We start from the raw sequence: 144,179 nt of genomic DNA, 5'->3' as shown, positions 1-144,179 counted from the left end.
ATGGGGACAGGACACATGGGCAGTCAAAGCTCCTGCTGCCGCCGCTTCTGCTGCCCCCGCTGGCATGGGGACAGGACCCATGGGCAGTCAGAGCTCCTGCTGCTGCTGCATGGGGACAGGTCCCATGGGCAGTCAGAGCTCCTGCTGCTGCCCGGAGTTGAGGGTTAGGGCTAATTTTATAAGGCATGGGTACGTGACTTATTTTTACTAGAAAAAAGAAAAGATGATGTAAAAGTCATTAAATGATTTCAGTGCAGATGGGGTCTGGTTATTGTGCGGTCATATAACTTTAGATACGAATCTGGCCATATAGATCGGCATGCAGGTGAGGATGCCCCGGGCTTCTCTCCCTGGGGCAGTCCTAATTCATACCATAAAAAAAAGTCCACTGGGTCATATAGTTTGGCATGTAGGCCAGGTCACCTTGGGCTTCTCTAGCTGGGGCAGCCTTAATCCACATCAATCCCACCTCATCTTGAGTCCTCACTCTCAACCTCTTGGCTCATTCTCTCTGGGGGAAGCCAGACCCAATGTCATCAGAAAGCCTTGTGCAGAGACCCACATCAATGAGCTTGGAAGTGGATTGCCTCACTCTCTAAGGGAGCATTCAGATGAGACTTTAGCCTGGACCAACAGCTTGAATGCAACCTCCTGAGAGACCCAGAGCCAGAGGCACCCAGCTAAGCCGTTATCAGATTCCTGAGCTCCAGGAACTGTGAAATAATAAATGCTCGTTGTTTTAAACCACAAAGTGTTGGGGTGATATTTTTATGCAGCAATAAATGACTAATATATCACTGATGGTATGGTCAACAGTTACCTCTTAATTGCAAATATCTAGTGCATTCTTATTGAATTTGAATGTTCTACAATATCATACGTAAGTGTTTAAACTTGGAATCATACGATAGATAGAATTTAAGCTCTGCCATTGACTTGCAAAGTTACCTTCTCTTTCTGTACCACAATTTGTTAATATGTTAAATAAGAATAATAATAGTAGTGAGTATCTCATAGTTTTTGTAACTATTAAGTGAGATAATACATGTAATGAATTTAAATACAATGTCTGAAAATTGCACAATAAATATTAGCTTTACTTGTCCCTGTTATTACTTCTTGTCTCTTGAGACTGTCTTCTCCTTTTGCTTCTATAACGTAACTTCTCCTTGGTTTCCTTCCTATCTCTGAGTAGCTAGTTGTATTTCTTTGAGATATTCCCCAGGAGGCTTTCCTTGTCCCTTTTAATTTGTCATTCAGAATAAACTCACCACCTATTGTCTCAACCTTAGATATTTCACAAGCACTTCAAAATTAACAATTCTACACCTGCAAATCTACTTGTTTCTCTATAATCTCCATCCTATTAAATAGCTTGGATATCTACTTGGCAAATCAAAGCCCAAAACTGAGTTTTAATTTAGTCCCTGTCAGTTAACCAAATATTTCAATTACCCATTATGTATGTAGTTCTAGAATTTAAAAAAGAAAAATAACGTGAATCTCATACCTTTGAGAAACGTACTGTGCGATGAGTATAGGGAAAGGTGTGAATCATGTGTTGAGGTGATTTCAGTATGCCATAATGCAGAATGGTTGGCAAGTAGCCAGAAATGATGGTACAAAAGCTCCTGGTCCCAAGTGAAATATGACCTGGTCTACCTTTGTAATTTATTCAACAGAAAAACATTGGAAGATGTTAAGTATGTGATTTCAAAGATCTGATACAGCTTCACCTCTCTTTTAACCACAAATTAAAATTTTGCTAAGTCCCATTAGGAGTATTTTCTCTGTATTTTTGCAATCAGTCTTTCTCTCCATAACCGTTGCTGCTTATTTACATTCACCTTTATCACTTACTGCTGGAATTATTGCAAGCATCTTCTAATTGGTTTTCATTTTTAAATTTACTCATTTTCCTACTTAAAACCTACTCAGGTTAAGATTCTAACTCCTTAGCTTGCCTCCCACAAGAGGAAGGCCTTTCATTATTATTCATCAGCTTACCTCTCAAGGTCCATCAACTACTTCACTCACACCAGCAGCATAGGCTTTGTCAACTGCAATGAACTGCAAATTTCCTGTAGGGGCCATACATTTCCATACTTTTGTGGTTACATATATTTTGATAGCTTTGCTTGGAATTTCACTTTCCTCACTCCATTTTCCTCTGCTGTTGCTCTTCAAGACCAGCTCCTGTATTACTCCCTTTCTCAGTAACCTCTAGTTTTTCTTAGGTGCTTCTTTTCCACACTTAAATAACATCCTTCCTGTTATGACAGTAATTGAAATAGTGCCTACCTTGTAAAATCTGGGTGTTTCAAGGAATATTAGGATTATCTATATTTATCTATTACTACTTAACTAATTACCCTGAAACATAGCAACTTACAATAACAAATATTTATAATATCATAGTTTCTGTGGGTCAGGAATTCAGGAGCAGTTTAGCAAAAAGATTCAGGCTCAAGGTCTCCCACGAGGTTGCAGTCAAGATGTGGGTTTGGGCTGAATTTTCTGAAGGCATGATCTGAGCAAGAGGATTCCCTTGCAAGATGACTCACTCAATATCTTTTGAAAGGAAGCCTCAGTTCTGTCTATAGACAGAAAGGTGCATTTCTTTGCCACATGGTCTTCTTCATCATGATAACTCAAAGGTCCTCACTACATGGCTGTTGGCTTCTCCCAGAGCCAATACTCCAAGTGTGACCCCAAAATTTCAGTGTTTTCTCTGACCTAGACTTTGAAGTCACAGTGCTTCATTTTTTCAATATCATATTGGTTACACAGATCATCCCTACCCTGGGTGAGATAGCACTATACAAGGTGTGAATACCAGGAGGTGAAGATCATTGTGGACTATCATGGAGGCCCTAAAATTGAAAAATTTTAATATTATAGAAGATTATAGTAGTCATTTAATAATGCCTTAGAACCTCCTTAATTGTTCTATTTTAATTGTGGAAGTTTCCCTAAAAACTTTTGCCCTCAGGGAGATCCCAGTGTAAAACAAAGGGGAGTAATTTTAAACATTATTAAGATTTTTATGTGATATATGTGTATATACGTTTTACATATATTTCAGTTTCACACTGTATTTTAACTTATGAGTAATCATATACTTAATGAAAAACTTAATCTATCATGAAGAACAAAGTAATAAGAGGACGATATTTTCTTTCAAGCAGCTGTGTGACCTTGGATTATCTGTGGAACTTCATTGTGCTTCAGTTTTGTCACCACTCAAATGGATAATATGACTAATTGTCTTTACTTCTCAAGAGACTACTGTGAGTGTAAAGACGATTACTGATGATCAACAGCAATGAAAAGTTACATGACGTGAAAAGGTGAGGTGTCTTAAGTTATTTGCAAATATAGCTCATAAATGGTATTTGAATATGTGTAATTATTTAGCATACATTATATACAAATAATACCCAATATAGTCATTGTATAATGCTAATTTTGGATGACTTTTACCAAGGCACCTTCTTTTCCCACCAGATTAGCTCATCAAGGAGCTAGATTGACAATGCCACATGTAAAAACAATATGGATCTTCAAGTATCTTTTATTTTTATTCAAGCTCAATGCAGAAATGCAAGTGAAATGTGAAGACTGGAGATGTATATAAAGATTCTCATTTGCGTGTCTACAAGCCACAGTATTTTTTAACAGTCGTAAAATATTAGTCGTATTGATCTATTCTTGAATGCAAAATAGCAGACTAAAGAAGGCCATAAAGGTAATTCTTGGTTCTTAATAAACCAAATATTCTATTTTTTCAAAGTTCAATTTATGAACATCCCTCCAAGAAAAAATAAAGTTACTGATTGATAATGTTTCAGGGAATCCACAACCCGGTTTTAACTTGGAACAGAGGCAGGTAGTTTTCAGAGAAGAACTGAAATCAGGCATACAAGCTACATGCAACATCTTAGTCATATTTGCACTGTGGGCCTGGGTTGGATTTGTTCCTCTCTCTAAAGTCAGGTACCCATCTAGAAGGAAGGTTTGACTCTACAAATTATTGCTTCTACGAACTACTTTTGAATTTATTCCACAAAGTATGTAGTGACCTAACATTAAACATCATTTTTATTGATTTATCACTGGTAACTTAGTTTGTTCCCCCTTTAATTTTGTTTAGAGCAGAAAGTATGTAACCACTTGACTTACACAAAGGACTTGCCCTTACTTTGAGGCATTGTTGATTTAAGTCCCTGAAATTTGGGAGATTATTTTTTTAACTACTGTATAATCAGGCTTGATATGACTGATACAGAAATCGCAAAGCAGATGGGGATGTGGTCAAAAGAAAAATATAAAATATGTGACCATCCATCACCCCAATAAAAGAATATTAACAGATCCTGAACATGGAGCTTGACGCCACGGCTAGTTAGGACTCGGAATTGTCTTTCTTGGACAATGGTGAGAAGAATTTCTGTTTAGAAATGAGAGTGAATTGAATATTTGGTAAACAGAGGAAGGAAGTCTAGTGGTTATTAATACTTCTGCTAGATACCCTACCTTCCCTTCCTAGCTAGACAGCAGGATTGGAATACCAGCTGGTTCAGACTAAGGTTTTACAGAGATAGAATCAATTCCCATCAATGTGTGTGTACTTGGTTTCAGAATTAAAAAAAAAAACAAAACTTATTTGTAATAAGGCTGCTAATGAAGCCACCTTGCCTCAGTCATCTTTCTTCCTCTCCTTTAAATGGTGAAGTATTCAGGGTTCTTCTCTAGCCCTAATCTCATACTTTTAGTTCCCTGAGCGACCTTTTCTAATTTTTTGGCTTCAGCTTCAACTGTACTTTGGATGAACATTAAATTCCATCCTAGATTTCTCTAATAAATTTTAAAATCAGCTATCCAATACCTAATAGACACTTCAAACCTGTTATTGCTCTAAGTTGAACTGATTATTGTTATCACTGCACATACAGTTGTATTCCCAAATTTACCTTCTCGTTGGTGGTCACTGAAGGTCAGAAACCATGGAATTCTTCTAGATTTTTTCTCTGTATCTAATTGCTCACCAAGTCATGCTAATTCTATTAACTAAGTAGCTCTAGATTGCATCCAGTTTTCTCTGCTCCCGCTGTTACTTAACTATCTTAGGGCTCTGTCATCCACTGCAGTCCTTGATCCAAAGGACTCAAAATATTATTTGAGACAAAGAAGGAACATCAGTGATTATGATAAAATATAATTAATTCTGTAATAAAGGTTTGCAGGAAGTAATATTGAGAAAAGACATTGAAACCCACCTCACTTTGGGAGATTAGGAAACACTTCTAAGAGTATTTTGCTACTTTCGTTCAGTTCATTGGTATTTATGATGTGAATTCTCTATGACAGGTCATCCTTTCGTTTTGGACTGGGCAACTCTACTGTAGACTGGGATATAACTATGGACAAGGTCAGGCAGCATCCCTCTTAAATTCACTGAAGGAAAAGGTGGGAAATTATGATGTAGGTACAGTGTTGGAAAAAACATCACTCCCTAGCAGTGTAATAAGGTTGAATTGCAAAGCACGTATTGGAAACTGTGGAAGATAAATTTAGAAATGTTAATGTTGGACTAGATTGTGAAAGACCTTGTATACCTTGCAATACTTTTGGAACCTTGTCCTTATAACAAGAGAAACCCTAAGAAAAATAACCAGCTTCTAGAGAAGGTTTTGTATGGGATGATAACTGAATCTTCCCTGTGTCCCAGCCCTCGGGAGCAAACAAATTTCTTTAGTTTGGTTTAAGGCAGGCTTTACCTTAAGATAACAGTTTAATGCATTTACTCAAAATGAAAATTATACAGTGAGATTAAACTAAAAAAAACCTCAACTGGAATAGGAGTGAGAGTGATACTCAATACAGATGAAAATATGCCTTAGGAGTGTTCTGAACATAGAAATAAGTAAAAAAAAATGGTGGCTATAAGAATCCAGAGAATGGAGCAATGAAACACAACATTTTATCTATTGGATTTTTTATAGAAAAAATAATCCTTTTATAACTTTTTATATTCTGTAAATTTTCCCAAATGCACATGCAATTTTTTATAATCAAGAATAATAAAGATACTAATAAATGTGTTTACGACTTATAGACGTTCTGGGAAAACAAGTATCGGATAAAAAGTAAATCATTTCTTAGTAAACCTGACATATCTTAAGAAACAAACAGTTATATTAGAGTAAAATTTATGTACTCACGGCCTCCAACCCTCTCTACTGAGTTATGAGCTAGTAACTGGAATAATGCCACTAGTTGTTCAAATGTGGTAGGCTATTTGTCATGTTTTACTATTTTTTGTTAAATTAGGAGACTTCTAACAAACAATGGGTAGAGAAAGTCGGAAAAAAGAAACAAAGCAAGGAAATACTAATATTGAATCTGCATGATCTTGAAAAACTTGAGAATCTAACAACACATTTCTAGGCAAGTCTCTTTGTCAGTAAAATAAATAAAAAGCTCAAAATTATTTGGCAAATCTAGTGAGTTTATACAGACACTATAAATAAATAGCCAACATTATTTGCCAACCATTTTCCTTGAACAGACACTAAGAAGAAAAATTATAAAGATTTAAATGTATAAACATTTTTAAAATTATTCAAATTGATTCCTGTAATGAAACCAAGCTACTTGGCTGATTATTGGATGTTTAAATTTTAACTGTATGCTACACAAAAACCTGCACATGAATGTTTATAGCAACTTTATTCGCAATTGCAAAGCTTGGAAGCAATCAAGATGTCCTTCACTGGTGAATGGACAATAAATTGTGGTACTTCCAGGTACTGGAACGTTACTCGGCACTAAAGAGAAATGATCTATCAAGCCATGCTGAGAAGGAAACATAAATGCATATTGCTAAGTGAAGGAAGCCAATCTGAAAATGCTACATACTGCATGATTTCAACTATATGACGTTCTGGAAAAGGCAAAACTATGAAGATATGGAAAAGATCAGTGGTTGCCAGAGGTTGGGGAGGGGAGGATCAATAGGTGGAGCACAGATGATTTTTAGAGTGAAAATACTCCACATGACACTATAATGATGGATACACATCATTTGTCAAAACCAATGAGTGAACTGTAAACTGTGAACTTTGAGTTATTAAGATGTGTCAGTGTAAGTCCATCAATTGTAACAAACATGCCACTCTGGTGGGGGATGTTGATAATGGGGGCGGCTATGCGTGTGTGGGGGCAGGGAATATATGGGAATATCTCTGTACCTTCCCCTCAATTTTGCTGTGAACCTAAAACTGATCTAAAAAAATTGCTTTCATTAGAAAAACTTTTAATTGTATCAAGTACAAGTATTTTTTCTCAAATATTTTAATACTTTCTCATACTACCAGTAAAAATAAAATGCTAAATAACACCTGAAGTCTTTAAATTATTTAAATGTTATTTCTTTCTTACTTTACTTTGAGGATGAAAAAAATTTAGTCACTTTTTATTGAAGATGATTTAATATCTTAGGCCTGAAAAAAAGACAAAAGAAAGAAAAAGACAAAAGAAAAAGATAAAACTTGAAGCACGTTTTAACCTTAAGTGTAATACTTTAATAAGACAATAGAAAGCTTTAAGCCACAGACCTCCTTGGAAGTATTGCATAGGTCCTGAGCATCCAGGAGAACAAAGCAAGATTCATCAGAGTCACATATTTCAAATTGAGCATTATGGTTTAAGAATTATCCTTTTGACACAAGGCTAAGGAAACAAGGTAGAGAAAGTCCCCAGGGATCAGCCCTTATTCAGCATGTGACAAGCCGGGAGAAAATACATTATATATGTAACTTTGTATTTGCACACACTATGTTGTACAGATCTAATTCTACCTGATGTGCCCCAAGATGAAAAAGCAAGTAAACAAAACACACACATACACACGCACACACTCACTCTCACTCACACATAAACACTAAACAAAAATAAGAGGAAAAGAGCCAAAGGATATCCTGAAATCCTTCAGAATAGGATGGTTCTTGGTATTCCTTGTTTTCACTTACACCCTAGTGTCTTTTCAATTTTCCATATAACAAACTCAGGCCTTTAAACTCTTCTTTTGTAAAGTAAAAATGTTCTGTTCCTATTGCTTTCGTTTGCCTCTGTCTCAAGAGACAACCAGAGAGATGGAAATATGAGTTTTTCATCTTTGATCGTTTCCTCCTTACAAAGAAAATGCACACAAAAAGTATACGATAAAAATTCTCCTTGTCAATAATAGCATTAAATAATGATCTTCCATTAACTTATTGTAAATGTGATATGTTTGATTTTGGTTTACATATTTATGTCATAAATTAGTGAGTGTATATTTTATACGTGATATGAATTTTAAGTGTTTTTAGGGTTGGTGATAATTGCTCATAGATAGAAAATGGATCGCATAAGGAATCATGAACCCAATATTCCTGTAAGCAGCATGTGCACGTGTGTGTGCACACACTCACACACAGGAAAACAACCATTGGCTTATTTGGAGCTTCAGCCATGAGTGCAGTGCTTGCCTTTCCTTATGCCTATGCCTCCCTGCCTATATCTGATTGATTGAAAAAGGAAGTTAGGATTTGGCTAATTTGTTGGCATCCATGGCATCCTAGTTGTTAAGGGTGAAAAATTTAGTTAATTCAATATTTTGTTTCTGATTTCTTTTTTACCTTTTGTTTTTACCTTTTGTTGAGAAGTTCTTTGGCTTAGTGATTTAATCAAATAAAAATGAAAGCTAATGCTTATATAGCTATGATCTTCACCAATAAAATTGGGGGATTGGTAGAAAACGCCAACAAATATTTTCAGCTGATTTTCGTTCAGCGGGTAATATGAGTCGTTATGGCATTGTCGCCCTTATTTTATTGGCTCTTCACTTATTACTGCAGGACTCTAGCCTTCTGTCAAATCCTGCTTGGTTTCCGGGAATCAACAGAGGTTTAAATTTGCTCGTAAGAAGGTACACTTATTTCTCACCTGTCCACAGAGTGCTCTCTCTGATTAATAGAAATGCATCCTCATGGTTCTAATTTTGTTTAGTTATGGTGAAGAGGGGAAACACTTTCTGTTTTAGGTTGTCCTCATTTAAGAATTATTAAAGCTATACCGCCTTCTTCTTCGCCATTTTAGAATTCCAATGGCAACTGCTTTCTCAGATCTTACTATGGATCCAACCATGGGCTCAGTGTCAAATTTGAATGCTAGATTCACCAGGTTGTATTTAGAATCACTCCTTTGTGATGAGTACGTTTTTGTTATTCTGATAGATTTTCTACTTTACCTCTTTCTCTTAGGATGACTTTTCTAGATAGAAAAACGCAAAAGTGCTTCTGGTTGGCTTATTCTATAAATCCTCATGACATGAATAGGCACTTTGAATTTGTTTTGGTGGACACAGCTGGAATTCTCTACCACATACAGCAGGGGTGTTAGATTTCTTAAATAAAGATGATGATCATTCTTTGAATAAATGTATGGCAATTTATCCTTCTTCATATATCTACTTTTTCCGTTGGGAAATGCGGTCTCCCTCCTGAGTGTAACCAGAGTTGACTGGCTTTGTCTTAATATTTTCTACCTGTACTTAGTCTCACTTATATTTAATTTATGTCTCTGATAGTAGTGTGTATAATTTATAAGCGTTATGAATATAATCCTAGCAAATAAACAAAAGAATGACTAAACACATTTCCTTAATTAATTTAGATAAGTCATATAATAGCTCAATTTACAAATAGATAACATGTTGTTAGTAAAAAGTAGATATATAATTAAAATACAATGATAGTATTGCTTGGGATTTAAACTTCATGTATAAACATCTCTCATGATGCAATTAGGTTTTATCAGTGGTACGTCAGTAAATGTTTAATAACTGGTGTAGGGGAAGAAGAAATATTCCTCTACCCTTCTAGGTTCTTCTGGCTGGTCTAAGAATTAAATTGACATGAGATAGAATAATAGGATAAAATTAAACAAATTTAATAACATGTATACATGGAAGAAACCAAGGAAAACTGAGTAACCCACCAAAATGGCCAAAGCCACCACCTTCAATACCATCTTCAACTAAAAACAAAGGAGGATGTTGGGGGTAGTAATTTGGGACATCAAAGGGGAGGAAGGCAATTCACCTGGAGTTAGAAAAGGAAATGTTTGGTAAACAAATGTTTGCCATGCCTCGCAAAGACAATGAGACATGGAGAGCACTTTGATCAAATGGGCTTTACTAAGTTGCTCCCTGTCTACCAAACCTGGATCTTATTAAACTATAGTTATCTATGGTATTAACTCTTTCCTGGAACAGGCCTTCTATCTTAAATTCTTTTAGGCAGTTAGAGAGTGAGGTCAAAGTTTTTTCCTGGGTCTTTTGTTCTTAAAAATAATCAAGCCAAACAGACACACTTTGGGGTAGCAAATTCGGCGGCCCTATACTGGCTTTTCAGGGAAAAAAATAAGCCCTGATTTATAACATTTGCCAATTTTCATGGTGTAAATACTCCCACAGGGACTAATTTCAAGCTACCAATATGATGTCACTTAACATGCAGTTGGGTGGAAATGTACAAAATCCACTCTCTCACACTAGTTGGTGCAAACCAGTGTGAGCCTCCTGCAAAATATTATTGCTTGTTTTTGCATATCCTTCAATAGGTATTTGTAAAGTTTCCATTTCTGAGCTAATGTATTTTCAATTTTAAAATATAATTCAGTATATTTTAAAGGCCAGTATTTTATAATAGCCTTAAAATGTCAGTCACTAGGAGAAGCAGTTGCAGATGATAAAAATCTCATATCCTGGACATCAAAGATAAATATTCCTTTACGTTTAATAAGCAAAAATAATGATACAAAACTCTATGAGAAGCATAATGCGTATCATGATGGAAACACATGAATAGGGGTTTTCCTTAGAAAATCAGTCCCAAATATTTTCCTTAACACATTTAAGAATGGCCTAGATAACAATTACATTGCTTAGAAAAGAATTTAATATTGACCTCAGTTCATTTTACAAGAGAAAAGATTTACACTATGGTTACTGAAATCTTAAAAAGTTCATTGTTCATGAAATTCTAGCTTCAAATTTTGCAAAATATACATATTTCAATTTTATGATTCAAGTACAATCTTTCAAATATTTCTGACAGAAGATCTATGATACACGAGATAAAGCAATAAACCAGAAACTTTTATTTCACAGCCTCTCACACTCACTTCCCTCAATAAGTCTGTCGCGTGAGGAGACATAATCGTATAGAACTTAAGGCTTCAAAGAAAGACATCCAAAAAGTAATGCTGATTCACACAGTTCCGTGATAGGATCATAGTCTCTCAAGCTTAGAAAGGTCATAAATTTAATTTATTACATCTATTCATTTCATATTTAAATAAACGCAACAAACACATCTCTAGTTTAAAACACTTCTGTTGACTGGTAACTTTTATCCTATGTTTGGACAATTTTGAATGTCATAAATGTCCACTTATTGTCTTCATTTTGTTCTTAACTTTATCCAATGGGGAAACACAAAACAATATCGTAATTCTAAATTCTTCAAATACTGTAAACAGCTTAACGTTGTTTAGTCTTTCTGTACCTATCTAAACCCAGTTTCTTCAGCCATAAATCACAAAAAAAATACACTTGTATTCTTTTAATATCTTGATTACTTTCTTCTAAATGCTTTCTGATTTTTGATAGTATTTTTAATGATTTATTTCCAGAACTGAAAATAATTTTCAAGATATAGTATTGCCACTGGAGACTAGAAAAGGACTTAATCTTATCTATCATAGGCAATTTCTAGCAATTCTGCTCAAGAAAACTAATAGTCTGAAAAGTATAATTTAAACTTTCATAAAACAAATACACACACACACACTTCACACATAGAACTTTATATTTGCAATTTTTATGTCTAGGGCAGCATGCACACCACACCGTTTTTCTCTTGTAATTGGGACTTTCTAACAATGAAAATGGTAGAATCAAACCAAAGAGTAGTGGAAGCTAGGAACAGTAAAATAAGAAGAATGCAGTGATCTTTCCCCTAGATCCCTCTGGTTTTTCGATACGTTTTTCTCTCAGATATGAATCTTCTAAGATTCTTCCCAAAGACTGCCAAACACATTTTAAATGATAACAGCTATACCCATGACATCCTTTATGCAAAAAGTAAACAAATTGATGACTTCACCTTCTCTATCCTAGCTATCAATTTTACCACTTGCTTATATACATGAAACTCTTTTGAATGGCTATCTATAATTTAGCAGAGATTATAAAACAGACTTACACAAAATACTGGTCATTGGTGTTACAGAATATAAATATCATATTTCAAAAGATCAGAATAACACCGTCCTCCTCTTTTCCTCTTTTTCTTTCCACACTTTGGCTATCCTCCTGAGAGGTCAGATAGCTGATGTGTGATCAAAGGGGCAAGGTCCTGCTTCCCTCTCTCTCTCTCTCTCTTGCCTGTCTCCCTTGGGATTCTTTACTATTACACCCTTACTCTGTATATTTCTGTATTCTGTTTTCTATTTAACTGTGAATATCTAAGTTCTACATATCTAGCTTCAATGCTGTTTAAATCAGACAGAATACTATAATATTTCCCTTATTTGTGGGTGTGAGTATGTATAAAGAAAATGGCTGTCTCCTTAATAAGACTATGTGGGAGATAATTCAAGAATCTTTGAAGATAATGATTGGAAACATCCTGTATTCTTTTCCTTACGTGAAGTTTTGTATTTAATATAAGGACAGTATTAAGTGTGAGTTTTCCATTCGTTAAATTAATAACACAACTGTGAAACTAAAATTGTGAGATTTGCAAATCATTGCTAAAAGATGTTAAATTTCCCCAAATTCCAGGGTGTTTGATTACATTTTAAATCCAGGATTTCCTGAATGAAAAGTAACCCAAGTCATAGACCCATTACTTGTACCTGAGAGAAAGAGATCATGCACCTAACTTTACTCTTTCTTCAGTGCATCCTGGAAACTTCTTCCTGCTCTTTTGCCAGTTCTCAGCCAAAATTACATTAAAATACTCCTATGCAATTTTTACCATAAGTTAAATCAGACAAGAAGTGACAGCAATGTTATTTCATATATTGATGCCACTCTGTGTAAAGATGAGAGCAAAAATGTAAAGATCAAAGTTTATTTTGATAAGAGCTTGTGGCTCAATTCACGGTACCAACTTTTTTTATGTTTTTAAAATTTTAACTCTGGATTTTTTCCTTCATATTCTATTACTCTCTTGCAGTCCTGGTTAGCCAGTTCTCTGCACTGACCCTGGATAGATGTCCTTTGAACACTGGGAGGTTCAAGGGGAAGGTTAGACACTAGAAGTTCAAAAAGACTTCAAAGAAATGATGTGCTGCTAATTAGCGTTGAATCTCATGCCTGCATTTCTCTTGGCCCTTTTTACCAGTTTTTATTCTTTGACTTTGGATACATTCTCCTTTCTGTCTTCTCTTTTTCCCTCTTTACTGCTATCCTACCATATTGATTATAAGTGTTAGTTTCAATCATTTGTTTTCTACATTCCTGGTGGTGATATATCTCACTGTGATTCATGTTAAGCTTCTACTGGCTGTATCTTCTGCCACAGGGCCCTTCTTTTGCTGACATACATGCACCAGTCATCTATTCTGATTTAAGATGAGTCAAAAGGTATTACCTACAGAAAGGAGCAGGAAAAATACCATGACTGCCATGCTTAGGTTGTTATATATAGTCATCATAATGTTTGTCTTGCTAATGTTTTAACTTTGTTCATATTTCAACATCTTTACAAAGATGTTAGGATCAATTAAAAGCAAGAGGGAGGATGTGAGACGATTAGGATGAATGGTATGTGCCAGCGTTCTTATTTTAACTTTGAATTATTTTATAGGTAAAAATTCAACAATTTTCATTGAAAGAATACCTAGTATGTCAGTTGAGTGTTTTATTGTACGTTGATGTTTTGAGACTTTATCCACAGTTTAATATATATGAGCCTAAAATAGCCTTTAGCTAGAAAAGAAATTAAGTGTGAAAAATTGCATTTGTAAACTGAAAACAAGAGTGAATATTCTTCCTTCTTTACTTGCAGGGAAGCACTGGTAAAAATGTGTACTTGAGATTTGCCCTCTGCCTTACATTTTTTCCATCATGATCTTTTAGCCTCAGTTGGATAATGTAGTATTTGTTACTAGGTAATTCAACTGTTAGAATGTGCAATCTGGGGGTTTATTTGTTTTTCTTTCAACAGTTTAAACAACTCTATGTAGGTAATAGAATTACCTTTACTATCTCCTCACTAGTTTGAAACCTAAAAAAAGGATTTTATGCCATAATGGTAAAACGTGGTAAAGAAACCAATTCAAAAAGCCAAATGAGTTCTAACATGTGCTGAAAATATAATATTCTTCAAGCCAATGCAACTCAAGCAGACCATAATAACCTGTTGGGGTTAGAAAAGTTCATGCCCAAAATGGCTGATTTCCCTAGAGCCAATCAAAATGATGGAAACATTGGTGCAAAATCACAGCTGAGCAGGTTTAGTCCTCTCTTCACTAGCTACAGATGGCATGTAATTTAGGAATGCCCATTTGGTGAAATTTACCAGTTCCTCTAGAGATCACACATACGGGTTTGCATTTAAAAAGCAATTGCACCACGAATAGCTTTTTAAACAACAGATGTAAGTATTGACAGTAAAAGGATGTCCAAAATGCAAAGTGTCCACATACGAGAAAAGGGAGCTTATGTTATACTTTACAGCACTTTAAGTGGCCTTTTAACTTAAAAAAAAAGATGGAAAATAATTATGAAATCAATGCATACAATGTTTGCCAACCCATGAATTAGATATAAGACTCTCTCTTCTCACTATGTTACTTTCCTGTGTTTGACTCCTTTTTTATACCTTAATATATTACAACCAAACTCTTAAATCCCCAAAGAATAGAGAAGAACCTTAAGAGAAAGTTGAGAACCATGAGGCAATGTGAGCTCTCGGCTTTTCAAAGCACTGTTTTCTGTTTTGTTGCTGTTTGTTTGATTGATTTCTTTAGGACGTTCACAATGAATCTGTGAAAACACCATCATCATTTAAAAAATGAATGCCACGTGTGTAAGCATACACAGAGGGGGATATTTGTGATTGCAGATGTGAGCACTAGTTAGTAGAGAGTTTTAGTTATAAGTCGTAAGGTTTCCAATTGCCTGTCCTTTATTGCTTCCTTTAAAGAAGGAAATTAATTGTGTGAAATTGCCTTGCTGGTAAAGTGGAACCAGATTGCAATGGCAGCACTGACCTAATCTAGCAGTAAAACAGGCAATCACTTCCTCAGTGAACACTCACAGAAATATTTGATGTCAGGAGCATGCAGGACCAAAGTTTCCCTGGAGAAACAAGCACGTAATTTCTATTCTTGCATTCAAAGGTAGCTCTGCTGTGGAATCCTCCTGTAGAGTACAAGATCTCATTGTTTTTACTGAAGGATAAGCCTTTGCACCTCACAGCACAATCCCATATGGAAGGAAGCTCTAATTAAAAGGTTAGGTTTGGACTTTAGGCTTTTGACACTGATTGTTTCTTGATTGAATAAAATACAATATTACTTTTTCTCTCATTCTCTGATGCAATGATGCACTGGAATACTAATAGCTATGCAAATGATGATATTAACAGGAAGATTCCATTTTTCTGGCTGCTTATGACTAGCATCAGGTGAAAAATTGTGGGAGATTGGATTGCTTTTGTTTAGAGGTGCAAAGAAGGGAAATTGGTACTATCCCAGGAAGCAAAGGAAAATGAAATTGCTTGTACAAAGGGATGAACAGATTCAGATTAGTACTCAAATATTTATGACGCCATTAAATGGGTGTACTGAGGATGCAGAATATGAAATGCCCATAAAGTACATATTCAAATAAGAGAACTGTTGTTATCATGCATCTTCTTCCATATTTGGCTTTATTTTTGTACTGAATATTTACAAAGAAACTACAACATTGCCCAAGCTATATTAAATTTGTGTATTAAATTAATTCAAGTGTTTTCTTATTTCACGGAATAGACTATATTAGAAGTATAAATGCTTGTATATATTACATATAGAACCATAAATGCAATTGATTGTTGTATTCCCACAGTGTTCTAACTGCTACTGTGCAGTTAGATAAAGAGCTCTGATTTTAGAAATTTACAATTTGAGAAAACAAAGAAACTACATAAGGCTTTCTCTTTGGATGCAAAATTATCAATTGTTTTCATTAGATATGTAATAGTTTATGTGTAATTTCCTGGATACAGGAATGTGCGGTATAGTCAGTTTGGAATGAGGAGGGTGTCTGCAGAAAGGAAGACAAACTGAAATTCTTTCTAGGCATACAGAAAACTCCAGAGGTGAAACAGAACTAATTGCATGATTAGTGAGGCAGAAGGATGGCAGTGGGAACAGCTATGAGACAGTTGCTCCATTGTGCCGCACATGCTGAAGGGGCTTTGTGGAGTATTTGAAGATCTCATTTTTTCCTATACTTCTGATTACTCTGGGCTCTCTCCATTGCCTACAGGCAGACGGTCAAAGCAGACCCTAAAGTGAATACATACATTTTTGGACTTTAGACTTCGAAAGTGACACGTCAGGTATAGGAAAGACAGAAGTTTCAAGAGTATCATTTCAGGTGCAGGAAAATACTAGGAAATGGTTGGAACAAATATTTGCTACCAATCTCCTTTTCTCTACTCTCTGCCCTGCACACAAACATAACACACACATAGGTCATTTGAGAATCATTTCAAATAGAGAGAGAATTGAAAAGGACAGTAAAACAATGCAGGTAGGTGCTCGGGAGTATCCCTGAGAAGAGATCATGTGTCCATCCACCATGGTGAAGGGGTAACAGTGGCCTGGGAGAGTAGAGTATGAGAAGGCAGGTATAGGGCAGCCTCATGGCATCTCTCTGCTCCTTGAGGGGGAGAGAGGAGAGCCCTCTCTTTTTTCATGCCCGAATGTGGCCTGAACTAGCAGACCATGTCTTTTCAGCTGAGATAAGAAAACTATGAGGTGTTCAGACATCTGCCTCCCCACACCAGGTCACACAGATTTCTCAGAACCTAGATGACTTCCTAGGGAGAAGTTGGGAGGGTGTAGAGCTGTGATTGATCAAATTTGTCCTGAAACAACTGGGGAAACTCTCAAGCAATTCAATTTATCCTGAATTGGTGACATGAAGTTTTTTTATTACCAGGTAAAATGGCTCATTATAAAAATTTACTTCAATTAGAGAAAAAAAATAAAGCTAGATTTTTGCACATCTAAATACATGAATGAAGAATTCACACTGCTATGTAAATTAATCAGTAAATAAGGATTTTGGAAAATAGCTGTGGTTCCTAATTAAGGTTTTTTGTGGAAGTAAAATTGGTGTACATAAAGATAATTAGGGAACAATCCATGATGGCATATAAGTAGGTACTAAAGTGTGATACAGACCACTAGTGCTGTGGACATTTAGAAAAGAGAAGATTAGTGAAGATTGGAGAGGTCGCAAATGACTTTCTGGAATTTCTGAAAAAATGGTATAACCTGATAGAGAGAACATTTGAGGATGGAAGAGAGACTAAACTGTAATCGCCATGAGGAAAAAGGCCCTGCCTTCTACAAATACTGTGTAGTCAATACTCAGTCTGACATATGGTAGACATTCAGTAAATATCGAATTATTGATTGATGCTAAAATATGATCACCATAAATTCAAAATACAATAATATTAGCCCTGAGTTTCTCAATGTCTATGCTATGGACATTTTGGACCAGATAATTATTTGATGTGTGCAGCTGTCATGTGCATTGTTGCATATTTAGCACCACCTCTGGCCTCTATCCACTAGATGCAAGTAGCAACCCCTCTCCCTCAAGTCATGATGATCCAAAATGACATTGCCAAGTGTCCCTTCAGAGTCAAAATTGTCCCCCATTGAGAATTATTAGGTTGTCCTGACTACACCCTGAGAAGTAAATTAGGAAATGAGGTATGATAGGTAGCGTAACTGAATATATTTTTATAGATATAGGTTTACATGTTTTATTTGACCGAGTCATTGTTTTTTCCCCTTAATATGGCACCATTTATTGAGTTCATGGTCTGTCCAGGCATTATATTAAGTGCTTTATGGTCATTATTTAACATAAGAAATATATATTACTATCCTTATTTTGCAGACAATGAATTGCTAAAGGTTGCACAGTTAAGTTTGAACCTAAATCTGTCTGATTCAAAAGCTATGTTCAACATTAGGCTATACTGTTCCTCTATAGTGCTATAAGCTAATGGTATAGTCAGATTCTTAGATAATATATTTACACACATATGCATGCCTATCTGTAGACATATAGATGATAAGTGGATGGATACGTACATACATTTATATACATACATAAACATATTTGCTCCATGTCTTATGACATAGAACACATTGATTACTTTGAAGATAAGATTATCTGGAATGAGATGTGTATTTCAATTATTACCTGAGCCAATATTAATCTTGCTTTATTCAATTTGAGTACAGTGTTGACTAACACTTCAATTAGTTCCACTTTGCTTAATTTCACACCCCATAAAAGTTAATGCCAGCTGTGTCTACACAGGCAAAGTGAAGATGAAGTGATTATGGCAAAATCCTAAGTAGGAAACACACATTCTGTTATTGAAGAAAGCTGGCCTGATAATCCTGATCTATTCAGATTGGCTTTCTACATTCAGGGCATAATATTAAAAGACAGAAAAATGTTAATTGACTCTTGGCAGACCTATTACGTGTTCTATTTACCTCAGTGAAAGAGAGGAGGATGAAATGAAGAGTATTTCCTACTCTGCTTTACAACTCATCTTGAAGTAACACAATTCTAAATCTCAATTTCACATGCAAAATACAGAGGCTATGAGAAGTAAAACTTAGGGGCGGGCCCGGTTGAACTGTGTAATCCTGTTTTACTCCTGACATTTTCTTAAGCCAGATGGCTGTCAACTCCTCCAGTTACTTTACAGACTGCCTTCAAGTTCCTCAGGCCTCCAAGGTCAGACAAATTGAGTCTTTTGATGTAGTGACCACAGTACCCTTTGTTGTGTACATGGCACAATGGTCATTCACATTAGAAAGTAACAACCTGGTGCTGGGCATTGCAGCTCTCCAACTTGAGCTCAGAAGGCTCAGTTATGCAGTCTTCGAGTTCCTTTACTCCAGCTTTGTCCCTAGTCTGCAGTTTTGTCACTTAAAGCAGTGAATCTGATTGGAGTCTGTTCCAAAATCCAAAATTTGCCATCTTATTTACCATTTCCTCTTTTATTTGCCTGTTAGTCTAATCTTATCTTGCCTCTCCTTCGGTAGAGGTACGAACATAGAGTGGTTACGGGTATGACCTCCAAAGTTTCACGGGGTGGATTCAAACTGTGATTTCGTCCTTACCATTTGAATATCCTTGAGCAAGTTATGAAAGCTCTGAATGTCAGTTTTACTCATTGGTGTAATTAAAGTAACAATAATACATAACTACATAGGAATATCATAAGGAATAAACAGCTGAAAAACAATACAGTACTTATAACAGTGCCTATTACATAGCCGGCCTTTACTTAGCATTTGCTATTTTATATTACATCATAATATTAGAGAAACAGAAGTTCTAGAGCAGAGATACACAGACAGCTGGAGGGTTGTGAGGACAAACATTTCATATTATAAGATTAATAGGCTTCAAGCACATACATCATCACGTCTGTTCTTTCTACTCCAAGAAATATGTGTGTGCAAAACCATTTTATAAACTTTAAATGCTATGAAAATTAATTCAAAAACACCAAGAATTTTCAATGCCCTGGAAAGCGTTAACACCTCATGTTCATTTTTAAATCACCACTTTAGTGGCATAAAGATACTTCCTTCATGTTTCTTCAAATTCCTTGAAAAGATTTATTTTTTAGGGAAAGTGAATAATATAGGTATTTTGTTAAATAATAAACTGTTTTTATTTACCAAGTTATTTTCTTACTGAACTCACTGTTTCTCTAAAATTCCTTTATGAAGCAGAAATTCCAGCCCTTTTTGTCTTTGTATGAAAGTTCCCAAAGTTACTGGTTTCGGTAAAGAAGAAGGAGAAAATTTCTTATTCCTGAAATAACTACAAGAGGAGCTTTCATAGCACACGGGAATTCAGGTGTTGAGTAACTCCAAGCCGGGGTTTACAGTGACCACCCTTGTTTCTCATCTCCAGGTTTCTTGCTATCTGCTCTTTTTCCTCCCACTATGAAATTAGAAATTTTTGAGACGGAAAACTTCAAATAGTAGTGTATTAGACATTCATATCCCCAGAGTCAGTAATTAACATTGTATCTAATTTCCTTAATATCTATCTTGAATCTTTTAAAAATAAATTGCAGCCATCTTAACATTTAACCCTAAATACACATCAAATCCAAAACATAATCACATTGCTTTTTATTATGTTGTCTCTTTGGCCTCTTTTTGACAGAATGTGCTCACTAAATTTTCTTTTTTTTTAAGCAGGATATTGAATTTTAAAGAAACCAGGCCAATTACCTTTAAATATCCCATATTCTGAATTTGCCTGATCGTTTCCTTATAGTTTCTTTGAATCTATTCCTCTATCTCCGGAATTTTCTGTACAGTGAATGTTAGGTTTGAGATCTTGATTTAAATTAAAAACATTTTTTTTGGTAAGAATATATCATACATAATTCTGGGTCCTTTATATTACGTGTATCAGGAGGCACATGACATCACATTGTCTCACTATTAGTGATGCTAAGTTTGATGGCTCAGTTAAGGCTAAGACCACAAGATCTCTGTTGAGAAGACTTTTTTCCCCCTCTGCAACTAGCAAATGATTATCTTTCTGACAACTTAATTGTGGAGGTGAGAGTTCAGTTTTTGAATGTACTGAGTTTAAGATATCAGTTAGACATAGCAAGTAGAGATATCAAGGAAGGAGCTGGATATATGGAATTGGAATGTAGAGAGAGAGAGATCTAGGCTACAGCTGTAAATTTAGGAATCATTTACACATTGACTAAAGCTGTGAGACCAGAGGAGACCACTAAAAGAATGCATATAGGGAGAGAAGTACTCCAAAGACTAAATTCTGAGGTGCCGTAGAATTGAGTTTATGGAGAAAAGTGGAAATCAGCAATGATACTGAAGGATCAATCAGTGTCAGAAAGAAAACCAAGAGAGTCTTGGAATCCAAGTAAAGAAATGTATCAATGAGAAAGGACAGAAGTGATCAACTACATGAAATGCTGCTAGTGTAATTGACCATTGTATTCAACAACCTGGAATTCAACTTTGGATTCTGCAACCTTGCCAAGAGCAGTGTCATGGGAATGAGAGAAGGGAGAAAAAGCCTAATTGGATTAGACTTCAGAGGGAATGAGAAGAGAAGATTTGGAGACAGAGTATAGACAATTTGTCCAAGGACTTTCATTGTAAATGGGAGGAGCAACAACAAAATATGCAATAACTGGTGGGGGAAGTAGGATCAGGAGAAATATGTTTGTGTGTGTGTATGTGTTTATAAATAACAACACATTTGTTTGCTAATTGCAGTGCTCAACAGAGAGCCAACCATTGATGATTCAGAAGAGAGTGACAAGAATTGCCTGGAGTGAAGTCCCTGAGAAGATAAAATTTGATGCAGAAATGATGGAATTGGTTTGCATGGGAGACCTGAGGGATCATCCATGGTGACAGTGAAGGAGGCAGAGTATGTGGGTACATATGCTATTTTCTCTTTTGATTGCTCCAATTTTCTCTTGAGGCAGGAAACAACATCATGAGATTTGCAAAAGTACTTTGATACCTGTAAAGAACTATTAAGGATATTATGATTTCTTATCAGGTCAATTGCCTTACCAATTCACTCTGTGTGTTACTCCATCACACATTATGTGTCTGATGGGTAGTTTAAAAACCTTTCATGATCAACTTCAGTATGAAGTACAAACTCATAACAAAGCATTCAAGGTCATCCAAATCTAGCACAATTTGAATATTACATTCTAGTTCAACCTCCCACAGTCCATATTCCAATCACATAAATGTACTTCCTAATATAATAATCAATGAAATATCTTCCAAATAATCTATAACGTATCAGCCAAATTTGCCTTTGCTCTTAGTAGTCCCTTATCCTACAATTTTCTTCCTTCTTCCTACTCATTTAGTCTCATGTAGGTCTAGTTTGAATAGTACATCCTTTAACATGTGAAGGGGTTCCCCAGCTCCTTGGGTAGAATTCATCCAGACAAAGAGAACATATTCATGGGACAGCACATATTTCAAAACTGGGCCTTGGTTAGAATCTTGTGTGGATTAACTTGTCTAAGTTTCAGTTTTCTTACCCATTAAAAAAAGAGATAGTGATAATAATATATAACAAAGCATTTATTTTTAAAATCAAATGGGATAAAATATGTTAATTGAAACAGTGTCTCTCTCCACCTTCCTTAGTACTTCTGTATACAGTTGTTATATAGCTAAGATTCTCTTACGTTCATCATCTTTTTATTTTACATAGGATCTAACATATTTCCTTGAAGCTCAACGTGAGTTTTTTGTTTGGAAATAACTTCAATTATAAAGGGATTACTTAATAATCAGCACTACCATTTAAAAAGAAATTACTATGAACCAGGCACTGCGTTGTATGTATATTATATCATAAAGATTATCAATTTTATCTGCATAATAACCTAATGAAGTAGGCATAATCATATGAATGAAAAACTGTAACTTAGATAATTTAAATAAATTGCTCAAGTTCACTCCATTTGCAAGAGCTTGAAGTAGATTTGCACATGTATCCCTCTGATTTCAAAGCCTGTGCTCTTAATAAATGATCTCTAATTATATCTCTTATATTTGAAGTGGAGAAACTTTTAGATGAGAATAAAATAAAAGAAATGAGCATTTTAGGACTTATCCCATAGTGAATCTCAAATATATTCATTCTGCTTGTTTGCTTCTAGCCCAAGTGATGGAACTGGTGAAATAAATAAATATAGATATTCACATTGTTCAATATAGAGAGATAATACAAACTCAATGTTTTTAAATTAACTCTACACATGAGATATGAAATTTAAAATGTGTGGAACAAACAGCGAACAACTCAGCACCCAAAATTCTATCTCACAAATGAGATCCAAGGGTACCCAGCCAGCAACGGCAAAGGTTATAATTCAATAGCAAATACAAGTATTTGGTAGAAACCCTCACTCAATGTAACACAATGCACTACTTTGGTATAAATATTTTTTTTTTTTTCCTGAAATGTTCCCTTAGGGACGACCAGATCTGTTGTCCAAACACTGCCACCCACATCCATATGTATCGTCTTCCCTGCCAATGTTTTTCAGTTAGTTTTTGCTTTGTTTTGTTGCTTTGCTTTTGGCCACCATGTAGACCTTAAACAGCCAAAATATATAGACACACATATATTATGAGATACATGTGGCACATATGACATAACTTCAGAAAAAGTAGTTTCAACAAAGTGTAATTGGGGAATGCTTGCCATACTCAGGACATTTGAATTCATTGCTAGTTACCAAGTTTCTTAGCAATATGAAGTAAGACCTTCTAGAATCTAGATAATTAATACAAATAACACATTTGGAAAACATGCCAAATTATCACTTCCTTTTGAAGGAATCACTTATTTCCTTGGAAAAATATCTGTCTTCTTGGAATAACTTTCACTCTAGTTTTAGCACATGGTTGTGGCAGTTTATTAAAACTTTGTGTGGGAGTCATACAGATTAGTCTATCTTATTTTGCTTTAACACTAGATATTTGTTAAAACAGAACAGATCATTATATCCATTCATCATCATTTGACTATGAGGCTGCTGTAAGCCAAAAATAGTCAACACTTGTGGAATATGTAATAATTGAGAGCAACAGTAAATTACATTTTAAGGGCTCATCAAGGTGAGAATGAGACACTTCAATGCCACTTCTTGCTTCCTTGTTAGGAACTTTGCCAAAATGAAGAAATATAAAGATTTGTTAAGCAGTGCCTAATTTCATTGACCTTTCCTCATTTAGAAGATCATCACTTCACCTCAACTCCTTCTCATCTTGTGGAGGTTCCCTGCATGGCGCTGATGTGCTTTTTCTCAACTGAATTGTGGATAAGGCTATAAACTCTACTTGTATTCATGAAATCAAATACAATTGCTAAAACTCGATCATGTGTTTCATTATGTTTCTATAGTACATTCTATTGTATCTCACAATTTAAGGCTTATATTCTGGAGAAAATATCATGACGAATAGGATAAGGAGAACAAAAATAATTTGGACAAAAATAACCTCAGGATATTAAAATGACCACAATAAAAGATTCCTTCTATAACAGTTTCTCTCAGTTGGGACCCATATGTTCTCTAGGATATGCAAACATATCCTTGAATGTCAGAATATTTTCTACCAGAGTTTTCAAAGTGTAGTGTTTCATTTTTAAAATCATAGAAAATTTTAGTTATTAAATTCAGACCTATGTAACACTGTGTTTATTGCAGGAAATCATTCAGTGGGCTCATACTTTTTGACAGTAATCAATCATTCCAATAAGAAATTTCCTATTAATATAATTTTCTAAACAAGTCACAATTTTTCAGGCATCCAGGTTTTGTATGTGCTGCTTCCATTTCCCAGAATTCCATTCTTTCCACCAATTTTTCCATCCATCCATTCACTGTAGAGACTTCTACTTAACCTTTAAAACAGCTAGGTAGTTACTTCCTGTGGTAACTCCTTTCATGAAGATGTTTGGGAGAATCAACTTATACATGCCTTGGACACAAAATTAATTCAGGTTACATTTCCCAGCCTGGTTCTTGACTGTTCTAAACCAAAACTACCATTAAACAAAGTGTCCCTAAGCACTGACAATATTGTGATGTACCACCTGCATTAGTTAGGGTTCTCCAGAGAAACAGAACCAATAGGAGATAGATGGATAGAGAGAGAGATAGATAGATAGATAGATAGATAGATAGATGATAGATATTATATGAAATTTACACACAAAATTAAACGTAGTACTCCTTCATATATAATTCAAAATAAAAATATCATAAAAACAGAACATATTTGTGAGGAGATCCAGTAATCATTTTACTCTCCCCATAATTAATTTAATCCTTTAAAAAATGTCAAATATGAAAATCACCATAAAACTTTTTCTTCATTTTTACACACAGCTTTGTTGATGTTCTTAACATGGCCATAGCCTGCTTACTTGGAGATCTAGCATTGAATGTACCATGTACACCCCCAACTGATCTCACAAATGTGGACTTGTTGAATTTCCAAGTACTAAATATTAAGTTGTGAACTGCATGTCAAATCTAGCTGTTATTTCTTGAGATCTCTGAAATGAAACAGTAATGAGAACTGAACAAGCATAGTTTCCTGAGAAAAGCCTAAGCCAAGAAGATGAAATGAGATAAAGAAAAACAGCAAAGAATCTAACATTTAATGAGAGCGAGCATATGGGCTTTGTAGTAAATGACTCATGTTTTCAAAGTATTCAGCAGAGTCTATCGGTGGATATTTAAAAGTGCAATACCATGCCGGTTCTGTTGTTCTCAGGTAAGGTCTGGAGCTCTGACTCTACTTGGTGATGCAACCCTCTCCTCCCCTCCCACAATGTTCAGAAATGCCTAAATGATTTTTGGTCGGCAGACCTGAGAGCATGGTAAGAATTAAAAGGGAATATTTAGAGAAATATTGCTTTTCTGAGATGGTCATTTTCTTTTTCTTGGAACTGGCCTTGCAGGCACATATACATTGATACATATATATTTTTAAAAGTCTAATTTGGTCTTAAAAGAAATTAAACTACTTTTATTGAGCAGAAACATTACTAAAAATATGTGTCTCTTAAACCCAAATTACATTTTATATTTTCAGAAGGTTATTTTTTAATACTTGATATACTTTTGTAAAATGCTATTGAAAGTGCATGGTTATATGACATTTTATATTTGGGTTAAAAAATCTTTCATTTAACTCTTCATTTTTATTTAAAGTGAGTCACGTATAAATTGCTCCGAAGTGAACTATTACCAAGATTTCTTCTTCCAGATTCCTAAAAGTTCAGATGTGTTAAAAATACAATAAAATTCTCATAGGGATTTTCTTTCTGCATAAGATTATAAGAATATTTTACTTTTCTTTGGAAAACACAATGGAACAGGTGTTAGGTTTCAGGATTTGGGGGAAATCAGAAATTAAGTTGCTTTTTCTAGATTAGGTACTGATTTTTTTAAAATAATGCTGACTTTGCCTATGGAAACTGCACTTAATCCTACGCCATTATTTTATATAGGCATTTAAAGGTGTTTTAATGAGCTTTGCAAGAAAAGGAAGCTAAATTCTAGCAATTTTTTCCTTAAATTTCCCCTCCCTTAGCATCTTTTCTACTTATTTAAAAATAATTTTATTGACCTCCCAGAAAACTTACTAAGCTTTTTCTTTGGAGTTATTCTTTTTAAAGAATTCAAAATAAAGAACTATTTCCTTTTCTTCTGTTAAATTGTCTCTTCCTAACTGTTTTTACCCTCCCTCATTTTCCATTCTAAGCAAGTCTTTTCAAGTTCTTCTCACATTTGCCACCTCATTCATTTGTGATCCCCCTGTAATTTCCATGTGCTTAGTTTCACAGGTTGCATATGCTACACAAAGCTGAAATCATGTATTGTCAAATGCTTAACGCGGTACTTTCAGTGGAACACAATTATAAGTGATTTTGAACATAATCTGAGGAAGGGCCAATTTGTTATTTTAAATCAGAAATAGTTGCGATGGTGATACATATTTTTCTAAAATTCCATTAAAACAATATTCTTTTCTACCCATTGATTTGACTTCGAAAGCAAATTCATATTTTTAACAACTGTCTGAGTTACATAACAGGACTCAATTACACCAGGTGGTATTGACTGATGTATTTAATAATGTGATAAAGATGCCAGCCATGACAGAATTGGTTAGTTTGATATTAGGGCAAAATGCCATTTCTTCCACAATGTTGGCTAATAAAAAATATTGCTTACAATGTGGTGAGACCTGTCAGGTAAATTTATAGTATGCAAGAGTCATAAGCTCTCAAATATTTCTTTGGAGTTTGGCAGCGTGGGCAGCCTATAATGTGCTCTCTGTGTAAGAAACAACCAAATTGAAAGGAGGGTTAACTGGCTAGTAAGCAGTCCACGTTACAATGAATTAACTGGAAATATTTCATGTTGTGTATCCATCTATTATCTAGAATGTTCTTCTTTGGAGAGTTCTATATTTCCCATTCAATTTTTATGTTCCCTCGCAAGTTTCTCTGCTCTCACAATTCAAAGAGAGTCCGTTGAAGGGGAAATTAGCGGCTGTGATTCAGAATTCAGTGAGTCTAGCCCCTGCAGAAACTTGGCAGAGGATAGAATCAGTTCTTGGGACGCCAAATTTAGTGGCCTTGGGCCAGATCCTAATTTTGAATGCATGGCACATATCGCTTTGTGTCTCGATTAAGCCATGTCTGTGAATCCCATGCAAGCCCAGCAACAGATTTTATGCAACACATGTATTAGCGTTCAGCGCATCATAGATTGAATTCTGGCTTTAAACGTGTGACAGAAATTAATTATTTTACATTATAAATTCCACCTCTTTAAAAAAAATGAAAAAGGAATTTCAATGGACTTTTTTAGTCCATGATTCCTTATTTAAAATTTAATAATATCAATTTTGGTCATTTCTTGTAAAGGCGTATTCAAGAAGAAAGAACTAATCTTACACAAGTGTAAAAATATGGCAGAGATAGCATAAGATTATTTTCCCCCTCCACTTCCTTCCTTCTTTAGTATGTGTTAGATAGAAATGTATTCATTAATTTGGATTTGCTCATAGGCTAATTCAGGAGTCTTATGGAAGACTAATAAAAATTATGGAGCAAAGAAAACTAAATATCAATGTATAAACCTGGGTTAAAAAGTTTTATTTGATTATCAATATTTCTACCTTATTTGAATCATACTGCTGTTTTATTCCCTGGGTACCTTACCAGAATGTTTTCTACGCTGGGAAGCTAAAGTTTTCTGCATATCTAAGCCCAGAAAAACGACCTTTTCCACGGAAGTAATTTTGGCATCGTTCTTGTTTGGAGTCATTTGTAAATATATATACATGTGTATTTTTAAGTGTAAAAAACATTTGAGTTGCTAATATAGATTTTTAAACATGAGAGTTGGAGCTATTGAGGGATAGAGAGGATTAATGTGCTGTCTTAATGTACTGAAGATGAACTGTGCCAACTTTCTCTGTTTTCAGCCCAGATTAAAAAGACCAGGATGAATCAGACACAGCTGGCTCTGTGAATTACAATAAAACATAAGATTCTTGTAAATGTATTATCTGAGAGCTCTACACAAGAGTCTTCTATCTAGGCTAATAATTGAAAAAAAAAATCAACTAATGTGTGAGAAACCCTGACCTTTTGTTCAGAGAAAAAGTCCATTAGTTAAATGATTGATTTTGTGCTTAATTTTTTTTCTCTACAGCATTTTATTTCCTTTCTGTGTTCCTTTTGAGTGTGTTTTATGCAACTCTGAGTATTTAGTCACCATTGGATACTTAGAAGAGAAAGGAGAGGAAAAGGCAACGACCAAATTAGAAACTCTTTTTGAATTGTTGGCTCTTATTCTAGCCAATCTTCTTCTGAGTAGGAAATAATGTTGCTTGTTTGTAATTAAGGGGGAAAAAAAAGATTTCAGTGTAAATTATATCGTTATTTTACAACATGCTTGCATTGGCCTAAGGGAAACACAAATTGAAACAGAAGAAACTTTTGAAGCACAGTAAAAAATCTTGTTTTCATCCAACACTGGTTTGACTTTGAGTGGATCTGGTCTAAATTGTGGGTACTGCGGTCATAGATAATGGAGATGAGATTGGGGAGGCCTGACATCTCTTAATTTATTTATTCTACCAGTGTAATGCTAGCCACCTCCTGTTTTTATTATACCAATTTAATGCCAGCCATTTCCTGTTTTCATTAGACCATTGTAACGCTAGCCTCCTACTGTTCTCATTAGTGCAGGACTGTGTAATGGCAGCCACCTCATGTTTTCATTATAACAGAGCTGTATGGTGCCAGCTGCCACTTGTTTAACTTTACTGAGAAGCATTTGACCATGGACTACATACTTCTACAAGCTGGTGGCAAAGAAGGGAAAGGCGTCGAGGGTTCTGGTGAATTAGTGGTAAGTGCATTAAGCGACTTATTAGATATTAATGTGCAAGGAACAGAGTTGCTGGTAATGGCTGGGAAACTACCGTAAACTGAGTAAACCCTTGAACTGTTTTGTTATTATTGTTGTTTTGTTGTATTTTGCTTTAGAATAATTTGTCTGACCAACTCCTTCAGTAAGATTTTGAATTATGTTTTATGGTTATGTGTGGATAGATTTGCCTTACTGAGAAAAGAGTGCATTTGCAATAATGGATAGCATTCATTGAGAGTTTGTTGCGTGTCCAAACTATATCTAACCTTTTTATGTATTATCTCATTTATTCCTTATAATTGCCTTAGATGATATTTACTCTTATTCATATTTTACAGATGGAGAAATTGAAGTGTATAGTAGTTACATAATACAGGGGCTGGCAAATTTCCTCTGTACAGGGCCAGGTAGTAAAGATTTTCTGCTTTGTGGGCCATATACTTTGTCCTAACTCCTCAACTCCGCTGTTAGATTGGAAAACAGCCATAGACAATATGTAAATGAATTACTGTGGCTAGCTTCCAACGAATCTTTATTTACAAAAGTAGGCTGGGGTTTGGATTTCGTCCAAAGGCCACAGTTTGCCCACTCCTGCTATAAGGTCACATAGCTAGAAGGGTGGGGGGTAAGAGTCACAGCTCTAATGGAGGGAATTCAGCTATGCAGCCTATGACTGTAACCACTATCCTTTATGTCTCCATAACTTTGGAAATACTTCCAATTCCATTTATTTGGGAACTTTTAATGTACAATGCTTAAAGTTTTCAAAGACAAAAATGACTTTGCTTAAGTATGTGCTTTTAAATTATTTTCTGTTTTATTCTTTATATTTTCATAGTTCTGCCTCTAATGCTTTTACTTACAAAGCATCTCAGAATTCCTTTGAACAATAACATAAATATGAAATTTATTATTGAAAATAAAAGGAGTATTTGCTTACAGATTAAAAAAGAAAACTTTCAAATATGTTTTGACCTGCATTTTCTTTTCTTTGTGTTAAAACGTTACGGAATAAAACTTTTTAAAAAATCCAGCACTTCGTCACCTCAGATTGCTGTATTATTAACTTTACCAAATAGGGTAATTGACACATGTGTGTACGTTTGTTGAAATGATTAAAAGCTGTTGAGAATTGTAACCTGTCAGTGTTCCCTGGGAAACGAAGTCCTATCCATCTGTTAGGGGGCTCTCTAAATGACTGTAATGAGTCACCTTTAAAATGGCAGCTGTCACCCTAGGATTTGAACCTTGAAGCATGAAAAAAAGTGCATATGTCTATAAGGATGCATGTGCTTCAACCAAAAGGGAAAACATATCCCCAAATTTCACGTTCTTGATCACAGAAGGAGGTCAGAAAACAATGCTGTGTTATCTATAATGGGCATTTATAGTGGGCACCACCGTCTGTCTGAGGCCAATAAGAGTCAGGCAAGCAGGGGTGATATTGAAGTTTGATGAGACATTCTATGTCTGCCTGTAACTTTTCCCTTGTCTTTAACATTTCTCAAAATGAATATACCCACACAATGAACTTTGTATGGCTCAGCACCACCCGTGGAAATTACCTTCGTTGAACTTCAACAGTAAAGACACAAAAAGAGATTGAAACAGAAAGGCACTGCATTTATTAGTGGTGAGGGGAGAAAGCATCAGAGTCTTTCATGCCCTTTCCCGGTAACCAGGTTCAGTGTTGCCAAATGGGGATGGGTAGGTGAGAAGTTTCTTATATTCATTCTCTTCTTTAACTGTTTCTATTTTCTTCCTTAGTTTTGATGTTTTATCTAAAATAGGGCAGGTGGACTCATAACATTTGCTGCGAAATAAAATGCAAATTCCACTATGCAAATAGGCCATTAGGAAGTAAATTAGCTTGAACCATAGTGGTATTTTAGCAATTATATTGCTTTTTAATATAGAAAGATTCAGCATAAATAAAACCCAGCATGTTTGTGTCTGTGCTGGGGAGGTGACTGAGTGCCCGCTGGAAGACGAGCATCCGAGGCTGAGGCTGTTGTTTTCTTTTTGCCTCTCGAGTTCATTTCAAAGTGTTCCTGGTCTGTTGGTAACACCAGCATTCACTTCAGTGTATAATAACTTTATTTTTCACATGCTTAGTGCATGTTTAGTCAAGTTATACCAAATGAAATCTCACATGTCGATTGGCTATGGTAATCACTATTTATATTAATTAGCCTGTTAATGTGCAGACTTTCAACTTTGCCACTGGAGTTCCTGTCACCCTTTTAACACATTACCATTATTATTTTTAAACCAGAGTCATTTCAAGTTCAAATTCATAAAATGTGCACTGGAACCACCCACCCTGCATTACAGATGGGTAAAACAGAATGTGTCAAGAGAAATAAAACTTTTAAGAAACCATTTGCGCTCACCTTCCCCTCACCTCATTTAGAAAGTGAATCTGACATTTTTTGGCATTCCACATATTACTTTGAAAGAATTAAAATCAGTATTTATGGTAGAAAGATGCCTAAGAGATCAATAGAGACATTCATTCTACAGCATCTAGGCATATTTATGGTCACTTAGCTTCTGCTTGAATGTTGCCATTCCTTGATCTGTCCCCTCCCCACCATCATCACCTTTTCTCTCTGGCCCCCACGAACTCCCAATGTCATGGTAGAGACAGAGTCCTCATACACGTTGAGGACAGGTGACTCGAGGTTGGAGGATAAGTTGATCATGCCAATTGACCTGTAAGGCAAAGTAGGCTAGACCCTCAAGATAGTCCCAGAGGCAGACTCTTTTCCCTCCCTTTATAGGCATGGAATTTTGTTTTCCCTGCCCTTCTTAGGCAATCAACTTTAGACTGCTTCGGGAGGTGTAAACAGCCAACCCAAGCAACACCTTTCTCTTTCATTTGATGGAAAGTCTTCTGTTACATGTGTTATTGGTACTGATTAGAGTTTGAGATAATATTCTCAGCTGCAGGAAGACACTGGCCCTGGCCCTGCCAATCTCCAGAGCAGAATATACCCACAAAAGTTGGAGATAAATTCTTATGCAAGGTAATTAAGAAGAATTGCTCAGACTCCTCTTGAAACTCTGGAAGAAAATATGTCAATCCATTTAATATTCAGTGCCCATTATGCAAAGCCCAATGTTGTTCACTCCTCTTTGCTTAACTACATCCTTTTTCCCTAAGGCAGGATTTCTCAATCCCGAGCATTACTGACAGTTTTGACAAGATAAATCTTTGTTGGGGGTGAGGAAGGCAATACTGTGCATTGCAGGATGTTTAGTAGCTACTAGATGCCAGTAGCAATCCAACTTCCCCATCTCTTTTTTTTTTTTTTTTAAAGATTTTATTTTTTCCTTTTTCTCCCCAAAGCCCCCCGGTACATAGTTGTGTATTCTTCGTTGTGGGTTCCTCTAGTTGTGGCATGTGGGACGCTGCCTCAGCGTGGTCTGACGAGCAGTGCCATGTCCGCGCCCAGGATTCGAACCGACGAAACACTGGGCCGCCTGCAGCAGGGCGCGCGAACTTAACCACTCGGCCACGGGGCCAGCCCCTCAACTTCCCCATCTCTTGACAACCAAAATCGTCCCTAGATACTACCAAATATCCTCGCGGGGCGAAATTGCCCCCAGTTGGCAACCACTAATCTTAGGTTATTATTCCCTATTTCAGTGCCTAAATAATGAATAATTATAAACCCCTCTACTGAGATGCATAGAACATTAAGGAAGCACTAAGATAGGACACCTATATCAGTCTGGGAGTTCCTGGGACAGTGGACATCGACAAAAAATTCTTAGGCATGGGGTTATTCTGCCTAACAGAATTCACACAGCAGATACTAGGAGATGCTGGAGAATCTGAGAATGCTAAAAAGCTACTTTTCCAGGGATGAAAATCATCCCCACTCTTGATCTTCGCCTTTCTCTTCTGTCTCTCTTTGCTTCCTAAAGCTTCAAACATGATTACGGATTTCAAAGGAAGAATTATTTCTGGGAAGTGGGAAACATATACATAAATACTCTGCTGAGGGCTTGAAGCTGAGAACTGCAAGATTCAGCAAAGTTGGCATTGCCTCTAGATAGTTGGACCCGACCCAAGAACAAGGTGCTATTAGGCAGCATCTTATGAAGAATGGATCACCAGGCAGCAGCAAGCTGTCCTAGTGTTATTTTCCTGAATTCACATTCAGCTTGGCAAGACTTTCACAGAGCTCTCCCAGCTAGTGAGCCTAAGTCAGGTGTCCTCGAGTGTCTTCTTAAGCTCGGCATTCGGTACAATTCTCAAGTTGAACTAACCCACCTTTCCAACCCTTTCTAACTTTCTAATCAGAAAATACTGTGACTTCATTGAAATATTTTTGCACACACTGCCTCTCTCTTCTTCCGGAATGCATTTCCTGTAGATCTCCACTGCCAAAATCCTGTCCCACCTTAAATGTTCAATTCAAAAGCTGCCTTTTCCAAGAAGCTATTACTGATTCCCTCCCCAGCTTCTCATTTCCTCAGCTGAAAGTACTTGCTCTCTCTATTTTTTTTTTTTGCCCATTGCAGCTTGTATTTCTGTCACAGTACCAACTACAAACTGTATTTGTGTAAATATCTTCATTTCCCAATATATGTTAAATTCTATAGAGACAGAGACTGCATTTTATTAATATCTGTGTGCTCCATTCTATTCAAAAACACACTATATGCTCCATAAATTAGTGTTGAATTGAATTGGGACATCACATTCTCAGGAACGAAAATCACCAGAGAAGCCAGGGTTGACCCTTCATTTATTTCTTTCCTCCCCTGGATTATGAACAGAGAGTAAATTTGAGTAGTTATCTAAAATGAAAGAAATGTTAAAATATGTATAATAGTTGAATTTTAGAGGTGTTTGGGGGAAAAATGCAGATTGAGAAATCATAAGCACATAATTTCAGCGGTAAGGATCTTTTCTTATCTTTAATCAAAGCCAAACATTTCATATGATGAGATATTAAAATGAAGATTTCTTAACGTATAGAAATTAGTAAGGACAGAGTAAGATGATCCACTTTCTATTACTTTTGCAACCTTTCAATGAAGTAGCTAGGCATTTACACAAAGATTTTAAAGAAGATCCTGCATCTTAACCTATTTACCACTTTGTTACCTCTGTTACATTTTATTATGCATTGTGTCCATTTTAACATTCCATGTAGGTTACATCTGAAAAATACTGTTAGTTTTCCTATAACTAAAAAAAAAGTTTGGACATTTTCCACCTGATGCCATTGAACGTATGTATATATATTTATATATATAAACATATTTAATGGAATAATAGATTAAAAAGACTACATAATAGGTCATATTGAGAGAAAATTATGAAATGAAGATGCAAATAAGAGCATAGTCACATGCAAGGCCGTAGACAATTATAGAATGTTTAATACTACAAGCAGATATAGACGAAAATCTGATTTTAAAGGGGGAAGGATAAAATAAAAGTTCAAAAATCTTATCTCAAAGCAAATTATTATATTGATGACATAGTCTTTCAACTGAAATGGTAAAGGAAAATAATATCAAAATCTGATTTCATATTGCTAAAGAGGTAGTACTGAGATATTCAGGAGTCAATATAACAAATAAACGAATAGCATGTCCAATCTATTTGAATTTAGATTCCCAAAACACAAAATAGCTAATTAGTGTTAAAAGGACATTAAAATTTACTTCTGGGCCTCTTGAGAATAAAGTTGGTTTTCTGTAAGTTGTAAAGAGAGATACTAAACAATGTTTTAGTATTCAGCCAGAATCAGAGCCACTTCCTTTTTGATTAATCAGTCTGAAAATGACTTTGACAGCAATTGCAATCTCTCTTTTTCCTCTGATCACTGAAGAAGCCAATAATATGTTATCTAACGTGGATGAGGCAAGCCATATATAAAAAATGTGTTGCTCGTCCCTCAGCTATATTGCTACTGCTTAACTTCCCTCTCTCCTTTATTTTGTGATCCTGGTTGTCGAATATTTGACTCTCATTCCTTCAGATGTGTATATTAATCCATATGTATGGATGTAATATTTCAATGTCTCTTCAATATTGCTAGACTTTATGTAATTATTTCTAAGAAGCCCATTTGTAATCCTATTAATTTAGTATATGCAAAACTTCATGATCTAAAAGAATTCAGTAAAGCCTTTATGATTGCTTCCAGGTGAGGATATACCAAGTTCATGGACAAAACTAACGTTCCACAGCATCCTTTTAGAATATTTTGGAGTACACACCATCAATGTTGTGAAACATTTTTATAGATGGCAATAAAAAATTGAGGGCACTCAAGAGAGCCGTGGTTCTTATGACGTCTTTTCACTTTCTTGGAGACTATAAATCCTATTCTCTGCTTTTCAAATTATTCAACACTGTTATGAACTATTAATACAGAGACAATCTAAATTATATGATGTGACTGTCAATATAAAGGGAAAGGCATATTACTGGCATTATTTAATTTTTTCAGATGATAAATTTAAGATACTAGAGAGGCAAGATATTAAATAGGGTGAAATTGTAGAATTCACAAAATCTGAAACAAGCAGAGGAACTGGACTTTTACTTTAAGTGTTGGCTTAAGGCTTCCTAGTTAATTGACCTTGGATAAGTCCATTTTCCTCTTTGAGCTTCAGAATTCTTAATTCTATGATGTCTGTAAATTTGTGAAAGTGCTCTATAAATTGGAAAATTCTCTACAAACAGAAATTATCAGTATTAATTTAGGTTTGTGTAATTATTCTTTTAGTCAGCCTTCCTGATGCTGTAAACCCCTAAGGAAGTAAGCAGAATCTTGATATCAACAACACTGAACACACACTATGTTTCAAAGAAAATACAGTGATAATCTGTATAAGGTGAACAGAAAGACGCTTCCAAATTTGGCTCTGTTTGTTTTTGAACAATCTTTGAAAAATATTGTGAAATAATTTGAGTACTATAACTTCAGGGAACCAAATTTTTAAATATAAATCATAATCAAAATTTAGATTATTAAAATGCTATAGATATTAATGTATATAAGAAAAAATGAGTGGAACAAATAATAAGTTGTTCCTCTCAAAGTGAAATATTTCATCTGTAAGATAAAAAGTACAAGACCTATCTTGAACTAATGGGTGATAAATCAACCTGTGTAATATACAGTTTATAAAAATTCACTGAAATCTTCCCTCCCTGATTCAATCCTTGCACGTAACATACTCATTATTGATGAGGATTTTAGGCTGGTTAATTTTAAAACTGCAGATGAGAAGCAGGCTCTGAGGACTGGAGTTTGCTTGCCCTTTGTTGGGAAACATTTACATTTGTAAGGGAAACCTCCATCTGTAAAGATGCCTCCCTCTCTGTGCCAGGAAGAAGGCGGATGGCCTCATCTCTAGAAACTCTTAATTAATGCCAGAGGCAAGAACTTAAGTTGTTTATTGTCTGGCAACTTCATGTAACTGACCCCTCCCCCCAAAATTCTCCTTTGTCTTTGGCTGAGGATAATATTTATATGGTGGCTTCTGCCATTTACTCAATCCGGTTTGATTCTTATCTAAAAGTTGTGGGACTGCCCAATGGCCTGACCCTACCGGCACTGAGACCATTTTAACTTTTTTACATATTCTTTCCTTTGTCTTGTAAACAGATAACTCATGTACCTATGCCTTAAATTTAGCCTTACTCTCCGTCCATGTTTGCAGCAGAAGCTGCAACAGCAGCGGCTCCTCCTGCCCGTGGGTCCTGTCCCCACGCAGCAGCTCTGACTGCCCATAGGTCCTGTCCCCATGCTATTCCACACTATTCTCTAAATAAAAGAGCACTACTGCCAGATCTTGAGAGTCCAAGAAATCTTTCTTTCAACTCCTCGGCTCACTGACCCCGCATCATTTCTGATCTAAAATAGTTTGAAAAAACTAAGTTATCTTTTGATAATTTTTTCTGATATGTTAAAAGGGGGAAATGGTAAAAGAAGCCACATTCTCTTTTAAAAATACTAAGAATTAATCCTTAATGTACAATGGGTTGTCCAGCATTAGTAGTGTCTAAAATGAACAGAAGATGATGTATTTCCTTGGTAACCATGCGCAACCATCTCCAAAGGCACTTTATAGAGTTTGAAGATGGTCCATTGACTTGCTGATCTATCTCTATGTGCCATATTGATGCAATAGTGACCTTTAAGAATTTGTTATCTTCATATCCTACAAAGAATGTTCCCTACGATCGTCAAATAATTGTATCTTATGGGCATAGCTTCTTTAAAAAAACATAATTTGAGGGTCTTTAATAGTTCATTGACATGGGGTAAGCCTGTAATATATCTCTCATCACGATTTCCTCCTAATTGCAGCATGGCTAGGTAAAGCTCTTCTTTTGAATGACTCAGTGCTCCCTCAACCCTGGTCAGATGGTTCAGGTGAGTCAATTAACAGGTCAGTCTACTCTCACACTTGACAGCAGTGAATGGCATGGTAGGCATATGGTTTTTCCTATTTTTTTTTTTTCCTTTAGATTGGTACCTGAGCTAACAACTGTTGCCAATCTATTTTTTTGTTGTTTCTGCTTTTTCTCCCCAAACTCCCCCAGTACATAGTTGTATACTTTAGTTGTGGGTCCTTCCAGCTGTGGCATGTGGGACGCTGCCTCAATGTGGCCTGACGAGCGGTGCCGTGTCCACGCCCAGGATCCGAACCAGCAAAACCCTGGGCCGCCGAAGCAGAGCATGCGAACTTAACTACTTGGCCAAAGGGCCGGCACCAGGCTGGCTTTTCCTATTCTTAAAAGTGAAATTATTTTCATTATGAAAAGGTAATAGTGTCAAGGCAACATAAAGCCATTTCCTATGTTAGCAAACATCACCTAGGTGCAAATTATAAGTACCTTGAAGGCAAAATGTACTTGGCTTAGTTTTTTGTACCTTAAGATCCTTGTACAGCACCTGACACTTAAGTGGTGCTCAGTGAAAAAGAAACAGACAAGTTTACAAATCAATGAGTGAAAGAATGAATAGACAAGCTATTTAGCCTATCCCAATAGGTCTCGCCCATAAAGATCTTCTTAACTATGAGAAAACAAAGCACTCTTCTTGATATATGTTATTCTGTCAGAAGAACAGTAAAGTCAAAAAAAGAAACTTAAATGGGTAGAATATCATGTTGGTTTGTAATTTAGGAGATACCACTCACTGAGGGTGAGATGGCAGAAATGTGGGATGTGTGGAGTAACTGAGGAAAAATGCAAACAACCAAATCCAGTTTATAAAGAGGAATGTGTATCAGAACTTACCTATTTGTTTCTCCCACCAGACTGTGACCCAGGTACCATTTCTTGTTTACTGCTTACTCCTGGGGCATAGTAGCCCAGGGCAAACACACAGTGGGAATTCAGTAGATGTTTGTTGAATGAGCGGAAAGAGAGGCTCATTATTTTAAGATGCCATGATAAACATGCATTTACTTTAAAATGCCATTTATAAATATGCGTTTTCATCAGTCATGTAAGATTATGAAGGGGCTTATAAAAATGACTTTTCTTCAGTCCTTTAGGATCTTGTACCAAATTGTCTTCAAGCCAATTGCAAATATTAAAAGCCACAAGTATCATTAGGTTATGATTCCATGGTGATTATTTGACTAGCCCACTTATGTAATCTATCCAAAAGATAAATTATTAAAGATAATTCTTAAATACATTTTTTAAAAATCTTACTTTACAGGCAAACAAATAACTAGCAAAAATTGTTGTGATGCCACAGTTGCTTTCTAAAATAATTATGATCAGGGTCCCTGTACGCAGTGTGTAACACATTACTTGTCTGTTAATGAATTCAAGGGAAGGCAACACCACTATTAGTAATAGCTTTTTATTCGGAGTCCTCATTTTCCAGATAGGTCACATTAAACACAGCCATTAAACAATAGCGTTGAGATAAATCCATACAATGTATGCTGCTTTTGTTGTTGTTGTCCTTGTTCACCAATCACTTGGTGCAGCTAAGAACCTTATGGAGTGATGGGGCTGATAAATGGGAACAGCAAACCGGAAAAACACTGGGGCCAGGAAAGTCAGACTTTAATCAGGTCTCTTTCAATTATGTTTCGAATCAACACATCTTGATAGCCAAAACTCTCATTTGAATTAATGCTCTGATAAATGCTGTCTGTTGTCAAAAGAATATAATTAGACAATAACGAGTGGGCATATATTATGCCAGACCTCAGTCTACTTGTTGACCTCAGCAACTTCTACTCCATTAGGCAACAAACAGCTTTTAACCTGGTTCTAATCAAGCATATTGCTCTATTACTACATACTGCACTATTGACTATTTTTTTATGGTGTCATTTTTTAAATTGAGCAGTGCCTAGATCCTTTAAAGGGAAGTCATGTTTTACAAGATCTCAGCTAATTTAGGAAAACAAAACAAGTCAATTTCCCAACCAGGAATTCAATTAATTTATAGAGCAGTGAGCCAATCTTTGTATATTGCCTGCAATAAGGAGAAGTATGTGAGGTTAAGAAATAATGTGAAAGCGTTCTTTGAAATTGCATGATATGTGTTGGAAATGTTTACTTTGGCATAGGTATAACTAACACTGATTCTCACTACTTTTAACTTTGATGAAAAGATCTTACATCATTTACATTTAATGAAAAGACTGTTTTGTTACTGACTTCTTTTTATTTCATCAGTAAACAATTTTTAGAGCTTTGACTTTCTTAAGAAAATTTCTATAAATTCTTTTCCTGTGCTTGACTTCAGTTATTTAAGGACCTAAAAGGCAAAGTATTATCAGACTATTCATTTTGAATGTGTGGGATTTTTCTGAGGGGTTAGTATTTGGAGGATGTGAATTAAGACAATTTTTTCACATTCTGAATTATGCTGAAACCCCTTGAAAGATCACTGTTTGATCATGTATCTCCCTTGAGAGCAAGTTGCTCCCCAAAGGGGTGATTTTGGCATCTCATAGACTTCCATGGAAGCCAAGCACCAGAGGTCTATGATAAAGGCAGTTGCCAGCCAAACGAATAAAAGTGAGATTCCCTCAACTCAACAATAAAAGCTTAGAGTCCTGACTGCTGAATTACCATCAACTTGTAAATAAATAATCTCTACTAAATACAGATAATGTGTTAAACAGCTAACACTAGTAAATCACTGGTGACAGAGAGCCTAAAGGTAAATCCCTCACACATTGGCACAACCAATTCTGAAAATCTTATAGTGTTTTAATGTCTTTAGACACATATAACAAATTGAACAACTGGTTATTCAGCGTTAAGAATGTTTTAAAGAATAAACCCTACTCTCTTGATTGATTTCATTTACATACTGCCTTAGATTTTTACTAAGTGGCTAGTCTAGTAAGAGAGAGGCAACACTTGGTAAGACTAAATGGAAATCAGTTTTCCATCAAATTTCAGCCAACAAGCTAAATCAACCTGTAGTCTCCTGGCAAAAAGTAACATCATATAACAGAGACAACACATTTCAGTTACATAAATTGTCCAAAATATAAGAGTCAATTAGCTTTCACATGTACAAGATCCCTTCTTTTCTAATTTAAACATTTACGAATAATAAAAACCACGAGTAGAGCTTTGGAAAGGCTGTTACTAGGAACCAAATACAGTTCTCAAGAGAATAAGGCTGCTGGGAGGTGTCCACTCTTCCCTTTCGAAGCAGTTTTGCCAACGAGGTACAGTCTAAAATCTGGACGGCATTTGACGGAAATATTTTCAGTTGAATTTTTTGAGGTTTAAAATTACAAAACTTAATTCAGTTCAATATTTGTTTTTGCTTTTGTTTGTGTTTTTAATATGCAGATTTTATGACATTTATGCTGTTTCTACACTGGCGTGGTGGCCAGAAAAGAAGGCACAGAATTCTCCACCAGTTTGCAAATAATGCGTTTTTCTACTCCAGTGCACAAACAGCCTTTATTTAACTCAGCACCACATTTTCTAAGGTATGGGCTGGAAACTGTTTGTCATGAAGCTGTAAAATGCCAAAAATTTTAAACTCTGAAGGAAAATGTCAATCAAGGCGTTTTCCCATCTGCTGTTACTTCTGCAAGTGCTAATTTTATTTTTTCCAACTCCTGAAATTTGAGGTTTCCTAGCCTCATATGGAAGAAAGTTTGAAATGTGCTAAATGTCACAAGTAAAGGTGCGACCAAATGAAGGAATAGAAGGTGTATTGTTCTCAAAGGACACCAATAAAAAGAAGCAGAAAAGCATTGAGAAAAAGGAAAAACATTTTAAGACCCAGACCTCTTGAAAAACACTACACAGTGTAAGTAACCAATGCTGGTACCATACATGCATTAAAGCATTTTTCATGGTTTTGAAATAGAATGGGAACACGCATCTTGAACCACTGAAGATACTTTTGAGAACCAATCAACAGTATGATATCTACCTAGGCAGAAGCTGTATGTTATTGAGAAAACATGAAAAAGTTTCAGGTATTGGTACAAATGTAATTCTTGTGATTTAGCATGACTTTAATAAAAGCTTCTACAAGGACTTGCACATAACCCTGACTGACGGATGTATTTTTTGACCTTTCAGTTAGCTCCATCAGCTCACTCAAACACATTTTGAACAGATTATGTACTGTAGTACTTGGTAGACTATACATTAAACAAGAGACTCTGCTCTGAGGCACTGCTTCCCACACTCCATGGGGAAAAGGAAGCAGGAAAAAACAAAACTCATAGAGTTCGACAGCTACTGAGGCAACACTTGCCATTTACAATATAAGCCCAAATATTTTTGCAACACAACTATATATTAATTTAATAAAATACACAATATAGCTCTTATACACTCAACAATTTGGCTCATATGCACTGAATCTGCAATAAATCAATAAAAATATGTCATTTGATGTAAACACGTTGAATCTTCTTACACTTGCACATTTAAATGGTCATGTGATTTGTGTATGTCTAAGACATTTTCACTTTCCTGAGCTATTTTAGTGTCCACCAATGAATAAAACATATTAATCATGTTAATTTTCTCTGAATATTATCACTCAATGGCAACTATTTTTCAGAACTTTCCTGGGTCAGATTTAAAACATAGCCATCATTATTTATATGTTTGTTGGACACTAAAATGCTTAAAGAGACATTTTAAACCTTTAAATTTTCTTCTCCTTTCATGAAGTGAATTAGTCTATGTGTGTGCAGGACAAAATGGACTATATCTTTTTACACTTAACTTTTATACGACATGAGGTGTCTTACAAATGACCAAGTTTTTAAGATTTTTTTCGACTAATGATATGGAATGTTCTTTGTGTTTATATGTGTGGCAGGTAACTTTATACAGAAATGTTTACCACAAATATGTGTTAATGTTTGGTGTAGCTTGGACTACTGCAAGGTCTTTTTGGGACTTTCAGTAGAAGCCTATGATGACTGCTAGAAATCCACCACAGATCACAAATTATGACCCTGCTTTGTATGGGGTTTATAGGTAAACAGTTAAGTCAGCATAAATCACGGAGGACAGTCTTAAAGTGATCAGAAATACTTCAATTCTCACACCGCATACCTTCCTAACAGATTGTCAAAAGGTAACTCGCCTCCTCATTCTTGCCTCCTGTTTCTTCTCCCTTTTTTCTTCTCTCTTTTTCTGTTCTCTTTGAGCATTGTTATTTCTGTTCTAATATAAGGTTGGTCAAAACAAAACCATTGTTATCTCTGAAAAAGAAACAGCAGTGAAAAGAACATACTTGTGGGCACTTCAGATGTTCACTAAAAGCCTTAAAGCAGCATTGGTCTTTCTTCCTCCCTGTAAAATGGGTTGTCACCAGGAGGGATCATTTTTAAATCAACAGAAGAGACAAGAAAATGCCAATGCCTTTTTTTTTGTTTTTGTTTTTCACTTTCTCACAGCCACAGGGTCGTTTCCCCGGCAGTCCTGCAAAAGCTTATCAATTTCTCTCACGACTTCCTCTGCATCCACCGACTCTCTGCCCAGATCCCTGTTGGGGTGGTCAAGCTGCTCAAGAACAGCACCCATCTCACTGGAATCCCGGCTGGCTCTAGAATGCACATCTGCGAAGACCCTTGCCATCTGATCCGAAGCCATGAAGGAAGGGTCTCTTGGTTGCTTACTAGGCGACAGATACTGACTGTCATTGGGCAAGTACTGGCTACTTGCTTCAGCCAGGGCTCCAGCTTTTGCCTCGCAACCATCCAGAGAGCCTTTTGTTGAGGTGCAAGGCTCAATGCACGCCTTGGTTGGGCTGCTTGATGCTGAGGGGACCTCTTGGAGGAGAGGGCTCAGGGCACGTTTGGCTTTTAAATAAGGTTTAACATTGGCAATGAGAATAGTGTGCTCTCGCTTGTCTTTTCCAAATGTACAAAAAGTCTTTTTCCCAGTGGGATTCACAGTTTCATAAGTCTCAGTCTCGACATTAGCTTCAACTGTGGGTACAAAGAGATTTGTGCGGTAATCTGCATTTTCAGCTTGATTGGCTGCAGGGAACTGTGGCATCCAACACCTGTCAGAATGACCAAGCACTCGGCATTCATCTGTGCAATTAACGCACTCTTCTGGTTCTGCAAAACAAAAGAGAAAACAGCAAATCCAATCATTAGAGTTGCCTTTAAATTTCTACCAAGGCTGCAATCAGCTCTCAGTGGGCTTACTTGACCTCTGGTCTCTTAATTAAAAAGGAAAAGAAAACAATAATTAAAACATTTCAGGACGGTTGCATAAACCTGCTGTTTGAGACAATGGTTTTATTTAAGTCTATCCTCTAGATATTAACAAATTCCCATAGCCTGGGAAAAAGTAAAAAGTGGCCATTGGAGAATCATTCTCAGTAGAATAGAACATCACTGTAAGCTAATCTCCTGGGGATATCAGTTTGTCTTTGTTCCGTATAACTCATCCTGGAAACGGTGAATTTCAAAAAGGATTATCAGGATTAATTTTTCAAATCAAATAACAGGGCAAAACTGGATTGCAAACTTCCATAACAAGTCCTAAGCTGCCTTTTTTTTTTTTCATGTTTTAGCCCTATTTTGCTTGTAATTGTTATTTTGGTGATAGTCATAAAATAAAAGGTTTCCTTTAAAAGCCTGCTTTTCCTACGGAGAGTAGCAAATGGAATTTTCTATCAGAATGTGTTATGAATAAGCTTGTCAAAAAGTGCACATTCCTATTTTATTAGATATGCGTATGGATCATGTAATCAGTTTTCTTCACTTCAGCTTTTTGTTTTTGGTGTAAGTAGGTGAAAATGGATTTAGTCAACAGATACAGTTGAGAATGAATGACAAATCACGGATTCCTATTTTTAAAGATAATGCTTTCTGTGAGAATTTTTGCTTCTCTTCTTTGTCAATAGGCATATAGAGAATCTAAATAAAGCATTTTTTAATGATCCCTATTTCAAAGATGCTGAACAGGAAAATATGAAAGAAAATTCCTTCATTGTGACAACAGCTGCATACTTCCATGACCCTAATATTTTAAACTATAACTTTGAACTACATCTTCCCAGTTGTCCCTTCATCTACAAATGGTTGTTCCCCTTATGTGTAACGATCCTTTTTAAATCAGAGACTCTTTTTTTTTTCAGCAGAGGATATTTACAATTTACATCTATGTGATGGGAATAGAATTCCCTGCACATTTAGGAACACTTGGGATTGCCTTTTAATTGATGCAAGAGGATCTCTACAAATTCATAGTGTCCTGTGCAAGGAAAAAAGTCCATGTGAAAGATATTTAAAATAGAAAGCAGTAAATTTAACAGTAGTGATAAATTTATACTGTTACTTTTTAAAATCATATATAAAGTCTGAATTTATATATAAAACATATAAATAATTCCTTATCCAAAAGGAAAAAATAAACAACAATCTATTTTGTCTCAAAAGATTTTAGGATAAAATAATTTCGTACGAGACTAAAAGGTTTTAGAAAGGAATCAAAATGACGTCTTGACAGAATAAAAAGACTGTGGCGTGTATCAGTCACACTTGTGAAATGTTAAAAAAATATTTAGGTAATTTGCCTCTATTTTAATTTTGTCATGTTTTTAAAAATTTATTTACCTATGAGTGAATGAAATATGTTAAGTTTATCATGTAATGCAGGCAAGAATGCTGAAATGTGCTCTCAAAGCTAGGCATATAAAATTTTCGAAGAAGTCTTCCTGTACGGATTTAAAGTACAGCAGAGATTAAAAAACCAAAAGGATATCAGAAAAGTTTAATATCAGGTATCTCTCTTCTTTGCCTATTCTGAATGGGAATCATAAATATTACCTCTGTATCTGTGTCAGTAAGTGTTAGAAAAAGATAATATGTATCATTTTATTCAATCAATTTTATCTTTCAAAAAGACAGTAGAAAACCTTACTATCTATTTCACTTGGTAATAACTTTTTTATCTTATAGGCTTGTGATTTTTAAAAAATTCCTTTACAACCCATACACTCAGTTTGAAATACAGCAACACAGTTTTATATTCCAATATTGACTGGCCTTCCATTTCAGCAATTTGGATAGACTAGCATTGAATAAATTCAATCTGAATTGAAGAAGCGAGTGAAAGAGAGAGAATAATGCAGATGTATGAATGTGTAAATCGACCTCGAATTTGAAACCATCAACATAAAATGATTGTTTGCACTTCAAGGCTGAAAATCTGCAGCTTTTTACTTGACTTCTTTATGTCACATCCTAGGGAGCAAATTTTGAGTATTGATTATGATACATTATAAGCTGTTCACCTAGCGATTAGACTGTAATTTTGACGGCAGCAGTTCACACACAGCGAAGAAAATCGAATGACACTTTTGTACTAGAAGCACAAACTGTGAGCATAAAGTGACCTATAGCTGCCAAGGGTCAAATAAGGATTTATGGGAGAGTGGAATTATTTCTGAAGTAACATAAATAAATAGATAAATCAGTAGGCACATGAAAGAGATATAGGTAGGATATAATGAATGACTAGCTGGACAAAAAAAAAAATAGACAAAATGAAAAAAAAGAAGAAAAAAGAAGGAAGAAGGAAAGCTAAGTGAAGGGAGAGAGGTAATCAGGAAGCGAGGAGGGAGAGGAGAGGGTTTTAAGAAAAGGGGAATTGTATTGGCAGGCTTTCTGCCGTGTGTACCTCCTAGTATATACGTTTTTAAATCCCCTCAATAAAATAAGGGTCTATAATAAAGAATAATAGTGTGGAGTATTTTCTCAAGCCCTAGAGATATAGAGGTAGATAAATCAAACTTCTTTCTGTACCTCAGGGAAAACGGATCCCTGAAAAGATATGTTAAAGTGTAAGCTATAGAAATTAAAAAGTAGCAAATTATATAAACAGCCACTATTTGCATAGATTACACATTTGTATCCGAAACCAAATTCAGAAACCCTGCACAGAAGAAATCAAAGCAAAAATAATTGATCCAACGTTCATTTTTTTTCTTCTGGACCAATCTGGGATAACAAAGAATTTATTTACCATCATTTTCATCCTTGCCTCAATATAATATGATTATCCTTTCACAGAATGCACCCTTTGCCAAGAAAGATGGTATAATCCAAATGGTGTGAAAATGAGAGAAACTGAGAGATAAGCATGTTTATGTTGCAAAGAGAAAACAATTCTAAAGTCCAGGAGCTGGAATTCAGGGCAGTTCAGCCTATAGGGAAAGCTCATAGTGTTTAATTTTTAAATGCATGATTCCCTGAAGCATCAGGTGACAATCAGATAAATTTAAATACTTGTTTAGTATTAAGAATCATTTTCTATCCTCCTATAGTCACATCTATTATACAAGCTCCCAAAGGGAGGGATCTAAACACAGTCATCTTCATCAGTTAAATTTTGCATCTTAATTTATGTGATAATTTTTGCAAAAGATATAAAGTCATTCAAATGATGATCGTACTTGCAGTTCAGCTGCACCACAAACCATACACACACGTGTATAGATCTTTATTTGTATATGTGTGAGTGACAAAATTGAGCTTTCTCCAAGTGTAGTTGAAATGAAATTTAAGAACTTAAATGCTTATCCAATGCATTCCTGAAAACTAAATATTAGTAACTGTCATAAGAGAAATAAAGTGAATCAATAAAATACACAGGAAAGTTCTAGATTCATAATATTTGGGATAACATAAATACATATAAATACATATAAACATATTTTTATATATAATGTACATGTATATGTATAAATCTTTTTATTTACAATCTCCAACAAACAACATTTCAACCTTTCCCTTTGCCCTACTACTGTGAGTGTGAAATCTATGCTTGGATCAACAAATTGACTACCTCCGATTTTAGAACTTTATATAATTCACATTGATTTAGACATAAAGATTTCTGAAACCTGCATATTCATATTGGCTGACATATCTGAAAGCTCCCTCTCCCTTTTTTTAACCTAGACTAAGCAGTTTAATAACTTAATCTTAGAAATATTAAGCAAGTAATCGTTTTGTGCCAAAATATACCTTCAAAGGAGCTGTCACTGTGGAAGTTACATCCAGGTGAGGAAAAAATATTTAGTTAAAATATCAAGTTATCTGCCCTTAAACTATTGAATTTTAGCCATCTTCCACAAAGATTACCTTAACTTAATGTTTACAAAGTGATTTTAATGTAATGTTACTATATATCCTTAGGAGTGCCAAGTCATTTCAATGATGGGTAAAAGGTGCCAACAATTACTATGTGTAAGATTAAAATTTGAAGCCAAAACACTATGTAAACCAGCAAGGATTAACAAAAATTAAGGGGGCCTCTGTTGAACATAGTTGTTTTGAGAAAGGTCAGAGAAAAAACTCCTCGCGTGTTATGACTCAGTGGTGCTCACTGTAGAGGAATCATGTTGAGGAAACAGGCCATAAAATTTCTTACTTCAGAGTAAATCAACCTCTGTATTCTAATCTGTCTCATTCTCAAGCAGGAAATATCACAAAGGAAGCAGTCAAGCTTATTTGCCCATCTTCAAAGCACTACACCATGCCATCCAAAGAAAGATACTTGGCAACTAATTTGTTACCACTTAGGGAAATATTAGAAAACATGAAAGGATTTCCTCGCCTTAGTTTCAAATTTGCCTGCTGCCTCCAGAACCCACATATTTGTACATCTGAAAACATGCATATAGTTTCTAGAATAAGAGTTTCAGATACACATCTGATTTAATTTTTTATAATAAAGAAATAAATGTCTGTGTCTTAGAAATTTGAAAACCAAAATCTCTAAGTCAGGGCATCACTGGGAGGTTCTGAAGTGCTGTGGCCATGGGGGAAGGATATCTAGGAGTTTTCTCTGCATTATGACTGTCAACAAAATGGTTTTATTTCTGCTTGTAAACAGCTTTAAACAGGAATAGCACTCTTCTATTGGTGCCGTGGTTGCTACTGTTTCTAACAGAATCTTAAAATTAGAGTTGTTTCCAAGTAGACAACTCTATAAATGGAAGTCCACTTTTTATTTGTTCTCATTTTTCTTTTTTATTTCTAATTTACCTTCTTTCACTAACATAAGCTTTCATAACACCTAATTAGTTGTCTGGAAAAGGAGAGAGCAGACACCCATCTCTATTTATGGCTGGCACAAGTGTTCTGCAGAATAACTCTACAGAATTTAAACTAGGCACCCATCACAGATTATCTACCAGCAAACAATGACAACCAAGACCTTAGACTGGCAGTTCATGTTTACCAGTTTTCTACTGAAAGGTTTTAATGGTGTAACCACAACTCGCTTTTACTGTCTTTTTCTTTCTTCAGCACACACACACTATTTCACACGTGCGTACATACTTCTCTATCAGCACAATAAATAACTTATCCAAATATATTCTAAAATATCACAGAAAAATATCAATACTAAAATGGAAATCTCATCAGAACCCAGTCTAACAAACCTCTAACAAAATTTTTCTTTCAGTAAATTGACATAATTTGCAACATCCTGTGAAGTGACACTTTTCTAACATAAATGGTTCTTTCTTTTTTGGGGTGATATTGATTATTATTCATTCACTTCCCTTTACCATCCTATAAACGCCTTACACTTGTTATGATAGGGGGAGTCATTCCATGTAAATGGCACCTTATATTCATTCAAATTATTTCCATTTATGATTTCTAGGTCCCATTTACTACCATAATAGTTAAAAATAAATTTTCTGATTTCACTCTATCTGACTATGAGAGAGAGAAAAATTTCACTTTCATTATTATTTCTGGAGACAGTGTTGGAAAGTTATCTCAAAACTTTTTTCCTTGTGTCAGAATAAAAAAGGAAGGAACATTCTTTTACAATTACAATTATTAGAATTTTACCACATGCTTTTTTTTTCTGCTAGTGTTCACATAATTGCCAGGCTTAATTTTAGCAAAAGTTTTAATAAGCTTGGTGCATCTCTTAAGCAGGGAAAAGCAAAGAAAAATGTGGCATCGGAGAACTAATCACTTTATTTTAGCTAAACGATCTTTCATCTACTGCATTGTATTTCCCATGTTTCTTAACTGTGCACGGGGATCTATGTTAGTTTACTAGTCAAGTAACTGATATACACATACACAGATGTGAAATGTGTTTTTGCTTCTTTTATTTTTCAGTGTAAGGGGGATCATGTATCTGGTTACCATATGCTCATTTGCTCATTTCAGGAGGATGCCCATTCACATAGTGATATAATGATAAAACACTAAGTATAGAACTCCAGGAACTTAAATTATTTCCTAATAATTGGCATAAGAATCAGAATTTAGAAACGTAGTTCACATAATAAAACTACTATGACAGAAATGTGTGTATTTTTAAGTGGATGCACTGCCAACCTGGTTTCCAGATTTTACCTCCATTGTGAAATGCCATCCTATCTGCTTTTGATAGGCAGAGAGCATAGTTTGAAGGGAAGTTATTACAATATTGTCAAATAGTCAAACCGTGACAGCTTTGAAGTACCGGTCTTGTACTGTGCACCTGCATCGCACAATGCTTCTGCGTGTATTGCCACGGCTGCATTCAGACACCAGAAACCACTGGCCTGTATCGTTTTCAACTGAATCCAATTGCAGCTGGGTATCTAGAGTGCTTGGAGCATCTGCACTTACCATTCAGTGCACCTGCACACCTTCAGTGATGGTTTTAAGTGGTTGTGACCCTTTGGACATACTAGCATGTCTACCAGAGTGAACTTTCTGGCATATATGTTAGAAACACGTAGAGAATGCTCTGAAATGAAGAAAACTTAAATGGAAATTCATGTTAAAGAACGTAATGCTCTGGCATGAAGAAAACTTAAATTAAATGGAAACTCATGTTAAAGAATGGAAGCAAAAGGATATGAAGAAATTTGATATGGAAGTACCAGGAGCATAAAAAAATGAAAATCTAAACCATGCATTAGGAATCTATGGCACAGATATAACTGTGTCCCATGGCACACTGCTCTGAGATGAACATTCAAAATTTAGCTGACTCCCTGCCCCAATTCTGTACTGTAGGCACAGTCATCCCCTGGGGCAGCAGCAGATGCTTGGAAGTGAAGGCACAGATAAATAGGACCATCTCTTTCTTAACAGGTACCCTGAGGAGAGCCGGCTCTGTAGCTTGATAATATACTAATGGAACAGGGTTTGTATTTTTTGTGTGAGTGTGAGAAAAAAACTCTAACAGAACCTTTCAAGAAAAAAAATACAACTCAAATGTCCCACCAGAGTAAAGACAGCTCAAATTCAGTGGGTGCATTAGATGCATAGATGTGTGTAGTTTAGCAGTTAGTTTAAAGGATTTATACTCAATCACTCATAAGGTAAGAATGAGTTAAACATCAACTTCATGCCTAGGCATTGGAAGTTTTCCAGCAAAGGAATCTGGAATAAAATGTTGTAGAACAGGTGTTATGTCAAGTAAAGGTTTGTGGTAAATCAACCTATGTCTATCTGCCTCTAAAATTCTCCAGTCTGGAAGACTACATCTCCTCACCAAGGACTTTACACCTTGATTGGAAACTAGACACTAGATTTGAAATCATCATAGGGGAAATGATGTTAATCAATTACATTTTGAATCATGTCATATGAATGTCAAGCAACAGATACAGAGCGAAAAGTGTAGACTGTAATACTGTGAAGGGCTCTGTACAAGGGTGGTGCTTAATGTGCAGTTCAAAGGTTGATCAGGGTTTCAACAGATACTGGAGAGCAAGGAGAAGGAGATCCTGGTGAAGAGATTAAAAAATGAAACAATCACCACACAGGAGCGTTCATTTCACAGAGTAGTAAGAGCCCAGCTTTAAAAGTCAAAGGATGTAAGTTGCAATGCCAAAAAGTAAAATAATTATGTAGAGGAAATTGGCTAGGTTTTAAAAGAGAATGAATGGAAAAGCTCCTAATAAAAGACCAAATTTAATGTAGCAGGCAATAGAGCACTAATATAGGTATTTGAGCAGTTTATTGTATGTCTCAGAAGATTCTTGAAATATTTAGGTGCTTTATTGCAAAAGTATTGGATGACATGTATGAACATGGGGGCACAGGGCAAGTACTATTCAAGTCAGCATCATTTGTGGAAACAGATATCTAGAATTTTGGCTCTAACCAGGCTATCTCCATCAGAGCACAATAGGCTTTGGCATGATTCAATGGCATAGTCATTCAGACCCCAAAGCAATGGTACTCTGTTTGCATCTCATCTCACTCCAAACCTAGAGAAATGTATGATGATTCAACTGGTATTTTATATGAACTGTGTAAACCCTGCATTTTATAACTCTGCATTAGAAAAATATTTCTTGCTACATCTACTTTATCTCTCTTCCCTCTTTCTCTAATTTGTTATTATTAATAACCAATCATAAGACTTCATATGATCACATACTTGAAAGATTAAAGGATTTCTTTAGAAGATCAGAAAAGAGAAAGTTTGGAAGAAAGAAGATGTTTATAGATATCTAGGAGAGAGGTAATAAATACTCCCACAAGACAAGGAGAATGGCCACAGATAAGGTAAATGTGGAATCTCAGAAACCTTTCAAATTTGATTCTGGATATTCAAGAATAAATAATGAAAGAAAATTCCTGAAAATTTTCTCCCAAACAAGCATTTCTATTTTGGATCAAGATAATACCACCATTTTCCCATTGAATTATATATCCTAGCCTTGCTGGCTAATTCTTATTGTCTTTTAACTGTTTGCCTCATTGAGATCCTTATATTCTTTGAGGATCAAGACATCGATACCATGGTGTATTCTTTCATGTTCTGTTCCTTCAGTACACAGAACACAATACTCACACTTCTGAATTTGAACAGAATGCTGTCATTGACGTAAAGAAAGATTAAATTTAAAAGGTATCAAATGTTATTGGTAATCTATAATAGGAGCGACTATGCCTCACAAATTACTCAAACCAAGACCATTCCTTTTTCAGGCTTTAATGTCAGTTTTCAGGATGATCGCAGGACCTAAACAAAGTTATTCCTAATAGTTCTCTTTTGCTATGAGATACACAGACTTTAAAGTAACATCAGATCTGTCTGTTAAATATCATGTTTATATAAAAATCCAAAGTTCTCTATTTATTATTGAGGGTACGATTTTAAATAAGATAAATAAATCCTGTCTGACAGACATCCACTGAAACATGGAGGTCAGAATATATTCCCCTAGGGAATTTTTTAAACCAGTGACTCTGTTACTGAAATTATAGCTTATATTTAAATAATCACCTCTTTATAATTTTAAATTATGGAAAACAGTGAGTATCCTGAAAACCTACATCTCAGCATCTACAAGTCTCTTTCTTCTCTCCCAGGTTTCTCCTTTTGTCCTCTTTTGATTCTATGGCATTCAAATGTGCCAGTTTCACTTTTGTGTTAAGTTGGTTCCCTCTGTGTCTTACACTTTAACAGCTATCATCAAAATGTGAATTAACTAATAAGCCCTTGTAATTTTAGAGTCTTCAAAGGGTTAATACAGCTTCTAAAGGAACCTGATTTATATGCAGTGAGAAACCTATGCTGTGGCATGCAATAGTTAGTAAAAGCTGTTTGGTTTACAAGGACAAATTTAAAATTCTAACAACTTAAATAATACTGTGAATTTCAGACCCAAGACTATAAATATGCTACTCTTCTTCATCTTTAGAGAGGATGTTTTCCTCATGCTTTTATTACCTTTGTAAGCTAACCTCATCTCTGATAATAACACCATTTTCTGATGACATGGATGAATACATAGAAAATTGAAGTCATCCTCCTAGCAAAGTGGTAATCCTGTAAGAAAGGTCAAAGAAAACATGCCTATTAAGCCAAACTCCTTGTAAGAAGCAAGCAAGATAGTCTTATTAGTGTTTTTCTCTCCTGCCTGCTATCTGATTTCTACTGGGATATATATCTATTTACTAGTTTAAATCCTGCTGTTCATCTTGTTTCTAGCACTTGTTTGTGTTCAATTGCTAGAGACAAGTAAACAGAATAGGGTGTCATTTTTAGCATTCTCAGAAAACAGAGTTAATTCAGATGCAACTAATCCTCTCCTGCTTATTATTTAGTAATCATGCCTGTCAATAGGATTTGGGAGTCCCAGAAGCTAGATTTTTATGAAAGATTTTAATATTTTTATGTTTTTAATGACATTCTAGTCTCCAAAAGCTATTCATTAAATTCATAGAACTCTACTCTAGAGATAGAGCTAAAGTTTCAATTAAGTTACCTGAAATTAGATGGACACGGTTCCAAAAGAACAGATGGGTGCCTTGCTTAGATCAGTATTTTTAAAAATATGATGTTTTTAAAGAAAAAAGTAATACAAAAGATGTTTTCTTTTAAGATTTAAAGCAGTGGGGAATATATTTGAAACTATCCTTCTCCATAAAGGATTTCTACAAAAATTATTTATATTATAAAAATTAAAAAATTAACTGAAACTAAATATCCTCAATGTGCATGCATGCACACACATGAATTACAATAAATATATATTTTCACCAAAATTGTTTCCTGTGAAATGAAGTCTCTGAGAGAACCATTAAAATTGACGGTATCCCGAAGGTAACTTTAGAACAAAATACAGGCCCTTTGAACCAAAACATTTTGGCCTTGATCTTACTAAAGCAACATCTCCTATCACCCAGCTGCTAATACCATCACTATTATTGATACTATTAGTCTACTATTATAGATAATTTAAAAATATATAAAGAGTAGGAAAGGAAAGATAATTGACTTTTTGAAGAAAATCTGTTCTTGGAATTACTTCTCTAAAACCATTCTGCTCTTCTACCATTTAGTGAACTGTAAGTTTATTGGAAGCTGATGTTTTTTATCTTGTATGATTGGGTCATCGCAAGAACGAAAATTTAAGCAAAATCAATACACTCAATATCCATGTTCTAGAGTAAATGTACAGAAGTGTTTCTTATAATGGATTTTACTGGCAATGGCAAGCCATTTTTCTAGTAACAGCTTTAATATTTTGTAATCATTAAAACACACTGAAGCAATGAATAAATTGGGAAAAGAGGTCAGTAAACTCACATACAGAAAGATAGGGGATGAGGCCCTCTGAATCACTCTGGTTTGTAGTCAAATTGAAGGCCAAAATGCTATTGGAGAAGGCTATCCTTGAATCAGAGCAAAGATAAAAATGTGGTTTTAAAGGCTATGAAAATCTTTCCATACATAATGCCTTATATACATCAAAAGGTGTCTACAGTAGTGTTTTAAATACTTTCTTATCTTGGAGAGTACTTTCTGTGATTTAATTGATAACCAGCTATACCTGGAGCAAGGAACAGATGATAAAAGTGAAACATATTCCCCATGAGTAATAATAACAGAAAAATAAATATAAATATATGAGAATTTGTCTTATTTTCAGACTTGTAATCTAAATCTAATCTAAAAAGAAATTCATATTGACATCACAGAGAGAATTCACTGAGACAGTCTTTTTTTAATTCAAGCGTGCTATATTTGAGTTTCTCCCTTTAAAAACATGTCTGCTCGATCTTAGAAGGAAGCAATCCTTTGTACTGGCTAAGCTATTTTTGAGGAACTGCCTGACAATTTACAGGGTTATTACTGAAAAAGGTTATAATCTGAACTACTCACTTTGGTGTTCAAAGTCCTCCATAATCTGTTTCCAATAAATTCTTTAGGCAATTCTATCATTAAAGAAAAAATAAACTTAAATTCTAACAACTAGTCAAATTTGTACACTTTCTTTTACAGCAAATCTCTTTGTAATCTTTCAGAAAATAGTAGCATAACTGAATCCTAAAATTCCTTTAGAATGTTGTGATTACTTAAGTCAATTACAGAATGTGGAACCTGCTACTGGGCACATATTTGGGATCACAAAGAGTCTTCTCAAAGGAGAGAACAACTTGAATTTGAGAAAGTGTCTCTTTAACCTTAAATTTTTAGATAACATCTAATTTTTTAGATTCAGACAAGTTTTTTTCCTTGATCTAAAATTATTCAGTTTTGGGGCTGGCCCCGTGGCCGAGTGGTTAAGTTTGCACGCTCCGCTGCAGGCAGCCCAGTGTTTCGTTGGTTCGAATCCTGGGCGCGGACATGGCACTGCTCATCAAACCACGTTGAGGCAGCGTCCCACATGCCACAACTAGAAGGACCCACAAAGAATATACAACTATGTACCGGGGAGCTTTGGGGAGAAAAAGGAAAAAAAAAAGTCTTTAAAATTATCCAGTTTTAAAATACATGTTCCACCCAGAAATGGAATGGAAATTAACTATTTAATTTGACAAATTTCAAATAAAATGTTTACTTTAATGTTTATTCATTGAATTGATAAAAACATACATGACCACAAGAGAAAATTATCCAGCTAGTTATTACTGTAAATATTGTCCTTGTGGTAAACATTATTGCAAAATGGAAAAATTATTAAGTTAGAAGTACTTGGGAAAGAGAACTGTCTTATCTATTGGATATGGTTGCTTTATTATTAAAAACATATGTATTTGCACATAATTTTGCCTAAAATACCAGATATAAATGATGTGTTGTGAGATTAGGCATTTATTTAAAAAGTATACAGTCTAACATATATAACTCATTGATTTACATATTACCCAGAAAGATAAGTGTTGTATCTTTATGAATCATATATTTGGGAGATAGTGGTTTAAACAAAAAGAAAAAGATACAGTTACTTTTTTATAACATACAAATAAAGTTATTATATTACATATAATAATTCTAGTATAATAGTCAAAGAAATATATATGTACAAAAATAGAAAAAGTTTATATTTAGTAAGCCCCAATAACTGAGTTCTAAATTCAAGAGTTTTATTGTAGCATATACATCAATGGAAAATATTCACAAGCTTCACCATCTTGATTCTTTAAGTGAAGAAAATATAAGTTTTGAAATGATAACATCAAACCTGTCAGATAAAACTATCAACCAAAAAGTACAATTAAAAAGCAGGCGTGCATATCCTTACATATGCACCCTTTGTACACATGATAAAAAATCACATTCCTATACCAGATAGAAATGAATGGAAGGAGGCTTGCCTAAGGGCGAAAATCTTCTAGAACCATTTAGTAAATGTAACAATAAAGGCCTGATCCACCTAAAGACAGCTTCTGGTTTTCCCGGTGCTCAATCACAGCTCGCAGATTGCTCTGTGTTTCAGCTTGGTAGATGGCCATGGTCAAGCACAGGTGTGTAAAAGCACACACATGTGCACCCACCAGCTAGCGTGCGCGTGCACATGAGCGGAAAATGGATGGCAGACCAAGAGAGATTTTTAAGAACACATAAAATAGTGTATAGAAATTTACATTCTGAAAGCTAAAATGCTTTACTGGTATAAATGTGATCCTTGAATTTAACTTTTACAGAATTGAAAAACAAAACTCTCATTCTCAATTCTTTATACTATAATGATTGTGAAATCACAAGTATTTAAGGGTAAACAGGAATATTTTAGATAGATTGTGTGTGTGTGTGTGTATGCACGCAGGCGTGCTGTCAAACTTCCTATTTCACCCACTAAAATGAGGGAAGAGTCTAACTTTCCTAACTCTATTGTCATTTATTTAAGGCCTTTGCTTGCATTTTCTGCTTTTACAATTTCCATTCATTTCCATACAGAAAATAATGCAAGCTCTTCTCTTTCTCTAGCATGAATAAAGCAATACAAATAAATATAACAGTGACTGTTAGATTGCTATAACACACGTATATTTTTCAAGCACAGCAACAACCTGACACAATAATTTTCTCCCCTGGTTTATTTCCCTTGTGTAGAGATTAGACTACTCAGAAACCAGAGATTAAACTACTCAGAAACCAATCAAATCTCTCAAAAGCATTCAAATGACTCAAAGACTTGGACTATAGGTAAGACGAACGTAGAAAAACATAATGTAATGAGCTAAAATTTCACCTGGGACAGATTCTCCTTCCTGCTTTTCACATAATCTGTTCCGTTATTTCCAATTTTAATGTGTTTTCCCAGATTATCTGAGTCACATACTTAGAGCATACATAGAGATTAAAATATGCGGACAAAATTTATCAAGTTCAGGGGATTTTAACATTGAGCTTCACTAGCTGTTGTAATTTATATGAATTTGGCTCTGCTCTGCCTTTAAGAATCTATATTAGGGAGATATGTAAAGATTGCACAAAGTAATGTATAAAGAAACCTTTAATATATTTCCACAAAATAACACTTATCTAATATGGAGTGTAATTGCCTGTTCAAAAAGAAAGAAGAATTTGGGGATCCGGTTTCTCAGGGGAAACAGTTCTTCAGGCCGTAACATTGAAGCAGCTTACACTGCACCCACAACTAACATCCAAGGAAAAGAATCAGTCCCTTTTTCTGTACCAGCCCACTTTTATTCCATCAGTTTCTTCCTTCACATTTTCTATATTATCTCCAAAGTGAAATTAGTGTAAGTGCCAAATTTTTTTATATTAAATAGTTCAGATTTGGACCACTTAAACTTACCTAAGAATAATAAATATGAAAAATTCCGCTATAAATAAATATTTAGATTCTCTTTTCAGCCCTTAACACTACACAACTTTTCCTGAAATGCTAATAGTACCAATGCAGATATAATAGGATAAGTTACTTATTTACTATGCTATTTTCCTTTAAATAAGTAAAGCCTACAAGTTCCGCACATATAGATGTATGTATGTATATGTATATATAATATATAACATTTATGTGTGTATAGTCTTATGAGTGCCATCATCTAACAAGTAAAATTCGGATCACAGAGAAGAAAGCTAGCAGATGAAGAAATTGCTCACCTGGAGGAAGCTGATCAACAGCCTGAAGTCTACTTGTGATGGTGTGTAGGGTGAGGATAGCAAAGGAAAGCAAAGTCGGGAATGCTTGAAAAATAAAATATTTTTAGTTAACAAATAGAAAAAGCAAGTGGGTAAAAAGGGCCAATTGAATCAAGAATCCTTCTCTATTGATTTCAAAGTTAAGCCTAAAATTACTTGGATTGACAAGTTTCTAGAAGATACGGTCATTGGTATTTCCCCAGATACATAAGACTTAGTCTTATTGGAAGAAAATTATTTTTTGGAGTACTTCAGTTTAGCTGAGATAGAACAGAGCAAAGTTACTATATAAATGCCTGGGTCAATGGGAAAAATACTCTCGTGATGACGGTGGATTTACTTAACCTAAATAAAATAGATACTTTTCTGCAATAGTGAGTAGGTAGAAGATGTGAATAAGCAGGCCACCAAGATTAAACTTGCAAACTGTCTATTTTTTAATATCCCTAGAGGGCAAGGTTTTAACAAAAATTTTTACTGCATCTTAACGTTAGTTACGCAATGTGTATTGTCTGGAACTTGAAACAGCACAATAGTTGTAATTTAGCTCTTTACTCAGTCATCTAGAAACCTTCAATTTTTAAAAGCGCATTGACTTTAGTAATGAGAAAAATACATATATATATTTCTGTAACAATTTCTACTCTTTTTTTCATCTGATGTGAAACATTTATGTAATATGAAATTAAGAAAATGCTGTCCTTTTTGTTTTTGTTTTCCTTTTTATGAACTACTAATTTAGGGATACTATGGATGTGTATAATTGATCAATTTCTTAGACTACACAAAAGGGAGGATTTTGTTTGTATTAATGTTATTGAAATGTACAGTGAATATAAGAAATCGATTGTCTGAAAGTCGTGCGAAAAATATACCTGTCAGTGAGCAAAAGTAGCTTTATTTTTTAAATAGTCTCATTTTCTTATTTTCCATCTTTATTCAACATCTGTTGTTTGCCCCTCCCCTGGAATGTAATTATGCAGGATTCCAATGTAAAACAGGTTGAGTAGTTAATAACAGGCAGCTCAAACATTTTTTTCCGCACTGTTGACCTCCAGATGTTTCTTTCATTTTTTTTTCTTTTTTCCCCTGGCTTCGTGTTTAATTTGTGTATGTTTCTTTCCTATTCTTAAAGTACATTCCTACAACAGATGGAAACACCTGAAAATAAGTCTGCCTCATGCACATGTTTAAATGATGCCTATTGTGATATTTAACACAGTAAAGGGAATACAGAATATACAGAATATTTGTTTAGGGGAAGGAAAATAATTAATCTGTAAGTCATCTTGTTATTATGTTCAATTTAAAATTCTGAAGAGACAATCTACTGCTTGCCAAAGACATATGAAGAAAAGTTTATAGTCTACAACCTTCATTTGTTCTTATTTTGTTAACAGATTCATTTGCCTTTTTTGCATTTGACATAATTTTCTTAAATTTTCAGTGCCACCAGATATCGTACTTTTTTTTATTCACTGACCATTTTACACATAAAAGGCACTTTACATTCACTTGATAATAATCCAAACTCAGTAAACAGTACGTGACATATTTTAGACATATTGAAAATATGTCATATATTTTTTTAAATAATGTAATCAGAGTCACACCAGGTATAGAACTCCTTTATTCAGAAAAATATATCTCATCCAAGAAAGAACAGATATACGCCGTGCACTAGGTTGGATACTGTCCCCTCAATATTCATGTCCACCCGGAACATCAAAATAGGACCTTATTTGGAAATAGGGTCCTTGCAAACGTAATTACTTAAGATGAGGTCATACTGGATTAGAGTGGGCCCTAATCCAAATTCTGATGCCCTTATAGGAAGAGAAAACTGAGACACAGACAGTCGCACAGAAAGAACGCCATGTGAAGATGGAATGAGAGATTGGAGTGTTGTGTCTAGGATTGCTGGGAATTACCAGAAGCTAGCCAGAAGCAAGAAGGAATCTTCCCCTAGAGCCATCAGAGAGCATGGCCCTGCCCATACCTTGGTTTTGGACTTCTAGCCTCTAGAACTGCAAGAGAATAAATTTCTGTTATTTTTAAGCCACTTAGTTTATGGCATTCTGTTATGGCAGCCCTAGGAAGCCAATACTGATTTTGGAACCAGGAAGTAATGTGCTGCTGTAACAAATACTTAAAAATGTGGAAGTGACGTTGGAATTGGGTAATGAGTAGAAACTGGAAGAGTTTTGAGACACTTGATTAAAAAAAGCCTAGATTGCCATGAGGAGACTACTGGAAGAAATATGAACATGAAAGGTGGTTCTGATGAGGGTTCAGAAAGAAGTGAGGAGAGCTGTAGAGAAAGCTTCTATCCTCTTAGAGGATACATATATGGTTATATCATCATGAATAGAAGGTGGGTAGAAGTAAATGGTAAAGGTGTTTCTCATGAGGCCTCAGATGGAAATGTTACTGGACACTGGAAAGCATCATTATTATAAAGTGGCAGAAAACTTGGCCAAAGTGTTGTGTGGAAAGTAGAACTTTTAAGCAATAAACTTGGATATTTAGCTGAAGAGAGTTCCAAGCAAAGTGTGGTAGGTGTGGCCTGGTTTCTCTTTGCCAGTTATAGTAAAACGTGAGAGGAAAGAGATTAATTAACGAATGAACTTTTAAGCAAAAAAGAACTAGCTTGATTTGGAAAGTTTTCTGCCTATCCAGTTAGTATGCTCTGGAAACACAGATAAGAGTGTGGCTGGACAGTCATTTGCTGTAGAGATTAGCCATGTGACTTATGGATCCAATCAATCATCTCAAGACAAGTCAGGATTGGAGAAGTGGTTATTGAGGATGGATCTGTGGAGGACAGTCTTGTCTAATGGTACGGATCCCCTCAGCAGCCACAGAAGACAAAGTTTCTGAGAATTTTACACCAGCAGAACCACTGTCAACTTGGACTGAAAGAGACAAGAAAGGGGACAAATGAAGGGAAAATGACTCCAAGGGTACAGTCACAGATACAGGGACCCAGAAGAATGGGAGACTTCCCCAGAGGGTCAAAAGGACTTAAAGGCAGAGCATTAAGACACAGAGGATTATTTTCAGGCCTTGAAACTTAGTGGAATTTGCCCTGCTGCATTGCCAACTTCCTTTAGACTAGTAATCTCTTCGTTCCTTCCATTTCCTCCCTTTCAGAATGAAATGTCCATCCTATGCCTTTTCCACCATTGTATTTTGGAAGCAGGTAATTTATTTTCTAGTTTGATAGGCCTGTGAAAGGAAAGGAATGGTGCCCCTGGATGGACCATACCCAGAGTCTCACCCACACCTGGTGCTGATGCTGAGATTTGGGACTTTCTGAGTTAGTATTTAGATGAGATTTGGAACTTAGAGTTCATGTTGGAAAAGGTTAAGACATTTGGATGATGTTGGGAGGGGATGAATGGATTTTATAAATGGGACAACTGTGAATTTAGAGGGGGCCAGAGGGTAGACTAAGTTGAATAGTGTCCCCCCAAAATTTGTTCAGCCAGAAAACCAGAATATGACAACAGAAATAGAGTCTGCAGATTTAATTATTTAGGATGAAGCCAGTTAAGTTAATATTAGGATGGGTCCTAATCCCATGACTGGTGTCCTTATAAGAAGAGAAACAAGAGACACAGGGAGAGTCATTCAAGAGAACACCATGTGACCTTGGAGCAGAGATGAGAGTGATGTGTCTGGGATTGCTGGCAACCTCCAAAATCTAGGAAGAGGTGAGGAAGGATTCTTTCCTAGAGCTGTGAGAGAGCAGGGCCCTGCTGATACCTTCATTTTGGACTTCTAGTCTCCAGAACTGTGAGACAACAAATTTCTTCTGTTTTAAGCCCCCCGGTGAGTTCTATCTTGTTACAGTAGCCCTAGGAAACTAATACAGACTGTCAAGAAAGACTTTAAAAATATAGATACCCAGAATACAAAAAAATGGCTGTTGAGAATGACAGCGGGGCCAATTAAAAAGTAGAGTCTAGAAAAGTAAAACAAGATTGATTGATATAACTAAATTAAAATGTTGTCTTCTATAGGATGGTTCATAAATAAACTAAATTTGGCATAAGAGATAAGTACATATGCCAGTAACACTGATGCCGCTGAGTATAAGACTGAAGTGTAATCAGCCAGGAAAAATGTGTGTGTGTGCATATGCGTGTGTAAGATTGTTCCACATCTTACCAAATACTTTGAAATAGAATATTTCCTTAAAATGCCTGAAAATGAATAGTTCTCTGTGCTTTATTTTCTAAGATTTCTAAGGCTTCTCTTTTCAGTTCATATGACTTGATTTTTATGTATACTAATCACGTTTTTGGTACCATCTGCGCAGCAACTTTTGCTTAAAATCTCCATGTCTATTAGAGGACTATTAAATAAAATGTATGACTGTAGGTATGCACGCATATGTGCATGAGTATTTGGATTAAAATAAAAAAAGAGATAGTCCTTTGTAAGTAAAAAACATATCTCCCTATTTGTGAATACGGCTTCAAATCACCCACGTTTTTAGGAAACTTACTATGGATAGTATGGAAAAGTGATTCAAATTCACATATACTCAGAATTATCTCAATGCATACACTAATAAATTTTCCTACTTCTTTCAAAAATGAATACATAAACATTAAAATATTCAATTTTTATGTATTTATTGGGAGGCATTTGACTACATTTTTTATTTAAATGGAAGAAATAAGGCAGAAATATATTTCCCTTAAGAAATACAATGCTAAATTTCACCAAAATATACTGTACATTAGCAATAGTTACATGCGTTATTAGCGAAGACATTTCTTTTTAAGTTAATATAGTACGCGCCCAGTGTGTTTCTCTTGGGTTTTATGTCCCAATTTATTAATATTAAATCATCTTTTTTTCTGTAAGACACTCGCTTTAGTCTGTTTAGGCTTCTATAACAAACTACCATAGACTGGGTGCTTATAAACAACAGAAATGTATTGCTCACAGTTCTGGAGGCTGGGGAAAAGTCCAAGATCAAGGCACCCGCAGATGCAGCATCTGGAGAGGACCCGCTTCCTGATTCACGGAAGGCTGCTTTGACCCTGTGTTCTCACATGGTGAAAGGAGGCCTCTTTTATTAGAGAACTAATCCCACTCGTGAGGGCTCCACTCTCATGGCCTAAGCACCTCCCAAAGGCCCCACCTCCCAATACCATCACATTGGGGATCAGGTTTCAACACACGAATTTTGGATGGACACACAAGCATTTGGTCTACAGCAGCCCTCTACTTCATGAAAGAAAAGAAATGTGGGGGGAGGGGAGAAGACCAAATGCCACATAGATCTAAAAAGAAATTGAGCCAAATCTCAGATCTAGTCTGTTGTGGAACTACCTAAGAATGAAAAGAAAAAAAAAAACCCTGCTACATTCTATATATGTGTATATATAGAGAGAGACATACATATATGTTAGTGAGTATTCACGTGCCCTTTCCAAGTGCAAAGCCTAAGAATCAATCCTTCCATGTTATATAATATGTCTCACAGTAATTGAATCTAACAGTGTGTAAAAACTGACATCAGTATCTCACACACAAATGCAAGAAAATATCTCACTGTTTTGTGATATTGTTCACGTGATGTTATTTCAGTTTCTTTACACGAAAAATCAATGCATACTTTATTGTAACATAGCAAATTACCCCTGGTCACTTTGTTTCAAATAGTGTCTTCTAAGTACCATACTGACATCTTAGATTTCAGTGGGTTCTGAGCAGAGATTTGAAGCACCGAGCCAGGTTTTACAATAGGGAACAGCTATTAAATTAATTTTTTCCTGATATTTGGCTCTCAATCATTAGGCCGACCCAGAAAAATAATGTAAAACTAGATTTTAAAAACTAATTTACCACAACTAGAAGGACCTGCAACTAAGATATACAACTATGTATACAGGGGGGTTTGAGGAGATAAAGCAGAAAAAAAAAATAAAAAAGAACATTGGCAACAGTTGTTAGCTCAGGTGCCAATCTTTAAAAAAAAAAACTAGTTTATATTATCAGAACTATAATCAAAGAGGAAAAATGCTTGATACATTTTGGGTTTTCTGCAAAATTTCTGCTCACTACCATAGTGCTTTAGTGAGCAGATTTTGTAATGTGTAATGCCTACCAAAAAGTCACAAGGCCACAATAAGCCATCTAATCAACATTATCCTTGATGATGGTTACAGAGAAGAGGGAAATCATTTAATCCATGTGACTTTGATGTCAAAACAAAATGGCACACTGACAGGTGCAGGCCAGGTTGTGATTAAATTTCAGAGATTACAAACCCGGGTAGCTGAATTCTCGTTCATTTTAGTCTTGAAATCAAAGGACAGGTATTGAAGAGTATTAAAATATCCAGCTAAGACAGAAACAGATCTTATCTGAAAATTTCTCTGTAAATTTCTCTAACAAAAACAGTAACAATGACAGTAAAAAGAAAGACGAGTCAACATTCTTATTATGACAGAAAGCAAACATCACTAGTACATATCCATGCAATCAAAAATACTGAGCTTATTCCACAATTACAAATGAGTTATGTTCTGAAAGTTTATTCAATATACTGACTCCGGGAATTCAAAATATATTGTACTACATGTAAAAGTCATGGAGATTCATAGTTTAGTTTACAAAAACCTACTGAACATATGGAGTGGCTGAACTATAGTACTATGAATATCAACTCTGACATTAATTTGAAGTCCTAGCAACAGGGAACAATAAACATAATAGGAAGTGGAGGAGGTACAGCTAGTTCCTTGCTTCCCAGACACAAGGGACTGTATGAAGACATACGGAATAAGAGTTTGTTTCACTCCAACCTCCTTTGCTCTCCCTTCCTTCTCTGCCATCCACTTAACACTCTCCCATCCCTAAATTTATTAGACTTCCTTTATTTTCCCAATTGGCCAATTTTCCCTTGGCTAATTTACTCTCCTTGTAAGTTCACTATACCTCCAAATCACCTATAGACTTTTCCTCCTTCAAGAAAACTTTACTTCGTGCCAAGCTGTTCACATCTGGTGTATGCTATGCCTAAAAGCAAGCTCATTGAATATATCCAAACTCATCTGACTTAATAAACCCATACCACTCTCAAAATTTAAAGAAAAATAAGGCACCTTTTATGAACTTTTTAAGAAACTTCTTGGCCAAAGAGACCATGTCTTTACAAATTTGGGAACATTAATAAAACAAGTTTGTCTCATTTGTGAAATTTTAATAGAAGTAAACTGGTGATATGAAAACATAAGACAGAACACACAAATACACATGTGCACCTGCACACACACATATGTAGAGACTTTTGCAGAGGCACAGAAAGGCCAGTGTCATGTGGCAGCCTGTCAGCATCCCTAGCTGTGCCTGCTTCTAATAGCAGCTTCCTTTTCTCACTTTTCGAAGGCACAGTCAGCAGCAGGGGTTCAGAATGTGGCAAAGACGGTGAGGAAGGGAGAGTGCCCTGCATATGTGGGTCATTTATAAGTCAGAGACTGCCTGTGCTGCTCCCTACGGCTGCATATTATACTGCCGAGCTCTTGGTGTCAATGTGGATACCAAGTCAGCTTGAATACGGAGCCTCGTGCAAAGGAAAGCCATTCATTTTGGGAATCTACGTTTTAGCATCACAAAGCAAAACATAAAGGTATTCTTGTTTTTAATATGGTCATATAATACTTCTCACACCAAATTTAAGCACATAATGAGTAATACACATAATCACTTGGGGGTGGTATTAATCTACAGTTGAGGTGAAAAGGTCATAAATATATGATTCTTTCCCTCTAGGTCATTTTTGTAGTGAATGGAGACAGAATTCCAGGGCCATTGAAGATCTATTTCTACGTTTCTCTAACAGGAATGTGTGTTTGAGATACACAAAACCAAAAATAGATAAGACATGTTTTTCTGAAGAATAAAATTACTAGACAGAAAATAATTTAAATCATTAATTCTCTGTTAAAGCAAATATTATTACAAAACAGAAAGCAAAACATGGGTATTACCAGCAGTCCTCAGAAGACTCATTAGTATTCATTAACTATCCTCTGCCTTCAGGGATCCTTTCATGGAAAATCTGAGAAATACCAGAAAGATAAGGGGCTTTGACCTGTGTCACATGCAAATTAGAAGCAGATTGGAAGTTAGAACCATATCTATCTATTTTTCTTTTTTCTTTTTCTTTTGGTGAGGAAGATTGGGCTTGAGTTAACATCTGTTGCCAATCTCCCTCTTTTTTTTTTCCTCCCCATGTCTACCATACAGCTTCTTTTCCACCCTCCATTTCTACAGTTTATGTAACAAAAATCAGGGAATCAAAAGAGATACAGTAATACTGTGACAAGGTAATTTGATAAACTACAAAAAGTGATGCTAGCTTTTGTCTTTCTTTGAGTTTTTAAATAAAGTAAATTCCATTTTTAACAATTGTTTTCTGCCTGATCTCAATAGTGGAAGAGAATAAAGAGGAAGATTTATTTTTAGTTTGGCCTTCTCTTCATTATTTACCTATGGTTCCTTGACATTCTAAGAAATAGTGACACACAAAAAAAGTATATCTCATTTAACTCTTAGTTGAACATTGTGGGAAGCACCCTATTTCTAGAATGGCTTGGCCTTCGCTTTTCTTAGAGCCTAGTTCAGGTGTCCATGTGTATGAGTGACTGCTCAGACAAAGAATGATAGTTATATTAATAAATTTGTTTTGTATTTTCCAAATGTAATTGGACAACATCAACATAACTCCAAATAGAAGAAAGCAAATATTCATGCCTGCAATCAAGCCACCTCTTCTTCAGTCAAGTATATCCATCTAACCTTCTTTCCTTGCAACTGTTGTTTATATGCATAAACAATCTTCGAATAGTTTGAATCTCAAAGGAGATGCACTTGTGTGTGATAATTTACATTTTAGGGGTGAGAGGGAGTCTAGATAATAAGGGAGTCTATGTAATAAAATGTCTTTATATTCCAGGTAAGAAAATTGAAGTTCAAAATAGTTAGTGGCAGACTAAAATTATTCTCCTAATCCTAAATACAGTTCTCTTCCCACACTACATCCATATATTTTTCTTTTCTTTTCTTTTGTCTGGTGAGGAAGATTGGCCCTGAGTTAACATCTGTTGCCAATCTTCCTCTTTTTTTTTTTCTCCCCAAAGCCCCAGTACATAGCTGTATATCCTTACTGTAAGTCATTCTAGTTCACTATGTGGGACACCACCACAGCATGGCTTGATGAGCAGTATGTAGGTCTGTGCCCAGGATCTGAACCAGGGAACCCCAATCCACAAAAGTGGAGCATGCGAACTTAACCTCTATGGCACCAGGCCAGCCCTCATATATATTTTTCTTTCTATGATGTTTTGTTGTAGTCACCCATAACACAGTGGCCATATAATGTATTGTCCAAAGAAGGGTGTTTTTGAAAGAGATAGGAGCCACTATTGATAATTATGCCTGGACAAACAGTGTAGGCAGAGACTTTTCTGAGCAAACCACGACAAATGATAATCTACACAGAAAGTAAAGAAAGACCAAGGTTAGCAATCTTTGATTTGTTCTGAAAAGGCCATTTAACAAACAAAACAAGTAAGGGGCCAGCCCAGTGGCACAGCAGTTAAGTGCTCATGTTCTCCTTCTGGGGCCCAGGGTTCACCGGTTCAGATCCCAGGTGTGGACATGGCACCATGTGGCAAGCCATGCTGTGGTAGGCGTCCCACATATAAAAGTACAGGAAGATGGGCATGGATGTTAGCTCAGGGCTAGTCTCTCTCAGAAAAAAGAGGAAGATTGGCAAATGTCACCTCAGGACTAATCTTCCTCCAAAAAAAATAAATAAATAAAACAAGTAAAGGTTTCATTTTGGATCAATAATCACAAAACTTTAGTAGAAAATAATATGAATTTTTATCCTTTAAATTTGGAAAACAATTTCATATTTACTGACTGAATTAAAAGATGTTTCATCTATGTACATAGAAAAATGCAGTAGAAAAATCTTTATTGTTTTTGTTAGAAACCAGAGACACCACCATGAACAAAAATAGGGGACTGTTAGGGAAATCCATATAAAATATTAAGCTAATCAAAGCCCTTTAAACCAAATTAAGAGTTACAAAATAGTAACAAAAACATGCCTTGTAAAAAATCTAATAGATAAAGCAGCTAGTAAAGAACAACACACAAAAATAAAAGAAGGATAAAAAAGCACTAGATCCAGAATGAAAATGCAAATATGCAAAGAGATTACGTGAATTAATCATACAAAACCGAAGGGAGAAATATGACATGCAAATTCGATGAAGGGATCCTGGTGGTGCTCACTTGAGCAATCAAAGAATGAAAGATCAATAATTAAAATTAGAAAGATAGCTGAGAGAATAGTCTGTTAAAAATTCAGGAAATGAATAGAAAAGAACTTTCACCTTTTTTTAAATTTAAGGAAGAAACAACCCAGAGATGTGAATTATTTCATACACACACACAAACTTTAAAAACACAAATCAATGAAACATAACTAAATATAGACCTTCTAATATCTCTTTTGACACAACATCAATGCCTACAAGGGAATGCACACACCACAGTAATATAAGCTGAAACCATTCAGATGTACCATGGCTAGTAATTATCTAGGACACTAAAAGTTCCAGGCAAAAGTTAATCTAATAAATCTGCCATTATCTCTAATACTTCAACTGTGTGCCTAGAGCTAAACAGTTGTCAAAATGGAGATCTGTTTACATAGAACTGAATCAGAGTGGGGGAAAACAAGATGTCAAGGCTTGTCTAATAATTTTTGTTTCCTTTCAGTTGTTGGTGTGAAATAGTTAGCTGATCTATTTTATTCTGACTTTCCACAAGGTGCCAAAGATCGCCTATTTTCTCTCATAAATATATGCTACATAACATGAGGGTGACTGCTCACTCGAATTCTTTAGATCTTAAAGCCAGCTTTGGCAGTGTTCAGGGCCATTCTACAAGACAACATCTCTGATTATTGTATCTCTACGACCTGAATGAATCAACCTCAGAGGAAAAGACAATATGTTGGAATATTTTTTGAGGGAGTCATATTATTCAATGATTTCTGTAAAATAGGTAAATTCATTTCACTAGATAGTGCTCAAAATTAGTAATTGAAATTGTGAAAAACATGATACGCTGCTCTTTAGTGTTTTCTGTAATGTGGGCATGAATAGTTGCCTGAACTCTATAATCACCCCCTGTTTCTCAGGAAGGTTAGGAGAGAGCAGTATGATCTTTATAAACCACTGAAGCCCAATATTTGAACCCTGATGTTTCTTCAAAACTGTGACTATGCACGTATCTGCTCTGTAGCCTCAATTTCTCTATCAGGCCAACAAGAAAAGTTTGCTCCTGTGAATATCTCCAGCAATGGTACTTAGAGTAATCATATGAATGGAGACTTTTGTTATTTAAAAAAATAAACAAAAGAAAACAAACTAAAAAACCCTCTTCTCCTCTTATATGTATCCCTCTATATATTCTTTCTGTAGTTATATTAAAAAATGCAATCGGTTCAATCAATTCAGACATTTTATAGGTCTACAACGGCACAAAATATATCAAGTCAAGGTAAAAATCCACTTGATGAAATCTCCGTGTACACTGTTACACCAAAATATACATTTTACTACCTTATCCAAGTTATGGATGCTTACTGTCATTGAATTTTGATGCTCCACCACTATGACTTGGTTATCTATGAAAGGAACTAAAGAACATCTAGGATACTAAAGTATATTGTAATATATTTGAAAGAATGATGGAAACCAAAGTAGAATTATGATTTATTCTATTTCATATAATAAAGATGATTTCAACTCATTTAATGTGAAGTACACTAGTCTTGGCTCTGTTTTGTTTCTGACCTTTCCAACTTTATTTGTAGCCTTAAAAAAAAGTCGCCCTTTGTTTTAAGATGTAGGATGAGGATGCTCAACATATAGATGCTGTGTTTTAGTTCATTGTTAGTATTCTACAATCTTTAAAAAAGCTTCTAGAATATTTGAATTTTGACTCTACATACAAAGTGTACAAAGACAAGCATTCTCATCCAAGCATTATGATCTGGTAACAGGTGGTTCACAGATCACGTTTTGTAGAAACATGCTATATTAAACCTAAATCACAGATAACATGATAACAGAGCCATTCATGTTGGATATAAGAGACAGTTGGCTTCTTAACATCTTTTTCCCTATTTTGCTTATTTGGCAAGATCTTCGCATTTTTTTTCTATGTGAGTTGTATATAGTGGATGTTAAACATATTAAAATAAATCTAAAAGGCTAGCTTAAAAAAACTAATGTCTCTTCAGGAATAAAGAAAGTCATCTTAGATTTCTAGCATGAAATGCATGCAAAAATTTGCTAAATCACTCTTCCGCAACATGGCTATTATGCATAAAAATCATTTTATTTTGTGAATAAATAAGGACTACTTTGTATAGTCTTGAAGGTCTAGAAAGAGTAGAAAACCAGGCTGAATTCATGGGGTTTTCAACTTAATGAAAACAAGTGCATGCAGCTCAATGGAGAGAGGGGCATCTGAAAACGTACACAGGTGCCTAAATGAATAGAAGACTGTCTCCATAAAAGATGGAGCCCCTACCATAGAAAAAGCAAATGGCTGCTCTAAAAATGTAAAGTTTTAACGATAAATAAATAAATAAATGATAAAAGACAGAAAAAACCACACAAATGATTCCACTTGATGTATTTCCTAATGATTTCTTCAAGTCTACTTAAAAATCCAAAAAAAATTTAAGAATTATTTAAAACAAATCAAGTGGGCAATTATCAGTTTGTTGAGAGTGTCAATCAACTGTGGACGTGGGAGGAATTTAAGCAGATGAAAGCACTGCCAACCTTCATATTATAGACTCCTTTCTTCTACTAACACAGATAAAATCTTTTGCAGTTTCACTGCCATTTAGAAGGAAAAATGGTTTTTCCCTCACTATGATTTCAATTTATAATTCTTTTCTAAATTCTATTGTTAGTACTCAAAATGTGTAAAATCCTATACCTTGCTTGAAAAAGAGAATGACTAACTTTCTTTATCCAGTGTAAATGACAAAAATAAATTTTAACCTCACTATTAATGCCTTGAACTATGTAATATATTTTGCTGGATACAGTATGAGATAGAATTAATCAATTCTAAGGCATTTAAAAACAATCCAATTATTTTCCTCATCTTTTTGTTTGCAAAAATTTTATATCTGTATTTTTCCTTTACTAAAATATCTGTTTGAAATAACATTGACATTTTCTACCAATATTCTATTTTAATGTATTTCTCTATTCGTTTAATATGGTTTTCTTTCTTAAAAAGTTAGGGCTAACTACAATTAGTTTATATGAAACTGTAAATCCTCTTTTTTGAAGATTTATAAAATAAGAAGAATTTGGCTGTTTAAAACTAAAGATTTAAATAATTTTATACCAACTGCAGTTTTCTTTTTGTATTCTAGAAGCAAGATAGTATTTTCATAAAATGCTGTCAGTTGAAACTTAAAAGTAACTGGTTTGGAAATTCAAGGTAATAGTTAGAAAAAAACTATAAAGATCAACCTTTTACTCCTATTTCTTGTTAAAAACAATCATTATTATAATATCATATGTGTATAGAGTTACAGAGTTTACACATTGTGTTTACATATATCAACACACCTGAACTTCATTTCTAAAGAAGATGAGGTAGGTGTTACTAGTTCTGGATTTCAAAAGAGGATCTTGAAAGCCAGACTTAAAGGGACAAGTGGCAAAAATAAACCAGAACCCAGGTCTTCTGCATCATGTCTACTTCTACAGGAAACAAGATACCTTAGACAGAGTAGACAGCGCACAAGAATAATTGCTGAGCCATAATCTAAAATACAGAGGTTTTTATCTGTGAGGACAGTGAGGATGTAAAAGACGGGACACAGAGTAGAGATGTGGTAAATGGCAGACGTGTATTCCACTGCACTCGTCCATCACTGTTAAATTTGGCCAAATTGTCCTCTCCAAAATTAACTTTATTTCAGAAAAGCTTAGTTTTTTGGGGAAAAATGATAATCAGCAGACTATAATTTAGAAATGGATTGATTTTCATTGAAATAATGGAATTAATACAATTTCTGCTGAAAATATAATTTACCTTTAGAAACCAATCTTTTCCCTTCCTTCTTCTCCCTCCCTCCTCCACTCTTCCTCTCTCTCTCTCTCCCACTCTTCTTCCTACCTCCCTTCCTCCCTTCCTTCTTTCTAATTTGTAATCTCAATTTTATCTTGTATGTTTTGACATGAAAGCCCTGTTTCTGGCAGCATCTCAAAACCAAGGACTTAAGCTAGAATTGCTAAATAAGAGGCAATAATTTACCAACAAACTAAACTTGATCATGTCCCTCCTTCTTGAGAGCTGCTTAATTTTTTAAGATGTAAATTATCAGCACACTTGGAGCCACTGTTTTATACCAGATAGTTTACAATAGAAAAAAAGCAACTCAACTTTCCCTTCTTCCCCATACACTTGATTTTAATGTATTTGGAAAAGAAAAACATACATAGTTGATTTCATTTCATGCAGGCAGTGGGAAACTTTTGTAAAAATTATCTTCAATTGGACAATAAAACTTTCACTTACTGGACAAAAAAACGTGTCCTACTTAGCAGGTACGCTAAGTAGCAACTGAGTGGTTAATAAAATACAAAACACTAAAGTCTCAATAGCACAAAAGGCCAATATCTTTCTACTCCTCACCAGGGAATGACAAAAACATCCTGACCCAGGTCTTTGGACACACAGGAGTTGCCATCCTCATTCAGATCCTTGATTAATATACTCTAGAATGATACATCTGGCAATGGCCTACATAGGATCTCTCTCAGGACTGGGGAAAAAATAGACTCTATTAAAATGGAACAATTATACTACCATATACTACGACCGTTTTTTGGTCTGCAGTGAAATAAAACAAAACAAAACAAAATTAAATTTTTTAAAATAATCAAGTGCTGATCTCAAGACAAGAGACTTCACTTCAGGATGGTATAAAAGAAAAGATAACACTTACCCTCATATAGTTTATTTTAGAGACTGAAACTAGTATTAAGTGTGTTTATTCAAAAAGAAATGAATTCATACAGACTTCATTCTGAAGGTTAAAAATTTGCCTCTAACTTCTGAATTCACTAATGCTTCTTAACACTTTTCCTAATACTGAACATGCTCTTCCACAGGATAAAGCCCTGCATGCAAGAGGAAGACTGAACCGGAGGCTGGTCCTTCATTCTCATTGAAACCTTTTCACATTTATTACCTATTGGATTCTAACAATTGCTCTCTATGGTAAGTATGTAAACCATTGTTGACATAATTTTACAGATAAAAAGGTAGCTATTATAAGGCAGTAATCACAGTGAGTTCCAAAAATACTGCAGAGATAACCCCTCTCCAACGCGTATTTTTAACAAACGTCTTTGGCTGACAAAGCAAAGCATAAGAGTCATACACTTGAATGAGTTTACCTACTTCTAGCTTTCAAATCTTGATAACTGAGTCAAGATTCAAATTTTGCCACATTAAGTTAGGAATGATTTCATTCTGCATCTAACTTGATCCAGAAAGAAAAGATGAAACTCAGCTATAACACATCCAAGATGTGCTGCCATCAATTATCTGGACCTTCCTGATATGCCATTCTTTACATGGTTTGCCTAAAAAAAATATTTCAATGAAAGTTGTAATATGATCCCTAAAATTTATGTATCTACAGTTTGAAACTTGGAAATATTCTTACAAACTCCTGTGACTTTAATGGTCTCTGAAGATGTAACTTGAATTGTTATAAAAAGAATATAGACCATGAAACTCTAAAAACAGTTTTTAGATTTTCTCCTTAAATCAGAGATTGATAAAACTGTGTTAGTTTTTTTCCGACAATATGTACACCCTCCAAAGACAATAAGAGATGATAAAATGTGAGAAGAGTAACATAAAAAGATTTATATAATTAAGAAAACTACCATTTGACTGCAGTGAAGTGCTGTGTAATAATTTAACCCTTCTTTGAAAAGCTATTTCTATGTAGCTGAAAATTAAAAAATAAAGCATCATCAATGTTGAATTATTGTGCCCCCACTCTAATATTTGAAACAATATTATCCAAATGATTTTAAGCAATTTGATTTCATTCACCATTGCCAAATAAAATAAATAGGATCCACTTCCACTCTGATCTACCTGTCATTCCTCTAATAATATGCTGAAACTTTAAAAAATAAAATAGGAAAAAGCAACGCAAAAATTTTTAGTAGATCTGAATCTCGAAATTTAAGTATTATTTGAGAAAATATGTTTTCTCTCCTAACTCCCTGATATACCCAATAAAAGTAAGTGAACATAGCAGGTTCCTTTTTTAAAATTTATACTTCAAATACCATTTCAACTCACAATGAGTTATGTTGAAATAGAGAAAAATGTTGATCTGCATTCAAGTGTTCACCTTTACTACTTCAAGAACACCAGCTGCTTTGGTATTTGAAAATTGTGGAAACATCTTAAATGGAAGTCCTGACAACAGGCACTTCCCTTCAGAGGAGGAGTCAGGAACTGTAACCTCCAACGCGAGCTGTGTCATGGTCTCTGGCTGTGGGAAAGCTGAAAAATTCCAATATCTCTTTTCTTCAACTGAAGCAATTCTTAAAGCTCTTAAAATTTCATTTATTTATTTATGTGAGAAATGGACCTAAAATAATTTGATTAGAAAGGAAGTTGATATAAACTCAAAGGCTGTATCACATAGATCATCTTACTGCCAAATATATGTTTGTTTTTTAAGTGAAATGGTTATTTTGGAAAATGAGATTTACTCTTACAGATTGAACTGGAAAAATTAAACAAATTTTCCTCCTCTTTGAAAAGGGTGGCTTGAAAAGGGGCTTAAAAAAGAAAAGAAAATAGAAAGAAAGAAAGAAAAGCAGGGTCGGCGCCAGTGGCCTAGTGTTTAAATTTGGCACACTCTGCTTCGGCAGCCAGGAGTTCGGTTCCAAGGCACAGATCTACACCACTCATCAGTGGTCATGCTGTGGCAGTGACTCACAAAACAGAGGAAGATTCGCAACAGATGTTAGCTCAGGGAAAATCTTCCTCAGCAAAAAAAGAAAAAAGAAAGAAAGTAAAATAATAATCTAAAATAAGTGAATGAGATTATATTAGTTCATCTAATATTGCCACTTTTGGAGGTGTGTTCCAATCACGGATATGAAATGCATATAACACTTCAGAATTCCCAGATGTAACTCTTTTATATTAAATAAAATATCTGACTTACTATACAAGTAGCTGAACTAGTTTATGGCACATCTTAACTCATTTTAATAAAAGGCTTTGAAAATCTTATTTCAATGTAAAAAAGATTGCCAAATATAAGCCTAGTTAACCTCAAAACATATTACAATATTAAGAAACTAAAAAGTAAACTAATACAGATATAATTAACTCTTGATAAACCAAGAGAGCAGCTAAAGTAAACTTCCACTGATGTATGGAAGTGAAGTCTGCCAGTATGCTTCCTGGACACGGCTGAGAAATGGAGAGATTTTCATTTACTTATCCATAAATTGCAGACAATTTAGTAATAAGCATAGAACTGTTATTCAAAGCATCAAAATGCTAAATACCAAGGTCTGGATACCAGAAAATAAAGGACAAAAAGAAATGGTAAGAGAAAATTTTATCAGTCTGCACCATGAAACATTATCAAGTTGAAATTATCTTCCCAAATTTTATAGGCCTTTTAACTTCCTGTTCTCACTGGCATTTATTAAACCATAAGTCACCTTAAATTGGTTTACTTGTATTAAAATTTAATAAGCTCCAGTATACATTCAAAATAGAAAGACATAGTCTGTTATGCATTCAAATATAGGTTTCCCTTTAATTCAAAAATAAATTACCTTTATTACTTGGCATAATACTAATATGTTTATTGACTCAGGAAAAGGCAAAATATGTAAGAATGATATGCTTTCATTTTGGCAGCAAGTAAAATTATTCTAGATAGGCCATTTTATCTATGAATTAAATTTAAATAATTTTCTTTCTCATAGATCCCCTTTCAAACGACACATTTCCACTTCTAAATACTCAAGGGAGACGCGTAAAGCTATTTTGAAAGCTATTAAACTTTTAATTGATGTGTACACATACTACAGCTACGAGTAACAAAAATAGCTTGCATTCTCTTTAAAAATTAAAATGCAAATGTTAAAAGCTTTAACAGTAAAAAATAACCACAGAGGAGCCAAATAGAACAATGCTAATTTTTACTTTTCACTTTTTATCTCTTCATTATACTTACATTTTGGTTTTCCTGCATAATAGCTCTTTATTCCATTTATTTAAAAAATCCCTATATATTAGGCTGACCATAGGTTCAGATTTGCCCTGAAAAATCTGTTTCAATGAAAGTATTAAAAGTGTCCCTGTCACCCTGAAGAATGAGTCATTTTGGAAAATAAATCATATGGTCTTTTTACTAAATACTCTCATTAAGTGCTATTAAAATGGTTATGAATTAATGAGTGAAAGAAATTCATGTAAAATGACCAAAAAGTTTGCTTCATTTCTGTATTTTTTTCACTTAATAGAATTTTGGCTGAAGCAATTAAATAATTGTCCATAATTTCTTCATATTCAACTTTGGGAAATACTTTTGATAAATGAATTTGTAAATAGTAGCCAAGGAAATATTAACTTACCATACATCCAATCACCAGGAGTAGGTGAAAAAAATATATTGCAAACATTTTTCAGAAGATGTAATTTTTAACTCAAATGCATGCAACTTAAATGCTTGCAGAATGATTCTGCAAAAATGTTGATGCTGCATTTTCAAATCACAAGGGATATCATTTTCAAAGGTTATATAGTTACACTATTAAATGAAGGGCATATAATATAGCTGGTTACAGTAATGCAATTAGTGAACATGCTGTGGTTAGACTATTTTGAATATTGTACCTGGCACAATGTAAAGAGTACACAATTTACACATCACAGACCATCACACATAAATGATACTATAAAGGATTTGTGTTATGGTTCATGCATCTTTTTTCTTCCCATGAAAAATTTCAGTTTTATTCAGAAGTCATGCTCTCTGATCATAGCTACATACTAAATACATTATTTCACCTAGGAAAAATCCATGATTTTGCATTCAGTGTCAGTTGCATAATTTGATAAAACAAGGTATGTTCTTTTGTGCATATTATGGTAATAATTTTAGGTTTTCTGAACTGCTGTGTCTAAAAACCAAACTCCTTTATTTCATCAAATGATCTCTTTATGCTCTAATTGAATAAAAAACCTTTGAACGCAATCTCCTAAACTCTTTATTACATTAAACTGATATTATAGCAACTCTTAAAATTAATTTGTGAAAACATTTTAGCCCAAGTAATGTCAACAATATAATAAAAACCCAGCATGAATATGGCTAGGGTGCTGATCTAAAAATTAGAATAATTATTTTTTCATACATGATTTCTGAAACCTAATTAAATATGAAATGTGAAAAACCAATTATATTTCCTTCTTAAGAATATTTCTATGTGAACAGTATGGATATTAGGCTGGTTTTCCATGTGAAAAGTTTGAGTAATCTAGAGCCTATTAACTTTATTTTAAATTCCTTTGCAGTTTTAGTTTTTATCAAGAAGCTTTAAAAACATTCATATTCTTTGAAACAGTAATTGTGCCCCTAGGATTGCCTTTTAAGGAAACAGTAAGATACATTATTGTAAAAGGTATCTTCAAGAGTATATTGTCTGTAAAAGTAATTAGAATATCCTATCATTTATCAAAATAATTTTAAAATATGTGAACATGTGTATTATATATAATTTTCCCAAAATAGTAGCATGCTTCTATAAAAAATTGTTCAATCCACAATTTTGAATACTGAGTTGAATAAGACTATCGTTTTTGAAGAAATTTAGGGATCAGAGACTTGCTTAAGATATAATGCAAAGTGTTAAGGGAAGTGCCCAAATTATATATTTGAGATAAATCCAATTGTGATATATGTATATCTATATATACACACACACATATACCGTATACACATACACAGATACATTCAAAGACACTTAATGAGGAAACATGCAAACATGTTTACAAAAGTTATCTCTAGGCAGGTTTGATTACAATCCATAATTCCCACAAAAGTTTGGTGTTTACTGTAAGAGATCCCTATTTAGATGATTCTTTGAATATAAGCATCATCAGTTAGACAGTAACTAGAAACTGTGTTCTTTCCGTTTTCTATGACTATATGGTCATCTACCACCCTTCTGCCTTCCCCATTTGACACCTACTCCAACTCAAACTCACCTCCTCTGCCCCAGCCATGCTGGATTTTGTGCTTTTTATTCAACATGCCAGACAAGCAGGGACTGCACTGGTCATTTTCTTTGTTTGGAACTGTCTTCCCCCGGGAGCTACCTGGCTCTGCTTCCTCACTACCTTCAGGCTGTCCTCCCTCATTCCCACCTAGTGTTGACGAGAATGCCATATTCTCCATAAGGACTCCTGTCTCCACTGTCTACAGTGTATCTGGCTTATTGTAGGCGCTTAGTAAAAAAATGTTAAGTGAATGAACTTTATTGCTCAGAAATATTTTTAATTATTAATATATCATCATCATCCTTATCACCAGCAACAGTAGGACTGTTGAACATTTGGAACAGCACAAATGAATTCTCTCTCTAATAAATTCTCAGTTATTGACGTTACCTATGCAAACTTAATCATAGCTTTCTCTATACAGAGAAAATAATTGGTAGAATTCTAGTAGAGGCTGCCAAATCAGTCTTACAATGGCAAAACTTTTCAGTTTCCATATATCTGCATATATAGGGCATTATAAGGTGGTAAGGCATATTAGGGATAACCTAATTTGGTCCTTCCACTTATGGATAAGGCATTTAAGACTCAGGAAGTTGAGGTCGTAGTCAAAGACATAGAAATGCAACTGGTATTACTACTGAGCCAGTACTAGAACTGAGCCTACTAATTCCTGATCTAACATGCCTTACAATGATGTGGAAAGTTTTGACTTCTTATGTGTATTTCATAATAGATTAAAGCAATTTTATTTGATATATGGCATTTCTGCAAATACTCATGCAATCACAGCTGATACTTACATGCCAATATGTATTTGTAAAGACAAAAACAAAAACAAGTCTTGCACTAAGGAGAAAGAACAGTCTCAGATATAATAGTCATTAACCTTGCTTTTTTCTGACCAAAAAAATTTTTCAATTGCATTAGTATGTGTTGATTAGTATAAAAATGGATATTTTATTTCACTTGCTATATACAAACATAATTTGTCCCAAAGAATTTTTAAATGCACTATCTAACTATCCAAAGAGAAAAGCCCGTAACCTCGAAAGATTTCAGAGACAATAGGGTGTGGGGTAGGGCATGATTAGATTAAGCTTTTTCAACGGAGGAAAAATTCCCAAAGATATTTGTAACTCATTGCCCTACGAGTAATCTAAAGGAACAGACTCTGTCCACAGTTTATCCTGCCCAAATACTTTCACAGGATTCCAACCATCCTGAAAATATTTGCACCTGATGGGGGAAAATAATCTATCATGTTCCAGGACTTTGCTCCCCTGAGAGAGATTCCCCCACAGCTTGAGGCTTAGACAACCCCGATAGTGGGGTACGATAGAACAGCTCATGGTCATCACTGGAGAATTTGTGGTATCCATCCTCTCATGTGGACAAAAGTTCCATTATTCTTTCCAGGTTTTCAAGGGCAAATTTGAGGTCAAATGTATACATCTTTTAACCATTTTAATCATAAAATTATGTCACATTTTGCTGAATCCAAACGAAAAGCAGTATACAGATCAACACTGGATGTGAGTCCCCCATCTCCTCCCTCCCTGACCACGAAGAACTACTTCATAGCTATTCTTTCAATAATGTAATTTTAGGCTTTTTTTAAATGAAGTTTTTTTTTTAATAAGAATGACCCTAAAGAGTCAGTCAAGTCTATAAAATGCAAATTCAAATCCAATTAAGATTGTGTTGAATCTTATAGGTATTTCTAATTAGAACACTTCAAAATGCATACAAAAACATTCTAGGAACTTCCATTGACATCAAGGGGACTGTTCCACACAATAGGAATAAGTTTCAGTTCTCTCTCTCAAGTTATTACTGGTGTTTTGTGGCTCACTTTCAACTTCGATAATTCCAGCCATTTACCACTCTTTATAAGTTTCAGAAGTAATTTATTTTCCACTTGTGAAATACAGAACATAAAATTACTTTTAATAATAAAAAGTAGAAATGTAAATGAGAATAAAATAAAAGTTAACTACCTAAAATTTCATTTTATCAAATGAATTTTGGAATTGTAGCAATGTGCCATTTTTAGACTTCTATTATAACCATTAATTAATATTGTGAATACATATTAAAGATTACTGATTAAGTGATAGTCTGGCAGCTGGAAATTTTCCTATTTTACTCCTAATTCTTAGCTTATGCATTAAGAGGGAGTGGCTCACTATAGATTTACGAGAAAAATATTAATATTTCAAATAAGACACAATCGTTATAACAAAAATATTGTGAAATAGACCAGTAACATTCTAGGCTCAAAAATTCCAAACATTCCTTCTTCACTGCTCTAGAGGTTTCAAATTATTTAACCATAGGACATTCCTGGAGGAAATGATTAACTCAACTGGCCGTGGGAACTCAAATATATCTTCTTTTATCCTATCTAATTTAACACCATCGGCAAATGTAGTTTCTAAGTCTAAAATTATATATTACTTTCCCATTGTATGTCCAGTACATTATGTTATAAATCTCTTTCCTAAATCACCCAGACTTTGTTTCTCCAATAGACTCCATATCCAATAAATTGCCAAATACTTTTAGTTACTTCTTTGTACTGTGTCAAATCTTTATCTTTCCATTCACACTGACCACTACATGAATTCTGGTCTTTATCACTTTATATGGAAGTTATTGAATCAAATTTGTGTCCTTGGTGCCACTTTTCCCTTCCTACAATTTGTCTGTGCAGTCACAGAAAAAGTTTCTCTAAATGGCCGCATTAATTATGTTATACTCTTGCCCAGACATTTTCTTTTTTTTGGGGTGGGGGGAGATTAGCCCTGAGCTAACTGCTGCCAATCCTCCTCTTTTTGCTGAGGAAGGCTGGCCCTGAGCTAACATCCATGCCCATCTTCCTCTACTTTATACGTGGGATGCCCACCACAGCATAGCGTGCCAAGCGGTGCCGTGTTGACAACCGGGATCCAAACGAGCAGACGGGCTGCCAAAGTGGAACGTGCGCACTTAACCACTGCACCACGGGGCCTGTCCTGTGCCCATTTTCAATAGCTTCTTACTGATCATTAAAAAGGCACAAATTCTTAGTTCAACATCTAAGCTTCCGTACAATTTGGTCTCCTCAATTTCTTTTCTGCCAAAGTTAAGAATTTGTAAAATAAACTTATAAATTTTAGAATAGGTTTAGATTTACAGAAAAATTGAGAAGATACTACAGAGAGTTCCATGTACCTCACACCCAGTTGTCCCTAACATCTTACATTCATATGGTACATTTGCCATAATTAATGAACCAATATTAATACATCGTTCTTAACTAATGTCCATACTTTATTCACATTTCCTTAGTTTTCGCATTATTTGTGTCCTTTTTCTGTTCAAGGATTCCATGTAGGATATCATTCCTCAGTATTTTTAGCTATATGAAGGGGGTAAAAATTCCATCCTACAACTTTCACAGCTGCAGATAAGAGAAATTTTTACCTCACCAAATTTTTAAAGTTAACTCTCATGTATTCATTGATTTTTACATGGTAGATCTAAACTGTGTCTTTCAGACTGTACGCTTCACTAACAAAAAGTCAGATTAGATATTGTTCTGAGAGTTTTGAATAACACAAACACCTACTAAGGATAAACTGCAAGAGATCAGGACGTGGGTTTGTTTTGTACATAATTTCATTCCTTAGTGCCTTAAACAGTGTCTGGCACAAATAAATGTTGAATCATTTAATGCAAACCATATTTGAGAACATGAGAAATGATGTATACCACTTTGAAGCATCAGCAATGCTTTATATATCAGTATAATTATTCCTGGGTATATCTGTTATCTAGTCCAACATTTTTAATAGATATTGCACTAAATTAAGAGCATAAACATAATTAAAGGGATACTTATAGTACTAAGGGAACAAACTACTTTTAATCTCCCCCAAATAAATTAGAAGCAAATCATAGATAACATACTAATTACTATCTATCACATCTATTCATCTTTGAAGATTTTAATAAGGATTTATATGGCAACATACTATTGAATCAATTTGAATTTCAGTACATCTTTGAATCAAAACAAAATTGAAATCTGGCTTCTTTTTAAAGTAATTCTTGAAGCAGATAGGTCCCCCAGATAGAATTAATGACCATGCTGTACTATTAAAGTTAATTTGAGTAGTTTAACATTATTGAACTGTTATGAGAGAAAAATTGGTTACATCTGAAGAAAAGGATAGCATATCACTCAAGCATTGGGGGTATTAACAAATGTATCCAGAGTGTCCAAACAAACTGATGATATGCAAGTAATAAATATACTGAATGAATGTACATATTTATATTCTTAACACATAGTTCCAAAAACTACTAGGCAAAATACATAACGTCTATTCATAAAAACATATTAATCACAACCTAAAACAAATAACTAGCCCTATGGCTTTTAAAAAGCTGCTTCTTCCATTCTTTTCAGCATTCAAAATTTTTTAAATGATGGTTAATAAATATTGCCATGTGAATACAAAAGTAATTAGGTTGTTAATGGATTTCAAATACTCTTGTGCTAATATACCTATGAGAAAATAGATTATTATATATTGTTTATACTGTTGTAATTGCAAGGACAAGTCTCTAGTAACCTGGTATAATTTCCAGGCATAATTACAATACATTTGAGAAGTTAAAGATATTCTGGTAGACGTAGGCTAAATGTAACGAAAAAAACTTTTAAACCTTTCCCATTCAAATTTTGAAGATAACCATATGTTTATATGGTTTATACACATAAACTCCTGTATGTTTTCATACATATATGTGTGAGTATAAAACAGAAGATAAGTTAAGTAATCAAACAGAGAATGTCAAAGTTATATCTCATAAAGACAAATCTAATAGGAGGTGTATTTCCTAAGCTATGGAATTTCAAGTAGCCTAGTTTTTTAAAATCTCAATATTCTGCAGAAAAGGGAGCAGAAACATAGCATTGGTATCTTCAGTAATATGTAAGGAAGAAATCTGGGAAACTTTGGTTTCTAGAGAGTTGTTTCTTTAATCTTTATTACTTTAAAAATATGTTCTTCTTAAAGTATGAACTCAAGGGGATCTCATACTATCCTGGGAAGAGGTCCCCTTATCCTTGTCTTTAGAAATTATTCAATAAATGACTACTTTCCTGCTATTCCTTTTCTTAGTGTTGCGTATTAACCCTTATTGACAAAGCTTTGATTTTCACCATTATTTTCACCACATCTCTAACACTTTAGATGGACATCTAAATCAATGATTTTCAAAATCAGTGCACGTATATGGCCAACTGTATCGGTATTTCACAAATAAATGAGCACCACATTCTGGGTATGCAAACCTAATTATTTTATTGAAAATGTGGGTTCTGGGTCCAGTAATATGAAGGACCACTTCTGAGCCCTGTGGAATCTTTACCTGCCTCCCCTACGGTTCTACATTGCATTTACTCACAAGATAAGTTTCCATTTTACTGATTTGTCTCCTGTGTTTCATAATAGAAATTTGCTTTACTGTCTTCCTGAATGTATCAGTTTATCCACTTGCTCCAATTTTTGTATATACTTTACAGTCCAATATTAGTAATTGACATTCCAAAGCTAATCCAAATTTTTCCATTTTTCCCTCAACATTACAGCATATTCTGAGTGTCTGCAGTCATATATTGGAAGTAGATTGTACTCACTTTTTTAATTATTATTTCTCTTTTCACCCATTCCTATTGCACCATGTACTTTCTCTGCATATTGCTTTAACCAGCTAATACTATTCAATAGCTCAACAATATTGTTAACACCTGATGGACGCTTTAAATATTGAAAAATTTGATGTTTCTTTCTTACTCCCTACCAAGATGTTAAGATCTTTATTTTTCAACTATTGTCATCCCAATGACTCCCTCTTATTTTCACTATCACCTAGACTGGTTAGAACTTTGCTATTTCCCACGTGGGCTATTGCCACTGTAAAATAATGAAAAGGCCTATGAAATTAGAATCAGATACCCTAGGCTACAATTTTGGCTCAGCCACATAAAAACTCGATGACATGCTTGGTCATTTCTTCTACTCAGAATGGAAATGGCAACATACGTCTTATAAAATTATTGAAATTTGTGTACATTAAATGAGATAATTTAAGTAAATGTGCATAATTCAGTTCTTTGAAGTCATTCAGTGTTTGTTGGATTAGTTTCTAATGACAACAGACCTGGCCTCCCTAAAGATGAATTCAATATCATATCATTAACCAGATCAAGAGCCTTTAATTTCACCCAATAACTTCAAGTTCTCTAAAATCTCCTCCTGAATCTCTGGTTTTAATCCTTGATACTCCCCTCCCCACTTTTTCTTAACTAAACATTAGGAATACATTGGAGAATAAGAGAAATATCTCCTTCGCACATGGAGCATGCAGACTACTGAGGGAGTCAAATTAGCGCAAAAAAGGTCCCACCACTAGAAGCCTCTTGAGAAAGAAAAGAAGAAACTGAAAGAAGACTTCAGTGACTGACAGGTGGTGAGCTAGAAGGAGAGTGACACAAGCGCAGGACTTAAAGGCCAAGGTTAAAAGTCCAGATCTTTTTTTGTATTACTCTGTGGAGGCCACTAAAGGGTTTTAATTGGAGTGAAATGATTAAATTCACACCTCAAACAAGATATCAAGGGAAGCAGGTGACCACCTACCTAGGAGGGTGTTGTGGTGAGAAAGAGAGGTGGCCTTCAGTGGGTCAAATATGGGAGGTAAGGGAATGAATTAACTTCAAGTAAAACTGGCTGGTGGTAACAGTAGAACTTACTGATACACGCTGGGATGAGGAGGAGAAAGGAAATAAGAGAAGTTCCTTTGTTCTGACTGAAGTGACTAGGTAGAGGGTAGTACCTTTTACTGGGATTAGAAGGGAGCTGGATGGGAAGGATTTGAGAAAGTGCTGGTAGGTTAGGGATGGAGGGGAAAAAATGAGGTAAATGGCATATATTCAAAATTTTTTGCTTCATTTTAATTGTCCAAAAATGTTGATCAAATGCCTGGAGAACTGTGAAATGCCTTAAGAATACATATGAACTACAGCATTTTACAAATTGTAGATTACAAATAAAGTGGAGTTCAATTTGTGCATGTGACTTAGATATCTCTGAGTGGTCTGTCATAGTTCTAAAAGTAACACTAATGCTAGAGCTTAATGCATACAGTATTTGAAAAACAAAGTAATTTTATCTATTGCTCAAAAATAGCAGAAATATCATCTGTCAAACTAAAGAGGCAATAAAAGGGGAGATAGAACATATATCTGGAACTGTCTTGTTATACGCTGTTTTGACCTGTGATTACATATTACTAAGCTGGCCCACATTCATGAAGGCGACTCTTAGGAGCATATGGAAATTAAATTATTTTCCAAATGGTTTCAATGTACTTAACATGGAAAATTTTGTGCTTTTTGCTCATTAATAAGATTGACTAGGGTTAACTACAGAATCTGTAGCAATGAAATAAAGGTTATTCTGGGTAAAGGCAATTAGTCTGTATAAGGACCAAAAAACAATAGTCTTAGTACTAGATGCTGCTGCAGAGTGAGTCAAAATACTGATAATAATAATAAAATCATGGCATGTGGTACTTCAGAACCCTTCATAACTCTACACACTTAGGCATAAAGAATCAGATTCAACTCTACTTTCAAAAGTAAGATACCCTATTTTCACCTTGGAAATATTAGTATAACTACCCTGTGAACTCTCCTTTGCACATTATTATTGAAGACTATAAATATGCAAAAAGGACAAGAGTGGAAACAGCACAGACATAGCATCAGACAGACAATTGCTCCATTTCTAAGGGCATCAACCATGGGCACGTTACTTCGGTTCCCTGATGCTCAGGTTTTTCACCTGTTAGAGGAGATAAAAGCCATCTCACCAGCTTGCCATGAGACAAATTTGTTTAAAGTACTTCACACAGTGCTTGACATATAGTAGATGTTCAATAAATGTTTTTTTCCTTTTCAATTCCCTGTTAATACTAACTGATTTTTTGTTATCTGATTAAATAAATTCACATAGTTTGTCATATATTTACAATTTTTTAATGGTTTTGTTAGGATTTATATTTAAGGTAGTGTTGTCAGCTCTGCTGACATAAAAATGAAAGTGAAAATCAACTTTGATCAATTGTAAACTTATAAGTATAAATAGTACTTTGATTTGAGTAATCCTTCTTTTGAGTTATATTTATTGCTCAGAATGATTTCAATAAAAACTCTTGGGCATGGAAATTAAATTGCATGACATTATGATATACAAAAATTAGAAAATATTAAACACACTCCTGCGCTTTTAAAACTTGATAAATGATCAGTTTTGCCATTGAGCTCCCTTCATTTCCAACCCTACTATGGTCTATTACTAATTGATCATTATAAAACAAAAATCTGATCAATAACTCCACTCAAAATAAAGATTTTAATGTCCTATAGAATCAGATTCAAATTCCTTAGTAGGGCATTCAAGGTATTTCATAATCTGACTGTAATCCATTCATTTGGTCCAATTTCTCTCCATTATAACTCTACACCTAGTATTCCAATAAAAATATCTCTACTCATTTGCCATTTGTGGATTATACCATGACTTGCCACATCTATTGTCCCAGCTTCGAATATTTCAATTCACTCTGTATCTTGCAGTCCTACTCTACTTTCAAGACCCTATTAGAAACATATCTAATTTGTGAAGTAGCTCCCTATTCACTTCTCTAGCAGAATTAATTTTATGTATCCATATATCACAATATTTAACTAATTGAATTACAGCTGGATGGATAGAGGATTGACATCCTCAAAGACTAAACACCTTGAAGGCAGAATGTCATACACATGGGTTCTGAAATAATATTTATTAAATTAACTTATCTATGTATTAATTAATGGCAATGAGATCTGCTCCCAAGCAAGAGTCACAACATAACTCCAGGACTGAAAAAACAAAAAAATTATCAGATATATTTACTTAAGATTTAATCTATTGTCTATGGTTTCCCACAGTGTGGAGTAGGGCTTGTGTACATCACAAAGTCATTCTGTGTATATTAAAATTTTCTAAAGTTTTCTTGCCAACCTTCTCTTAAATATCTTTAAAAATATTAGCTTGTAAGGGTAAAAGGTCAGATGTCTATATAAAGGATATTATGTAATAAACACAGTAATTAAAATTAGGAAGGAAATGACTCAGGACAGAAACAAAATAAAACAATTTCATCCCTTAATATGAATTTTCAAAACCTCAAAGAAAATAAAATCCAGGGCAGACAAATCAATCTCCATGAAATATGTATCTTGTTTCAAAAATATACCCTGTATTGAGGTGAGGGTGCATTTGTTATCTGTCTGCAAATCCTAAAAGTACTACTCAAAATGAGCTTATGATGTGATTAAACATTTAAACATCCCAGGATTACTTTTCATCTTCCCAAGGTAAATATTTATTACGTTAAAAGTATTATGAGGATGATAGGCAATTTTGTCTACATTTGGTCTGAAGCAAGACCCCCAACTGCACATTTATATTATGATTTAAAAAGAAACTGAATTAAAAAATTTATCTTGATGGTAGATAATATCTTTTTCACTATTTTATTACTGGAATCATCATCAGTATAACTGGCTGTCAAGAATTTAAGGAAGTAAAAGTCCTAACATGCAAATTAAGTCCTTATCCATAATTTTGAAATCTAAAATAATTTCAAATCTGGAAGTTATGCTGTTACTCATTCAGTAGTTAACAACTGACTTGAATTGACATGGGCTATTTATATTATTCATTTATTCCATTTAGTGTGAATATTCAGACTTTTTACTACAAAATTGTTAATGTGTTTGATTGTGAGTATTGGCCCAAATCCCAGTGGGGATGTTATATAATATGTGGTATATGTATTACATCACCTTTCCAAAATCTGAAACATTCTTGATTCTAGAAAATATCTGGACTGTAGGCCTACACATCAAAATATCAGCTTTAAAAAATTCATGCAAGCTATGAAGTTGAAAAGTATAGGAAGAGTTAATATGAATATGTTAACATATTTGGGTTGGTATATTATAGGTTCCTATTTCTTGATTTTTAACAATTACAAATATAAAATAACGGCCATATTTGTTTTTGACAGATGTGCACTTTACTATAGACTATCTCGGTAATTTCCTAAGCTGTCTGGCTTTTCACAAATATGAGTGTCATTTATGTAAGTCCTTATGTGAAAATAAGGAGATTGATGACTTTTCCCTTGCAGTTTATAGAGAAGATTGGAGCCACCTTTTATGAGCTCCCTATAATTATTTCCCCTTTACCTCCACATTGTTGTTTATCTTTTCAAATTTATTTCTCCTTTCTTTCCTTTACAGAAAAGGAGTTCATCTTTACTTTAAAGTTAGTGTCCCCATTATGCTCCAATGAATATCCTCTATCTAGTCCAATCCTTCAATAATTCCTTCTAATTGGATTATTTGCCTCAGCATATTGATATTCATTACCTTGAATAATTAAACCATTTCCATCCATAATACTATCTTCCTTAGCAACTTTTTCCCTTTCTTTCTCTTATTCTATTATCTGATAATCTTCTTGAAAGAACAGGGAAATGCTGTCTCCAATTCCTTACCATACCTCCATGGTACATCCTTTTGAAATCTCTTTTCTTTTTTCATTACTCCATCAAAACTCCTCTCATGGAAATCAAGAGTGACTTGTCAGTTATCAGATGGCATAGGCATTCCTTGAGTCTCATTTTCTTGGATTTCTCTAAGGAATCAACACGTTTCTTCTTGTCTATCTTTGACTACTGTGACACTCTGGCTTGCTACTTACTCCCTTCCTTAGTGACCACTTCTTTCCTGTTTTCACCAGTATCTCTTCTTCTTGCTTTTGTCCATTCTCCTCTGGACACATTTGAATTATTTATTAACCCTTCTATATTACTTACACTTTCCACATCCCATGAGTGTGATTGTGTATTTGCTGTGTTTCTTCTATCTTTCAAAGTAAAGACTTTGTTCACTCCTTAAGTCTTAGCTCAAATTTCAAGTCTTCCTTGAATAATTCAGCATTCTATCCCTCCTTCTGAAACTCTCAGACCCTTTTATTTATACCTAATCAATAGTACATTATTTTGTACATTTTATTATATTTTTAGACTATAAGTTCGGTGGAAATGGGTTTCATGGGTCTCAAGAGGGTTTACTTGAGAATTTCATCTTCATTAGAATGTAAGCTCCATGTGAGCAGAAATATTTGTATCTCTTTCTACTCAATCCTCAAAACTTGGAGAAGTGCCTGGCACATACCAGAAACTCAACAAATACGTATTGAACAAATAGTCAACATAGCACCTAAGTTAGTCCCATATACATAATAGATACCATGCAAAAAGTTACTGGATTACATTAAAAATTAAAAATATATGATTCCAAGTGAAGGTTTCTTCCTTCAAAATAGTGAGCTTTGGAAGTTATACATATATGCCAGTGATGACAGATCACATATCTGGGACTGTCCTCAGAACTAGTTTGTGAACCATAAAGTAAAACCAGTTCAGTATCATTGTTTTTAAAACAAAACCCCATTATCTAGCTTTACGTAATGAATTGATTTAATTTGGCTCTCATTTACATTGGTTGGAAATGAAATCTAAAAACTAGGCGTCAGTCAAATAACTCATCTAGGGGGTCTCCAGATTTTGGATTATGACAAAACATACTGAATATGTTTCTCGGCAGGTTGAACAATTATTAAACTTTTCCCCTTCTCAATTTCTAAAGGCTATGGTTTGCAGGATTCTATCCTGGACCTTATTCTATTTTTTTCCCCAAGAATCTTTCTCACCAAGTTACTTTAATTTAACTATGATCCTATGTCACTGGCTTCTAAATTTATACCTCCTGACCTCTCCTCTCATTACTAAATTCTAATTTTCAGTTGCCTCTTCTGATACTCATTTAACTCTTCTTTTTGCTTCCCAAATGTTTTCCGATGACGATCTCACCCTGTCTTTACCACTTTAGCCAACTGAACTCAGTTACCCAAGTCACAATCCTAAGATTCATTATGACACTAACTTTTATACTACCTCACTGTTTTCTGAATGTTCTCTCAAAAATGTGGTTAACTGAAATTTTTCCCCCAGCACCTTTGAATGGTAGAGTTTATTAAGTCAATTCTAGTACACAAATAAGCACTGGTCATTTAGAAAAAGTGTTATAAGTTTCAAACATTTATGTGTTAATTTAATATATGTGGTACATATCACATAAAAAACTTACTTAAAGGCATTAAATAATTCAAGTGATATCCCATTTACTTGGGCATCAAATGATTATTTTCCTTTAGAAACTCTACATCAAAATCGATTTGAAATGAATACCAAGCAATTGATTATAATCATAAAAGTAGTAGTATATACTAAAGGAAGTTTTTAATCTTTCACTTTGTTCCATTTCTGCTACCTCTTTACTGCTCTGGGCTTCATTTTGCCCTGTTTTGGATTACTTCCCCAGTTACCTAATGGTATCTTCATCTCCCGAGGCATTGTTATATAAATCATCTCTTTAAAATGAAATTGTTACCTCCTGAAACTCCTAGGGCTCCCTATCAGTCATCCCATCATTGGGCTTCTACTCACATCCCCAGTCCCGGACCTGCCATTTCTAGTCTCACACGTCACTACTTACATGCATCTAACAGCAACTTGCCATGCATAGCTTCATTTCATCTGTGTTTCTGAGAGTGACTTGTCATCTTCCCTCCTCCAACTTCACTCTGCCAAGTAAACTAAACATTTTCTGAAGGGTCAACTCAGGTGTTTTCTCCAGGAATTTTCTTTAACCCCCCAAATGTGGGCTGAGTATTCATTCTCATGACTCCATTAATACTCAGGACACCTCTCTCACTGCACCAACCTCATAGTTTTTATGTCAAATTCTCTTACTATAAGGTGAGCTCCTTGAGGACCAGTCTGTGCTTTAGCTCATCTTTGTATCCCTGACACAGTCGTTTATTGAAAGAAAAAATAAGTGATTCAATAAACGATAAATGAAAATCTCTCCTGGAACCACCATTGCTTAGTGCACCAAAAAAGTATCAGGGACCACAGTTAGGAGAGCTGTAGGTATGGTGCCCAGGTTGAAGAGATATATACATTCTTGTGCTTGGTGACAAGTAACATTGTAGCGTCAATGTCCAACCTCTGGAATAATACATTTTATTGACCTTTTGGAGCTTTTATTAAATATATATAAAATATATGAATATATGAAATATTTATTCAATATATACGAAAGAATCAAGAATGAAGCTTCCAAGTATGGCTGCTGACATCTTCAGATTAATAAAGAAATAAAGTGTGATGACAAATTTGAAGTATCTGTGTGGAGACTCTGAGGTCACTATTAGTTACAGGAATGGCATTGAAATATGGAAAGAACTCTAGACAGAAAATTACAAGCCTGGAACTAGACTACCTCTGCCACTGACTTGAAGACTCTACAGAAGTCACTTAATCTATTTTCTTACCTAGAAAATAAGGGAGTTATACTTCAAGGATTCTTTTTTACCCTAATGTTTTGTAGTATGGCTTTCAAAAGAACAGAGAACCTGCAATATTAGAACCTGTTATTAGAGTGAAATATTGGAAAATTTCTAGAAGTTTCATACTCATTAACAGTATTTTCGTATAGTTCTTAATTAACAGGTCAGCTGATAACGGTTCTAAATTTTCATAGTTTATGGGCATACTCCTACTTTCATAGAAGTGTATGGAATATCAGTATAGAATTTTACTTATGAAAGTGAAAAAAAATATTGTCATTATAAAAAACTGCAAAAAGTAAAATCCTCTGGTTTTTTGAGAGTATTTGAGAGATACAATAATTCTAAGGCTGGGGAGGGTGACCCTGCTCCCAAGTATGAAGCAAAGTAAGTTTCAAAAGGTTGCAAAATACTATCCCAACATTCCCTAATTGGAATATTTTAGCAAAAGTCATTGCTGTGCTTACCAAAAGCAAGAGAATCTCAAAATCACATTGAGACTATAGTAAATCATGCAACACTTGTTAGGGAGGCTTTACGACGAGCAACAAATGTGAGGGTGATAAAATCTCTCTATTTTCATGATACCAGCTGCTGGATTCTCGAAGCAGATGTTTGCACACGAGGAAAAGACATGTCATTGAAACCTTTAAAGTTAGGTGAACTGTGGGACAGTTGCAAAGTTTGATAAGCAAAAATAAACTGAAGCTGCTCAGAGTTTGGGAATATTTTATCCAGTAATATGTAAAACCAGATGAATTCTGAAAGTTCTAAGAGATAGCACAGGAGAGTGGGGAAATTGATATTAAGGTGCTTGCAGATACACATACTCTAATAAAAACAGGGCTTGAAAGTAATATGAATTCTTGGTTAATAATATAGTCTTTTAAAAGCCATGAACGAGAATCGTAAAGCAGCAGTGCTTTTAAAAATTTGTAAGTGATTTCTTCCTGGCATTAAATATCCAACAATTCTTCCCCATGTCCCCATATATGGCAGTAATTTTCCATTTCCTTCCCAAGACAAATTTACTATTAATAAGTTTATAGCAGCATGTCTTTTAAAAATTATTTTCAGACATTGCCAGATGGTTGCTGAGAGAACGGACATAGACATCACCTTCGCGCTCTCGCTTACGTAGAAGTGGACTTGCTGTTGCCTGTTATGGGAGGGTCTGGGAGAAGGCACTGCTTGAATGGAAGGGTCCGAACTGCAGTCACCATAATGCAGAATACAAAACAGAATGGAAGCTTGAGAATATAAACATACTATCCTGGTACTTTTCCATTCAGGGTCAGTTCTAGGGGAAATTGCAAAGTAGGTCAAGTTTGTGTTCAGCCTCCTAATCCTCTTTCTCAATAAGCTCCTCCCAATTCCTGAATGTGTGGTTCCTCCCTCACTCCACTGAACAAGAACCTCGACCTCTCTTCTCCCATTTGCCTGCTACTGCTTTTTAACAATAGCTCCTTCACGGTCAAGTATACAGTGTGAAAACCTTAAACTGTTTCCTTTCCAGACATAATTAGAAATATGGCAAAACTGCAGTCATTGAGCAGTGACTTAGGGATGCTGATTTGAAGGAATGGGGCTTAGAGCCTCGCCATACCTGGAAATCATGTAATAAATATTGTAGTCATTTAAACTAGCCTAATCCTGTTTTGAATATGGGGCCCACAAGCAAAATTCAAGCACTGACAACGCAAAAAAGGAACAAAACAAAATGCATCAGTTTTAGTTTTTGAAGTTTTCTAGAATCTCCTCTTGGAAGAGGGAAGGCAGCTCTTAAAAATGTAGTTTAGGTTTAAAACTGAATTTACCGGAGCAAATCTGGCTTACTTGGTATTTCTATTATTCTCAACTTTCTTTTTATTAGATTTTAATCAGAGATTCCATAGTGAAATGTTTTGAACCCAGAACGTAACTTAAGAAGTCAGATTTTCTAGCAGTAGCGAGAGGAACGGGGAGGCACAGAAATGAATAGACAAACAAAGAGAGAGATTATAAAGCAATTAAATAAAATGAGAAAGAATTTGAATGGAGCAATTCCTGAGGGTCAGAAAAGTCCTGGAATCCAGTCACAGGGGAAGAGACCCACAGCTGGCCACCCAACAGGGGTGTCAGATGCCATGACGGTGATGCTGCTAGCGCAATCCTGGCACGGGTGTCAACACAAAAGGTACAATGCTATTCCATTCACTTCAGGCTTTGATTCAAGAACTTGGTTTCAGTCAATTATAAAGATATCAGAAGACTGATTATCCTTGGAAAATTGATGACAGTCACTGAGTTACCAATAATGAGCTCAGAGAAATCACCAGTCAGCATTGACGAAAACTGCACATTTATTATTTGGGAATCAATAGAGAGTACTGAATTTTAGCGAAAGCTTATTAAATCTTTTTAAGGAAGAAACAGCTATTGCTAACAATCCAAATACTTTACAGGGCTTCTAGTGGACAGAAATTCAAAGGTGTAGTACTTCCTTAAAGAAGTCAAAGTGTGAATAATATTCTGAAACCTAAGAAGTAAGTAAACTTAAAAAAATTTTTGGAAGAGTTTTTATTCTTTATAAAATTGTTTGTGACTCCTCTTTAAAGAATAACATTATATGTACTTTTATTAGTTCTTGATATAAATCAGTTTTTCTTCTTCCAAAATATGAAATCAGCAAAATAAGATCAAGTATATTTTTGTCAATTTCCTGTGTCATTTTCTGATAAACAGTGGTTTATTAAATAGAAATATATTTATTTGCCTTTCTAATTAAGTAATTTGCTACTGTGGTACCATATAAATTCGAAAACATTTGGATTGTTTTATCTATCTACCTATTTACCTACAACATTTGATGAAAGGAGTATGGAGAAAATCTAACTGACAAATAGAGAGGCAGGGCACAAAAATGCAATCAAATAGAAAGAAATTAAGTACATTCTATGAGATGGTTTTTTTAATCACACCAAGGGAAAGTAAAATAACCTCTTTCTAATAGACGGTTTATTAACATAAAATTCCTTAAAGCTATCTTCAGCTGCAGTGCCGCACATCATACCTTCAATTAACTACTGAACGCTTCCAAATATTTTAGCTAAAATAATGGGCAACACATACTAAAGCTGTATTTTTGGGATGATTGAACTGATGGTAGCAAAAATACACAAACATCAGGAGCAGAATAAGAGGAAAAAATCTGACTGCACAAAAAAGAAGGAAAAAAGTGACATTTGAGCTAATAAAATAAAATTTCAAAAGGCTTAAGTCATCTGCAAAAGAAAATTATTATTAGCATGGAGATTTCCATTGAAAAATGTGAAGATTTTCTTTTAATCATTTGTATTTCTAAATTAAAGAAATATTTCAATGTGGAGATAGAACATTACTTTTTTAATAGAAATGATTTAAACAAGGAAAGAAGCCAGTGAGAATAATAGAAAAAAATGTTAAATATACTAGGCTACTGATTTTTCTGTTTTAAAAGATTGGCACCTGAGCTAACAACTGTCGCCAATCTTTTTTTTTTCTCCTGCTTTTTCTCCCTAAATCTCCCCAGTACATAGTTGTATATTTTAGTTGCGGGTCCTTCTAGTTGTAGCATGTGGGACGCCGCCTCAGCATGGCTTGATGAGCAGTGCCATGTCTGCACCCAGGATCTGAACCAGTGAAACCCTGGGCCACCGAAGTGGATAGAGCGAACTTAACCACTCAGACATCGGGCCACCCCTAGGCTACTGACTTTCAATTGAAATCTGTTAAGGTATTATTACAAATTTTTAAGAAAAGAAAAATTCTGATAAATATATTTCTTTTTGTTTAGCTTTTAGTTTCTTTCTTTTAAGAGAAAATTTTGCTTTTTGGGAGATTTTTAAAGGTATTAAAAATTAAGTGTTAATATTTAAAATCTGACATGAGATAATTGTTTGAATACAGCTGTCATCATCTTTTATCTGTAAAGAAAATTATTCTTTATAGTTGTGCATTGCATTAAGTTGGCATGGCCTCCCATGATGTTTTTCAAATAAATTAACAGAGTACATTGACCAAGACAATGGCTGATTGCTTCTTCAAAAATTTTAAAATTATTTCTGAGTAAACCATTCATTACATGAATAGTATAAAGCATTGCGTAAGAGGTCAGGCTGTGATGGCCTGTTATTTTATTGCTAACTCTGCCTTCACTAATTAAAGCTGCAGAATGTTTAGGAAGTTTCTTAACATCTATTAAATGTGAAAGCAACAATACTTACCTATCTATAAATGCAATGAAAACTACATAGGATAATAAGTTTTAAGTACTGAATAATTCATTCAATGCATATGACCTATTTTGATGTTCTCCCTCGAAGTTTGCTTACATGAACCCAGGTTTTAACTTACTCTTCAATGTTTATTTGATATCTAGTCACAGCAATGCATCAGAATGCCTATTTGAGTAAACTCTTCCACTTGGAGACAAAGTTTTATAGAAACGACACAAGTTTTGGCCATCTCTAGACCTAGGATAAAACTCCAGCCTGCTGTGCAAGTTAATACATTTCCCATAAGTTCAGTCTTCTTATACGTAAGATAAAAATGATAACTGTTTTAGTTTTGCAGATCAAATAAGCTAATGTTGAAATGAAGCCAGCACAGTTTATGGTAAGTAGTTAGAACTCAGTAAGTGCTAGTCTGCTCCTCTGAATCTAGATAGATAGATATTAACATGGATACATAGATAGAGGAAAGAAAAGAAGAGAAAAAAAGGCAAAAAAGATGATATAGATGATAGAGAGAGAGACATAGATAGGAGATAGATACAGAGATAGATAGGGAGACAGAGAGATGACAGATAGAGGTTATTGAGAGAGGAGAGATGAGAGACAGAAACAGAGAGAGACCTCCTATTTCTATCAGTTACATATAGTTTCTTGAAGGGAGGCTCCAAGTGAAATTTATTTTTGATGTTTCTGAAGAATCTAACTTTCCTTACATACTGAAAGCAGTTAGTAATTTATCAAATAAATGAATTAAGGAATCAAACCAATAGATCAATCAATCAATGAAATACTATTTTAGCTTATCCCTCTAAATCATGTTTTAAAGTAGAAGTCAGTCTCTCTTCTATATAATTCATGGATTACGTAAGTGTGGCTTCCAGATTCACAATAACTTTCCCATAAGGATGTGTGAAAACTATACATTTTACAGGAGACATTTCTATTGGCATTCTCACTTTTAGACTAGTAAGTATTTTATGTGGAATATTAATTAAAATACTGTATGTGCCAAATATTTGTTCTTTTAAGAATAGCCACCTTTCTAAGATAGTATTTTTTGATATCAAAATTGAAAAAACAGCTTTTCAGTATAAATTTCATTTTCTGACATAAATGAAACCACTTTCTTTTTCTATAGAGGTCTTTGTTCATTTCCATCAAATACAATGCTCAATTAGTGGATGGAAAGAAATTAAAGAGTTAATGTGAGCAGCAGATTATTGTATTTTTAATTAACAAAGTTTCTCATGAAAATATGACAATAAATGCAAACTCTTTACTTACTCTATACAGCTTTACAAATAGTAGCCAATGAATTACCTGTCAATCACTGTCAACACACACGTAGATGAGTCTATGTTAGGCTATGAATTCACATAGCAAGAGCCAACAACCTATTATTTAAAATGTGTCTAAAAGATTCATATATCATAATATCACGTAGTCAAAACCCATCAAGACAATTCAAGTCACTTCAGGTAAACATTCAAATTTGCAGGAGTTGTGAATATTAGATAAATATTCAAATAGCTTTTGTTAAAAATAATTTAAAAAACAATATTCCATTGTTACACAGAATGTTACTATGGTATATCTGGCAGTTGTTACTTAGAAAAGAAGACGTTTTGGGAAGTCAACCTTAAAATAAATCCGGCATAATTATATTCAGTGCAGAAATATTGATACATATGTAATACTGAATATGTATATTTATTTCTATATTCAATGTATACATATGTGTGTATGGGTATACATATTTGTACTGAAATCTCAACATGATTATAGAAATTAATAAGCATTATATCTGCTGAGATATAAGTGATAGGACAGACTTACTAGAGGTAAAAATTTACTTTCCATGAGTCATCAATCAATAAATGACTCAGAAGAATAAATGACTATGTTTATGTAGTTTAAATGTAATTTCTCATTAAAAAACCTGAAACTATAAATATTAAATATTTTTAAATACTATTAATATTTTGAAAACTAATATTAAGCAATATAATATGCATTTATAGTCCTGAAATCTGATTTATACAATAGTTATTTTTATTTTTTGTAATTGGACATAAAAAAAAACCTATTCACAATGTCTAAGGCTTACACATAAGAGTAGCTTAATTTTCTTTGGGTGAAGCTTTAGCAAATATTCTGTTGTGTTTGAAACAATAAAAATATCAAAATTAATAAAAAGTCATATCAAATGAATAAATTGAAGGCAGACTTTTAGAAAAAAATAATGTATTTATTAAAGTATTTCATTTTTATCTCTATCTGGGTAAATAAGTTCAAGTTTATTTGATATCCACGAAGACTTAGATGTAAATCAAAAGAAGCAGCCAAAACTCTGGCTTAGCTGTTATTTGACTCTTGAAAACCTACTTTGAAGCTAAAATTCACGCTAAAAATAAAGCAACATTGCTAAGAGCTATAAAATTCCAGTCGTTTTTATTTCACCTAAAAGTGTTGAACTTACTAATTTTAATTCTGTAAATTAGTATATTAAGATGTGCATATCTAATATATGACTTATTTTCCTTGTTAATATAATGCAAAATAGGAAAGGTTAGGAAATGTCCATAAAGATAAAAACAATATAATGACTTTGGTCAAGTTCTCATTTCAAGAATGTTACAGACTAATATCCATGGCCTTCCTTTTTCTGTTGTTACAGAAGCATCGAATAGTTGCTTTTTGTCTGGGACAACCTCAGGATTTGCTATTTCTTTTGATATATTATCAATAGTCCATTCCACCATGATAACCTGCAACTCTAGAACTAACAGGTTGATAACGACTGCTTAAGCTTTACACTTTGCAAGCATCGGAAGGCTTCACTCACCTTGTTCAAGTGGTTGGCTTTTAGTTGAAGTAGTTTTCATCTTGAGTGCCTCCCTAACAGACATGTCACAGCAGGAGCCTTTGTTAGTGTCTTGGTCACTGTCAGCCTGATCACTGTCCCCGTGCCCACTGTCTCTCAGGCTGGCTCTTTCTGGGTCCTTAAACGTGGAACTACTGAAATACATATAAAGAAAAAGAAGAGAAAGTGTTGTCTCTACAAGTTTGAATCTGAAGTGTAGTCTCTTGCAAAGCAATTTTGACACGAATGCAAATGGGGAAGCTGAGAAAGTTATTTAATAGGCCTTACCTTTGAACAAACTGCTGCCTGCTGCCCATGTAATTGGGCTCTGCGGGAAAATTGTCTGTCTGCGAAAGAGAAGGAAAAAATACGTATAGTTGTACACTGGACAAATCTCCTGCAGAGCAACAAGATTTCCTAGTGGAAAAATGATTAATAATTCAAAAATTCCCTTAATCTTCAGATTTGTACATTTTAATTAAATTGGAAATTGCTGACATGTAATTATGTACTCAGAACAATTAAATGATTCCGGTCCACAAATTACCTGTTAAAGTAAACAATGAGCCTGTCATAACTGGCATTCTCTGTTAGTACCAGGATGGATAACACTGTCTGTGTTGTTTCATTACTCAGATACCAACATTTAATATTTGTGGGAGGAGTGGAAAAATGACCTAATTTCTCCATATTAAAAGTGTGAATTATTTAATAATACTCATTTTTAAACATAATTACATCATCTGCTGGGATTCCATGCCCTCCTTGAAAGAATATCATTTAAAGTCATCCACTCTTCAATTAAGAGATACAGGGCCTTGCCTTCAAATTTTGCCAATAACAAATACAAGCATGATGCGTATGGTTGAACTCATCTCTATGATTCATTCTCCTCTACATCCCTACTGTGGAAAGTGTACTCAAATAATACAAAGGAAAGAGTTATTCAAAACAAAGCAAAGTAAAATGTTACTTTAAACACTGAGAGCAAAGACGTGGAGAACCTAGGCTTGTTTTTGTGGTTGTTTTTACTGCTTTCCAAACTGTCGTGGAGGTCTGCCAAAAAGAACTGAGTTCTCCTTGTATCATGGAACAGAGTCTTTTGGGAGAAAGAGACTAGATCTTTCACAGATCTCCCTATACTGTACATTCATACACGTTACTGCTTCTTGCAGCTGACTCATCGACAAAGGTTCTCCTGTTTTCGGCATCACATCATATCACACCATTGTGCTCTGAAGCAGCTATGGGCTTCTACAAGATCATCCAGCATGCAAGTATGAGTGACACAGGAGCATGCAATTCACGAAGCAGAGGGCCCAAGGTAAGGCTTAATGTAGAGTAATGTGTTTTCTTTACAAACAAGGCTAATTTGAACTAACAGTACTCTTTTTTTTCTTCCCATATAATAATTTAAATTATTTGCCTTTTGGAACTATTACTGAAAAAAAAAAAAGCATGTTAAGAGTAATAGCTTAAAGTATTATCTAAGTTTCACGTCTGTTAGAAGATTGGGAACAGAAAAACCCTCACAAATTTCTTAATCCGTAATCTTTTTGCTGTTGTTCAAATGCGCTTTATCAAATTAAATGCAAAGATAAGGATAAACAAGGTAGATTCATTTCTGACTCCTAATCCTCTTAAACTAGTAGTTGGTAACAGACATTTGCCATTAACATGTTGTAATAGTTTCTAGATTTTGTGAAGCACCTTAATTTTTGTTTCCATAATGACAAATTACCAATTTTTAAGGATAACTTGAACTTCTGGTAAAAATAATACTAGTAACCAACACCAAGGGCAAAAATATTTGCAAAAGAAGTTTGCTAATTGTCAAAACTGTAATTACTTAGAAACTCTACATTTTAATTTAATAAAATCTAGGTCACCTTTTGAGTTGGTCAAAAACATGTATCCACCCCACTATTGCTATCAGTTGAAAGCTAAGCATGAGAGTATCTTAGAACACTTCAGAAAAGCAGAATCCTGGGTGTTAAGGAGAGAGTAAAATGTAAAGTGGAAGTGGAAACTCTAGTTAGAAAATATAGGTGCTATTATAAGTAGTCTTGTGATTTTAATGGCTTTAATTGGGAGGAGCCTCATACGATGTGGATCTCTATTCAGTTAGACACAGAGAGACAGATTGGCGAAATTTTTCTTCACCTGTTCTAATAGGGACAGTCTTTAAAAATGTTTGCATATTATTAAAGTTCTAAGCAATTCTAATACAATAAGAGACTTAAGAAGTAAAATACATTTTCCCATTGACTGAAGAGCTTTTTTAAAATTATACGCGTGTATGTGTGTGCGTGTGTGTGTCTGTGCATGTATCAGAGAGTTAGATGAACACTGGGCAATGGTATTGATACCAAATATTGTTTTGATGAAAATAGAAAAACAAGAGGAAGGTAGAAAAGAAGGGATTTTTGGAAGGGAAAGAAAGACAAGAAAAACCAAAGCAGAGAGAGAGGCAAGGGAAAAATAGAGAGAAGGAAGAGAGAAACAAAAAGATATACGAAGGAGGAGGAATGAGGGTGGAAAGAGGGAAAAAGAAATGTAAAAAAAAGAAAGAAGTTGGTTTATTATTGTAAATTTCACAAAATACAATTTTAAAAGTTTGCAACTTAATCAGTAGTAGAGAATCAGAAGTTTACTAATAATGTCTGCCTTCATTCATTAAAATAGGTAGGAATGTGAGAGATTGTGTTTGCACTTATAATTACCATAATGAAATAGTCATTTGGCCTTTAACAAACATATAACTAATTCACTATAAAAATCACACTGGTTTTAATATAGAAAATAACATTTTCAATATCCAGGCTCCAAGGGTGTCTGAAAACTCATTTAAAATAATCTGAATAAAAATAACAGTATTTGCATAGAAAAATGAAAAATTGAGGAAAAAAGCCATATGTATCACAGTATCATTTAATTTAGAAGTAGAAGAGCTTTCAGATATTTTCCAACACTGTTTTATAAAAATTGAGTTCTACCTTGTATATTTATAAATCTTAACTTTTAAGTCTAAGAAGAAAGTAAAATTTGAAGTCAGACACTTGTAGTTTTTTGGGTCTCAGCAGAGTAATTAAATGTGAATATTTACAACTCTTGAAAATTTTATCTTCTTCCATACAAACTGATTACTAGAATGTGTTCCCCTCAAACTCAATTTGAATCAGTGACTTTTAACTATTATTTTCTTGTTTATTATTTTAAAAAGTGTAGCTGGAATTGGTGGGCTGTTACAGAAAAGTTCTAAAGTAGATACTTTAGATATGAAGATCTTTTTGATCTATTCCAAAGTCAGGAATAAAAAGACAAAAGTTTTGGTGTTTTATAAGTGATTATTTGCTCATAAAAAAACAGATCAGAACTAACTTATAAAACTGAGTGTGCTCTCCTAGTTTGATTTTTTTGTTTCTGGGTATTTTGTTTGATGAAGATAGAAATTTAGATATTCTTTACTTTCCTTTGTACAGAAAACATGAAGAAATAAACAAGTAATAAAGTAAACAAATGCACAAATTAGATGAAGTCTGCACGATATGAATGGTTTCTTTGATTATTTGCTTTTATGCATTTTCTCTACTAGTGCTCAGCAAATTGTAGCAAATTTATAAAAGATATTCAAAACCAGAATTTTTATCAGCAGTGGTCAATAATAAACTATTCCTAAGATGCACTATCTTCTACAATTTGCTCATGCTATTAGAACTCTAAAAAACAAATCACGGGGCCAGACCAGTGGGGTAGTGGTTAAGTTCCCGTGCTCTGCTTCAGGAGCCCAGGGTTCGCAGGTTCAGATCCTAGGCGTGGACCTACACACTGCTCATCAAGCCACGCTGTGGCCACATCCCACCTACAAAATAGAGGAAGATTGGCACAGATGTTAACTCAGGGCCAATCTTCCTCTCCAAAAAAATAAAAATCATGACTTAAAAAATAAGGGTCTCTGAGAAAGACCAAAAGAAAACACCTACCGAAACTGAATGATGTCAGCCAAAATTGGGAAATCTCTTTATTTGTGGAAGTAGATTAATTTAATATGACCACTTATATGTGCTCAAAGAAGTTAATTGAAAATGGATAGTAAAAGTGGGTCAAAATAGATGTTTTTACCACTAAAATATTAAAAACAGAAATTTTAAAAATAAGCATGTGGCAAAATTCAAATTCAATATTATTAATGATAAAAATTCTCAGCAAAATAGGAACAGAAGGAAACTTCCTCAACTTTAGCGAAGGGTGCCTACCAAAAAAAACCTTATAACTAACATCATATTACTGGTGAAAGATTAAAAACTTTCACCCTAGCCTTCACCTCTTCCATTCACCATTGTACTGAAGTCCTAGTAAGTTCAATAAGGCAGGAAAAACAAATAAAGGATACACAAATTGGAAACAAAGAGAAAAAAATTTTCACAATGTTATTGTATTCACAGATAACATTATTGTTTAGGAAGAAAATAAGAAAGAATCAAAACAAACAAATAAAAACAAACAAACAACACTTTCAAGAACTAATTAATAAGTTAAGCAAAGCTGTCACATTCAAGGTCACCATACAAAAATCAATCATCTCTTTATATTCTAGCAATGAACTATTGGAAACCAAAATTTCAAAATTCAATACTTTTATAAAAGTTCCCCCAAAATCAAATACTTATCAAATAAATATTTTTAAAAAACACATACAGAATCTGTATGCTGAACATTACAAAAACTGATGAAATAAATCAAAGACGACCTACATAGATGGGGAGATATATCATCTTTACAGACTGGAAGACACAAAATGGAAAAGATGTTAATGCTCCTCAAATAATCTATACATGTAACATAATTCCATTCATATTAATAGCACAATTTTCTGTAGATATAAACAATAGGATCCTCAAATTCATATGGAAAATATAATAGCCAAAATAATTTTGAAAAAGAAGAATAAAGTGAACAAATTACACCACCCTATTTTAAGAGTTACTATGAAGCTACACCAATCAAGATAGTGTAGTGTGTCAATGGAAAAGACACATAGATCAATGAAACAGAAGAGACTGTTCAGAAGCAGCCCACACAAATATGGCCAATTCATTTTTGACAAAGTTTCAAAAAGGCAATTCCACCGATAATTAAAAAATTAAAAGTTGAAATGAAATTCAACCTACACCTCACATTTTATTTAAAAAAACAAAACAAAGTGGATCATAGATCTAAATGTAAAACATAAAGCTGCAAAACTTTACAAGAAAACCTAGCAGAAAATATTTGTGACCTAGTGTTAGAGTTCTTAGACATGATACCAAAAGCATGATTCGCAGGGAAAAAAAAAGATGCAAAATGACCCAGCAATTTGGTATTTACTTTAAAGAAATCAAAACTATGCTTACACAAAATTTGTACATGAATATTTACAGGAGCTCTCTTTGCCAAAACTGGAATCAGCCCAGATGTCTTTCAACAGGTGAATAGGAAGACCATGGTTCATATACACAATGGGAAATTAGCAATAAATAAACGAACTATTGATATCACAACTTGGATGAATCTCAAAAGCATTATGTTGAGTGAAAGAAACTAGTCTCAGAAAATTGCAAACTGTATAATTCCATTGATAGGACTTCTCAAAAAAAGCAAAAACTATTATGATGAAGAACAGATCAGTGGTTGCCAGGGGTTAAAGTTGCCTATGGAGATACAGCATGAGGAAGATTTTCGGGGGACAGAACTGTTTAGTATCCTGATTGTGGTGCGGTCTCATGAAGCTATACACGAACAAAACACACAGAACTCTAAACTGAAAAAATGTTCATTTTACTGTGTGCTAATAAAAAGTAATTCTAAAAATATATCTACAGTCATCATCTGCATCTCATAGATGCTGAGGATTCTTCTGTCTCATTGAGAATTATAAAAATACAAGTTCTTTTACTAAATATTCTCAATAAAGAGTTTTTCTGAACTTTGACTTTTAAAGGTATACTCTGCCAACTTTTAAAATCCACGTAGAAATCCCATATTCATTTGGACAGACTACAAATTGATTTGGGATATAAAGATGCATTTAGCCACACTAGCAAACCCAAGCAACAGCCCTATAAGACTGTCACCTTAAATATTTAAATATGAATTCTTTAGCTCAATTTTCATTTCTTTCAAATTTGTTTTTCTTGTGTGCAGTTCCTGTTTACCCAACTAGAAAAAAAAAGTACTTTAAAGAAAGATTTAAGACTGCATTTATGGCAAAGAGTAGCTTTTCCTTTCAATGCAGGAAACAAACATGGCTTTATCGTGAAAAACTGAGATCCATCCTCAGAAATGATGAGTTTTTGAACTTAGAAAATGCCTCTTAAAATCAATTTTGCATTTGGAAGCAAATGAATAGAAAACCTTTGTAAAGACGCTAAAGAAATTTAGTATGAAATGATTAGCATCTAAGATGTACCAAAGCTAGGCAAAATATTGTACAAAGTGTACACAAAATAATTTTACAACTTTGGTGTAAAACTAGGATAACATTACCTAAAATGTGTGCTTTTATGTTTTATATGAGATGATATATGAAATTTTCTTAGTTATATAACACAATTCCTGTTATAACTTTTTTATTATTTAAAATCCTACACGCAGCACTGTAATGATCATGAAATAATGATAATTGGATGAAAGTCTGGTAAATTTTAAAGCAAGACTTAGGTATCTAGAAAAATGAGACAACTGTAGGATGAGAAAAATAAAAACCTCATTATTTTGAGTCTTATTTCAAATAAATTTCTAAGAAAAAATATCAGAATGCTATTCTTCAAATGTATCCCTGAAAAAGGAAGAGAGAAGAATAACGTGAGCATTAGGAAACTGGATTCTATGATTAGTTTTCACCATCAGAGGTACTATTTAAGTAAATGTTGCTCAACCCCTTGGTGCTAATTTGCCAGTATTATCCTATATTTCCCAATATAGAGTCATGGGACAGTCAGGAAATTTCCAATGGAGAGAAGAATTTTGACAAACCAAACAGCTCTTTGCATTTCCAGAATCTTTCATGTGGAAACACAAGAGGCAATGGTTTATAAATTGCTGGCATTCTTGATATTCTTTTGCCTTTCTATGTCAGTTTCTTCACCAAAGAGGAGACCTTTGGGACAGAGGCCCAATAGGTAAATTCATTCCATAAATACACATTTAGCTCAGACCATAAGCAATATAAAAAAATCCAGCATTCGACAATGTAAAATTCACAATATCTGAGATCTAATCAGGAATTACAAGGCATGCAATAAACCAGGAAATATAACTCATATGTAGGAGAAAAATCAATCAATAGAAACAGATCTAGGCAAGAAACAAATGACAGAATTAACCAATAAGGACCTTTAAAATCTATTAGAATATTAAAAGTATGGTCAAGAATGTAAAAGCATGGCCCTGAGCATAAGTGCCTCCTTAAATTTTGAGCCCTAAGTACCTCCTTGTCTCATCTTAATCTCGTGCCTGAAGGACAGAAATAGATGATATAAAAAAGACCCAAATGGAACTTCTAAAAATGAAAACTACAATATTTGAAATTAACAATACACTAGATAGAACTGACAGCAGATTAGAAACTGAGGAAGAAAAGATGCAACATTTTGCACCAGGTTCTAGAAGCATTTGCCTCAATAATTATATATAATATTAAATCTATTTTTTGCATTTATCTATATAAACTTTATATGTTTGTGTCAACATTGTCTGCATAAATTTGTAATATACTAGAGAGTAAAGACAAGTATGTCAAATGCCAAGAGGATCTCCCAAAAGTTGCAATACAAATATGAAGAAAGTTTAATTCTAGAGGTATTTATCTAGAATAGGAATTATTAAAAAAAAATGAAAGTATGTCTTCAACTCTTTAAAGTCATCATTAAGAGAGCAACTTAACTCTCACAGACTAATTTGGGGTTGGATGTTTACTTATGGTATTAAATCATATCATTATAGCTTCAGTTATACTTAGATGATCATTCCTAATCCAGGAGTACAGGGGAGTGGAATTTTGAAAATTCCTTTGAATTAGGAACACAAGGTTGATTGCACATATGGATGCTATTGGTTGAAAACAAAATAAATTGAACTTTTCCCTTAATTCAAAGTGACTGCTTTTCACAGTGATCACAAGTATTCTCTTTGCAACAGATTGAACACAGTGGAGTGTTAAGACACAAATAATTCACTTTAGCCTTTTCATACCGACATTGCTTCTGATAGTTTTGCCTTCAACAGAATATATGGTGTGGTTCTTTGTACATTGCTGAAGTAGGCAACAGCATTTTAAGCCATTACTTATAAAGTTATCTGACAGCACCTATGGCTTTGGAATTTTTAAAGTGCATGAAGTATGGCAATAACTGTAGTTATCAGTGATTTTCACAATAATACATTTTACACAAGTATAGTGTGGTTGACATTTGTGTTTTGTTCTAAAGGCATAATAAAACCAAGAGAAGTTTGTACCACATTTAGAAAAACTAGCATTATTATAAATTAAAAATGGGAGAAAAAGGACAGTCACATCTTGTAAGTTAGAATTTTAAGTCTACTGCTCGATTAGGATGATTTAGATGATTTTTTTAAAGTGATGTGGCTGTATAGTGAAACTTCTGGCAAATATTAACTCTTTTATAAGTGAAACTGATAACTTCAATAATAAATTCTGTGCTAGAATTTAATTATGTAATTTATGAATCTTGAAGAAAATCATCTTTGACAAGAGAGAAGAAAATCGAGATAATCAAAAGGTAAGATGAGTGATAATTGTTATCTATGAAAGCATGCAAAATAGAGAAGGCTGCACATTCTTTTTATGTATTTCTGAAGCTTGGGGCCCAGAGGTCACTAAGGTGCCACTGAATGCTAGATGTGCTTTCTCATTGGCAATGGCACAGCATTACACCACGAGTTCATGTCTTAGGAAAAAATCCACATTTACTTCAGAGTTGCTAATTTTGACATCCCCCAATTAACCCATTCTCTTTGGTACAGTCAGCCTCTCCATCTCAACTCTATCCAATACCCAGTCTTCCCTTTTTCTTCCAGTGGTGATGGTGGCGAAGGGAGTTTGGAGTTGTTTGCTTTCCTGTTTTTTGCTCTCTCTCAACCAGACATTCCATCTTAGGAGACTTCTCTGCTTTCTTCCTATCATGTTCCTTCTCCATCTCTATTAAGAATACTGAAGGATCTTCCCACTGGAAGGAATACCTAAAATGGGATCCCCTGCAATCAGCCCTCCAAGATGAAGAACTCAACACTCATATACAGCCAACGAAAATTCATTACAAGCCTGAACTTCTAGAATTCTCGACACATGAACAGAAGGATAGAACAAGGAAGGAGACAAATTGGTGACACATTATTTTATTTATTACCACTATGAATGCTGAGTCTTCTGCAAGATACTTTTCCTTAAAATCTTATTTTATTAATTTTTAGGAACTTGGTAATAAGCAAAAGGAAATTTTTACAAATTGAATTATGTAGATTCAAACCAGTTCTTAGTCTAATGTATTTAGCTAATATAGACATGCTTTGAAACTACACTGCACTGAATCTAAATGTATGTAAATAGCGTCATTGTGCACACTGTGCTAGGAGATTTGGAGTATGCTGTCTTATATTAGGATCTGCAAAACAGTAGTATTGATACTCATGATTCATTCTTCTGAATTGCCCTAGGATACACAGTAGTGTTATTGTCCACATCTTACTTTTTTTAACAGAGAAACTGTAGCTAAGTGACTTTCATAAAGTTGCCCATTATAGACTCAATTCATTGTAGAACAACAACACTTGCCAGAGACAGCCGGCACCAGTCAGTTGCTGTACTGCCTCTCTGAGAAACAGGGAAAAATAATGATCCATCTCAATACTTTTAGAAATAAGTTAATGAGAAATGAATGTAACTTGCCTTGAAAATGCTTTTAAAAATTGTTACATACTATGCAAAAATAGTACTGCTATCACCTCTAATAAAAAGAGAGCTCTTTGAAAGTCTGCACTTTCACCTTTCTATATTTCCATGTAAATCATTTTAATATGCTGAACATTACATATAACACCAATAACTAGATTTTTCCTAGACCTAAACTACAGTTTAATAATAATGGCCATTTATTATCAAATATTCTAATGCATACAGCAGGCTTAACTACATGTTTACTTACTATCATTATAGTCACATAAATTGTAAAAATAGGCACTTCTGAACACTTACTTTTTAAAGTGTAAAAGAAATTTAAAATATTACATTTAATCAACCATTATGTAAGATTCCCAAACAAATAACTAATTTAAAAGGTGAACTGAATTGCATGTCTGTTATCCATTTGATAAGCAAAGTTTTCGACAACACACTAAAATTAAAAATATCATGAATGTAATAATTTTGGTAAACATAATTCACCAGACTTGCTCCTCAAAATATTAAACTGTCAATCAGAAGATAGTGTCAACTATTATTTCGATAATAGGTTATATTTTGCAAATGAGAGAAAAACTTATCAACAAGGTCAGTTTCGTGTCTGATTTTGCATCAGCTTTTCAAGTCATCACCTGCATAGGTGCATTGCAGTTTCTAACAGGAGGAAAGAAAAATAGGAGGAATTCAAGGTGAAATTGAATGAGGCAACACCTTTCTAATTTTTTCCTTCCTCTAACTCTTGATAGGCCTAGAGAATTTTTGACTCTTTATAATTATAATCAATAATTCAGCCAACCGCTAATCAACCAATATATTTTACAAGAAATTAGTAAATACTTCGGGAGAATTTTTAAGTCCTCAACTTTTTGCATGGATTTCAAAGATAATTTACTAACCCCTTCCAAAAAGCAAAACTTACATAAAAATTTAAATTTCCAAAAAAACGTGCCCATTGGATTTTAATTTTTAGTTTGAAAACACAAGAGTAAGTTGACAGTACAACTATGGAAATTCAGGCAATAACATATATGTAATTTAGAAAACTTGTCCTCAGAAATACTATTACAAAGGAAAAGGCATTCCTAAATTTGAGGAAAAATTAATTATTAATCAAACATGAGTTTTAGTTCACTAGACTATTTATCATTTTCTCTCTGAAACACAAGAGTGAGTATCACATTTAAAATGTATGATTCAATGGAAAGAGTCTATTTTAGGTTGGTGCTCATACCTGAAATTAAAATAAAGCTAAGTATCTTTACTAATATTAACATATTTTTAATTAAACATTAGCACAAAATGAAATGAAGTATCTCTAATCTTTATCAGATTGTCACTTAAGACCTAATTCAAACATCCCCAGCTCTTCCTTTGCTTGAAGACTCTAATTCCAAGAATTTTTTTCTTCTAGTGAAAGAAGCAATCTTACCTAGACAACCACTTCATGAGACAATAGGTCTGTATTCTTCTAGTTTTGAAACATTTTGATTTTGTTAGAAACTTTTTATAATGTACATGGTGTAATTTTTTTAGAAACACACAAATGGTAAAAAGTTAAGAAATATTGTTAACAATATTTAACTATATTATTAAGAATATTATTAATGTATTAACATGTTAAAATATTAGCAATATTTAACTATATTATTAACTATATACCTAATAGTAAGGCATTAGTAATGCCTTACCACAGTGGTTGGTAAACTCTGGCCCATGACCCACTATCTATTTTTGAAAATAAAGTTTTATTGGAACTCAGCCATGCCCTTTCATTTATCTGTTATTTATGGCTGCTTTCATGCTTCAATGGCAGAGTTGAGTAGCTATGACTGAAATCATATGGCCCACAAGCTGTAAAATATTTACTATCTGGCCCTTAATAGAAAAAGTTTCAGGCTCCTGGCTTAAAAGGATTGCCTCAGCTCTTAATTATATAATTAAAATTTTTACTGTACTCAATCCTGTAGATAAAATACTAATAGGGCATTTTCATATATGCACTATGCTTACCTAGGTTATAGTTTAGGGAAAAAATCACAAATCATTTTCATCCTCTGTAGGACACAGATTTGCCTCACAGAGTATGCATTTGGAAGGCGCCTGATTGAAAAATTGTTCACATTTTTATAAGTGGGTTTCAGTGTTAGGTGATTTGTGGCATGTTTACATTCAATTTCAAAGTCTTAAAACTGTGGAAACAGCACCATCATGGCAACACCTGAAAACAAAATGCACTTAGACGCATGAAGTTTCCTGAAGTGTATTACAAGTTCCTCTAGAGTGTACTTAGAAGAAGAGTTAAGTAACCCATCTTTCCCAGAGGAAAGTATTCTTCGGTTCTTGGTCCTTTGTCTCCTTTGCTTCCTTGTACATTTCACAGGGTTATCTCATCACTATATTTTAACCCTTCTAAATTTCCTTTAAACCAGCGGGGGCCATTATAATTATTTCTAATACATGGATGGAGAATTTGAGGCCTGTGGAATTAATGAAAGGCTAGCCGGAGGTTGCAATATGACGAAGAAATATAAACAAGTTTCATTTGACTAAAAATTTTGGCACTCTTTTAAATAAAAAAACCTGCAAGTACTATATAATTCATCTCGCTTTTGTGTGTATTGTGCTTTTCTTTCTATTTTATTCTATTTACCATTGTCTGCTGTATTCTACAGATTTATTATTTTTATTTTAATAACGCTTGCTCATCAGTGCTCCCTCCAGAGTTCTAATACCAGGTCATACCTCCTTAAATAGTTTTGTTCCTATAACTGTTCAGCTCTGAATTAGATCAAACACAGATAAAAGCAATTAGGTCTACTGAACAATTTTGATTAGAATAAAAGGATCAAAGCCAGGTCTGTGATCATATCTGAGAATCCCTGGCTGCTTCTGGAGTCTCCAAAATTTAGAAATAGTTTCACTATATTATATAAGACCAAACTAGAGAATCTCTTGAAACTACTGCTGGTTCCTCATTTGAAAGACTTTGTGGCAATGTGTTATACATAATTCCAGCAGAAGTTTTGATGATTAATATGTAGAGGTCTTGGAGAATTCTCTTCCAAATTGATGTAAAGTCTAGGAACTCAGTGCAGTACTTCATAACAGAAGTATTCACGTGATAAGATGTTCTCGGACTCCACAGGTAATTCAATATACATGCATGTCGAACATGATATCGCTGGTATAGGAGCAAAACCCTTAAATTTCTCTATTCCTAGCTAGCTGTATACACTTGGGTAGCATTTCTGAGCTTCAATTTTCTCACATGAAAAGAAGTGCAAATGAAATCAAATGCTATCATATGTCTCTAACTTTCTAGTATTCATTGCCCTACAATAGTTCTTTGTGAAAACTTCTTTGCAGTTTCTACCTGGTGTGAGGTTTCTTTTCCTACAAGCTCTTCCTGCATAAAAACCACAGTTCTTAAGGAAGACAACATCTTTCCATTTCAGAGTTCATTTTGGTAGTTTAAGAAGTTTAACATATCTGGAAACCAATTTTTGCAAGAAAGTCTATCAACAATTGGTCTTTTTTTAAAAGGTCTACTTAACATTAAGACAAAAGTGGCCAATCCTGGTTTAGAGACGTCAAAATGGAAATTTTCAAGAAAACAAATTAGCATTCCAGTAAAATTACTTTTTTTATAATTTTAAGTACACTGGAATAAAATTGTACTCTCGTACAATTGCTAGCATTTAGGCCAATCGAAATATTGTTTTTACAGAGAATATGTCTGCATATCGGTGCTCTAAAGTTTAATTGCTTCAGAATGTTTTATGTCATTTCCTGTTAACAACAATAATAATACGTGTTAATATTCATTCAGCATTTAGTATCGATCAGTCTTGAATGCATAATCATATTTCATCTTTACTTCCTAAGACACCCCTATGAATAGCAAATATTATTACACCTGATAAGAAAGAAAAAGAAAACAGTTAAACAACTTTCTCTGGACTGAAAAGCTAATTTGTTTTTTAAACGAAGAACAGTGGGAATAAAATCTCAGTGTAAAGAATCTGTCCATCAGAGAGTAACTGATTAAATTAATATATCCATTAAATTGACCCAGAATTCCACAATTGTTAAGATAATATGATACTATATCATTGACATGGAAAGATGTCTTTGATATATTTATATAATTTTAAGCAAAAAGCAGCTTAATTTATTATGTTTAGTATATACCACTTTTTGTAAAAAATCTAGTGAGCACATGCACACATGCCCATATGGAGTGGGAAGATACACAGGTTCACAATCCCTTATTCTAAACCCTTGAATCCAGACATGTTTTGTAATCCCAGCTCTTTCATATTTCAGAATGATATTTTTTTGTATATGTCATGTATTACTCATGCCAGCAGGGACTGGTACAACACCTCAAAATTGAACATATTGATGTTTCTTCAGTAAAACATGTTAATATTAACACTAAGTGGAACAAATAAAGATTAAAAATAGCTTTAAATCAGTTCAGATCTGAGTCCTTTAGATTTTGTAATTAGAAAAGGGATAGTGGATCCGAACCACAAAAAATTTAGCAATAGCTACCTCTGAGTACCAGATTATGAGCATTTACCACTTTCTAAACGCAAATTCCCCTAATTTCAGTCCACAAGTACATAATGAGTTTTATACACCAGGCACTGTTTTAGATATGGTTTTTCAGTAGCATATTTTCAGTTAGTAAGAATTTCTCTTAAAATTAGGCAAAAAATGCAGTCATTTAATTTTGAAAAAAATGAAAAAGAAATTCAAAGACATATACTGGAAAACAACTTGAAGTTATTTTAGTGCAAAAATTTAGATTTTTGCATATCAGAGTTGTGCAATAGTTGTTTTTCCCATGAATGAAGTCTCTTCTAGGGAAACTATTGACTTTCTAAACATCAAACAGGAAAGGAGTAACTGCCCTGCAGTCAGATGTAGCCAATTCATCCCTGGAGGCTGACTACAAATTCCCAGTTCAATGATAGAGTAGTTGAAATCCAAAGGCACTAGCGGAGCAGTGCCTGAATCTCAGCTCCACAAGTCTAGAGGCACAGTGTCAGTGGAGCAGCTCCATCTTTGGAATATCTGCATGGAACAAAAAAAACCAAGGGTCCAAAAATCTCAAATATTTAAATCTCAATTGTCCTTGAAGAACTCTTCTTACAGATTACCTAATTCTATGCTTTATAAAAAATATTATGTCTTATTGGTGCATTAGACACATTTTGTCTAAATATAAAACACAAAGTAAATAATTTTCCCCAAAAAGAAATGAAAAAGCAAGATTGCTCTCTTTGCTGATAGTCTCCTTTCTCTTTCCTTCTTTTCAAAACAGGGCATCAGGTTATCATATATAGTTTGAAAAACAGGTTTTTCCTCCCTCTGAAGGAGCATGAGTTTATTCAAGCAGAGTCAGGTAGTTTATAAAAGCTATTCACTTAATTTTAAAAAGTCAAAGTATAAAGCTCTTGCCTTAGTCTAATGTGATTTAAAGATCCTGATATCCTTTTTCTTGAGAGGACAGAACATCACAAATCTGAAACGGAGCACCTCGTAGCACAGCGCATAAATAGCTCAAGCTGAAAGCATAACAATAAGTTCTCTGTCTATTATTGCAGGACCAATAAATAAGCATAATGAAAATCATGACACATTATTACATTACTCTGTATTGCCTCTATTCATTAAAAAAAAAAAGATGAGTGCATTTGAAATAATTTCACATGTCAAATGACAATAAGCCTTGCAGTTGAAATGATGCTGAAAGGAATATTTGTAAAGGGCAGATGTATAGTCTTATGTGGCTTATATCAAGATTACGATAGAAGTAGGAAGATCTGAGCAGTAACTGCTTTGCTCCAAAATGGTAGTAGCATAGTATCCAAAACATTTACATCATTCACCTGTGCCATGTGTGTTTGGGAATTATGAAGTGAATAGAAGCACATTAAAAAGGTTTAGAACAAGCTTCTGTGTCAATTAGCACTTGGATAGGTTCTACTTTTTCAGTTTCCCTGTTGATTTAATATACTAGATTATATTAACAGCACTCACTTGTAAACAGGGAAGATCTGAATCCTATTAATGGAGATATGCTGCCAAAATAATCAGCTTCATACTTAACAAGTTTCCAAGTATTTGGAAAAGCTGTGAAATGGGATTATAAGGTTAAGCTGTGTACATCTGGCTCATCACTATATAAATATTTCAGAAATTTGATCTTGTAGGCTGAAGAAACAGCTGTCTAATCATGACTCTTTTCCAGCTTATATGAACTTTAGTGAGGAGAGCAGTACACAAATGCTGACAAGAGATCATGATCAATTTACATAATGCACTTCTTATATTAAGCGTATAATTTTATCATATATCACCCTCATAAATGAAGACATAAGAAACATTTTAGGAAGGTTCTGTGGTATCACACTCATAGTGACAAAAGGGGTTGGGGGAGATGCCAAAATTTTTGAAATTCAGAGCAACCACCTGAAATACTAAATACCGCTTTTTTCTTACGCCATGGTATGTAATTTTAGTGCAATTGGGATGTTGTAAGTATAAATGTAGTGTAATATGGACCCGGAGAATAATTAATGAGAAGCAGGAGTTCATGCATAAAGTGACAGTAAAAAGTTCAGCAGTCCCTCTAATTAATCGAAACCTTAATGAAGTCGAACATTAGTTGCTTTAACCAGATCCAGCATTATATAACTATGCTGACTCTTTGTCAAATATACACCAGTCCATTAAGCCTGATTTTATTTTTTCAAATTTTGTTCAAAAAGGTAATTGGGTTAAAAACGTACTGAATATAGCTCTTATCAAATTAACTTCAAATGTCCAACTTGAAAACATAGATTTTGAAACTATGGTCCAAAATGGCAGGTAAAGGTCAATGAATTGAGTTTCCAGTTATATTTCCTGGGAGCAGATGGGTGCAATGAAACCTAATGATTGAATTTTAAATGCTTTCATGCACGTTTTATCTGTTTCCCAACATGTTGATTCTACCTTAATGCTCTAACAAGATAATAGGTTTATCACAATTAACCAACTGAAATGATATCTCCATTTTCCAATTATTCATATCATATTACCTGGGGATATTGAATCAGAGCTCCTTTCTTTCTCCCACTCCTAGTGCCTTTCCATTACTATCCCACACTTCCACCAAATAAAACCCAAACTATAATATCATTAAATAACAGATGTGTCTTGGAGATTTGATTTCTCTAGTTAAATGATGAGTATTTAAAATAAAGTTTACCTTCACTGAGCCTCAACGGAAAACTTCAAAAGAAAATAATTTTAAGGAATATGTTGACTAAGTTTCACTGTAAATTTCCTTTCCTTACATTATGAACTGATATGTTAGTCTATTTCTCTGACCTGCATAGGTATAAACATATAAAGAAGGTTTATTAGGAGGTAAAAATATTAAACTTTCTACTTTCAGGAGTGGCAGATGGAAGGTTTTATCTCTACTATATCTCAGTAGTGCATACTCTTGCCCGGACAACAGGAAGAGGGAATCCTATGGAGAGGTTTACTTTATAGCTTTTATATAAGAGAAAAATCAACATTTTACCTCTTAAAATATATACTCAAGTCTAGATTAAAGGAAATCCAAGAAGCTTTTATTTTAATAATCAAAAGTTTCTTGTCTATTAAATGCATTCTAATAATGCTAAACCTAATACTATTCAATCCAATCCATTTCAGAACCATCCCACCACTATATAGGTCCAGCATATAAAATCAGCTACATGAATCTCGGGTCCAAATGAAGAAATAGGTAAAGATAAAACTGGTGATAAACACCACCATGGTCTCATCAACATATATATCCAAATGTTTAAAAAATACTTACATTAGATATAAATATACAAGGTTCTTAATGTATCTCTGTAAAAATATATTTTCAAATGGATATCACAGAAAAGAGACCAGATGGCAAGGATAAGGAGAAACTAATTAGAACAAGTTAAAACAAAACGCAAATAATTCCTTTCCTTTGCTTCCCTTCAATTATGTGTTTTGAGACTTTTCAAATAAGCAATTTTTTAAAGTTTTTAAATAATGAAATATGTTTTTAGATTATATGGTTTTATGTGAAGACTAACATAAATGAATGAAAACGTGTATTTGCAAAACATTCACATTTTTTGTGAACATTGTTTGGAAGTCATATTTCCAGTAGATTTCTAAACTGTATTTTTTAAAAGAAAGCATGTATGACAGTTCAAGAAGGAGCACATTCAGAGAAATGAGTAAAATTCGGCAGATTATGGAATCTTACAGGCCCAGCTTCTGATCCACTGTCTGAGAGAATATCTGCTCCCAGTACTTAGGCCTCTTGGACGACATGAAACCAAGACCTAGCTAAGCATCCCACCTGGCCAGAGCAGTACTGATTGCTATGTGCCTTCTTTCCCCAAATGCCAAATATTCCAGCGTAAATTTACAGAAGGGCTTGAACTATAACGTTTAGATAATTGTGGATATAAATGTCCCCTTTGCGAACTTATTATTTGTGATCTTATCTTACGTAATATTTAACACTATCAGTTTAATCTTTCAGAAAGTCTTTCTCTGCTTTATGAATGTTAACTGACAGTGAATCCTAAACTTCTTAAATTTATATTCTATGCTCTTTTTTAGTATTTTTTCCTTCATTTTGTATCCCAGCCTCTCTGGCAAATGGGGACAATTAAATTTTTAATACAGTTTGAAAGCTTATTCTCCTTGAAGCTTTTATTCTATCAAAGCTCTGTCTTGTTAGATATGGATTTTGCAATTAAAATTTAAAATTCAAATAAATAGTAATTAAGTCACGGAATAGCTTAAAAGTAGTAAATTATTTCAGTTAAGAGCTTTTTAAATTATTTCATTATTTATTAATTGAATGAATGATTAGGAGTGGAACAACTCTGCAGGTCGTAGATTATTTTAAATAACAACATTGAAATGGGCAACACACTGTTTATATGAATGTTTTCTTATGTTTCCTCAATATGTGCATGAAAATTCCATACCACCTACACAAGATAAATTCTGAAATTTTAAGAAAAACTTTGTAAGTTTGTTTATTATTATTACCTGCATTTGCTAATCGCCCATGGTGATTTTCTTTTCCCATTATCAGATGGCAAATTGTTGGTACCAAAGTGATTAAATCATAAAATTATACATCAACAAATACAAATAAATGTAATCCTAAAATTATTATTGATGATTTATCTATAATTTCATTTCATTAGAAAAATCATATGGAAAGAAATTATTTACATTTTATGGAGAGTCTTCATTAATATAAATATCTTAAATGTAATTAATCTATAGAAAAAGGATCACATTAGTTTCTTAATAATTTACTAGAGCTTTGTGATCTTTAAAGGTTTAACAAACATACGTAACATCTGAATTGCCTAGTTTCAATACTTTATAAACTATACCAACAAATGGGACAAAAGATGGGAGATATGCTCTTACCCACACTATTTTCTCTTGCCATACTGTATATATATTTATGCACTTAAATACATGTGTGTGTATATATATATAAACAAATTCTGTGAAAGCTTGACATTCATAATTTGAACCTTGTTCACCTGTTTTTTTCCATGAACTTGTAATATTATCAATAGAGTTGTATAGGAATTTTCTTTGTAGTTATTAAAAAGGTAACAACTATAAATAAAAATTATCAAAATATGCCACCTTCAAATAAATTATTTACCAGCAAGTCATTATTTCAGTATGTTTATATAAATAATAACTTAGACTTTGTCCTTAGTAATTTCTAGGTTTGAATCCAAGCTACAGCTCATATCTGAACACTGATCAGATCCAATTACAAAGAATTCATATACTTTTAAGTGCCTACTATGTACTAGAAACAGTGCAGGATTCTCTCAACTATAGTGACAAACAAGACGGATGTGGTTCCTGTCCTCAAATGTTCTGCTACCTAGACCTCTTTGTGACAAATTACCTTTACTAATAAAGAGTTACAACCCTGATCCATAGGTTTAAAACTGTTCATATTTAATAACATTCACTAATTTGTGAGTACATCAATTAGATCTTGGTTAAAAATGGAGTTTACACACCACAACCAAAAGAAGGAATGAATAGAAATTGATAGAGTGTTCAGTCTCCTTAGCCATCCAGTCTCAATATCTGTATTATGGCTCTTTAAAATTCTTATGCATTAAGTAGCTTTAGGATCAAGCATAGAATAAAAATACTTCCATTGATTTCTGCTGATTAGATATTATTTCACAGTTGAAAAGACTGCACTTTTCTTTTCACCTGCTGGTCTAAGTCCTGCTCTCTCAACACTGCCAATGGGCTTACTACCATCTAATTCAAACTTAACCAGGCAACAGAGGAGCACGTTGGAAAATATTATCCGCTCCTTTGCTGAAACGTTACATGTCAACTTTTCGCCTAAGGCAAAATTTAATGGCTGACTTGTGGATCTTCATTTCTAGAGATTTACTATGGAAACACTGACATAACCTTTAACCAGAGCAAACAGAGCCACTCTAATAAGCAGGTGACACCAAACCTAAAAATGCACGAGGAACAGAAAGATCCTGGCAGGAATTAATCTGCCATTTTCACACATCTGCCCAAAGGAGGTATTGTAATTGCAAAAATTTACTCTAAGACTGCTGAGACTCATAGTAATTATGTTTCTTTTTTTTTTTTAATAGAAATAGCCACAGGTGGTAACAAATTGGGTTTTGAGATGGGGAACTGGGCATGCATTCTAACCCAAATTACTATGTAATTGTCTTGATTATAAAAAAAATCGTGGAACGCCTATTGCTCAAAATAAAAAAAAAAAAGTCTCCTTAAATGTATTCCTTCTTTTAGTTTTTCTCCACTTAGGGAGATTGCTTCATTTGTTGGTTTTGGCACATCTGACATTAGGGCTACACTATAGAATAGGCTTTTGCCAATAACCCTTACAAATTCCTGTGAGTGGGATTTGTTTAATAGGATAGTTCTCTTATTTCCTGCCTTATTATCATCTAGGCATAAATAGTAGCTTTCCTAGAATGTCAGGATTTGGAAATTTAGCTAATAATTACTACTATGCTGCATCTGCCAACACTAGAAGTGCAAGGCTATTGACTTTTTTTCAGTCTATGCATTGTATTAAAAAGTTTGCTATTTTCCATATGTATACATCTGCCGCAATGATCCTCCATTTTACCCCACACTTAAGTCCATGCATTAGCACCAACACACTTTCATTGTTTTTTATAATTACAAACTCACGACAGGCAAACGATGCTGAGTAAGAGTCAATGTGTTTCACTAAACTTTTTTTTAATCAGGAAATTCTGATTTAGTCAACCAAGAATAAAATAAGAGACTAAGCATTGGTTTAAAACTAAGGAGAAAAAATCATTAAGGCAACAGGAGGTTCCACAAAGCTTAAAATAAGAAGAAAAAAATAATCAAGTGTCTTGCCTTGAACCTATGTAAAGGCAAGTTTGTATGTAACCTTTAATTCTATCTTAATGATACTGATAATAAAGATAATTGATTTCTCTTTTGTTTTGCATGATTTGTAACTCCTCTTATTCACATTCTTAATGCAAATAAGTTGATTTGGGATAAACTATTTTAAAATAGATGCAAAAGCAAAATCTAAAGCAAGAATTTTGTCCCCCAAGAAGACACTACAATAGAATTCATCAATATTTACACAATATTCTGCTTTTCACTGACAGAACGATAGACATCAAAGCAAGTTATTTTTCAAGTTGTTCAGAAAGCTCTCATGACAAATATTTACAAAAAGATGCATCATTAAGCAATTATTAGATTTTAGCTGGAAAATATCCCTTTTTGAAACTAACTCTTTCTTTTTCCAAAATACTAAGTGATAACACTTTCTCTTGGTACATTTTGCTAAGATTTTAAGCTTATTATTTCTCAAACATTCTAATTTCTTTCTGTCATCTCATCTACTGAAATGGGGACATGAGTAAAAAGCGAATATTGGCCACTTTACACTGTGGGGAGATAATCCTTCTCATGGTAATCATGGGTGAATTACTTTTAAAATGTCAGTTCTGCTTATGCAATTGCTCTGGTGAAATAGCAAAAAATCCACTGAATATTCAGTCATAAAATAATCTCAGTATACTCTGATAAAATACGCTGTGTGAAAAGTAAAATGAACAGCTTTGAGCAAAGGTATTTATATTGCAGTCTGTGAATAGAAAAGGAATATTCTATCTTAGCAGTAAAAACTATAGTTTTAGGTTTCGAAACTGATGAAAGTGTTTGTACCACAAATAAATAAAAATTTAAGATAGTCTATAATTGGCTTATAAAAATAAGAGGTATTTAGACCCCTGTGACCATTTTTGCCTACATTAAAATACTTTTTGCATTTCTACTTTATAAAATTAAGCTATTGGAATTGAGAGGATATACTTGTATATTTCAATTTGAGTTTTATTGAATTGGAGCACATGAAAATTCTAGGTATAAGTATAATCCCATCATTGCTTAGCAATGATTATTAAGGATTCAGGTAGAATTACCATAAAGAAGTATACCAATTGATGTCTTGTGCTTAAATTACATTTTTTAAAATTTATCACCAAAAGAAGCTGAAGAAAATATATCTAAAGCTCTGTAGTTGTTGGAAAGAAATTAGTTATTTAGCCACATTGTAAATTAAATCTGTTATTTAAACATACATATGCTACCAAATAGCATTAGAACCTTTCTGAATATAAAGGCATTATCTACATTATGTATTAATATAATTTACAAACGTGTACCAATTGTCTCTTAAAAACAGTGTATATCTACAGAACAATTTTGAACGTATAGCTTTGAAAACTTGAAATAGAGTTTTAATGCTCTTGCTTTCAAATTTCACAAAGGCTGCTTTTAGCTGATAAAGAGAGTAAACAAGAAATTGTCCTTTATATGCTCCCTTTAATGTGTTCCACTAATTAAAAATCAATCAAAAACATTACAAGTTTAAAAAATAATAAATATTGTTCCAGAACCAAACAGAAGCTTGTACGATTGTATTTATCTTTACCTTGTCCATTTTTCATCCAATATGGTTCATGACTATATTATTGAATAGAAACATGAAGAAAATAACACAGGTCTTTAAATTTTTCAAAACGACTGAAACAAAATGCATTTCTAATACCATTAAATTATTTTAATATATTCCATTCCTCTAATCAGCCCAAAGTCTATTTATGTAGATTAGTTACATCTAAAGTCTCATTTGTCCAACCTGTATTTATCCTTTGATCACAAAGCTTGTTAACTTAAATGGTCTTTTATTGTTATGATTCGTTTTCCCATAATTATGCTGTTTAACTGCCTTATTTTTTGAATAAATATATGCAAACGTGCCAATCATCTTCAGCACAGTTATGCTAGATGCTCAATGAACTGTATGAGCCATTTCACCACAATAAAACTGCCTGGAATAGATCCAGGGCAAGGCCTACAAATACCAGTAATCAGGATGTCACTAGGACCAGAGCAGATAAATAGAAGCACGTCACATGTATATCAATAGATTCTCTCAGACGCTGTCTGAAACCAATTTCACAATCTATCAGTGGAAGAACTTGGTGCACACAAGGGAAAGATGCCACCCACACAGCCACAATTTTGTATCTGCATTTTGTTATGAATCTTTTTTTTTTGGCTTTCCCTTAAAAATATTGAACTCATACTTCTGCAGTAGCAAGAAAGCACAAGCAAGCTTCTGCTTAGTCACAGCAGGAAATGTTGATGTCATTAAGGACTTCTTTATTGCAGATAATTTATTTCAGCAGACCAAAGGATAGCAATATATCACTGTCAAAGCTGGTGGTGAAAGCTATGACTAACTGTAAAATACTGTGTGCCATTGAAGGAAATTCCTGTCAACGTCTCCTTTACTAAAATAGGTTGACAATAGATTAGTGTAGGTCTGATGAACTTTAAAAGTGTTTTGTAGGTGGGTGGCAGAAGTCATTCTATCTTCAAATTGATACTTCAAAATGAAGTTTATACTTTTCTCTAACAAATATACAGTCATTGGTTGAAGGAATTCAGGACAAAAAAAAAAAACAACCTTCCTAAAATATGACTTTAAGACAAGGCCCTGTGGGATTTATTAAACAGAAGTATCACTGAAGGGAATACATTCTGCAGCAATGACTAATATCATAATTAGCAGGTGCATTTGTAAGAATTTACCCACTATTGAGTGTATTGCAAGACTTCTCAGCGTAAGGGAGTTAAGTTTTACTTCCTAACTGGCATGAGCCCAGTTCCAGTGGCCTCATCTTCCTCCCGTTGTTTCATCATCAGGCTCACAGCATATAATCTCACAAAGTCTCTAGCTATCCTACCATCCTCCCAAAAGAACCAGAAAAAGATGAGATTTTTTTTTCTCTTAATCTGCATAAACTCCAACCTATTGTCTACTGAAGGCCAACTGTTCCTTAACTTTTTCTCTGTTCTAGAATGACCAGCTCTACTCTAAGGAACTTCAAAATGTTTGAAGTTTTAAAACAGTAAAGTCATCAAGTTTTAACATATTTTCAGAGAAATATAAAGGATTGAGTCCATCCTTAAAAAAAGGAGAATTGCCTTTGAATTAAAAAAGTATAAAAATGGGCAAATATTTGTGCTTAAGTATACATGTATTATACTGAAAATATAAAGACATATGTACATGTATACATATAATTTAATTTTGCCAAGAAGTTTTATTGTTCACATTTTCATAAATATAAGCAGAACCAACCTTCACTGCAATAAATGCACGTAAACCTTTATTAACCTTAAAAAACATAAAATATTTTCTTAATTTACAACTTTTATTTTATAGATATATTTCTATTGCATTATACTACATAAGCAGAAATACAGCAAAAAATTTGAAACCTAACAATGATAGTGAAACATGATAATGTATAAATGTTACATTGTTAAATAGTATTAAGTATTTATCTAGAGATTGTGAAAGTTTTTTTCATTTAAAATATGTATATTTCTTAGTCCTTTAATAGAGATAATATTTGGGATTATTTTAAGAATAATTAATTTATTTTAACCTCATATATAAATACGTATCTATGTACTGTAAAAAAGTGAATAATACATATTACAACATCAACTTTATAGAGAAAAGTTTCTGGAAAATATACTATTTTAATTTTTTGTATTTTAGATTACTTTTTGGCCTGGCTTGATCAGTATAGTCACAGGCGATAGATGTTTTAGAACATGTAATATTTTTTTTGACTAAAAAATATGTTGAAGCAGTTGAGATAGAAATTTTAGGGCATACTTTTCTATGATTTGATATTTTTCACAATCACACACAGCCTTAAAAAACGTGAAGATGCAGAGAATAAAATTCCAAAATCCTCCATGTAGACTTTACATGAAATTTATTGAAATTATAAAACTCACTCATAGAACTCAAGTAAAACTATAGAATTCACTCATAGAACTCAAGGAAAATTATAGAATTCACTCATAGAACTCAAGGAAAATTGTAGAACTCAAGTAAAATAAAAAATTATCTTACTCTTACATTTTTAAAAGACTGATGAATTATCATGTCAGAGTAAGGATGATAAAGTATCACCTATATGGTCCTTGGGAAATTCTATTGAAAAATAAAAACTAATAGATAAAGAAGTTATTACTGTATGAGTAGTTATATCAACTAATATTAAAAATAAGATTTTCAGGTTTCTAGTTCATATAGTTAAAATTATACTTTTTGTGTTTTCATTTATTGTAAAATAGAGAATGCACACAGATTTACATCGGGGTTGAGATTTTCATGAGCGTACACAAAACTAAGGATGAAAGTAACAATATGTTAAGAATGATGATAATAATTTGGATTTTAAACTCTTCTCCAAGGAAACTCAAAACACCTCAATGACTGACTATCTTCTTAAGTTTATTTGTACTACTTTTAATACGTGGTAAAACACACAAAAAAGTTTTATGACTGTGCACTTACGTTAATTTAAAGAAGAAATTAATCTTTCTACCTTTTAAAAACCTTTAATAAAAAGACAGGTGGACAAGACACTCCCTTTCTACTCCGCCCACCGTACGTCTATAAATAGAGACGTAGATAAAATTTACGGAAACGAATGCAGGTAACGTGTCAAACGGTGCTGTCATAGAATAACACTGCAGAAAAAGATCTGCAAAATTATAAACGAAGAAAGAAACTGTTCACATACTTTGTGTTTGTTCCTGAAAGCACTAACATACTAGAGTGTGAAGTTTTGAAGACCGTGATCTTTGGAGCTCGTCTGAGTCTCTATCGTCAAGACTCTTGTACTAGAGAAGTGGAAATAAAGGCCAACAGGGCATAACGTTTCCAGTAGAGACATACTTTTTCTTTCACCTTTTCATTTTAAAATACTGAGTTTAATGTCTATACTCTGATACTTTAGCCTTCTATGCATCAGTCTTACTTTTATACATTTTGGATTAACTGTTAGTGTTTACCATATGTTTAACTCCCTTTTATTGAAAAGGCCATGCACATACATCAAAAGGATTTTCTCTTCCAGCAGAAAGAGTTTAAAGTGAATCCTAATGTGAATCTTTTAAAATTGAACTGTAAAACACTGTGAAAGAACGCATTTCTTTAAAAATTTATTTTAGTACATCTTATCTGCTGGCTCAATATATTTTCTTCTATGACAGAATATTAAAATGACTTGTGATAGTGCCACAAAAAAATCTAAAAACACAGATGTTCAATCAAAACTGGAAATTCTTCCACCAGTGAGAAGTCCCCAGACTCCTCGCCTCTTCTCAGTCAGGCTACGTTGAAAACACCTGTTAAGAAGTTACCCTGAGACTTAACAAATAATTCTCGAGAAGCCACGATTAGCAGTTACTCATGACAACTAGTAGTGATCTCTACTTGATTTTAGATTCTCACATTAACATATGAAACAATTCACATGGAAATTGCTCTTATGAAAACTGCTTTTATAAATTTTTACAACAATCTATTTGCCTTACCTCCCACAAAAGCTGCTCCTATTTTTCAAAATCAGTTTCACAGCTTTAAAATGAATAAAATATTTTATTATAACAATGCTGCGTTATGATTCACACTACTGACGATGTGTTAATCACTAGTCTATTGTTTAAAAACTTCATAGACTGACTTTACTTCTGCTAAGGAACTTGAAGAAGACCTGAAATAAAATCTCTTCTCACAAACCACTGTTTCTACATGATTGTTCTGTATCCATATTCAGTAGAAATACTTTATGCCCCAAGAACCTCCAGATCTTTACCTTAAAATTTTAGACGCTGTGACCCACACAAAATCTTTTGATACTTAAACAATTCTTAATTTAAACTGAAATATGAGTCTTATAAATCCTGAAGTTTCTAAATTTCATATCAACAATCTTTCCCAGTGTATCTCAAAACAATGATGAAATTCTTTTCATTCCATCAATAGAAATATGCTGTGCACCTTTTAAATAGCATGGAAGATGCTGGACTATCAAGGTAAACCAGACCTAGGAGCTGCTGGTCGAAGTGTACTCTGTGGATTATAATACTTCCTTCAGAAATACACGTGAGATTAATAGTATTTCCTAAACAGGCTGTGTTAAATACACACAGTAATAAACGCACTTGAAACAAGATTATGGGATACCTACACATTTTAATTTAAGCATGTCACTTCAACACAAAGTGTTTGCAGCATACATAAAATGAAAGGAAAAAAGAAGGTCACTGCAGTTAATTTACCGGGTACTCCATAACAGGTATTGAGAAAAACCTGGTACATTTAAAAGGAAATTAACATATTAGGAATTTACAAAGTACCCCTCATAGGATTGCAGAAACTCAATTAAAAAAAAAAAAAGAGCCTGCTTTAACAGTTTATACTGAGGCTATTTCCAGGGTAGGAGCAATATGGGAAATTGAGCCATTTTGGAAAAAAATTCAGGAACTTTAACTTTTTCTGTGTCTTTATAGCATGGATTAAGATTGTAGAAGAAAAGAGAATAACAGGTAGTTTGTCCTTTGTTTTTTGTCTAAACTATTTCTCTCTCTCTCTTTCTTCCTGGGTGAGTGTGCGTGATTTGCTTTAGCTCAAATTTTACTGCTAATGAGAGGAATCACCATCACCATCATCATCATCATTCCCTGAGCAATGACCAGCTTCAAGAACAGATGGTGTAAAAACAGTATATGCACCCCTGTCCCTCAAAGCCTTCTGGATACTTCCATCCAAAATTGTTCCTCACTAAACTGACTAAGGAATCAGGCTTACTGAGAATTCTACTGCACCAACTTCATTTTTACTGGATCCTGAATAAGAATTCAACTCATAGCACTTGAAGTGGAAGATTAAGCATTAACCCTCTGTGATACTATTTAATTGTCAATGGTATAAAATATAAGAAAGGTGCATAACATGCGTATTTATAAAATGCCTGCAAAAGATCTATTAATACATATTTTCACGTATTTCCCTCTAAAGAGACTGATTATCATAAATACCAGTTTTACGAGTCACAGAAAGGCTTCCATGGAAACCACAATTTTTCTAAGGGAGGAATTTCTTGTTCAGTTTTATATAGACATCAAACAAAATCCTGATTACTGGTATAGAGTCAACACTGTAAAAAGTGGTGTTTAATACAACAGTTGATACTTTAATATTCAGTAGCACCAAGTACAAGAGTCTGGTTTACCAGGACATATACTATCATATGAAAATATGTTTTGCTAAGTTTTAGTATTTGTTACACTTATGTTAGAAAGGATAAGATAAGATTATGAAATTTTACTACTCCATTTTAATAATAAAAACCTTACCGAGTCTAGTGTCATTAAAAGGTATTTGCTTTTCCAAGCATAAAATTATGAACAAATTATTTTCATCTGCCCCAAACTAATCTTCCTCCCGAAGTGTCACTTTTAGTTAAACTTAATTTTGAATTTCAAGTACTGCTCATCCAGAGTAATTTGTAGCAACATGAATTCATAATAAACAAGAATTAAGTTTTCCTGTGACACAACTCAGCAGTGGATTAAAGAAACGAGGCAGTGACTAGGCACAATATGGTCACTTGCAGTCGTTAGAATCTATGCCCATGCTGGGTCAGTTGGTTTTTTTCATATATCAATAACTTTGAAATATACTATCTAATATATATTAAATATCACTTAGATATACTAAAAATATGCAGTATGCAAACTAAATGCATCCTGGAATTCTTTCCGGCACAAATGCCTTTAGTGCAACTTTGCCTCCTGTTTTCAACAGCACAAAATGAGCGTGTGACCCTCTGGTGTTCTCTGTTCATTCTTCAATGACTCCAAGAAACAGATCAGGAAAACCACAGGACAAAATGAATATAAGCTTTTCATAGACAGTTACTAGTCATTATCCAGAGCCTACATTTATTCAAACTTTTGAAAGATCTTCAGAGCACAATTCACATTTCCAAAGCTTAAGCCACACTAATGCATTATGCTGCAATTCCAGCTGAAGAATAAATGAGATTCATGTCTTTTAAAACACTTCTTAAATATAAAGCTGACTTTTTTGAGTGGTGAAAACTTCGTTCAAATTGATTCAGGCTCTGGAGTTCTGACTGGTTGCTATGTTGTACTTCAAGTAGTTAATTTCTCAATATTTGGGTATACATTTTTTCATTTTTGGCATCAGGGTTTTCTAAATGGAATTAAAAACTTTGAGTGAATTAACCAAACAAATTTTTTTTCCACTCTGGATAGCCTTTGTTATGGAAGGAAATGCAGACCCACAAATAAAAATGAAGTAAAATAAACTATGAATACTGAACATTGCTAACATTTTTAAACCTATAAAAATAAACTTTAAAAATGCAACAAAAGTAAGACATTTACATCTTGTAGATTTTGTACTATTTATATGGGAGGGGTTATGTATAGAATATGTGGTACACTCATTGGCAAACCGTAAACCATTTGCATTAAAAAAAATTTTCCCCTCTCACTGCTGTTGGTCCTGTGGCTTGTCCTGTTCCAAAGGTTTCAGGACAGCTCCCAAACCAGCAATAAAGTGAAGTCTCAGTTATGCTAAAAGTCTCCTACCTGAATTATGGACATCCGAGTAGCGGGGGTCTCGCTCGCATTAGTCCCTTGTCCAGTGAAGCTAGTGTGGCAGCCCGCGTGCCCCTGAGGGACAGTCAGGTTGTTGGAGGCCGGTTTGAGATACATCACCTCCGACCGGGGCGAGCTGAGGGGCAGGCGGGTCTGGTAGTCGAAGTACATGGGGGAGGTGGCCAGGGAGGGGCTGCTCACCACGTTCATGACGTTCATGGCGTTCCTCTCTTCCACCTCGCTCTGCACCAGCATGATATCATTTTTGTTGATCTTCTTCTTCTTGCCCTTGCCCCCACCCAGCTGAGGGTGGCTATACTCCGCGATGCGGCAGTTGTAGGTGCGGATCTCCTTGTTCTCGCGCTTGCACTTGACGGCGATGGTGATCATGGCCGCTAGGAGGATGATGGAGATAGTGCTCAGAGTCACGATGAGCGGCAGCGACATGTCCCAGTGGTGCTGCTCGCCGTTCACCCGGGGAACCCCCTCGGGCAAGGAGCCGCTCACCGAGCGGATGATGAGCTTGGCCACCGCGGACAGGGTGGGCTTGCCATGGTCAGTCACCTTCACTACCAGCTCCACTACAGGCGTCACGTCCTCCCAGAAGGGGTGCAGGGTGCGGATCTCGCCGCTGGATGGATCGATTTCAAACAGGTGGTCGTCGTTTCCGTCTACGATCTCATAGGTGAGGCGCCCGCTCTCGCCGAAGTCGCTATCTAGGGCGCGCACGGTGCTTACCAGGTAGCCCAAGCCAGCATTGCGCGGTACCTGAAGTTCAGCCGTATCGTTCTGCAGAGTGGGCAGCACGATCACCGGAGCGTTGTCATTCACGTCTAGCACTGTCACCCTCACAGTGGCATTGCTCTCCAAGTGCGCGGGCGCCCCGGAGTCCTTAGCAAGCACCTTGAACTCAAAAGCCTTGGTCTGCTCGTAGTTAAAGGAGCGCAGGGCGTAGATGGCCCCGTTGGTGGGGTTCACAGACACATAGGTGTAGATGGACACGTCGCCGATGTGCGAGGGCAGGATAGAGTAGGACACTGTGCCGTTTTGGCCCAGATCGGGGTCCTGGGCGAGCACCGAGCCCAGGTACTCTCCTGGGATGTTGTTCTCGTGCACCTGCAGCACGTAGAGTCCCTTGGTGAAACGAGGCGGGTTGTCGTTCTCGTCCAGAATCTTGACGGCGAACGATTTGGTGGAGTTGAGTGGAGGTGAGCCCCCGTCCCGCGCCACGATTGTCACGTTGTACTCATCCTGTGTCTCGCGGTCCAGCGGGCGGTCAGTCACGACCGTGTAGAAGTTGTCGTAGTTCTCCTCAAGCTTGAAGGGCACAGAGCCTCCTGATCCGCCCAGACCGCCGCCGCCCGTGCCCCCTCCGCCCAGGACCCGGCACTGCAGCTGCCCGTTCTTGCCGGAGTCGCGGTCAGTGACCCGCACCAGGGCGATGACGGTACCGGGCGGGGCGGCCTCGCTCAGCGCCCCCTGGCGCACGGAGACGAAACCGATGGACGGCGCGTTATCGTTGCGGTCGATGAGCTTGACAGTGACCTTGCAGTGGGCTGGGATGGGGTTGGGTCCTAGGTCTCGGGCCTGCACATCGATCTCCAGCATCCCATTCTCCTCATAGTCCAGATTGCCCTTGACACGGATCAGGCCTGTCTTGGGGTCGATGGAGAAGAGCTCCCGCACGCGGTCGGGCACATAGCTGCTGAAAGAGTAGAGCACTTCGCCATTGGGACCCTCGTCGGCGTCGGTGGCGTTCAAATCAATGACCACGGTGCCCAGCGGGGCGTTCTCGGGCAGCTCCACCAGGTAGGAGGGCGCCTCGAAGACCGGGCTGTTGTCGTTGGAGTCAATCACCTTCACGTTGATCTGCACGGTGGCCGAGCGCGGCGGCTCGCCGCCATCCAGGGCCGTCAGCACGAGCGTGTGATGGTTCTGCTGCTCGCGGTCCAGCGCCTTCTGGATAACCAGCTCTGGGAACTTAGTGCCGTCGCCGCGGGACTTGACGTCCAGCGCGAAGAGGCCGTGGTCGTCGCGCGTGAGCAGATAGGTACGGAGCCCGTTCTCGCCGGCGTCGGGGTCATGAGCACTGGTGAGAGGGAAGCGGGTGCCAGGAGCCGCGTTTTCCGAGATGTCCATCTCAATCTGGTCTGAGGGGAAGGATGGTGCATTGTCGTTAATGTCCTGGATCTCCACCTTGATCATGCAGATCTCCTTGTCGTTGGCGAACACCTCGAGGGACAGCTGGCACTTGGCGTTGTGGCGGCACAGGGACTCGCGGTCGATGCGCTGCTTGGTGTAGAGGAGCCCGCTGTCGGCGTCCACGTCCAGCAGGTGCGGCGCCGAGTTCTCCAGAACCCGGTAGCTACCCGACTTGCTGCGCCCGCCGCCGCCACTGCCGCCGCGCTCTGCGGGTGGAAGCCCTGGCTGCAGTCGAGCATCCTTGCCGATGTTGCCGATCACCGTGCCGGCCCCTTGCTCCTCCGGCACGGAGTAGTTTAGGTTTTTGAGCGTCAGGGCAGGGGCCCATAGGAGGAAACAGCAACAGATGGAAAGGTACATCCCAGACCAGTGGGGTGGGGACAAGAGCAGCCGGACTGGAGGGGCGAGCGGATGGGTGCGCGCCAGCCTGGAGCCCGGGCGCAGGGTGCGCGCGACGCGAGCTACAAGTCTGTGGGTCCTTCCTTCCCTCTGCTCCCGGGCTGCGGCACCGGGCGGTCTCTCCTTATTCCGCTCAAGTTCCCCGAACCTGTTGATCTACAGCATCCGCACTGGGCGAGAAGCAGCGGCGCAGCGGAGCCGCAGGGGCACGGAGCAAGGCGGCGGCTCCCTGCGGCTGGGGGCGAGCCCGGGGCTTTGTCTCTCCCGCCGGGACTTCGGGTGACTCAAACTTGAGCGATGAGGCCGGGGATAAGAAGGAAATCGCGTCTGGGAGGGATGATAATGAGCTAAAGAATCCGTGGGTTTTCTCCACTCCCGCTAGGGCGCTGCAAATCCACTCCCGCCGGTAGCCTCCCGAATACTCTTCACATTGGGTGGGGGAGGGAGCGGGGAGGTGTGTCTCCAGGCAGATCGGAAAGTGAAATCCTTACTTGTTTCTCGTCTCCTGTGATGAAATTGATGGGGATGAGGAGCAACGAAGAGAGAGTCAGATAGCTTTTGAAGCTTTCCCGGAGCCTTGTGAAATGTCTGCTCGCTTCGCGGGCTGGTCTGTTTTCAGGCAGTGTTTTGCTGCATTTAGAGATCTAATCTCGCATTGCTGGCTGAGGCAGCGGCGGCGGCGGACTGCATCTCCCAGCCAAGCGTATTTTTTTTTCTCTCCTTTCCGAGCAGCCAAAGGGAGGGGAGGAAATGCAGCGCAAAGAACTAGTGTCCCGATTTGTAGTTTCCTCCCTCCGCCAGGCTCCTCCCTCTCTTCCTCGGAAAAGGCTCTCCCCCGAAGTCAAGAAAGCTACAGCCGGATCAGCGTTTGTGGTGTGTCTACCGGGAGGGGGGAAATGTATAGCTAGATCTCCGCCTCTGCTCGTAGAACACACACTCTGTGAATTCTCTACGCCAAGCCGCCGCTACCATCCCATTCTCTCCCCGAAAGCAGAGACTTTTCTCGATGCAGTTCAATTCCAGTTTGCTTTTCTTCCCGGGCGAAAGGAAATCAACAGGCAACTCATGGTTGGATGTGCAGATTTGAAGGGGGAGGGGGAGGCGGAATAAAAAGGAAGGGGGAGCCACCCTCCCAGTCCTCGCACACACACTCTCCCTGTCTCTCGCTAGAAGGGAAACAGTCTCTGCATTCACAGGGCTAGGCTGTCAAGTGCCTCTCTTTTCTTTCTATTCAGCATCTCCTTCCAATGGCCCTGCCTCCCAGTCCTCTTCATCTAGAAAGGAAAACCTTGGCGAGGAATAAAAGTGGTGAATATTTGAAGCGAATAAAGTGAGGGGTGTTTTTTTTTTTTCCTTCAATTTTTTTTAAAGTAGGAGTGGGCTGGATAAAAGAAACACATCAAGGTTTGGCGCGATGCATTCTGCAGTCTCGCTCTCACAGTCTCTCTGGGCGACTCGGGGAGGGTAGGGGGCGAAGAGCTGCGGCCTCGGCGGTCCAGCTAGGGGCACCCACCTCGGGGAGCTACCTCCGAGGGGATGTTAGGCACAGGTCTGTCTACACGTTATTTCGGGTTCTCCAGGCGCCTCGGCATACGGGAATGACACATCCAGAAATGCAGGTGTTCCGATCTGCCCGATGAGTCAGAAGCAGCGGAACGAATCGTATTCACTCTCGCCTCATGGTCCTCCCTTCACAGACATTAGTTGCGGCTTCTTCCTAACGCTTTCTCTGACTCACTCTCTAGAAAGAAAAGCCAGATTCACGTTTTGGAGAAAAAGAAAAAGCAAGAGAAAGGGAGGGAGGGAAAGAGGAAGGTGAAGCTGAATCCAGTAGCACTTTACTCTACCTCTTTCTGCCGGAGTCCAAGGGTCTGGAAAACAAGGCGTCTGTTTTGCTAGGTGTATTTATTTATTTTTTTTTAAAAAAAACCTTTCCTTTTGGTTTAGGCGTGAGGAGCCCCCAAATCTTTCAGAGTCTTGGAAAACAAGGAAAAAAATCAGGATTCCGGGGACTGTTCACAGCTTAGCCCCGCATCACAGTTCACGATTTTCCTCTCAATATTCTCTATTCACAAAGTCTAGCACCGGTGTGCCTAGTTAATTGTGCAGTCCATTGTGGAGTTTTTTTTTTTTTTTTTCTCCTTTTCTGTCACGGGTTGTCTCTTTCAGTCTGCTGCTAGTCAGGATCAGCTCACAGCCTGCGAAAGACGTGCGGATTTCAAGGTAAATAAATCCATCTCCGCAAGCAAAACATCCGAGGAAATGAAAGGTGAAAATTCAATTCAACAGTTGGAGTAGCGTCTCCCCAGCCGCCCTCCGCCGCTGCCGCATCCGCCGGGCTCTCAGTCCCTGCTCTCTCCCCAGCGCCTCTTGCTGACTGACTCTATTCACCTCACGCCGCCGCTTAAACATTGATACTGATTCCCTGCCAGCCAATCGGCGTGAGGAACAAGGCCCTGCCTCTTCAGCCTGCGCCCAATGGGAGAAGGAGAAGAAACTGGCGGGGGCGGAGCCAGAAGCCCCAGCGCTTCAGAGTCATTGATTAGATCAGTTAGATGGGAGACCAGCCGGGCTAGCTGAACTCAGCGCTCCGCTGTGGCGGCTGCCCCCAGAGCCTCGCCGCCGGGCTCCAGAGTCTTTAACTACTGGGAGGCGCTCCTCCGTCGTAATCCTCTGGAAAAAAGAGGATTAAAAGAAAAAAAAGTTTGACAGCGATTTAATTTATTTTTTGTCCGATGTACACAGGAACGGAATTGCAGCATGCTTGCAGAATAATTTAGCTGCAGTCTTCCTGATGGGTTCTGTACACACACACACACACACACACACACACACACACACACACACAGAGGCACCATACACAGCCGTGCCAAGGGAGGCGCAGATCTTCTGCTTGCGCTTGGACCCGTCTGATTGAGGTGCAGAGGGACGTGCGTATGTATGTATGTGTAGGCTGTGTGGGGGGGGGGGGGGAGGGCTCGGGGAGGGGGGGGCGGTGTGTGATGTGTATTTCAGTGAGTGTGTGTGAATGCGAGGGCGCTCGCGCGCCCGCTTCTGCCCGCGCTCATGCAGACACACCGAGAGCAACAGCAATCAATACGTAACTTTCTTTATCCTCTGAGAAAAATCAGCTGTCCCCAGGCACCCATGCAAGGAAAGTCACTTGATTATGAAAGTGTTTCAGAAGAAAAGCAGAAGCCCAGTGAAAGAGCAGCCGGGTCTCCCCAGAGGAAAAGCGCCTCTCCGTTAAGGAGAAAGGCTCACTGTCAATTCAAGTTTTGTAGCTTGTTAAAACTCAAACCTGGCTAAGTAATACTTAGGGCTCTACCCCTTCCAGTGACCCGCATCTCAGCCCAGATTCAAGGTAAAACAGACATCCACCGACCCACACACGACAGTTTTGGTGTTTTGTTTACCTCGATCTTGCTATTAAAGTTTCATATGGCAATTTGAATTTTATCTCCTTAATACCGAGTAAGTGTTGATAACCATATTGCCAAAGCTCCTATGCGCAGAAGCTGAACCGAAAACGTGAAGGCAGATGATGAGAGATCTGTCAAGATTCATGTTTTGTAAGCAACACCACGACCACCACTACACACACACACAAGCGCGCGCACACACACACATACACACACACACACAGAGGCTCTTGATTCATTTACCTCTCCAACTTCAGTTCCTAATCTCAGAGATTCTTTCTTCCCAAACTATTATCACAAACATCCACAAGCTGGGACTGGTTTGCTCGTGATCCAGCTGTCGTTCTGGGAAAGAGTTAAGAACAAAACAGACAACCGAAGTATTGAAATAGAAAAGGTGAGTGTTTTGATTGCTGGAGTATTGATAGCAATTCATAAATACTAAAGTTAAGTTGCCGTTTATAAATTGTGAATGACTAACGTATAAGTCTGTAACACGAATCATACAGGATTCAAAGGAAATCAAATCCAGACCAATTACAAGAAAGTTTTGATGATTGTTGGTGGGATAATTGCTTAAAGATTCAGGTAAAGGAGCTACGTATTTCCCGGAGGATTCAATGAGATAACCTATAGTCTGAATTTGCAGTCTCATCTGGATCCAAAATTCACCACTCCCTTAAGAGACTATCTTTAACAGTTCAAAAGCTCAAAGAGGAGCTCTTTACAGCCAGACTTTCAAATCCTAAAATGTCTTTGTATTTTCTAAAGAGGTAGTTTGTCACGCATATATACCTTTGCTGAACAAGGGAGCCAGAGCTTTGCAGAAATCTGGGTTGTTAGTGCTGAGTGGGCGCCTAACCTCGCTGCCTTGGGAAACCTCACCTTGACACCTCTTTGAAGTTAGTACCCCAGTCCTAACACAGGTACCTTGGAAGCTGAGGCTGCGAGGCTTTAAAAGCAGCAGCTAACTTAATTAAAGAGTAGTGATTACACACTCATTTTTTAATCCTTGCCTTTGAAATACGACAAATCTATGGTTATTTTGCATTGCCTACTAATTCAAGGAAAGTTATAAAATGTCCTTACTTGAAGTTTATGATAAAGCAAAAACAAGAGAATGAGAAAATGCCAAGGAAAGGGTAATATGGTTTACTGATTAGCCCTAATAAGGCTGTTATGCACTGAGGGGAGGAACACAGAGTCTAAGAGAACAGTGATAGGAAATGCATCTTCATAGACATCAATTTTCCCACCACCCCTCTGGAGTAAGTATGTCACACCTCCCCCTCGTGTGTAGAAAGAGAACCACCATGCTTCTGGTAAATACCACAGGAAGTCTGCCAAAAGGAGCAAAATAGAACTGTATCAGATATCTTATCCATATATTATTTAATTTGTAGTATGTATTGATTTCTGTTGTTAAAGATTGACACATACCAAAAGTAATTAATTTTCATCGTATGTCTTATCCCTATTTTATTTTTAAAGGAAATAGAATCAACTAATATTTCCAATTGTTTGGCTTCCCTTTAGCCAGACACAATTTTTTAAACTATAATCACTCCTACTTTTTAACCATCTTATAGGTTCTATATTTTTTCCACCAATATTCTTTTCTATTTAGCATATAGTTACTGAGGAATTTCTTTTTAACCATGCTTAAAATATTGAGCTCAATTTTTTAAAAAATAGATGATATAAGTATGGTTAAATAGTTCAAAAATCCTGTTGGTTCTTATACCATGGTAGGCTACTAACATATGAGACCTAGTTGAGGAATCTAGAAGAGAGTAGTGTTGTACATAATTTAAGATATCTACAATCTCACATTTCTCAAGAAGAGACTGGTTGATAATCACTATTTATAATTACAAATGATAGTCTCAACCTTAAACAAGATTATATTATTCCTTTTTTATTATATAGATATTGAACATCCAAAGGTCTTCTGTGATTTAATCAAAATATATATGTGTGCACACTCATTGAGAAAAAGTACTTGGAAAGACTTATATAGACATAACGTTATTTAATTAATACAATGCTATGCTAGTCCAAGTGAGTTGTAAAATAAGTTGATCATTATGTTGGGATAGCTTCAACAGAGGAATATTAAGGTCTGTTTTTATAGACTGATAAAGACTGATTAATACTACCACATTAAATTAATAACTGAATTAGTATAATTATTATTAAGGAATAATCCTAAAGATGCTTTTTTTGTGAAATTTTATGCTATTTAAGTTACTTAATTTTGCCTCTGAGAAACTCTTTAAAATTCATATTTACTACAATATACAAAAACTACATTCAGAGTTCTGAATGTTTATTCATGCAGCTGTAATGGCAGCGTTTATACTAGTCTTCAAAAGCTTGTCCTGCTTGCCGTATTCTTGAGTTCAATAAAGTACAGTGCTTAAGAGAAATTTTTGACACTGATATTTTCAACGCAATCAGTATTTATACAAATGAAAAATTCTCTCTCCACTATCTCCTTCTCTGTCATTTTTATCATTATTTCACTACCTGGTTTCATATATTTTTGTTAGCAGAGAATTTTCAAAAATAAATTTAACAACTAAACTATTTTAGATATAATGAGTATCAGAGGTTTCTATGTCCTATTTAAACCCTAAAAGGAATGATAGTATTTCATTTGCAGCTGGTTCTCCTAATTCCCACTGTCTTCACAGATATCTGTGGCTCACCTCTAACACACAGCTATTGGCCATTTGCTGACTTTTCATCAAAGCTTCACCCTTTAACATGGCAAATTCACACTACTAATAGGACCATCACTAAAACATACCTTTCTCCATTGTGATAAATATGAATTGTAATAAAGGAAATTACAATTTTCAAGCTCAGGGGAAATGTTTTATAATTTTAAAAGTTTTTAAGGACTCAATCTCTCCTACATAACAACAAAATAAGAAAAAGTGTGGGGCCAGCCCAGTGACGCAGCAGTTAAGTGCGCAGGTTCCACTTCCTCGGCCGGGGTTTGCTGGTTCGGATCCTGGGTGCTGACATGGCACCGCTTGGCAAGCTATGCTGTGGTAGGCATCCCACATATAAAGTAGAGGAAGATGGGCATGGATGTTAGCTCAGGGCCAGTCTTCTTCAGTAAAAAGAGGAGGATTGGCAGCAGTTAGCTCAGGGCTAATCTTCCTCAAACAAAAGAGAAAAAAGAAAAGAAAAAGTGTAAAATATTTCGATGAAGAAACAGCATTTTAAATTGAGCGTTAATTTTTTCTAATTTTTATTAAAATTATCAAATCTTGCTTTTGGAAAAATGTCAGGAAATAATATAAACTTTCTTCTAAATTGTATGTATGTTATGTTACTGTATGATAACATATACATCCATGTAATGTATGTGCTTTCCTCCCACACATAGGAAGTATGTTCCCAATGAATAGTGGAAAACAAAGTTACAGGATTAACCCCACAAAAATAAGCAAATGCTATTAATTTGAAATTCACACATAAATGAAATGAATTTCCAACTGGTGTCCATGTATTTTACACATACTCCTAAGTATGTAAGTCAGAAGGAAATATCATAAATTAGTTACCAATGATCAACCTTTGAACAGTGACGTATGTTTCAGTATGTTTATTTTAAAGTATTGAGACAAATTAAAAGGTAATTTAAGATTTTTATATTTAATTTTAACAATTGAAGGTTATTTGGTGTGATTTAAATAAATTGTGCTGTGTGTAGAGTACCTGAGAGAGAGAGACCATATAGAAACAATAATTGTCAGATGAAAAAATGTATCTTACACTATATCTAATGTATTAATTAGCATACATTAAAAAAAGGTGAGTTGGATTACATTGTGCAAAATGTAATTCTGAGAAAAATTGTCTTGAGCTTCATAAATTCCAAATGACATATTTATGTCTTCTGCTGACTTACCCAGAAATAAAAGGGTTTAATTAATAATGAAACCTCAACTCTCCTGCCCCCATTAAGGAATTACATGCTAGCTCCCCCTTGTGGTCACTTTGACAATAAAGAGAGATTCAGGAATTTGTTTTGGAAATTTCCTTCTTAAGAAAATTAGGTTTGTTCAATATTTGTATACTACTTTTTAAAACAAATGAAAAGCTTATGAATGAAATAGTTAATTTATAGCTGTGTCTGCTAGATCACTAAGATAAAGTGGCTGAAGCTGTAAACAAAGATATTAAGTATTTCATGCATGATGCAGAAATCCCATTAATTCTTATAGTTAAACATGTTAGGACAATTCTAAAGCTGTGAGACCAGCCCTAGGAGGGAACCTGGGAAATTTGATTCAGTAGGTGGCACTCTTTCCTCAGAGTCAGTTTTGCTATGATGACCTGAAATGTTTCAAAGAGCTGTGTCACTGGAGGTCCTGCCTTTCAGGTGAGGCAAAACCCAAAAGCTTATAATCACTTATGGTTATAACAGGTCACACGTTTCTTTCCATTATTCTGAGATATTTAAATGTCCTGTTATATAGCTATCGCAGGCAGATCAATGAGAAGACTATACGGGAAGTACACTGAGCTCTTTATAAAGCAAATAAGTACTCTACAAATCCTCTGCGTTTTAATTATCATCATAATCATTAACCCTCCCAAGCCTCAGTGACAAGGTCTTACTCAGATAATTATGTTCTACTTATGTAAATTCCTCTTTTCAGTGAGCTAGGCATATTATTTCCTCTTATCTTATAAAAATTCAGAGCAGTTTAATAGAAAACCAAGTGCTGTTAAACAGCTATTGTCTGTCACCCTGGAAATAGCACACTTTTGTTTTAGGTAAAGCACCTTTGTTTACTTTATTCCCCCAAACATATATAAACAAGGACACATCCAATAAAATTATCTCTGTTATTGCTCAAGTGATGTTTTTGAAATCATGTTAAATGTTAAATAGAGGGAGTCACCGGAATGAATCATCTTTAAAATTACCATGACTGGATTGATTTGTGGAGCTACTGAAACCTAATTTCTAACCTCAGACTCTTAGAGAGTGTCCACAGCTTTCTGAATCAGTGCCACCTGTTTCTAGAAAAGATGAGAGCGTAATATGCAGCAAAAAGGCCATGGTCACTTACAAATTGCCAATGCTAAAATAGAAATGTAATGATTTGTAATATTTTAATTAAATATTGAAGAACTTCAATCCAGCTTTGGTAGTAAATGAGTGAGCTATCCTGATTTCTAACCAAAAGTAGTCACTGTAGTATAACTTTGATAGGTGACAACATAAATATGGTATTAAAAGAATTTAGATGCTTGAGTACTTATTTATATATTGGCCAACTCATCTTAGAAAAACACAGATTAAATTCTGAAACATATTGGCTATGATAATTAGATGAGTTGGGATGATCTATTTTCCCCTTCTAACTGATGTGTTTGGAGCATAGGAATCAAATGAAAGCATAAAAAGGAAGAACTTAAAATTTATTGCACTGCTCAGCCATTTATGCAAATATAAATTAACAATGTTCTGAAGGTATATCAATAAGGAACAGTGGTAATTAAACTCTTTTGTGACAAGGATCCTTTCAAGAATCTGCTAAACGCTACAGAACCCCCTTCCAATAAATTTGATGGTAATTTATAAATTCAGTTTGTACAAACATTTTCATGAACACTTGTAGGAATTGTATATACTTGATTAGCATACTCATTGTGTACAAGCACTGAAGTAACTGTTTCATAAAATGATAAAAAAGCAGCTTTGCTCGGCTAACGTTAAATTTTTAAGGGGTGAGATGAATTTGTGTGATGCACTGCACTAGATGACATATATTTGAAAAGTTCATTTTTTTAAAAGAAAAAGGTTCCTGTGCTTTGATCGGAAGCTTCATTTGCAGTGGGAAGCTTAATTGATTATGACTATCGGGATACAAGTGAATCTCACATCCTGCAGGAAAGTAAAAGATTGCCCAGGTAGCAGCCTTTCACTTCCTGTTCATGTTTAGCAGCAACAAGTCCATTGAGATATAGAGATCTTTCTTACTCTGACTGGTGAAAGATGGATGTATAGTTCTGTCTAGTTAGAGGTAAAGGGCACTGCTGATGTGATCAGGCAAGAGCAGCCAGAGAAGGGCATAAGAATGGTAAGGATTTAAGTTTACTTTATGGCTCAGCCATTTCAACAAGTCTAAGTTACTAGTCTAAAAGTGGTAACTAGACTCTTGGGTCATAGACTCTTCCTCAAATCTTCTGAATGCTTTGGAACTTATTTCTAATACATTTGCATATAAAAACATACATTTAAAATATTACATAGTTTTTAAGGGAGCATTTGTGAAGAAGCAACCCATGGAATTCCTTGTGCGCCATGAACTCTGGATTAGAAGAGTCGTGAGCACTTTTGGTAGCATAGTGTACCACTCCAAGTAGTTTAAGGAAAGAATGAAAACATTTAAGAAAAGGAAACTGAAATACTTGGTTTTAAATGCATGCATACATTAAAAGAAAGAAATATTTACAATTAATCAGAATCTAAAATCTTGCCCTAGCTTCAAAGTGAATTAGTGACGTGTAGATGTCATTTATTCCTCCCTTGCTAAACTGTCATTAAAAATATCTTTACAAAAATAAAGGGGAAGAAAGAAAATTGCGCACCATTGTGGAAAGAGCAATAATGACATATTTGGATAACTAAGGGGATTTTATAGATACAGTTGAGATTGGACTAGATTAAAGGAAACTTCTCAAGTGTTAACTCCCCAGAGCCACTTTCCTGGGAATAAGAGGAAGAGACAGGGAAAGATGTCAATATCATGCACCCTAAAGAGAAGAAGCCAAAAGAGCAGGCTGTGGGGAGAGAGTGGCTGCAAATTTTTTTTTTAAAGATTTTATTTTTCTTTTCTCTCCCCAAAGCCCCCTGGGACATAGTTGTATATATTTTCTTAGTTGTGGGTCGTTCTAGTTGTGGTATGTGGGATGCCGCCTCAGCACAGCTTGATGAGCAGTGTCATGTCCACAGCCAGCATCTGAACCGGTGAAACCCTGGGCTGCCAAAGTGGAGCAAGCAAACTTAACCACTCAGCCAGGGGGTAGCCCCGCATATTTTGTTTTATTAGTAGTTCTGGGAAGTGCACGAGATGAATGAGCCTTTACTTTTGTCTGGATCTGATCAAAATCTGCACAGTCTGTCATGGAAACTGTCTGCCTTCAATGATCTCCCTCTGTGCAGATAAACAAGGTAGGTGTATTATTCTGAACAACAGGTACCGCAGATGAGGGTTTGAGGACCACACTGAGGAACGAAAGCATCTGTTCTCTTGTGAAGTGGAATTAATGCAGAAAGAGAAGGAAGTCTTCCAAAATTCTGGTTCTTGTTCTAAAAATATTTTTGGAGATAGTGAATCCAAGAAACTTGAAGAAGTGGCCATGAATAGAAAATAATATAAAATTTAAAAAGTCATCACTGTGACATGCAAAACTACAGTAGGTGCAGTCAATAGCAGAAAGAATCTTGCAGAAAACTTAAAGACATATACGAAAAAGTTTAGCAATTATCCTATCACTCAGAACAAAGGGGCAAGCTTAGAGGTAAATAAAATCAGAGAAAAATAAACAGGATGACACGTACAGGGTATCCATTAACAGCACATAATAATGAAAGAAATTTATTTAAATTATAAAAAAAATAAAAAATTATATAAATTATAAAAAAAGAATGAAATAGAATGGGGAAAATGAGGAAAATTTGTAACCGTAATAATATGAAGCAAAAATTTTGGAGGGGTGAAAAAGGCCCAGGTTTGTTAATTAAAATAGCTAATTGATTACCAGGCAAAATGTAAAAAACAGCACAGAAATAGTCCCTTGATTTTTGAATTTCAAGGATGATGAAAAAAGTATTGTTAAGTGTTAATGCCAAGTTATGCTCCCCAGGGCTGCTTTGGGTGGAATGCACCCTCTGGACAGAGAGAGCCAGATGAGCAGCAGCCTGCCATATTTGTTCAAGTCCCAAATGCACTGGTCAACATAAAAGTGGGCTTCTATCAATTCCAGGACAAATGACATTTTCAGGGAGCAATGCTGATGGGAAGAAGAGCAAGACAGCATGGAAGCTAAATTACTTGACTTGTAGGCAAACCAGTGTGCCTAAACCATGGAAGAAAGCACAGGTCTACAGTCCCCAGAAGCTCTGTAGTA

General features: G+C 35.1%; 1 protein-coding gene and 1 long non-coding RNA gene across 4 annotated transcripts; one reads left to right on the top strand and one right to left on the bottom strand.

The window, feature by feature from the left end:
* Positions 1-29,196: 29,196 nt before the first annotated feature.
* On the top strand, positions 29,197-109,910 carry LOC139039795 (uncharacterized). The gene is made up of 4 exons (XR_011493006.1): positions 29,197-29,366; positions 74,007-74,115; positions 101,054-101,202; positions 109,086-109,910. It is a non-coding gene; the product is annotated as an uncharacterized lncRNA (long non-coding RNA).
* PCDH17 (protocadherin 17) lies at positions 39,232-134,293 on the bottom strand. Of its 3 annotated transcripts, none has more exons than XM_014845605.3 (4): positions 129,985-134,293; positions 100,167-100,225; positions 99,861-100,033; positions 39,232-43,967 (listed from the first exon to the last, which is right to left on the bottom strand). In XM_014845605.3, exons 1-4 carry the CDS (start codon positions 132,553-132,555, stop codon positions 43,285-43,287), a joined length of 3,486 nt encoding a protein of 1,161 aa, XP_014701091.1. In that variant the 5' UTR covers positions 132,556-134,293; the 3' UTR covers positions 39,232-43,284. The 3 variants fall into 3 exon arrangements, 2 of the variants coding, with proteins under 2 accessions (XP_014701091.1, XP_044635831.1); XM_044779896.2 differs by having other exon boundaries at positions 99,861-100,030; positions 129,985-133,911; XR_011493005.1 differs by lacking the exon at positions 100,167-100,225 and having other exon boundaries at positions 42,750-43,967; positions 129,985-133,911.
* Between the last annotated feature and the right edge of the window lie 9,886 nt (positions 134,294-144,179).

This window comes from Equus asinus, chromosome 11 (assembly GCF_041296235.1).
Source record: "Equus asinus isolate D_3611 breed Donkey chromosome 11, EquAss-T2T_v2, whole genome shotgun sequence".
NCBI classification, from domain to species: Eukaryota; Metazoa; Chordata; class Mammalia; order Perissodactyla; family Equidae; genus Equus; species Equus asinus.
The sequence above is the reverse complement of the archived record's forward strand: the minus strand, read 5'-3'. Positions and strand labels throughout refer to the sequence as shown.

Excerpts from the sequence above, each read along its gene's own strand:
- PCDH17 (XM_014845605.3), bottom strand. The coding sequence starts at position 132,555 with ATGTACCTTTCCATCTGTTGCTGTTTCCTCCTATGGGCCCCTGCCCTG. Across the intron at positions 100,034-100,166 it reads AGGCAGCAGTTTGTTCAAAG|TAGTTCCACGTTTAAGGACC; the intron begins GTAAGGCCTATT and ends TATGTATTTCAG. Across the intron at positions 43,968-99,860 it reads AAGCCAACCACTTGAACAAG|AACCAGAAGAGTGCGTTAAT; the intron begins GTGAGTGAAGCC and ends TTTGTTTTGCAG.